Below are 144,179 nucleotides of genomic sequence, written 5' to 3' on the forward strand. Positions count from 1 at the left end.
GACATGCACTTACTGCCTGTCAGGAATGTGATCTGCCAAGGAAAACCAGATGCTTTCGTGCAGTCATAGTAAGAAAAGAATAAAAAGGGAAAAAGTGAAAGATAACCCTGGAATCGGCCATGTGTCAATAGGTTGAATTTACAGTCACATCCGAAAGATAGCTCACCTTTCACTAATTCCGTTTGGGATCGTAAAGGGTGTGGGCCAACTTTCACAGTGTGGCCCAAAAGCAGCCGGAGCAGAATAGATTCTCGTCCAGTCACGCTTACATCAGCTGCCCAGACCACACCACGAGTATCGTATTATTGGAAAGACGAAGGAAGCCCTTAGTTTAATGAAGTGCCTTCTTAGTTGCACAAGGGACACATATAGTTGTTGTCAGCATTCACATTGCCTGCCCCCTTGCACAAATCGGCTGTACCCCGACAATGTTATTTCTAGGAGTGGACCATCTTTTGGGGTGTGCAATTTCTCGGGATGCTGCAGTGCGCAGATGATAGGTTGGATAAACCCCCCGTTCCCTTTGTGAGGATCCCGTCGTTGTTGTTGCAGATCGGTGGCTTTCCCGGTCACAGCGAGTACCAGCTCCCACCCACGCAAAAGCCTGCCCCGCCGGCCCAGGCCGGCCAGATGTACGAGATGGGGCCGCACTTCGGGGCCTTCCCGGGCCACCCCTCTCAGGCCCTGGCTTTCAATGGCCACATGGCACAGCACGACACTGGCCGCCTGGGGCTCCCCGGCGAAGAGGGCGACTTCCCCACGCGCCACCAGATGATGAACAGCCGTCTCAAGACACTGATTCAGACTAGGCAGAGCCAGAAGGAGCAGGGTCCCTTTCAGGGGCTCGAGACGACCCTAGGCCCCTCCGTCGGAGGAAGCTTTGTGCACCCGCAGGCTGATGCGACGGCAACTGCCTCCCGGGGGTTCCCGCCGCTTGTGCGGAGCAACGGTGGCTGCGGTGCCGTGAGCAGCAACAACAACGGCGGAAACAATGGCGGCGGCAACAACAACAACAACGGCACCAACAACGGCGGTGGTAACAACGGCAACGGCGGCACGGGCGGCGGCAACAACAATCCGAGGCCTCTGTCGTCAAACGAGATGCCCGGGGATGCGTGGCACGATGCGAGCCCGTCCTCGGGTCCTCCGCCGGGCAGGGCTGGTGTCGCGGAGCTACCGGAGTTTGCCAAGAACGGGTCCTCTTCCTCCTCCCAGGGAAGCAACAACAACGCCAACAACAACAACTCCGAAGCTGAGTTCTCCCAGCCTGAGGATCAGAGTCACGAGAGCGAGTTTGCAGAGGGTGGCGCTGCGGAAACCAGGGGAGGTGGCGGCGGCGACAGGTCGAGCGCTCCCCCCAACGGAATGTTGCCCTACGGAGGCTTCTATGGGGCGCAAGAGGCGGCAGAAGTCCGGAAGGGTGGCGAGGGCAAGGTCCCCCCGCCGACAACGAGCGCGGCGACGACCACTTCGGCGGCGGACGTTCATGGTGGTGGTGCGCATTACCAGTTCACGTCGGCAGCGACTTCGATGAGCACGACGACGACGAGTGCCTCCGTTCACGGCAAACCCTGCAACGGACCAACGCAGCCTTCGTTTGCGGAGCGGCAGTCGCCCAGGGGCGGCCCGTTCTCCGGTGCACCGACGTCATTCGCTCCGGCGCCCCACTTGGCGAGTATGCACCAAGAGCGCCCGGTCCCCGATAGTCCGACGCAGCTCCGCAACGAGGGAGGCGAAGCCGGCAGCGGCGGCCAGACGCGCGGCAACGAGAGCGAATCCACGGACGCGGCAGCAGTCACATCGCAGCCTTTTTTATCGAATACGACCACATCTATGAATACATATACAAGTATTATCAATACATATAACAGCTTCGCCGCTTCGTGCGCGCCGTCCTTCTTGGCCGAGCACCAGCAACCCAAGTTTGGCGGGAGCGTGGAGGATGCGGCTCGAACGGGGGGAGGAGACGCATCCGACGTAGATGGTGGTCGTATTGCCGTCGGCGAATTCCGTGGACTCGACTTTGGGGCACCCCCCCTGCCTCACCACCCCGGTGGCCCCGAGGGCCCCAGGCCGCACTACCCCCAGTACGGGGGGGCGCCTGCCGCGTTTGTGCCAGAGGGTCCTTACGCTGTTCCCTATGGGGCCGGGAACCTGGGGAATCTGGGGAACCCGTTCCCCCTGCCCCCCATGGGTGCCGGAGGTCCTCCCTTTGCGCCCATGAGCCTCCCTGGTGCCGACCCCTGGTGGGAGCGGCTGGAGCGGCTACGCAGCAACGCCAAGGCGGAGCCTCCGGCCTGCGACTGCTATGGCGCGGATGAGACGCGTGAGTACCGGACCCCCCGCAGTCCGTCCCTGGCCTCCAGTCTGCCTGCCGCCATGTGAGGGCTGCCGTGTCGGGGCCACCATGAGAGGGCCGCCATCTGAGGGCGCCCCTCCGAGTATTTTTGTAGACATTGGGAAGAGCTTCCGGCGGTTGTGTCTGCCTCGTAGCAGGAAGGCTGACGTCTGCACGCTGGGCAAAGGGTTGTAGGATTAACGTTGCTATGTTTCTGGGAGGCCGCAAACTTTCGCCGTAGTCTCGCTCGAAATTTCTGGCCAGACCTGTAGTGGATGGGCCCTACGGAAAGCCGTGCTTTTGAGCCCTTGCATCCTCTCGAGGAGTTTAAAGTTTGTGGTGTGCTCTTGCTAGCGGGTGAGCATAGTTTTGTCTGGAGGACATCTTATTGGTGTGTAATTGGTTTGCACAAACTCAACTTCTTTTGGGTGTATTGTTTGTTTAGCCTTACCGCGGCAAAGTGAACCCTCCCAGCGAGCGTAGTACGGTTTTCTTGCAACTCGTGATTCAGGCCAAAAGGAGATGGGCAGAATTTTGCCTGATGTTACAAAGTAGAGAGCATTATTTCTTCATATTCTTTGCATCATTGTTTTTCAATGGTAATTCGGAGTAAAACATTGTTCTGTAAACATTCAATTGTTCAGGCAAGCCTGAAATGAGATCTGTTTTACTTCTATTACCTATTTATACCTTTTAGTGACGCAAAATGAATACTTTGCTTTTGCGTGCCTGATTAACTGAATGCCCGTAGGGACATTACAGAAAATTACAGGACAAGATGGTAGTTTTAGAGGCCTGTTTGCTTTGAATCTGTGATGTTTCAGAGAAGATTTAAAATGACAGAGCCATAAGGTACGAAGCTACCCCTGCCTGACTCCTCCTCTGTGGCCTGGATCAAACTTGTCTCGCGTGTTCCGACGACCAGTTTGCCTTTGTAGATTTCGAAGTTCTACCATGACAGCTTTTATTTATGAAACAGCTGTACAGAGATGCTAATAATATGCAAGTCATGGCAACAACGGTAATATGCACATTCGAGAGCCAGGAGGTGTCTTAGCGCTCGAGAAACATTCCCTCCCCTGGAAAGGGAAGCCTGCTATGGTCCCAGAAGCCACTGATTGGGGACCCCTAAGAGCAGATGCAGGCGGATCACGAAACTTGTGCCAAATGAAGCGTGGACGGGACAGCCCCTTATTTTCCTCTCGCAAGTGTCGGACGAGCGTTGTCTAGCCACGGGTAATCGCCTCACCCTTTCGTAGTTGCAGTGCCCACATCGTCCATGCAGATTTCCAGTTATCTATGCACAAAAACAATACTCTTCTACGAACTGTTGCCCGTAACGGGCAAGAGAGTCGGAGCTTGGCGTGTGTGAATTGTTGATGAGCTGCGAGATTATTTGTCCAGCATTTTCCTTGCCATCATTCCCCCCTCCCCCTCTTTGCATTGCTCTCGCAGTGTACTGGGCATTAACTTATTGCACATTGCCTGCAACCCTTGTGTTTGACGCGTGAGCTTGGATGGCTTTTTGTTGTTTGCTGGCCAATGTGATTCGGAGCAAACATCCTTACGACGAGATCTCTAGCGGCGTCTAACTCTGCGAAGCAATTTGGCGAGGTTTTGAAGGGTGTATGATCTGAGAGCAGAGTGAACCAAAGAACATATCATGAAATGCTCAAATGTAAGGAGGTCCTTGGCGTTCCCTTTGCTTGCGGTACCCAGGTATTTTTTACCCACTGTCCTTTGTTTTTTTTTTGTTTTTTCATTGTTGCTTTCTGCTTTTATGTTTTGTACATTTGTCACATTTTCTTCGGTCCATCGGTTTCATTATGGTCTTTTGCACTGTTTAAATTCTCTCTGTTATATAGTTCTTCGGTTAGTTTCTACCTCACATTCTTTGTTCGAAGGTGTGTGTCACATGTACCTGTTGCATTTGTTTTTTTATTTTCGATCTGTGTCACAATTATTTTACCCCGAAAGTGGTTGTTTTTATCATTGTTCTGTTTTTGCCGCACTCAGGGAGAGATTCAACAGAGACGACATGCATGACAAGTTGAGAAATTATTGTAAATTGAAGGAAATCATGCTTTTGCTCTGGATTTGGGAGGTCTGATTGGTCTGAAGCAGTGAAGTGTGTGGATTGCTTTTGTGCCCCTACTTAAAACTGTACTATCAATTTTTTTTAAATGCAACCTATCATGTGATTTTTTTTTTTATACTTGTGTTTGTATTGAGATGAAAGTGAACAGATGAGTTGTACAACATTTATCAATACTCTTTGCTACTATACACAATTTTTTTACACTGTGCCATAGATTTTCTAACTATATAGAAACTCAGGTTTTGAAATGTGTGAGAAATAAATCCCTTTCATTTCAAAATCGAATGCAACAATGTCTGATTTTGCTCTTTTTTCCTCTTTTGCTTACCTTTTTGTGGGTGGTTTGTGAACTCCTTGTGCTCCGCACATTACACTCGACAGTAGTCCAGCTACTTTAACTGGAAGCTGCATACCATGCAGGCTTTTTTTGTAAGATGTACCTTCAGAACCATCTATGACAATAGGCTCTGCCCTCTTACATCAATAAACAATGTGCAACCAGCTTTTTGATTCTAAGTACTTTGCACAGTGCAGAAGTGGCTACTGACTGGGCGCCTAGTTTTGTGCGACTGCATGTTTTTTCCCTCTAGTCGATGGACGAGGCGCTGACTAGGGGCCCAGGCTAAGTACCACTTTTCCACACATCCATTTTGTGCTTTAGGTCAAGTTGCACATTGTTTTGTATCAGCAGCCCTATCCATACTCATCAGGTGCCACAAACAGTTGGCCATGGTACCAGAGCTTTGCACTTCCCCCGCTTTCTCATTGGACTCAAAAAGAAAGGCAACACATTTCAAAATGATGGCTTTTCAAGCAACCTGAGTTGTAAGAGGCACTATGGGTTCTGTGTGGTGATGGGAATTTTTGCAGCAGCAGCAACCTTTGCTCTTTTTTTCCTTTCTGCCCCCTTTCCAAGTTTGCCTGCTTCCCTTTTTAATCTTCTGCACGTGACACACTTTTCTTTGCTCGTTCTGCTCTCTTTGCTTTTTTGTTCCTGTAGAAGCAGTATTTGCTATATACTTTTTCATTTTCCTTTTTTCTTCTCTACCTCAAAACACTGAGGTGGTGCATGGCTTCAGTGACTGAAATGCAATTTTTTTATTTTACTTTCTTTTTCTTTTTATTTGAAAATTTTTCGTTCTTAGGGGACAAAAGTAATCCACAACTTCACGTCGTATGTACCAAAAAAACCCAAAAAACTTGTAAATGCAAGACGAAAATACTTTCTTTCCACTTTTCATCATTCATCTCTGTTATTCACCTGTCTCTCAGTTGTGTAGAGCATCATTGAGGGAGGTTGCAAATGTTTGCATCATCACCAGGATGTACTGTGCAGAAAATTTGAGCATTTTGCTTTGTTGTGTGGGCATAGGCTATTGCATATGTTGGTTCTGATGAAACATTCATCACTACACAAAGCTTGCAAAGCAGGTTTGGGTTAGCCACTCATGCTTGCTGAGTGTATCTCATCTGCTTATTTCCGAGAGCTGTACCTATGCTTGGGTGTATGATAAGGGGATATGGAAGATATGTACTGCACCAGGGTCCGCAAGGGATCCTGGTGCAGTAAAACTAGCTGGAAATCTTTGCGCCTGCACATAGAAAGCTTAAACGTTCACCCAATGTGTATTTAGGTGGGGGATTTTACCCGGTGAAATTTCGAGGCGTAGCTCCCTTGTCAAAAGTGAGCCAAACAAGCTTGCCAGTGTCAACGACGCACAAGTTTACAGACAACAGACTTGGGGATGGTTGTGACTTGTGGCACCGTCTCCCAATAAGTGCAGTGAGCAGACGACACCTTGTCGTCTGCTTTCACCGGAATGCATATTCGGTGACAGTTTGAGCTTTCTGTGTGCAGGTGCAGAGTTTTCCGGCTCTTTTCACAATGCCAGGATCCATTGTAGACGCCCTATATTACTTCATAGATTTTTTTAGGATGTCTGGAGATGACGTTCAATTAGATACTTAATAATGATTTACAATCTTAGCATCTGCACCGAAGCACAACACATGGTCCAATTTCAGCAAATGAGGGGACACTTATACTGAACACACTGACACTGCAGTGGTAGCGGGCAGTGGCTTCTTTTGAGACACTACTCTTGAGACCTACTACTAAGTTAATACAGGAGGTATTTCACTCTTTTGTATAAAAGTTTATGACCATGATGATATAATGAAAGGCTCACCTCAACAGTGTAATATCGGTTATTGGTGTGCGCCAGGAACACATCAACAGGAACATTTGAAGAGCCCTAAAGCACCTTAGTTAATTTTTGCCAGCTTATCAATTTGAAACCATTCTGGCACTTGCTTTTCAGGTAGTCAGTAATGGTTACATGTGTAGGCTGTCAAAAATTCCAGCAAAATTTTCACAGCCCTTTTATGGAGGTGGTGAAACAGTTCTGCTTCTCTGAGAAGTGACTCCAAGCTAAATCTGACTCAGAAATTTTCTTTTACTGACCTGGTTAGTTAGTGCTTTAAAGATCCTAGAAGTATCCTCACCAACCCCCAAAGACTAAGTGAAAGATATAGCTTATTCCATGAAGCAAAGCACAATTCACATGTGGTTATGTGTGCCTAGTAATGTGTGCAATAGGGCACATGACAACGTTATGCCAGGGTGGTCCTCCCTTAGAGAATGACACACAAGCAGAAAGCTACCAAGTGATGATTCAGTGTAATGCTAATGGGACTGACAAATCTTGCATTCTGGTGGATGTGTATCATCTCCTGAGTAGAGTCGGTCCCTCCTTTACTTTGAAAGCTCAATGCTATAATCTAAGCTCCATCTGCACTAAAAGCGTAGGCTGTTCCATATTAAACAAATGTTTCCGGGGAGCTTGTCTCATTTATTGTGAACTTGTTTCGGTGAAACGAGTGAGTGGCAGGCTACATGTGGAATATGTGAGCACTCTTCTGAAGGACAGCTGCAGGTGCACAGCACACCGAACACTAGCATTTATCGTTTTTTTGTTTTGAGAGGCGTAGTAACAAGCATTATAAACTAAACAGGTTTTTGATGATGGGGTACAGCTTGCAGGCCATTTAGTTTCTTTCGCCTATCAAAGCAATAGGGCAATCTTTATGAAACTGCACAACAAACATAGGAACGAGACTATTGATGCATTTCAGGTAGAGTATTACACCAATGCAATCACTAAATAGCAGCAAGATTCTTGCAGCATGTGGTATACAAGTTGCGACAATATGGGCCGGCCCAGCAGTGTTCCGGCTAGGGCGGCACAAAAGCCTTGGAGGGAACCTCGGGTATTTGAGCAGTTAAAAGAGAGGTTGGAATTGACTGCCACATTTCTTACTGTCGGAGTGTGGCAGTCGGTTTTATAGCTCAGCTTGCTGGAGGCACTCCATGCAGCATTTTACCCCTTTCAGCTGGCACTGAACTGGGCCAGCTCACATTGCAAAGCACCAGTGGGACCATCTGCAATATTGGGATATCTAGCAGTTATGCGAGACCCCCTCATTGGCGAGGCACCCTTACAATCCACCTTTCTAGAAATAACTGGCACCACCGTGCAGAAAAGGGCACTCGGTTCTGGTATGAAAATATCGACTCGTTCTCAAACAAGCGCAGGCACTCTCTCAACCATGGAAGCAAGAGTCAGTTGGCTCTATTGTGCTTCGGTGACCTAAATTGGGTTCCCCCAAAGCCTCTTTTGTCTCTATTGTGGCTTATCTTTTTGCCCCAAAGTTAACTCTAAGGCACTTTTTCATTTTCTTTTCTAATTTGTGCATTGTTCACATATTTTCATACCAGAACTTCGTGAACCGGCAACCTTGTAAAATGGTCCAAACCCGGGGACAACGTCCTGTGGCAGTGTTTAACACTATTGGTGCCTATCCATCTGCATCCCTTGAGCACAAATCAAAACTATGCACAACCTTCTGCATCGTTGCAGGAAATGCTCCAGGTATAGTTAAAACATGCTTATTACATGGGACACCATTGGTGCTGCTGGTACACACTTCCTTTGGGATAGCCTTACTCTTGGGACAGCCTTATTATTGGGACACTTACTCCTGGGACATCTTTACTCTTGGGACACTCTTGCTTTTGGAACAGCCTTATGCTTGGGACACCCTTAGTGATGAGACATTAGAATGCTGGGCCATCCTACATTCACATGAGACACCCTCAGTAGTGAAACAAGCTTGCTTGTGGAACACCCTAAGGTATGAATATCCTACAGATGTGAAAGATGGACAGTACTTTTGTAGTAGAAGCGAAAAGGAAGCAGCCACAGCACATACCAAGCCTGCACATGGCCTCTTCTGGTTGAAAATTGATATGTGATTCTGGATACGATGCAAAGACTTGCAACCTGCAAAGGTGGTTCTGTATAAGATGTAGGTAAGTTTTGCTGACTGGCATATAAAATCTTAATCCACATGCAGCTCCCGTGGATAAATCCCCATACTATACCCACCTTGGTGCTGGACCGACTGTGGCTGCTATTAGAGAGATGCTTGAGCACAGGTAAGAGCTCCATTTGTCTCTGCATACTTTTGTTTTGCTTGTCGACGCAGAATACATTTTAACAAAAGCAGAGTTGGATTTTTGTAGTCATTGCATCACTGTCGCATCACCGTACCATGCCTACGGAAGTAACGTCATCAGCCCAATCTAGTGGGCTAGTGTTCTGCTAACTTCAGCAGGATACCACTATGGCTCGCAGGGTTGGTGCCACTATGAGTCCCATGGCTGGTGTCACGACGGGTCGCGTCGCATTGCCACGTGGCTTGCGTCTGGCCAGGTCAGGTCGTGCAATGTAGCAGTGTCCCGGCGTGGCGTCATAGTGTCGCATGACTCATAAAGCCAAGTTGTGTCAGTAACGTTATTGGACCTGGCAACGTTGGGTGTCAAGTCATGGTGTAACATGATGTTATGTAGCACAGATTCCAGGTAGTGAACCCCACTCCTGGCCACGCATCAATATTTGATTGTGCCATTTAGAGCATCATCTAAATCTGAACGCTCCTCGTAAACAAAGTCAAGTTACTTTGAGCGAAATTACTGCCCTACTAATTACTTGGCAGGTTTAAATCGTGGCAGGGCTGCCTGAAGTCTATCGGATGTAGCTCACTGTTGTGCAAGCGCCATCTAATGGAGGTTTTAGTTGCACTTTAAAGGTTTTTGGGTGATATAAATTAATCCTTTGTTCTTCGCTGGAGTGTGCCAGATGTCCTTTACTAGTTTAGCATGTAAACCCGCAAATGTTATTTTAATTTTGGTTTTAGATGTAACTAGTGACATGCTGTTTCTTAAGAAGAAACATGCCTGATAAGAAAACCAGCCACAGTATAGTTATTGCCCAATCCAGTGGTGAAACAGAGGTGCCTCTTGATTGAAACTAGTATTAGTGTTATTTATTTTGGCTTAAGAGGGCCGTGGCACCACAGAAACTCAAATTGCACATATAATCGAGGCCTGCAATGCCATATCAAATGACGTGATAATGACGTACATATGTCGTCGCATCTGTGCGATGCACAATGTACAAGCTTAAAAAAACACAGTAGCATTTTGAGGTATGCCGCTCATTTCATGCTGCATTTTTGAAAGGTCTGAACTTTGGTACAAGAGAAGCCATCTTGAGATTTTAGGGTCTGCAATTCTTGCCGGTGAAATGCAGGCTGAACGAACGGGGCCCTGCGTTGCGCATCGAGAAGGTGCTCTACTCGGGCAAGGAGGGCAAGACGAGCCAGGGCTGCCCGGTGGCCAAGTGGATCATCCGGCGCAGTGGCCCTTCGGAGAAGGTGCTGGCCGTGCTGCGGCACCGACCGGGCCACCGCTGCTTGTCGGCCTACATCGTGATGGCCATCGTCGCCTGGGAGGGCGTCCAGGCAGACATGGCAGACGACCTCTACAGGACCGTGACCCACAAGACCGTCAACTTTGGCTTCCCCACTCAGCGGAGATGTGGCACCAACGAACAGTGAGTGCATTTTGGAACAGCGCTTCTCAAAATTTGAGTCACTGCAGACCCCCATTGAACACGCTTGTTTATATGACGAGTCACACACATCAAGGGACGTACGCCACAGTAAATCGGAAAAAGTTGAAGACGTCCGTCTGCCTGCATGTAAGTTAGATTTATTCCCTTTGGAGCAGTCTTGCAGTGGAAAACAAAAATGGCAACAAATGTTTGAGCGTTTTTTTTTGTAGACAGAATGTAGTAAGAAATACACTCACAACTATAATCGGTGACAAGTTAAAGGGACACCAAAACCCCAAAGGTTGTATTTTTTGTTGTTGTCTAAAAGGATGCAAGTTGTTGTCGTAGACACACAAGAAAAATACGACAACGCAAAAAATGTTTTTTTCCACGCTCGCACGCGTTGTTATTTTTGGCGTTCTTCTCTTCCTCTTCTCACCTCCTCACTTCATTTTATTTGTGACGTCAAAAATTAAGAAGTTTAGAAGCTTTGTAAGCGACATTTCTATAATATTTAGTAACGGCACCTGTAAAACATGTTTTTATTGCGATTGCAAACGCACTACGGCCCTTCTTTTTGAAATACCGAAAATCGGAGTCTGGAGTGATGTCGCCTCCTGGCTTTCTATCCTCCCTCGGAAAACGTGACGGCGCTCGGCGCATGTATAGCACTGAGGATGATTGGGGAGTTGGGGAATCGGACTAAGTTATCTTTTTTGGGTGCCCGACGACCTCTCAGACATCGAAAAGGGAATCATCAAACTGTCAAAACACCTAACATTTCTTTCAACTAGCAATGACATGAATGTGCTTGAAGCACTCCCTGCAATTCAGGACCATCATGAAAAAAGTAGAGAAACGGAGTGCAGTGTACAGTGATGTGATTGCTGCGCCAATTACGCCAAACTGTGCCAAGTAACTAACCCTGCTACATCCTGCTACATTTTGCCAAAATATGGGGGATCTGCGCCAAGCCTGCATCAAAGAACCAGTTTCGGTCGCCTTTCAACACCGAAAGTAAACTGAGTACTGTAATTGAGCATGTGTGTGTTATGTGGCACAAGCAACCGCCCGACACAAAGTACCCTGCATCAATCGTCCATCCGGCCTTGGATGGTTTTCCCACCGTCTTGCTCGTGCTCTCGTCGTCTCATGGGTGTCGTCTCACGAATCTCGTCTCGCGGTTAAAAAAAAAAATATTTTCAACGATAGACGCGGGTGTGTGCAGACGTTCTGGCGCTAGCATGGCGGGTACCAGGCATGCTGTCATGCTGTGAAACGAAACCATGTTTTTGCGCGGCGGCAGTTATTTTGTGAGCTGAAGCACTCGCTCCTGAAAGCAATGGCCGTAGGAAAACTATATTTGGTCCCTGCCTTCCAGTCACCGTGGTTGTGCGACGTCTTGTGTGCCGTCCCCATGTCGCTGCAGAAATGGCACTTTCTAAAATGAAACTAAGTACCGCCACATGTTCATCAACATTCCTGTTCTTGTTCAAATCATACATTACTACAACAATCCCTCTTCAACTCAAAAACTGCTGTGTCGAAGTATTGATTTCCTAGGTTTCTTTCGGTGGACTTTCTTTCGAGAGGGACCCCTGTACATGAAAGATCTGCCGCGAAAGAAAGTTGGTAAAGAGAAGTAAGCTAAAGCAAAGAAGGCAATGTCTGCACGCTGAACTTGCACAGCACGCTTGTTTGTCTCGAGTTCAGTTGTTGCACAAAGTGTTCCAAGAACGTTTTGGCCCTGGCTCGCGATGTGTTGCATCAATGCGCTCAAGTTCTTCTTGATTTGGTGTGTGTGTCTAGCTTGTACCTTGTTTGCCGGCCTGGCAAGCATGCGCCGCTGGACTGTTTTTCGTCGTATGCTCGACAGTTACATTTTGCGTATAATTTTGGGAATCGGTTGACGATGGAGTAGAGTGGCATGGTTTCAGTTTCGATCCAACAGCCGTTATCTCCGCTCACGCAACGAAGCACGCGCAACTTCAAGCCTGCCGAAGTTGCCCTCACGTGCATGCGAACATATCAGCCGGGACGCTTGCGGCACGTTGGCAACTGGTCAAACGGTGGCTAGCGGTTTTTCGTGATTGCTTCGCAACGCCTACAGCACTGTACACTTGAGGGATGTCTCTGCAGTAAGAACATAACCAGCGAGTTCCATCACAACACGTCACATCAGAACACAACAAAACACAAAATGACTATCGTTTGTACAGCACTTAAAGAAAATATTTTTATTTTTATAAGAATATCTGCTTCCAAAGCCACTTCTGCTGCTCCAAATCACTGTCTTGGCTGCTCCAGAAGCCAATTTTGCTGCTCCAAGACACTGTTTTAGTTGCTCCAAAAGCCACATATACTGCTCCAAAAGACTGTTTTGGCTGCTTCGAAAGGTGCTTCAAAATGGCTTAAGCCAACCACATCACTGGGTGTATTATGTGCGTGTTCACCTCGTATAGTGAACGCTATACATGGCTATACGTCCGAAACAACTGGGTGTGGCGTCTGTACACCATAGTTTCGGTTGTGATCCTGCCGGGGCATCCTTTCACGCAGAACTGGCGCTACGTGGCCCCTCAACTCACTCACAAAAACTAAACTGTGCATTCCTCTTGGACCTCACACCCTTTAAAAAAAAAATTTTAGATCAATGAAAGGGCCCTAAAAGAACTTCAAACTCGAAAGTGAAGTGTCGTCTGCTCACAGCGATAGGCAGCAGGCATGGCAGGCACGGAAAAGAGCGTGATCGCGGGACGTGGGCGAACACGACACTTCGGGTCTGGACGGTTCGGAGGCGTGAGAGAAACTCGAGCTGCAGGACGACTCAATATGTGATGTCACTGCTCTGGCGCAGATCACGCTGGAACTTCTACTTTGACTTTGAAAAATTGTTTTTCTACTTCGCATATACCAAGCTCCCAAGTGTGTGAATTTTGTGGGTAACGTCCAGGCATCGTTTTCAATCCTTTCAATAAATAAAAAAAAAAAAAAGATTTTGACCTGTCAATGCTTTTTTAAGAGTTCAGGACGGGGGAAAGGAAGGCTGGGGAGGAGGAAGGAGGTGGATGTTTCCTTCTCTCCTCTCCAGCAATCCTTCTGCCTCCGCCTCCTCCTCAGCCTTCCTTTCCCTCACCCTGAACTCAACCTCTCACCGACTACAGAAACCGTCCAGAGCGCACCGTCCTGTCAGAACTGTGTTATAGCTGTGTAGACAGTAAGTCTGATGATTTCAACCATCATCAGTGTCGTACCTGTTACCGGTGGAGCGATCCCCAAATCACTGCGTACCCTGGGGGTCTGTGTACCTAAAACCCCTGGGGTTTCTCCTATGAATTTTGAAACCCTGTGAAGTGAGCAGCCACGTATTGACATTTGCTGTCTGGTGTCTTACAACCTCACATTAATGCTCTGGAATACTTTTCCGTCCCTTTCAGACGAACCTGCGCCTGTCAAGGTGCCGACTCCGAGAACTGTGGCGCTTCCTTTTCATTTGGCTGCTCTTGGAGCATGTATTACAATGGCTGCAAGTATGCACGGAGCAAGGCTGTCCGCAAGTTCAAGCTCTCAGAACAGTCCCAGGTTAGTCCTTCAGGGTGGGTGGGTTTGTGCCTGCTGGGAACAAAAAAAAAAAAAAAAATGAAAGCCGTTTACAAATCCCTGTAACGCCGAATCGGAGCGCAGCTCTTGAGGAGGAGTAGGGAAGGGTACTGAGGGGGGTCACGTGATCTCGGGGGAGGGGGGGATCACCCCCCCCCCCCCCGGTTACGCCGACGCCGCTCAGGCTGGAAACGGGCCCCTAAGAGCTGCGCTCTAAAAGGCCAACCTGGCAGAAGGAAGGCTATTTGCGAGGTGTCACGAGCCTGCAGGTATGGGCCTGAACATTGATGAAATGTATGAGACAAGTTTATTTCATACTTTAGTTGAGAGCATTGGTGATAAAGTTAAATACGAGCAAGAATAAAACACGGAGGACGAATAAAACAACACATCTTTCTACTTGCAATGTACGGAGTTTAAGACCGACAAGCATCCGAGCCGTGGAATTCTCGGGGGTGAAGGGAAAAGGTTTCCCGCGAAAGGAGGAAAAGAGCGGGGAGTGAACGGTCCCGCGGAGAAGGATGGAAAGAGGAGTCCCAGCAGAAAGGGTGGGGAGAGAGGAGAGCACCCGCCAGGGAGGGAAGGAGGGGTGGGGAAGAGAGACTGGCATCCCGCTTGTCCACCCATTCCTCAAAAGTTTTGTGTATCGTAGAGTGTTTAGATAGCCCATGACTCCTAAAACAAAATTAAGTTTGTTCTTCCAGCAAGAACATTGTCTATTGTGGACTATTAGCCCTGTTGAGCACACTTCTTACTGAGCACTGGCACACTTTGGAGAAGCAACAGCAGCGGAAGCTAGCTCCGCTGGTGTTGCTTCTCGGCTGTGCACCGATGCTTAGTAAGAGGTGAGCCCAATGGGGTCGCGAGAACAAATAGTATGAATTACACGAAAATACTGTTTGAATTAAGTGGCTTCTAAATACATTAAAAACATAGTGGGACAACCCAAGTTTTGAAATTCGTTTGAATTAACCTAAAGTATGAAATATCCAAGTTTGGATTATCGCGAGCATACCATGAAGTATACCAATGTCGGTACATAACACGAGGGAACTAGCTTTTATTATAAACTATAGTGTTTTGGTGGGCCGCCCTTTTTGTAAGTGAGACATTAGAAATACTAAGCGGTTTTCAGAGGACTGTTTGTCCCTGTTGTCATGCAAGACAAGCTTCCTCAGCGGTTGAACCACTTTAAAGGGCAACTCTGCTCAATTCCAAAAATTTTGGGATAATGAGTGATTTTACATTAAAAAGCACTAATATAAAGCACGACGTCACTTGCTTCGTGAAAACTGGGATGTATATTGTTAAATCTTACTTTGAACATGAGCAGAAACCGAAACTTTGGCTCCATCTGGCAACATTGGCCTCGGGCCGTCAGAATCATGGCTGTCAAGTGGTACGAAATGTCACGTGATCCTCTGCGCAACTACGGGCGGGATTGGGGCGGACCGGCAAGCCATTGTTGGGGCAGGCGTGTGCCAGGCGCAAGTGTCGTCTGCGCCGCACTCTTCACCACGTTTTGGTGGCTATGACGTTCGACAAAATCTGCACAACTGCGGCATCGGTCTGTGCAGGTAGTGTGAACGATACTCTGAGAGACAATAATCACAAGTGATGAGAGTGAGACAACAACGGTGGCTGTGACATGGGTAACGGTAGGACGGCCAGACGGCCGTCCCGCTGTCCTCTAGTCATACAACTAAAGGACAAGTGTGTTAGTACGCCATCCATAATATTGTCACAAAAGGAGATTTATTATATAGCTGCAAATTTACCTAAGCAATAGAAGAGAATTTTTTGCCTTTTATTTTTTGTCTTTTTTTATTTGAAGATTGTCTCAAATTGAAGCTGAAGTTAAGCAATACAATGTTGGTAGTGAGCACTGTGTGAGAGGTTTGTTCCTTGTGTGTGTGTGAAAGCATGAGTGACAGTTTTTTGAGTGCGCTGCAACGTCGACCAACATCGAAATAAAGATTGGAGTGGGTATTTGAATTGGTATGGAAGCATGCCAGGTATATTGTGGCACATACTAACTAAGTTTTTTTTTTTCTCTGGAATAACAGGAGCAAGAGCTTGAAGACAAAATGCAGATGCTCGCCACTGAAATGGCACCGCTGTATGCAAGGGTGGCTCCGGAATCCTACAAAAACCAGGTGCATTTTCTTACCCAGTTCAGATGCCCCAGAGTAGTTCCTTTCCTTTGTCATACTGATTGGAAAGTTTTTTTCTGCCATTTTTCTTCAAGGTATTTTTTTTGTTTGTTTGTTTCTTAAAAGCCCGGTTTTGGAGTCAACAGAAATCTCGAATATTAAAAATCATGAGACTGTTAGCAGCTGTTAAGTACTTTCCACACTGTTGATTGCCTCTGCTCTTTGCGTCCATTATCCGTTCCGACACTTTTGTAGTGAATTGCAAGTTTTTTAGGACAATATCAAGCATTGTGCATTATGCAATGAAAGTTGGTTAAGGTCACTTGCATTTTCTGGGACCAAATATGACTACGGAACATCTCAAATTTTGACTTTCTATGCAAAGTGTTTCTCAGCTGTAAATCGTTCATTGGTAACTGAGAATATGTTTAGTATACTGTAAGCAAGTTTATATTCATTTGCTCGCTATTTCGTAAACTTTGCAAATTGTCGATTTTAAGATAACTTTGTGGGCACAAAATTTTGTGATAAAGATTGAGAGCTATGTATTTGTTACGGCAGGGTAATACATTTGCGTGACTAATCTTTATATATTCTCCCTAAGTCGCGAAATTTGTGAATGTTATGTCCCCACGAAATTTAGGTTGTTTACAATATCTTTAGCACGACTAATATACTGTAAACAACTTCATTTTTGTGAAAACCTCATTTTTGTTTTTTTGCAAGGAAAATTTTGTTAATAATTAGTCCCACGAATATGTCACACCATGGTAACGAATACATAGCATATCACTCCAAAATCGCAAAAGTTTGTGCCTGAAACGTATTGCCAAAACTCACTTCACAAGATTCGCAAAATATTGAGCCCGCGAAAATTAAGTCGTTTACAGTATCTGACATGACTATAAGATGTCAGCTGAATCACACGGACGCAAAGTCTGCAATCGGACATCCAGAAAATTGTTAAAAATGTCACCTTGCAGTTTTTAAATTGTTTGATGGAAAACAACTTCAGAGCTCAAAGGGGCCATGATATGATTTTTCAACTTCTTCCTTCTTAGCTTTCCTCCTCAACTCACAAGTCGTGCAGCATTACCAAACAGCTCAAGAAAAGGGAAAGGAGGAACTCCCCTCTCACTCTGACCCTTGTTTGTGTACCTAGACGTCGACATTCTCCCCCTAAAAAACTAGCCCGTCGCTCCAAATTCATACAAAAGTTGCTTCCCCCCCTCCCCCATTAGTGCCCGTGGCTGCGGAAGCTACGTGCTCGTTGGGCCAGCCACACTTCTATCTTTTGCCATGTAATCACACTCCCTCGTGCATACCCACACATAGTGAATGAGGTCAGGTGATGAAAGAGAGGCGGCTGATTGGTCTGGCAAGTGTGTAGCTCTCACTGTACTGTATTTAGGGGTGAACGGAACATAGTGAGGTTGGGTGTCGTGTGACGTGCTTTGGGGCAGGGTGACGTGCTTTGGGTAGCGCGGATGTATCACAGTGAAAAGGCGGAGAGCTTTCGTACCAAAAGCAGGCTTTCGACTTCCTACCTTCTTTCTTCTGGCGCACTAAATGGAACGCTATTAGTAAAATCCCAGTCTAAATTCATTTGTCCCTGCCCAAAATTAATTTCATGGCCCCTTTAAAGGCTGACAAACAGCCAGAAAGGAGGAAACTTCACTTCAGTTCTTCCTCTCCATTCGGGGAAAAGGGAAACCCTCCTTTTCTCTTTGGGGGGTAGCGCAAAGACTCCCTCCTGTCGGGAGAAGAAGGGAGAAGAGTGCAAGAAGAAATAGAGGGAAACTGGGAACCGATTTTTTTCCCGGCAGAAGACGATTTTGTAGGTCGGCCTTTAAGCTGGTACCCCTTCATACCTGCCAACTCTTTCGAATTTTTCGTAAAATGTAGGAATTGGGACTAATTTTACGATTTTACGAATCTTGCTTCAAATTTTACAAAAAAAAAATTAAATAATTTTTTTTTTTTTTACATTTATGTTGTAAATTTATTGCTGGTGATACTTTGCACCACCACAAAAGGGCGATAAGTACCGTCCAAGGCAGCGTCGTCGTTTTTACTATCCGTCTATCCGGTGGCCACGGATCCAAAACCAATCCAAAGCCCAAAGTTTGTGTGTTCGGCGGCGCACGTTAGTTCGGCGTGTTCGGACATGGTTGGGCCTCTGTTACGGCCAGTTTCGAGGCGAGCAGTCCGGCGTCTGTGTTTGTTTGTTGCACGTGTAATCGTAGCATTCCCCTAGTCATGGTGGCTTCGCGACGCAGTGGCGAACTCCAAACCTCAAACGAGGTACCTTCAGGTGTTCCTGAAGTCCTTAACATCGGAATTCCTGTGCTTCGTTCCGTCCAAAAAGGAAGAGAAGTTTGGATTCTGTAGCACGTGCACGTGTGATGTAAGCGTTTCGCACGGTGGCAAGGCTGACATTAAGCTGCACATCACTTCGCGCAAACCCTCCCCCCCCGCGCGGCCACGGGAGTTCTACGATTTTGAAAGTCCACAGGATGGCAGGTATGCCCCTTTCAATTGAGCGGAACTTTTAATAATGTATGCTCGTGTTTGTCTTTTCAGACCGAGTTTGAGAATGAAGGGATATCCTGCAGGCTAGGGTTGAAGCAGGGAAGACCCTTTTCTGGGGTCACGGCGTGTGTGGACTTCTGTGCCCATGCGCACAAGGACCTGCACAACATGAATAACGGCTGTACAGTTGTAAGTGATATGCGAGCACTTTTGTCCTCTGATCTCTTTATGAGCCTGTATTCTCCATGTTGTGGGAACTAGAATTTGTTTTTCGTCAGTATTAAGGATCTCTGTATTATGGGATTGAGCCAAAGTCACAAGTACAGGCATACTGTGTGGCCTGTGTCGGATAATTTTGTAAATTTTACACTGACATTGAGTACAATAGGGCGCACGAGAAGAGTTTAAGTTGGGGATATTCTATGGTGTAATTTATCACTGACTGTCAAAACCGAACTGAAACACAGGTATCACGGCTGCTGGTATTGGGCACCAAGATATCCTAAGACGGCAAGGCGGTACTGCATAACCCAGTTTATAGCCCAGGTCATACAACTCAACTGCCTCGTTGCCCGGCCAGAATTTGACTAGCTAAACCTCGTATCTTCTTGCTGCAGATTACTTCGCTTATTCCTGTTCTTTCTGTTTACCCACCCCCGACCATACACCCTTGACAGTTACAAATGACAGTTACAAATAAAATAAAAAGGCAAAATAAAATTTTACGATGACACACAAACTACGACAAGACACTGTACGACATGCAGTAGAAGTTCTTTGATACATTTTTCAGGAGTCTGCGATAAAACAGTATGATACAAAAAAAAAACGATAAAGCTTTTGCAGTCTACAGCCATGATAGGAAGCAATTCTCACTCAGCAATTAATTTTCATGGACTTTCACGGGTGTGGGGAACTAGTACCACATTTATTGAAATATAGGCCAAGCATTTTTTTTCATGCTTTTTTTTTAACTAGAGGTTTGTCTATAATTTTAATCAAAGAATGTTGACCAATAAGATTGAGCAAATCGCCCAAGTCTATTGAGCCTGTGCAGATGCTCCTCGCGTCAGCTGCTGCCCCTAGCACACTGTTGCGAAGCGGTAAACATAGACGGGCATGCCAGTGCAAAAGGAAAAATCTTGAGGCACCTGCACTGTGTGCAGTGCACGATTACCAGCTCTAAACGCCACACAAAATGAAACTAGCAGAACCTAGAAAACCAGCGCAACAAAACCGTGCACGCAGGCGCATGTCGGAGAAAGAGATACCTAGCAAGGTAGGCGAGCTATTGCAAAAGCCAGAATCCCTTTCAAGCCTAGTAAGAGGTTGTGCCTGCCCGAGCAAGAATGACAAGAAGCACGACTCGGAGAGGCAAAGAGCTGAAAAATGAAGGGAGCGTAACGATGGGAAGGGAGCAGCGCCGGCCCAACAAAGCACGTCGGGTGCAGTCATGAGCTTGTTATCGCTAAAAAGTTACCGTGTTATAGTTAAGTTACTCGAGGTAAATAATATTTTTCGTCCACAAGGTTTGAAGAAACAAAAGCAATAGCTGTAGCACAGTCGCGCAATGCGGGTGGAGTGGCGCCGTCACATACCCAAAGACGGAGGTGCGACGTGGTAAATTTTCATAGCGGTTGCGGTTGGCGTCATGAAGGCCACTGATGGTCGCCACGAGTGCTAGGGGATCCGTAAAGTAATCGGGTAAGCGTGATGGAAGTTTTTAAAATTATCCAACATTACGCATAGGAGCTGGATACTGCTAAAGTGGGATTTCCTGTAACACGAGTACACAACACGAATACTCCCCCTTTGTTGCATCGTTACTGGCGGAATGCCAAGGCTCCTGTCTCTTTTCTCTCTGCGCTGCGTGGCCAACAGGAAAACCCGACTTGCCTCTCCACGCGCCAAGAGGGGAGAGAAGAAGGCTTTTTCCATAGTCGCGACAACAGCCCATGAGCTTGAAACCTCTGCAAAGTGTTGCCCTTGAAGGGGCACTGATACACCCCAACATTATTTTTTAATTTTTTGCCAGGCGATTTTTATGCTGATTGGGCAGAAGGCTACCCAATCAGCATTTTGCTACAGTGTGACATATATATTTAATAAAGTAAAAATTGGGAGCCATTCCACTGACCAGCGAAGCTGTTTATCAGACGTCACAGACGTGACACAGAATTTTTGAGCAAAGGTACGAACACATTTATTGTGTTGATTAGTGGTCATTGTGACGAAAGGTATGCACACACACACACACACGCCGCCTGCCGCCGCCGCTGATATTCTTGTTGCCGTTGCTCTTTGTAGGCGCGTTGCTCTTCGGGAGTTTGCGTTGCTCTTCCGGAGTGCTTGGGCAAACAGTCACCAGAGGCTGTCCTCTGCGAAATGCACCCGCACTTCTTCTTTTTGTGTCCTTGGTCGAACGGAAATGCTTTGGGGATGCCGCGCATTGTTCCATCTCTGCGCGCTGTGAATGATGGTACGGACACGATTGTCCTCATCCCACCAGTTGGAAAAACATTTTTGATTTTTTTTTTAGGCGATCTTTGCAGCAGTTTCTTGCTATGCCCTCTCTTCAGAGTTGTGAAATGATTTGGTGGTCATATTTGCAATCTTTTTACACAGGTACCTGAAAAGTAACTGCAGTAACGTTACTCCTTAGAGTTACTTTAAAGGACACATGCAAAGGAAAAAAACATTTTTTTTAGACAGCTTAGATGGAAAAAGGATGTCATAAAACAATTTTACAACGAAAAAAAAAAAAAACATTTTAGAGCTATATTTATGGCGCTAAACGAATTTGTAGTTGGCGCTCGCGGGAGCCGCCGCTGGTCACGTGGTAGGCCCGCGTGCCGCCGCGCTGCGTCGCCGGCGCACGCTGAGCGTTGTGCGAACGCCGCTTCAACGCGTTTCTCCACGCCGCCGTTGCCGCCGCCGCAAAAGTTTGTCTGCTTCGGGGCGCCGCCGCCGTCGTCTGACCGGCGCACAGGTCTATCGCGTCTGCTTGCGCTTTTTCAGGAGTTTCCTTTGGGCTCTAAAAGTTACTTATTCATCTTAGATTTTGTTATACTTCAAACAAAGATGAATAAGTTACTTTTAGAGGCCATAGGAAGCTTCCGAAAGAACGCAAGCACCACGGGATAAATAAGGACCAGTCACGTGATAAATACGGACCACTTTTCCGCGGTGCCCGCGGGCGCCAACTACAAATTCGTTTTGCGCCGTAAATATAGCTCTAAAAAATTTTTTTCTTCGTTGTAAAATTGTTTTATGGCGTCCTTTTTCCATCTAAGCCGTTTAAAAAAAATGTTTTTTTCCTTTGCATGTGTCCTTTAAGAAATAGTAACCCTGCTACAGTTACTATCACCAAACAGTAACACATTAGTTACAAGTTACTGAAAAAAGTAACATTACCGGTAACGTGTTACTAGTAACTATAGTTTCTGCCTACGACTAGTCAGGTGGCAGTTTTACGGCGGAGCTGTTAAGGGCTAGTTTCCCCAGGATTGTGTTCCCCGCAAAGAGATGTCGACACAAAACTGTGGTGGCCGCCGTCGCTCGTAGATGGCAGTAGCTGTCCAAAGTGTTGTGTTGGCTGGTTGTCCGCTTGCCACCAACGCTCATAGATGGCGCAACCTTTCGAGCCTTTCCACTCTGGCTAGCCAACCTGCAGCCAGCCACTACTTATTCCCACCATAGTACAGCTTCGCTGGTCCTCCTTCTTCACCAAAGTGGAAAGGCTAAAAGTTTTTTTTTTTTTAGCTGTAAGAACTGGAAAAGCAGACTCATCAAACAGGAAATTGGTACACATATCCCTATGGAAGTTCACTGGGACCGACAGTTGTGAACGTAAGAGCCGGGAGGATGTATAAACCAAGAATGTTTAGATAAAGTTCCACCGTATATGAAAAAAAAAAACAAAAAAACTGCTACATCATGCATTTATGCATGACACAGGTGTTGCTTTTAAATTAGTCTTATTGGCAGGTCAGCTCTTGCGTTACCCAACGTAATACTAAACTCTGTTGCAGGTTGTAACCTTAACGAGACATCGAGGATTTGACAAGGGCGACGACGAACAGCTGCATGTGCTTCCACTCTACATACTCGACGCGACCGACGAGCAGGGTGGCAAAGAAGGCTTTCACGAAAAGGTGCGTGCAATGCCCTCCTTTCCGCATGTTGTAAGACTACGTAGATACCAGGGTGCCGAACCGGAACCGAACCGAACACCGGAACCCAACCGGTATTTTTTCCGGAACTGAACCCGAACCCGAACCGTTATATTGTTATCGCGATGAACCCGAACCGGAACTGAACCGGAAAAAAAATAACGGTTACCGGCTCATGTCAAAACGGTTCGGCCACGCGCTGTTGAGAATGAATGTGCTATCAATGCCATTTGTTTTTAAGTGCCGTCAACTGACACACACCTCACTTACATATTTTTCTTCTCCACTCAGTCTTAGGAATATAAACGCTGCATCCATGAATCTTGTCAAACGCTGCATCCATGAATCTTGACAAACGCTGCATCCATGAATCTTGACATAGGAACCAGTATTGCGCTGGTCGCGGCTTGCACGAAAGAAAAAGAATTGGAAGGCTGTGCAAAAAAAAAAAATCTCGTCACGGGATTTCATTTTCCTACAATCTTGTAAATCCTAAATGCTGCTGTGTGCTCATTTCATAACATGTTTCTAGAACGCGCGAGTTCTTGAAGCTTGCTTCCATCGGAATGAGAAAAGAAAAGGCTGTGGAGTTTGATAATAATCCATCCGGTTTCGTATAGGCACTTAGAAGCTAACATATTTGTGAGACAGCAAACTCTTCTACTTTAATATTTATCCTATTACGTCCTTCTGGCGTTGCGTTCGGTGAACTGTTTTTCATATTCCGTATCTTGTTTAATGAAAACTTCTTTAAGGGTCTGATTTGAGTTACCGAAGGCTAGTTCAAATACAGAAAGCTGTATTTTCTCCCACTGTTCCTTCAATTGCTTACACGCCGAGGTGGCGGGATAGTTAGCGAGTTCTACTTGTAAATGGGTTTGCAAGGAGGTCGCGGATTTTACAGCTACTGCGTCGGACCCAATTAGATGAAGTCCGAATGCGTAATCGTCGGTGAGGTAACCTTTGAGTGCACATAAAGAAACCATTCCTGGTAGAAATTCCTGAGCCTTATACTACGATGTATCCCGTTTCGTATGTGCTGATTTCAGATGTTTTATTTGTAATTTATTTTGATGTTGCAATTTGTCATTTATAATTTCCTAACCGGTTCGCGAACCGGTTCGCGGATCGAATTAATCGAAGCGGAACTGAACCGGAACAAAATAAATTTACCTGAACCTGAACCGTAACCGAACCCGTATTTTTTTCGGTTCGACACACTGGTAGATACTGTTCCCAGTAATCACACACCTATCTTAGAGTGCAGCTCTTATGCTCCCGTTTCCGAGTTGAGCGACGTTGGCTTCGCCGTTGGCGTAATTGTGTGCATTGCATTATGGGTCATTACAGTTTCCTCACTAAATTTAGCAGGGAAAATGACGTCACGACTTCGTATCATGTCACCCATGAACAAATTCAGCGGCAGGAGGAGACGAGGAGGGAAGAAGAAGAGGAGGACAAGGAGGAGGGCATACCCTCCCCTTCGTACCCTCCAATCTTCCTCCTCAAGAGCTGCGCTCTAGTTTCGCATTGCAGAGACTTGTATACATCTTTCATTTTTTGACAGCATCTTAATTCAAACCTGCAATGAGAGGCAATTCCACTAAAACCTGGAGGTTCCGGTGGTCTCAGTAAATAGCCGCCTCGCTGTTTGCAAGGTTCTGGCTGTGGCAGCGCTTGTCCCATCACTGCGTCTTCTACAACACGGTTTCTTTTCTCAGGAACAGTAGAAGCCAGGCAATGAAGTACTACAAAGCAACAAATTTAATAATGACGCGAAATGTTCAAAGCTCTCAGGTCACTAACCAAGCAGGAAACGCTTACCACGCCATGCAATGTCAGTAAGAATTGTGGGCACTGCTAGAGTTACGGCTCTTCCACCGTATCTCCGACTGGTGTGTGTGTGGCTTCCTATACCACCGACACAATGAAAGTGGCCCCGAAGTGAAACCACTTTCAATGCGCGAGAAAATACACCGCTGTGTAATGCCGCATGTTATTGCGAACCTGGTGGCTGGTTGTAGAAGTGCCGGTAAAGAAGGTGAGCTGATACAAGTGTCGCTGTTGTCGCAACGTCCCACCCCATGGTTTTCTCGGTTCCGTCGGCTGCCACAAAGCGAGCCATGGCGAAATGGGCGTCTGCTGCACCCCTCTTTGCCGCTGCAACACTGCCAGGATTGCGGTGAACAGTGGCATTGGGCACTCGTGATGTTGCCGACTAGAAATGAAAGGGACAGAACTGTGGGGCCTGGAACGCGTGATTATTGTTCCTCCATCGTTTTTGTGCCCAATCTTGGTATCTTGTCTCCTCGCGGCTTTAAATTTGCCAGATAATAGCGTGGAACAGCCATGGCGTGGAACAGCATGGCATATCTTTATGATGGGCATCGCTTCTCTAGTTCGACTGTGCCAGCTAAGCTGAATATGCTTCGAAAATTATGGATTTTAGCCTTTAGGTAACTAATTTGTTGATTATCCCTTTATACTCGTAGCCCAATTTTCGTCACTCTCTAGGAAGTTATCCCGAATAAATAATTCCATTATTTCAAGCGCCTTTTTTAAAAATTATTCCCATTCATTGGTGAAGAACTCTGTATATACTCGCAAACAACTTTCTGTGGCTAATGCAGTTCAGGCTATGGGCGCACGTGCACTTGCGCATCTTGAGCACCCATCAAAGCTGTGCACACGCACTCTTTATTTCTTCTGAAGTGCCACGCAAAGTTGCCCTCAAGTATAGTCTAACCTTGGTTATATTCAAGACATCAGCGTTTCTCTTTCTCCCTGCAGATCAAGAATGGGTCACTCGAGGTTTTGTCGAAATTTCACACGACGTCCAGGATAAGAAAGGTCCCCTTGGGGCCCTGCAAAAAGCGTGGAAGGAAAGAAAAGGTGACCGAGGAGCCGCTGCACTCAATTCAGCAGTCTGCAAGTTCTGAGGTGAGAGACCTGACCTTGTGCACAGCATCGAAATGCTAAGATGTTCTCCTCATCTTTCCAGGCCCAAACAGATGAAGGGTATGCTTCCCAAACCATGCCATCACCAGTGTTCAGCCCCAGCTTCGAAGTGCCACAGGCGTATTGCAGATCTCCTTTCGAAGACAAGTACAAATCAGGGATGAGCAAAATGAAGCATGAGTCGGATCTCAGCCACCTGAGATACGAGATGCCAGCAAGTCCCTTTCGATCTCACTCTCAGCAGGCCTTCCACAGCACCAGGGACCTCACCATGGTGCAGTCTCCTTCCAGCGGAATGGTCGGAAACAAGGTCAAGAATGAGGCTGTTCCTCAAATGTCTTGCCAGTTTGCTGCGGCTCCGAGCGAGAACCTTGGCTTGCAGAAGCAGGACTATGGCAGTGCTGAATCTCAGGGTCCTTGTTTAGGAGCTTCCGGGAGGGAGGACACAAAGGTAGTAGTCAAAAACGAGTATGGTGGCGAGTCCTGCATCCGGAACACTGCGGGTAAAGAGGCGGAAATGTTCAGCAAACATCTCGGACAGTTACAATCACCGACACTTCAGAGTCCTCTAGAAAAACCTCATCATCATGCGCGAAAAAGCATACAGAGTTCACCCAGCCCCATGATTCAGCCGTCCTATCTTCCACCTCAGCAAGACCTGAGTTACAGCAACCATTACTTCAGCGGCAGCTACATGCATCAGGGCAGGCAGCCTAGCCCCGGCCTGTGCACTCTTTCGCAGAATCCGCTCGTGTCTGGCATTCCGGAGAGTCCCCCTGAAGACCATCACCTCGCAATGAACTGCTACAGGATGACCGACAGGTACCATGCCTACCCAAACCCTCTTCAGCACGTCGGTCAGGAAGGGCACGCTCTGGAAACTCACGGGATAGACCACCTCCAGAACTTGGCGTCCGTCTCAAACCATCACCTGCAGAACCTGGAGGTCAACCGGCCTAGTGGGGGTCACGGCGTGTACCCGCCCTTCATGGGGAGGCCTGCGCCGATCCAGCACTACGACCATCAACCCATGAACAACCCCACGTTCAACCACATCTCCCAGGCGCCTTCGCCGCAGGGGGTCATGCTTCCACCCCAGTCTTACATTGCCCAGCCCGTCTCGCCGCACCTGACGAGGAACGTCGGCTACGGCGTGCCCGGGCTCTCCAGGACCGGCGGCTTCCTCCCGTCTCCTCACGAGGCCTTCTTATCTCACCCCAGTCCTCCCGTCACCCCCATGACTCCTCCCAGCACACCGAGGCTCACGGACCTCAATCCCGTCAGGATCGACTCTCCGCTCCACTTGCGAGCCTCTTACTACTCGGCCGCGACGAGTCCCTTCGGCGTGCCGGTCGACCCGTCCTACTCTCCGCTGGCCAGGAGCCACAGTCAGGGGCCCGCCTTTGCGCCGTACATGGACGGAGCGGCCTGGGCCTCCGACCGTGACTACAACAGTGCGGCTCTCCAAAACTCCTTTTACGTGCCGCGCTCCCAGTGCTTCCCGACGGCAGCACCGCCGCTGCCCCAGAAAGACTATGCGTTCCGCGCGCCCCCGGGCAGCCACTTTGCAGGACCTTCTCTTCCCTCTTCGTCGCGTCTTCCGCCCGGCCTGGCCACGCCTCCGCAGCAGGACCGCTCTGCCACCGCCAGCGTGCTTCCCCCGTTCAAGAACACGTTTCTCCCGGCACAGTCTGCCCTCAACGGTTTCGAGCGTCACCTGCAGACGTTCAAGTCGGTGATGATGGAAGACGCCGCGCAGAGGGGCTCCGCCTCTGGGCTCTACGGCGCTCCGGCCCCCACGGGCCGCCCTTCTCAGCGGCCAGCTAGTCACGAGGGCTTCACGAGGACGCCTCTCGAACCGCCCGTCACGGAAGAGTCTTCCGAGGGGATCTACGAGGTGGACTCGGACAACGAAAGCGCCTTCCAGGACGAAGAGGTTGGCGGCGTCGCCATTGCGCTCACTCACGGGTCGGTGCTCTTCGAGTGCGCCAAGCACGAGCTGCATGCGACGACTGCTCTGCGGAGGCCCAACCGCAAGAACCCCACCCGCATCAGCCTCGTGTTCTACCAGCACAAGAACCTCAACTTCCGGAATCACGGGGAGGAGGAGTGGGAGAAGAAGATGGAGGTTCGCAAGTTGGAAAGAGCCAACGGGGAGCGGCCCTCCAAGAAGAAGGCCAAGCTCTCCGTGGACAGGTTGGATGAGGGTGGCGGCTTCCCCGCGGCTCCCGCAGACGTCGGCCAGCCGTGGGAGGTGCCCCCCCGCGTGTCCCTGCCGTCGTTCTTCGCCATCAACCCTTACCAGAAGTGTTTTTAGTCGTGGCTTTTCTCGTTTCTTCCATGCGGCAGCATTTGGCCCGTTGATCCGCATTCTTTTTCGTTTCATTTGTGCATGTCGTAGCGCCATCGTTCTTGCCTTAGGCTGGTCTGAGGTGCCCTGGTAGAGTGGTCGTGGCAGTGTTCTTGTACGCTCGAAATGGCTGCTTCGACGTAACATTTGTATCTTACGTTTACCCTTAATGCGGAGTTTGTCTAAATTAAGCGACGTGAGAGTGAGAGATATTTTTCCTGGCATTCTTCTGAAGAATGGCCCGAATTCTGTAATGGCGGTGCAGCCGTTAAGAATGGCTGATTTTTCTTTTCGAGCTTTTATCTTGGCAGTGCTAGTCTCCATACCAGTTTTGGTTTTCTTTGGTTAGTTAATTTTAGTTCTTAGTTAAACCTCTGCACCCTATGCTGTCTGCAAATTTTAGATTCAATTCCAGTTTTCAGCAATATTGTCAATTGGGTCTTTACTTAAAATCGAGGCACATGCTTGTATAACCAGTGTGACAGAGTGCCTTCAAAATTTACAAATATTAAAATGGAGCAATCGGCTGTTATCATGATCACTTAGTCCAAGAAATAAGTGTAATTATGGGAAACTGCTAAGAAAAATGCAGCTAGGTTAAGGAAAAAGGGCTGAAGTCAAAACTGCCTTCTCTTTATTCAGTGCATCTCACAATGTTGCTTTGTGCACTTGATTGCAGCTGTCGGTTGCAAATTAGGTACGGTGCATGTGACGTATGAGGGACATCAACACAGTATAGGAGAACCATGGTAATTCTTAATGACAGATGTGTGCCGTACACTTGCAACTTAAGAATTCACTTATGCAAGTTAGGCAGCCATTTGCTACTCAAAGTATCGCAGAGACAGCTGCTTGTGCTGGTACGAGGACAAGGGTAGAGTTCCCTGCTTCCAGCTTGCATGAACCGCTTATGAAAACACAATCCAAGAACATGTTGATGAAGGATGAAATCCCCGAGAAACTGTAAATAAGGCCATTTTGGTGAAGTGGAGGGCTTTCTCAGCTGGCTAACGAAATTACATGGATGCAAACAAAAGCACCAGTTCAAGGAGTGAAGCAAACATCGTATCATTGTGTACAAAAGTCATCAACCGTATACATTGGCAAGGTAACACTTGCTTCATGGTACATTCAGATTCCTAACAGAGTATTCCTATGGTCATCTCTCCTTAGTTATGCAATGCATGTGCAAACTATGATGGTTTTGTGCGATTAATGCTTGTTCAGTGGCTGGCCATTAGATGCATCTCACAGAATCACGATGCCCTTGATTGCGACTGTATTCATGTGTCGTAGGGTCTTAGTTTCATAGGATTTGTCGGTTGTTTTGACACTGTGGGAGTCGAGAACGTCTCAACTTAAAAGGCCTTGGTACATTGTTGTGTACTTGTGCTGCACGTTTATAAATTTTTTAAAAGCTATATTTACGAATGGGTCCCCTTTTCTGAGCCCTGAATGTGTTTTTCTCAGCAACATGCGCCAAAGTATTATTCAGAAAGAAAAAAAAAAAATGAATTGTCGAAAATCGGAATTGCCAAAGCTTTAATTTTTACAACAAATACACCACTGCCATTTTAGTTTACCATTGTTAGTTTTTTTAGTTGATTATGCCCCCTTTTTTTGGTTATGCATGCCATTTGACATTTTATGTTCAGTGTTGTGAATGTTTTAATTGAAGTGCATTTCTGTACAGATATGTAAATAGAAGTATACCATTTTGAGCAGATTAGCATCATGCAGTTACATATACATTTATTCATAAAGACCCTTGAGAAGTGTATGAAATTCAGGCACATCTGAGGTTGTTCATTAAGGGTTTTTCCAATAAAATGTATGTCATCATTGTGACAGTGTGTTGTTTTCTCCAGCAAGAACAACATGATTCGCCTTTCCTATAAATCGGCGGTGCTCTGATGTTAGAAGGAAAAACAAAATGTATCGTGTATCTGAACTTGCAGGTGTGCTAAATGGAATTTTGAGTTCTAAGCAGAGCAGAACATGGATGCAGGAACAGCCAGTATGGAAAGGTTTTGCTTCCATGTAAAAAAAAAAAAGAAAGTCCAAAGTTAAATGCTAATTGTAACGCGGGCAGAGTGAAAAGATGTGCCGAGCAGGACTCATTTTATTGCACTCCAATCCAGCAAAGATATTTCTTTGGCATGAGCAGGGAGAAAATACTGGAGCACGATAGCCAAACATATAAATCTTTGCTCGATCCCAAGTTCCCAAGCCGTGCAAGCGTTTAGCGTGTGTGGATTGTAACAGATAGGTTGTAGGTTCGAATGCTGCCTCCGCCTAAAATCCTTCAAATTTTTTTTTCAAGGCAAATGAATTACTTTATAAAGTGAAATTGCTTGAGACACGTGGCTACCTTTAATTTGCATTACATGTCATGTTTTAATTGCTTTCATTCCACGTGCGACATCACGTTATGGGTTAAAAATTCCCAAGCAAGGTCATGTGGCTGCGACGTCGTGACCCTATCGACCAGTTAAGATTTTCCCATCCCAGTAAAGCTGGCTTATCTGCGACACAAGCTCCCTAAAGCTATCGCTTTAACCCTTTGACGCCCAGTATTGCCCAGGAGCAACGACTCGAGAATGATTTAATTTCTCCCACGCCATGTGCGCCTCAATAAATTTAGCACCCTCTGTCACAAAGGAAAGGTGACCTGCACTTAGTAGTTGGGAATCTAATTGCATCTTCAAAACAAATCACTTGTCCTTTAAAACCAAAGCTGACAATGGATGGGAGACACAATGGCGTGCACCAGGGACCTTCAAACTCTGAGCAGGAAACCGGACGCAAATATTGCAAATGCAGTTGCAAGTGTCTCTACTGAGCGGAATTCGAAGTGCACCTGTGCCTTCTCCCAGGTCGTGACTGCTTTTGGTCATTGGACGTGGATAAATGCTGCAAATACCTAATGTTGCTCACGAGAAACATTTTAGATACACAATTACGATAAAAGGTAAATTTTTTCTGAGACCAGATTTACGTTATTTTGTGTGTTCTAAAACCACGTCAGTTTCTAGGACTACACTATATAACGTTGTGGGCATCAAAGGGTTTAGAAGCCGTTTCTAGATTCTACTTTGTACGTAGAACTTGGTCTATAAACAAGTAATTCTTGATTAGGACTGCTAGACTGCCGATTTGCATATAGCCAACATACCTTTTAGAACTGCCCTCCTTGCGATTGACGGGTTATTTTGTTGCCAAGTTATCTGATGAAGATGAAAGAAAGGTGTGCCTTTGGTTCCACAAGCTGTTTCCCACTACTAGAGACTTGCAAAACCCTAATTTTCAGAATTTCATTCCCTGCAGAGAGAAAATCTTTAGGCAGTTCTAATATGTAGGTCCAAAATCTCTGTATTCCAAGCACATATTGTCCAAAATATGAACAAGTGAATTTGACAAATATGTTTCCTTCGACTTGTCAACCAATAAATAGCCTTGGTTAGTGGTTTTGGACTTTCAAGAAACAGTGGTTTGGTTGGGCAAGGGACACGAAAATTGTTTTGGGGGGCAGGTCCAGATTTATTTTTGGAGTGGAAGATGGGATATGGGGGTGGAGGCTTGGTATGTCGAAAGTGTGGGGAAATAGGTACACACTGTTGGATACTGAGCATCAACCAGGCACTGAGAGGTAAGGCAAGGTAAGGACATCCTGACCTCCCCTTCACATCTCTACAGAATGCTTTCCCCCGGAGCACTATGTGGTTTGCAAGGTGCCTCCAGATTTTACTTCATGGCTTCCTTTAGTTACTTGTAGTCAAAAAGCTCAGCTTTTGAAGACCACAGTCGGAATGTTTACAAAATTTAAAATGATGAGACGCGAGTCGTCACTTGTATGAGAACTACTTTTTAGAACTCTATGGACAGCTAGAAATATGCCACTGCCAGTGCAAGTACCACTACCACTAAAATGAGAAGGCCCTTGCTTTCAAAGCATGAAATTCTTTTAACAACCCCCACTCTTAGAAATCTGTTTGTCCGGTTGTGCACAAGTTTTCCCACTAAATGTAGAGAGGGCATTGATGTGCTGTAATTGTACACCAATTCTTGTCGTGGCACACATTATTGATCACACAGGAAGTGTTTTCCCGCAAAATTTGGCAGCAAAATTTATAAGGTGGGTTTGTGCAAATTGACTAGTATTGTGTGAATATTCTACTTTTAGAATAGTAGTTTTAAATAATACACTATTCGAAAAGGTGAATTGCGGTATTGGTACTTTTCGAAGTGTTAATCACCGCAGGTTAGCCCCGTTGAGTGCGCTTCTCATCGAGCACGTGTGTACTGCGGCGAAGCAATAGGCTCTAGGCAGGGCTCCAGAGCGCCACCGTCGGTTGATCATCAGTGCCACCATCGCCAAATGATGCAACACTGGGACGGCTAAAACCGGCAGCGCCGCCGGCCTACCCTTGCGAGATGATGTTATTACCAACTCCGAGTGCTGTGTTGTTGCGCGCTTCACTACCGACTCTTTTAAGAATCTATCAAACGTTAAGTATATATAAATATGCATGCTGTGTGGTTGTGTCGTTCATTTATTAGGGAGTTTTAGTAAGTGCCTTCCTTGATAGGTAGACAGCCCGAAACGGGAGCTAGCAGAACAAAATTGAACGTCCTGGTATTACGGCCAAATATAAGTGAAAGCAAGTAGACAGGGCAGTTTTTTCTTTTTTACATTGTTTGCGCACGCCTCAGGATAACAAAAGCGAGGACTTTGTCGAGCTTCCTTCCTCTGCAAAAGCAGAACTCCTCGCCCCTTTCCCTTTTACCTTTACCCACTCTTTTTTTCCAAGTGAACTCTTTCCGCATGAATAGCTAACCTCATTTTGGTGGTCAGCTTGTTTCCAGGCCCCTCTTCGCTGTGTTGAAGACGATTATGGTGTCTGAGAAATGTGTTTTTCGTGCAAGCTGGCTGTAGTTTGGCCGGTGTTGTACGCAGTTGCTCGTCGCAAGCTGATGCTCGTTCTCGTCGATTGAATATGCCTGTTCACTTTTACAGAGAACAGAAATAAACGCCGCATGGATAACCTTTTCTCGTAGGGTAGGTACATTTTTACAGCAGGGCTGTTAAGGGCTAGTTACCCCAGGATTGTGTCCCCCACAAGAAATGTCGACACAAAACTCTGGTTGCCGCTGTCACCTATAGATGGCGGTAGCTGTCCAGAGTGTTGTGTTAGCCGGTTGTCCGCTTGTCGCCGTCGCTCATAGATGGCGCCACCTTTCAAACCATTCTACTCTGGCTTGCCGACTTTCGGCCGGCCATTACTTCATTGCAGCGCGAAACATATGTGCGTCAAAACAGTTCAGTCTGACGTGCGAACTACAGGAACGACGTTCGGGGGCGAGGGTTTTTGTAGCATTGGAGAGCGTCGAAAACTCTTGCCTCCGAAGGTCGTTCCGGCAGTTCGCACGTCGGATCGGACAGTTTTGACGCGCATGTGTACAGCTTCGCTGGTCTTCCTTCTTCATCAAAGTGCAAAGGCTAAAAGCTTTTTCTTTATTATTATTTCTTGAGTTGATTGTTTTCTTGCAGCGGGGACGAAGTTGAAACCGCATAGACACAAGTCAAAATAGATTAATTAAAATATGGCAACCAACCAATTCCTAAACATGTAGGGGCCCTACGTTTCGAACCGACTCGGTTCTTCGTCAGGGGCGACTGTGGCCGTTGAGGAGCGACGTTTTTCGATCTTCTTTTTCTTTTCTCAGGGATGTGGCGCATTTCTCGATCTTCTTCTTTCATGAATATGGCGAAGCCCGTTCACATACACTGTTGGTAAAGCACCAAGGCACCTATTTATGTTGCCTGGCGTCGTTTGAATATGCCAGGACTCGACGAAAAGCCTATGTCGGTTGTTAGTCTCTGCGTCGATAATGCTGGTGTTGTCGAAGTCAATCCGGTGGTCTTTGACTTCGCAGTGCTCGGCGACTGCGCTGCGCTCGTGGTCGAGCTTGCGAACGTCGTTTTTGTGTTGGCGTATTCTTTCATTAAAATTCTTTGTCTCGCCGATGTAAGTGGCTGGACAATCTGCACAAGGGATCTTATAAACCACGCCCTGCGTTTTTTCTTTCGGAGGGCGATCTTTTGGACGGGGCATGAGTAATCCAAGCGTGGATATCGGCTTGTGGGCTACGCGGATTCCTTCTTTGGCTAGCACGCGTGCAAGCGCCTCGCTTGTTCCTCTGATGTAGGGTACGCAGATGCGCGAGGTTGGGCGTGGCTGCGTACAGGCTTGTGGTTGCTGTTGTCTTTGACCTCGAGCTTGACGACGGGCAACGCGTTGGATGAAGGTGCTCGTGTATCCGTTCTTTTTCAGATCAGCACGGACGGTTTTTTCTTCCTTTCTTCTGTCATCCTCAGAGGAGCATATAGCCTTCGTCCTAGACAGCAGTGTCCTAACCACCGATGCTTTGTGGCAGGCTGGGTGATAGGAATCAAACTGGAGATAACGTCCAGTGTGCGTGGGCTTCCTGTAGACTGAAAACTTCAAATTTTCTTTTTCTCTTCTCACGAGCACGTCCAAAAAAGGCAATGAATTGTCTTTTTCAAGTTCCGCTGTAAATTGGATAGCCGGTTCGATGGAGTTGAGGTGTGAGAGGAATCTGTCCACTTCAGATCTTTGAAGGATGCAGAAGCAGTCGTCCACATACCGCAGAAATATTTTGGGCGCAGTGGCGAATGACTGCAGGGCCTCTTCCTCAATGGCTTCCATGCACAGGTTAGCCGTGGTAACGGAGACAGATGCGCCCATGGCGGTTCCGCTGGCTTGTTTAAAATACTCTCCCTTGACGCTAACCCCAACCAGAGAGACTTCTCTCAAATGTTTAGTTTCAAGTCAAAATAGAGCAACCATCTTGGGCAGCTACGCGATCATGCTAAACGCGCAAACGACAGTCCGTTCTGCAATCGGCGAAGCGGAGAAAACGCTCACTTCGGTTTTCGGTAACTACTCTCAAACGTCCACAAAATGTTGTTCAACCAAGATGTGTCCGCGGAGCAGAAAGCAGTGAGAATGTCAAAGGACTGATCTGACTGAGTCATCGCATCGTATACAAAAACAACGCCGGGCTTCGAGCACATTAATTCCAAATATTGAGTCAAATAGCGCATTTAGAAATCCATCTCACGTCAGGCAATGTGAACGGAATGCCTATATTCCACGTTTTACGGCATTTATTCACCTCCAGCGGCGTTGTATTTTCCACGGCCTCAACGGAAACCTGCGGGGCTTCACGCCTGCTAAACTTCCAGGGTTGCGACAGTCCGGTATGCAATGGTGCCTACAGCTTCGGTTTTCACTCTTCTGCGACATCCGATAGTAATATTAAGAATAAAAGACCAAAAACGCACAAATCAACACTTTCAAATTGATGCGTGAACAGCCCCACGAGCAAGCAGGCTCGCGAGAGGGCCTTCTCAGTGTTGCAAATATTTTGAACCAAATGGCGAAACGTGTCGCACCAAAGTTGACTGCCCCGAAGGTATACCCGCAGAGCTCGCGGGCTCTGCGGGTATAGCTTCCCCGCAGTGCACGGGTGCTTGGTGAGAAGCGCACTCAACGGGGTTATTGCGCCGATTATACAAATATGTTACACACGGGGACAACTTTTTCTGGCATTTCTGAAGTGAAGACCACACGAACACAGCTGTGATCGGCCTCAATGTGGGCAAGCTCATGGGTACCCATAGCTTTGGCTTCATTGCCAAGAAAAGTTGTTCCCAGGTATACCAATATTTAAAAGTCCTCAGCCCAGCACGCACATGTTCGTCGCGTCACGACGCGAGCAAATCACTCTCCTTATGCACAAACACTGAAAATGGTACCAGCCAGAAACCCTTTTTTGAAAAGGTCCATTTTTTTTTTTTTTTTCAGATTTTATATAGACGTAAGGATATTTGCATATAGCAGGCAGATTTATGAAACCCTTCAATTGGGATAGCTGGACAAATCTGTCGTCTACATGCCACAGTTCATAAATATAGTTATATTAAAATTAACTGGACTTTGAAGTGGACAAGTGGGAGGTTAGAAACAACCTTCACGAGTTCAGCTAGATTTTCGTTTAAGCATGGTACACGGTAGTGAAAGACTTGTAGAAACTATTCGATATTAGATTCGAATATATTTGGCCAAAACCACCATTCGCTTCGACTTCGTTTCGAACTCAAAATCCACTATTCGCACATGCCTACAATTGACATCACATGATCCGACATCACGAAGTATCACAAGGCCATGACACCAATTAATAAACAATTCTTTTTCACTAGCCAAAAAAGTCAAATTTAAACTATTAACTTCTTAACTATTGTATTCCATGCACTCAAAGTAGGATTCCCTGTTTTCGAAATTCATTTTTCTTAAATCTTTTTTTGGAATTTGTGTTTATTTTTGGTGCCAGGCAAGAAGTCGGGGTTAATGTAATAAAGCAAACAGCATATATATAAGCTTGTGACACCAAATCCCCCCCCCAACCCCATGTTTTCCTTTCTTCCCATCTATTGAACTTACGCCCATGACCCAAATACTTGAAAAACGTCATCCCGGTACAGAAGGTCGAGACGTGGTTCCCAACGAAATAAGCACTTTCAAGGACAGTTAGTATAAATAATGTTCAAAATCATGCACACACACACACAAAATGTTGCAGGAGGTTATTTTTTCCAACAGATTCGGTGTTTTTCGGTGTCAATTTTTGGTGTCAGACTAGAAATGGATGTTTGTCGCGTCTTATGTTGAAGAGGCAGGACACGGGCGTGTAATTTCCCAACCTCTAGAGAATGTGTCCAGAATAAATGTAAACGTCCCGGTACCAATAAAAGATGGAAACAAGATAAGGAAGGGGTTTCGGAAAAAAAAAAAAGTCACAAAGAGTTCAATGTGGCTATGTTCAAGGTAAACACCAAAAAATAAAATTGTACATTTTTTTCCCCCGAAAAGTTTGGGTTTTTTATTGTGAAAGGCTCTTGTTCGGGTTTTTTTTTTTTTAATTTTCCACGATTTTGATAAAACTGGCTTGGGGGTTAATTTTAGGCGTTTATAAATATTTACCAAAAACACAAAACCCTAATTATAAGTAGGGTCACTGCTACCTTTTGTCTGTAGTGCTTGGCAGATTATTTAGTTGATATACTGTCGAGACCGGTTATAATGAAGTCGGTTATAACGAAAGAGCGGCTACAGGGAATCGCACGATTTCCTCTTCTCTTTTGCACTCCGTTAACCGAAATCTGTTGTTATGAAATAGCAGATACAGCAAAGTGATTTCTGATTCCCAATGACTTTGTTATAACCGGTCTCGACAGTAGTTTACATGAACAAGCAACAGAAGTGAGTTTTGTATTGTCCTTTTACTAATGAGAAAGGCACTGATACAAACATGATGATCATTAAAAACAAAGTCAAACTTCACGGCAAAATGGGATTTAGCTGCCATACCTCAAAAAGCCAAGTAGTGTATACACGCATAAACTGCATTACATCACACAGATTTTTGTTTGTCGTTGATTAAATGCAAAGAGAAGCCCAAACTGCATTACCACACAGATAATTTAAAACACTATAATGCGATGGAATTACACCAATATAATGTGTAAAAACTTGCATAACACTTATACAGGTTGCACTGATATTGCATGAAAAATTTCAGAATGTATGCTTAACTGAAAACTACTTGTTGGCACATTTGTTTGTCATTGTATTACAACATTACCAGAAAAGTTGCCCTTTGCTGTCACTGACCCCAAATTATGTATATGGTATAAGCTCACACAATTCAATGTCAATATACTCTTAAAAATGATGAGCACCCGCCGGCAATATGAAGGTGAACACGTTACCTGGTTTCTTGCATGTTTTACGGCTCACTAAAGCTATATTAACTCTCAACGTCTCAAATGGTACGTGACCAAGGGTCTAAACTTTGCGTTCTAACCCTGTTCTAGAACAGCTAGAGCTTGTTCCAAAACTTGCAGGAGCATCAAAAACAAGAAGAGCGCTGTTTACCCTCATATTGCTCATGAGTGCACCTTCTTTCTTTATAATAAATGCTTCCTATACTTGGCGACTTTTCTTGGCATTTCTGGGGAAAGGAGGAGAAAGCATGCAGAGCTTTAATGAGCGCTCAAAATGGGAGAGGGCATTCGTGCCCATACCTTTGACTGCGTTGCCAAGAAAAGTCATTCCCAAGTATAGCTGTTACGGTAGCCTCGCATTTGGAATAAGAAACCGGCATGAAGTCCAGTTCTTGTTGTAATGAAACAGGACGGCTTAGACCGAGAATCAATGTGATATAAATGTAACAAAAAAATTACAATGTAGCACTGTTTTGAAGGCAAGCAATGTTCTCATAAATGTAAAGCCATGTCAATATTGATCAAAGTTAAAAATCATAATGCCACTGAATTCACAGAAAATCTGTAATGCCACTCTGTTGTTTGTAAAAAGCCTTCTGTGGCTCACCACAGGTGAAGATTCTTTGGTTTTTAAAGGGACCATGAAAAATTGTTCAGTTCAGCCAATTTATCTGCCTGAATCTGGAATATTGTCCACTGGTTTCTTGTTCGACAGGCTACTTTTCGTGAAAGACCAAAGGAAACAGGAAATAGAGGTGGGGAATGGACGATAGTGATTGGGGTTTGATGCCTTTAAAAGAAAACATGACTGTTAAAATTTAAAAAAAATGCAGAAAAAAATTGTTTGAGAGAAATAATATTACAGTATGTTTCAATTACAAGCACATTCCTACAAATGAAAATGTCTGAGTCAATTGGGGAAACATAAATATTAGGTACACATAAAAGTACTGTGGATTGAAACTTGCTCCACAGTTGGTGCACTGGAGCATGCAGCACTGCTTACAGATGTTTTAATAATGTTAATGAATTTACATTGAATAGATCTACCTGGTGATACTCAAAACTAACAAGAATGCCAAGAAACAAACACAGAATCTGAAGGTTTGAAATGCAGAAATAAACCATGTTGCATTTCCACACCTCAAGATGCTTTTAGAAGGATAATGTCAGCATCAACAGTCAAAGCAGTGCATGTTTTGCTAGCCCCAGAGGGAAAAATGTTGAAAAGCACAAAAAATTCGAAATAACTATTCCTAATTGATTTAACAACTCTGAAATGTAACAGAACTGATCTAAACGCTAATTGCAGATTTCAAATCGTCCCTAAAGTATATGATTTGGTCTATTAAAAAAACGCTGCAACAGCCATGTCCTCCCATAATTCGGCAATCACTTAATTCAGAAACCATCTACTTCACTCAGACGCCCTTAAAGGGGACATGAAATGAATTTTAGGGTGGGATAAATAAATTTAGACAAAAATTTGAAAACATAGACTATTTTGTGCCCTTTTTCCCTCGAAAGCTCTCCGCCTTTTTACTGCGATACATCTGCGGGACCCAAAGCACGTCAGCCGGCCCCAGCTCTTGCATTGGACACGAGCACTATGTCACTATACTACTCCATTCACGCCTAAGCTGACAGTACAGTGGAAGCTACCCAATTTCTGGACCATACTACTCCATTCACCCCTAAGCTGACAGTACGGTGGAAGCTACCCACTTTCTAGAACAATCAGCCGCCTCCCTTTAATCACCAAACTATTCTCTGCACATGGGCATGTGGCAGAAGATAGAAGTGCAGCTGGCCCAACGATCACAGTTTCCACAGCACTGTCAGTTTTGAAGTGAAGGAAGGATAGCTGCTCGGCAGTACTGCGGAAGTTACGAGCGTGGGGGGAGAAGGCAATGTTTGTCCGAATTTTGAGTGACGGGCTAATCTTCTAGGGGGAGAACGGTGATGATTGGGTACACAAAGGAGGGTTCAAGCAAAAGCGGAGTTCCTCCTTTTGCTTCTCTTGGACTGTTTAATAACGCCGCACGACTTGTGAGTTGACAAGGAAAGCTAAGAAGGAAGAAGTTCAAAAATTGCTTCATGGCCTCTTTAATGCCTACAAAGGTTAAAAATTCAGAAAATGGTCTGCCTTTATACCCAAGATTCCAGTGGAAAGAGAGCCTGTCATACAGCTCTACCACACAGCTGAATACACCTATAAAGACTATATTTCAGTGTCATTTCACAGTCCTTTCAAGTAAACAGAGCTTAAATTCTACAGTCCAAACATCAAAACATTGTTACTAGAAAATAAAGCTAGAAAGCACAGCAAGCAAAAACAAAATGTGAAGCTTGTTATCATACAAAGTCATAACTAAACAAGCCTCACAAACCTAACGAGAATGTTGGGCAGTTAGTCGGTCCTATGAAAGCCGAGAAATGCCAGCAGCGTGAGCAAATAGCACCACAAAATTCCAGGCGAATGCCCACCCTGTTTTTCAGGCCAAGTATCTTTATCATGATAAGCATGAAAGAGTGCCCATTCCCTGAAACTTCTGCAGTGTCCAACAGGACTTCCTCTATACACTGGGACATCTTTCTGTGGCATACGCAACAAGAGAGTGTGCATAGCTTTAATCAACGCTCAATCTGGGAGAAGACACATGTCCTCGAGCCTTTGATTGCGTAGCCACAGCAAGCTGTCCTTGAGTATAGCTTCCATATTTCTAGTTAATCAAGCACTTTTTACGATTTTAAACTGGGTAGGGAAGTAGAAAATGATGTAGGATAACGTGCTATGGGGGAACTTCCAAGCTTCCGTATTTCTTGTTTTATAGGATAATGCTCTTAGAGTCCAAGAACAGCACCATAGTATGCGAGTTTGCCAGATCCTACTATATCTGCCGTACGACTTCCCACACTGCACAAACTCATAGTGAGTGCCCATGCACCGATCTATCTGCGTCCTATAGTACTATCCGTGGTATAGCAGGCAGGCTTGCTAGAAGTTCCCCCACGAGGTTGTTTCATCATACTTAAAACGCTTTACCAGAACATATTGCAAATGGGCACGCAGGAACAAAGGAATGAAATGAGCAACTATGAAACTAAACATAGCACAAACCGTACGAAACAAGAACCAGTCTGAATATAAGCTTGTTCGACTAGATGCTACAAGGACGTCACGTAAACGTCGACTTTGAAAAAACGTGGACATGTCGACGAGAAAAAAAACTCGCAGGCCATGCTTTGGCATCACAAAAAAGTAGGGAAACAGAAAAGAGAAACTAGTAGCAAGAGGTTATAGAGAGCGTACGATAGAAAAAAGAGTATTTGATTCGGCACGGTGCTAACCGACGTCAAGGGATGTTCCCTATTTACACGACTTGTCCGAGTTGCGTTCGGAGCTGATTGTCACAGGGATTGACTTGAGCTCCAGCATCCTTGCTAGTATCCTCTGTCGCATGATTGCATACCTGGAAGGGACAGAAGTTTGAATGCTTTAACACTTGCTGTTTCAGGCAAAAAAAAAAAAGCTATGCATATATAAAAAGAAAACATAAAATAAGGTATGAAAGACATCAGTAGAAAACAGGTTTCTTTACTACATTTTGCCTTAAAGGGAGGAACTGAAGTGGCTTTGTTTGTGAGAAGAAACATTTAAATAGTCTTCATTTGTCCTCCAGGATCACGAATATCAAAATTACATTTCAGATTGATGCGCCGAGTAGCCACAAGAATGCTTTCGAATTAGCGCTGAAGCCCCTCCTTCCCGACACGTTCGGTGGGAGGGGGAAATCATGACGTATTATGCAGGGGTCTCAACATTCGCACACCTTCCGCAAGCCTTAACCGAGCAGTCAAAAGTGCTGCACGCATTCCCTCACAAGCGGCACATGCAAGACAGTTGAAACTTGTGGGTATAAAGTCACCCCCAGGCACGAGGGGCACAAGGGGTGGATAATTTTCCCGTTTTTCTCGTGTTTAGTGATACGCTTGGGTCAAATGCTTGCAATATTCAAATTCATGGGATAAAAACACTCGAGAAGTAACCTCCAACTCGTTTTTTTTTTTTTAAAGGACCTCTTCAGCTTATTTTTAAATGTAAGCAAAGTCAAAGGCTGGGCAAGACTGCACTGTTTTATCAAATGTTTGGACTTAGTACAAAACCCCGGAAATTGGGTGATGCCTCACATCCTTGAGAAAGCCACTTTAAAACCTACCTACGTGATGCATCTAACTGCACATTATATTACCCAACATATAATGTGCAGATGCTAAAATGGCTTCGACAACCTAAATATTCTGGGAACATCTAACAGGGACGAACGAGACTTCAAGGATCTTTTATTCACGAGAGATGGAACTCTATGATAATGTTCCTATGGTAGATCTTTTATTTTTATGCTAGATACAATGAAGGAATACAGTAAATAGCTCTCAAGCCCATCTTTAATGGTATGATTAAAAAATATTTTCAGAGTACAATTTCAACACAGATAAAAAAAATAATGAAATCTCTGCTCAGGTGAGATTTATTGGTGAATATTAAATATCTGATATTGTGTTGAGACATCAATATTAGAACCTATAAAAGAGGACCTAACTAGATCCAATATTTTTTCATATGTTCCAACACAATTCACAAGAGCGTAAAAATTGTCACCTAAAAACAAAATCTACTGTCATTCAATCTCTTTTTGATGCGACTGTAGCTTCGAAGGGATGTCAACAGAACTGGAATGCTAGGATCCTAAAAACTCTCATATACTAAAAGAAGAGGTCAATAAACCAACACAAAATTCAGAAATCCTGGAAACAAATGGTGTTCCATGTTTCTATCTTTTCTCAAAGAAATGTGAAAATAAAGTTTTAAACTTATTTTCGTGCAAACATAGTAGTTGGAAACTACAAAATATGGACTCCTCGCTGCTAACACAAATATGAAGTGTTCCAAACAGCCCTCGTTTTTCTCAACTCTCGACGTGTAATGGAAAAACGCTCGCCGACATGGCTTGTTCCCACATTCCGACGACCCACAGTGTCTGGCTCGAGTAAACCGACTTGTACGCTCATGCGGCGAGTTTTTCCACGCAAAGCAAGTCCCAAAACACAAAGTTCTTGATGAGATGCTGCGGCACAATACTATTTGCATATTTAAACCTCTAAGAAAAATTTTTAACGGAACAAAGTAACAATAATGCACAATTATGAGGCTGCTCTTCCCAACTCCTGGCCGCCGAAGCTTCCGCGGACCGTCAAGCCGGAGAGCAATCCGCGGCAGGACGGGCATCTGCTTCGTCAACCGCCGCTGGTGCAGAACCGCCGGGATCGCAACCGGCGACGGCGGGACACTTTTGTGACGTCGTCAAGCGGAAATCGAGGGACGATTTTATTTTACGTGAAGATAAACGCACTGGGGGCTTTATGCAACACGACGGGACCGACTGCGGCAGAGACGACGCCGTCTGCTGCGACTGGTCGGTGGCGCGGCACTGGCCTATCGCAGCAGACAACATTGTCCCAGTCCCTCGGTTCTGCTTGGTCCTGCCGTGCGACATGGGGCCCCAGTTGGAGATGCGTTTCAGGCACCGTAATAATATCAGCAGACTCTGGTCCAGAAAAATCCCTAGAGGGACCAAAAAAATGTTTGAACTAATAAAAAACGGTGTATTAAAATCCTTGACTGCTTCAGACGAGCCTAGCTCATCCACCTAGAGCCGTATCCAAAACCGGCTAGGACGAGTGTAGCTCGGTTCGCGTGACCTGCCTCGCCCTTCGGGTCTTTTGGACGACCCAGGCTCGCATGAAGCTTGGGTTGCGGCACTGCTCGGAGATGGCAGCACATGTTTTTATTGTAAGAATTTTTAAAGATGGAAACCGATTGTGGAAACACACGCGGCCCAGGTTGCATGTGCATAAAAAAAAAGAGAACAATTTAGAATCCAAAACTGAAAAGGAAAAAAAGACCCATAATTTGGCTGTTAAAGCCCGACGACCAGTTCGCGCTTTACACTTTTCTCTTGCTTCCTCCTCTGCCCCCCTTCTACCCTGCCTACCGTTGCCGGTTTCCTCCTCCCCCATGGTGAGGAGGATCTTCTGCCTTGCAGAATCTCAAGTCTGGTCGTCGGCCTTTAAAGAAAGTGAAAAGGCAAGCAGGTCGACCAAAACGCATCTCTTTGCACATGAGGGCGGAGGTGAAGAAAATGTTGGGAGCCAGACAAGAGGTGCAGAAAGATGAGAGGGAGTGATCCCCCTCACATTTTCATGCCTCCTCTCCGATGCGCACTAGATGCTATTCTCTCCGAAGGGTGGCAAACATTTTGGCCACGAGTTCTTTGTTCGTCGTGGCACGTCTGGTAATAGTTAGTCGAAAAAAAAAACAATGCAACCCTCATGCTAGTATATCGTCAACCTTTCTCAAAGGCTATCTCCTCGTTCGTAAAGTGCCATTCACACAAAGGAGAAATCTGCAGAGGGAGGCGCATGACATCAGCAGCGGGTGCAATTGCCTTCTGAGCCTCGTCGTTCGTTAGTCGCCAAACTTGGCAGTTTCCACTTTCGATGCCACTCTAGACCAATCTAGAGGCTTTTAGTCTCGACACGAAAGCTTTCAACGTACAAATACAGTTCAAAGCAAACTGATCTGCCACCAGACATAAATTGCTTGTACCACTAAGGCATGGGTTCTCAAAAGAAACTCCACAGACCTGCTGGGGTCCATAAAGCCCTCGCCTAAATACCCAAACCCCTTCTTTCCCCCTCTTGAAAAATAAAATGTTTTTTGTTAACCCTGACTAGGCGGCACAAGCTACCGTCCGTTATAAAAGGTACAGCCATTACCATTGATTTATTATTTTACTTGATGCTACTCACTTCACATGTCCAGAACTGTAAAAGATGCCCTTGCCACACTGCAAAAACATTGTCTTATTTTATACCCTTTGCCCCTCCCTTCTTTTTTCCCTGCTGGCATGGTGTCCCCATCATTCTGGCGGGTCCCTAACACATCCATGCATGAGAACCACTGTGCTAGAGAATGGGTTCTCAAACTGGGTTTCCCAGAGTAGCCTCAAGGGTTCCCCATGTTCCTAAACTTCCTTAGCCAGGCCTGCCCCACTGTCTTCTTGAAATAAGCACTATCTTAGAAAATCTGAGCCATCCATTTGATGGGTAGCTATTAACCAAACACACTCTAGCATATGCATTATTGTTTACAAGGTCTGAGGACTTCTGCACTGCTTTACTGGAACAATGCTGAAACGACCAGGGGTTCGTTCCTCAAGATCAAAACATTTGAGAACCCCTTCGCTAGAGCATCCCTCCAATTCAGAACTGACACCACAGCGCCACATCACAAAAGTTTGATGCTTTTGTCGTGGAGAAGTCCGTCGGATTTCTCCCTCGTGCAAACACCGCTCAAAGAAACCGGCGAATATTCTAAAGCCCCGAAAAAGGCAAGGAAGCCATTGCTGTGACTAGCAGACAACGTCTAGCCTTGCCACCGCAACTTCTGTGCAAGGAATAGACAAACTTCCTTGCCGTATGCTAAGGCAGAGTTTGGCTCAAGACTATCTTGAACTAAAGTAAGCATAGGCCTACCCTTACCTTTGTGCCAAATAAAGGCAGGTAGCCCTTACTATGGAGGCCTGGTGCATAACAGCACACAAAAACAAGGCCGGAGAAAGTGCACAAATGTGACACGCCAACCCTGAAGGAACATCATTATTAGAAAGGATCAAAGCTAAGTATGTAGAGACCTACACACCAATCAAGTAAATTGTTATATCTAGTGCTGTGTTCTTGTTTTGTTGTTCATTATTAATGTATTGTAACTTCTGTTTTCCACTCCTGGAATGGCCTCAATTGAGGTCGCAATATGTACAAATAAACAATAATAATAAAAAAGACGAAACATTTAACAAACACTCACCTGCTTTTGATTTTCTCGACTTCTCTTGCCTCCTCTTCGTGAAACTTCTGGATGAACGAAAGGAGCTCTACTTCACTGAAATTGAGGTACTGTGCAACCTGCACACAAAAAAGAAAAAGAAAGAAGATAAATTTTCAGTTTACATTTATTTCTAATTTCAAAATGATGCTATGTCTAGCTTAAAAGACATCAAACTGGGAGCTTGTGTCTGTCAGAAAATGACATTGTTGAGGTCGGGGAAATAAAAAAAAGACTGAAAAGTAAAAGCCCTTTTGTCCGCTGCCACCGTTAGGCACCAACGACTTAAAGACCGACGACCAGTTCACGCTTTCCACTTTTCCCCACTTCCTCCTCTCTCCCCTTCTACCTTGTCCACCACTGCCTGTTTCCTTTCTTTCTATTGTGAGGAGGATCTTCTGCCTTGCAGAATCTCGGGACTGGTCGTCGGCCTTTAAAGTGAAGACTAAAATAAATTAATGGGATCGTAGGATCCCGTGGGATTTCCTAAGAATGGGCAATGGGAACAAACAAAAATCAGGACCACAGCCAACAGAACTGCCCTGGGGAAACCAACAAGAGAGGACCCCACAAGGCCCAACACCAGCCCAACCCCATGAGGGGGCACAAGAGGGCGACACTTGGGGATTGACGATGGTCGCAGGGCAACAGGTGAGCCAAGCAACCACCGCCGCAGTAATATTTGATTTTAATCCCCCTCCCCAGAAAGAACCCCACTGGGGCCGGCCTCCCTCCAGTAAAGGGGATATCAGAAAAGATCAGTAAAAAGACGAATACGGATCAAAGAGCAGTGGTTGCCAAGCAACAGTTACGGTTGGAAATCAATTTCCTTTCAAGCAGCTGTTCGCCAACCGATTTTTCGGCCCAGCTGTCGAGCGGCCGAGTCGATCAGCATTGCATCAGATGTGATGTTTCAAGTTTGTTTACGTCCAGCATTCCGGAATATATTGTTCTGCTGAAGATGACACCAATGTGTATGCGGTAGCTGCCACAGAGTTCTCTGGTCAGATTGCAGCTACTGAAGCATACCCATTTCTTTTAACAAACAGCAACCTGATTGGAAGATCTCCCGGAAATAACCAGGGAGCAAATCAGTGCTACAATCAGACTGACAGGTACACTGCGCAACATTGTTAGCTCAAACACGACATCAGTGATTCTTTAAATTTTCCTTCAAAAGGGTACGTCAGGAAAAAAATTTTACATCTTCGGCTAGTGCACTAGGTGAGCACATTCCACAACCATGACACTTTTGATGACGGCCCTTAGGTTTTAAAAGAAAAACAGAAAAAATCGGCGATCGTTCGTTCACAGGTGCCGTGCAGTGTACATTTTGTGCCACACAAGCTCGAGTGAGAGTATGTCAGTGTAGCTAGCGACTGTACTTTCATTCTACGGTTCCAGAAGACCCAGGCCAATACCGCAAGTTTTCGTTTTATATTGCAAGAGAGAGTGCCAGCGAAAGCAACAAGTGTACCATCAACGAAAATGTAAAAGCAGAGAAATGTAAACGTGTACTGAAGTAAGTGACGGAGCGCTTACAAAAGGGGACTCGTCGATCGCATGCCAAGGTGTGAACGCGGGTGATTACTAGTCGTTGCATGTCGCCAACCAGTGGCATGACTGCCGTGAGTCGCAAGTGTGAGTGCTGTGGTGACGACGGCAACGTCCCTGCTGTTAAGCCAGTCCTTCCTACGGACCCGCCGACGCCAGGACACATGGATCGCGTTCCTCAAGTTCCACCTGATGTCGCCAAAAAATGACTGACTCCTTCATTGGAGCTCCGCTTTACAACAATGCTCTTTCAAAGTGAAATATCAAAAGGGCAAACTGCATTCCGACACGGATGGCTCGAGGAGACGCTCGTAAAGTGTTGGGAAGAGCAAGTAACGAGCCCACTTTGCAATGTACGCTTTTCTCTTAGGACTCGATGCGGAATGTATAAAATTTTGCTTGGTGCGTTTAGTCATTCTTGTACGAGTACCAAGCAGCAATAACGTTTCACTTTCAATGTTATGCTAATGGGATCGAGATAGTTGTTTGCCTGGTGGGTGCTCATTGGGTTTTGCTAGGCTCTCACATTCTGCGTCATTTTGGGCAGACGATCACCCTCAAAGATTTTTCGCAAAGGTCCCCGGGACCCTGAAGCGAAAGCAATCCGGTGCACAGCCCTCGAGCCACGCCGAAAACAGCAGCTGTGAATGGGATTACCCTATACCCCCTCATCAGCTCTTCAGCAGTCCCTCGTCAGAGTGGCTGCTGAATCCTTTCATTTGCAACCCACTTCCTGGCGGCCAAGAGATTGTTGCGACCGGCAATACGTTGGCGACATCCCTGTCATTAGGCCACACCTTCCTACGGACCCACCACTATGAACCGCATTCCTTAAGTTTGACCTATATGGTCCGAATAAAAATCATCTTAGTTTGCGACCTGGGATTGCCAGCACAGGTGCGAGCTCTCCTCGAGAAACAGCGCGCTCCGAATGAGTCAGAGGCTACGAAGTGTGGATCAGAACCACAAAGTCACATCTGGCCTCCTTCCTTAAAATCGGATCACAAGCACGGCGGGTTCTGGTCTGGTTGACTGATGACGTATCCTTGAGCCGTGGAAGACTACATGCGCTGACGCATCCAGAAACGGGTTCAACTTCACTGTGCGAGTCATTCTACTACTCCAAGTCAACAACAGCCAGGCTCGTGTACGACAGACTGTGACTCAGCTTTGTCGGCTGGGTGTGCTGTGTATGCAAAGGCAAGAGTGACGTTAGCAGCAGGCATCAGCTGCCAACTACGACTCGTGAAGTCCCTATAAGGGACTGAGTAAGATTGACCCTTTCAGAAGAGGAGAGTGCTGCTCTGATGTTTGCTCTCTCAACCAACTGACTTGAACATGTCATACTGAAGGTTTTTGGTATACACCTACCGTAAATGTAAATAAACCAGTATACTCTTGCGGCAGAAGATGTTCTGACACCACTCGCGGCACGCTACCTGGTTTGAGTACGTGACTACACAACAATGGCCCTTAAAACAGCACCTACTGCACATGAAAGTATGTCTTTTCTTCGGGTGGATAGGAAATTGGTGTGCGCCCACCTCATGGGGTATCTCGTTGGTGTTCTCCCTGTTCATGATGAAAAGCTTGGCGACGTCCTCATCCGGACCCAGCATGACACGAGCGAGCAGCGGAAACTCGTCATCCTGCATTAGCCTCCTCTCTGGAAAGACCAATACACGGTGTTGATGCTAGCTCATCTGTTAAAAAGACTGTATAACTACTGAGAGCAACAGTCGATTAACGACTGTAGTTTGGTTTCGGAATAGTCGATTTATGCACAACTGCCTGTGTAGGGCAACCCAGCCATGCAAGCTGTGAAAAAGCATGATCAGCAAAAACGGGAGATCATGTGTTTCTGGGAAAACCGTCTCCTGATGGCCACATGGTAAGGTAGCAAAAATGCCAGACACATAGGGATAAAAAAGAAAAGTGAAACTTGAAATCCTCCTTCTCTAATCGTTAAACACAGAAGAAGTTGAGTCGAAGCTGGTGGTTGCAATGACAAATACAAAAAAAAAAAAATACAAAAAACTGTCATGTAGCATAACTTACGTCAAACCTGCCCAAACCGAAATTCTTAGTCGATTCAGTTAGGCACCATGATGGCCAAATTTAAGAATGTTACACAGGCAGATCTTTTTTGCAAGCTGCGCATCTGAAGAAAGGTTGTCACATGGAAGAGTTTCAGGTGACGCCTTATTAAAGAACCACTGAAAATATGTTTTTTTTTTTTTAAATTTTGGGAGGGACAGGAGTGTAAAAAAATAATTTTTATGTGAAAAACAAAAAAAATCTGTTCGAAAAATATTGACGGCGCGAGAGGCAATTTAGTTGGTAGTCGCTTCATTTTGCCTTGTTTTCTCTCTATGCATTTCGGGCATGTGGAGGAGAGAAGCTGTGGCCATCACGTTGAGGTGGAGGGAGTATGACCATCTCGTTGAGGTGGAATGCGTGTATGACCATTCCGCGACCATCATGGACTTTGCAAGCGTAATTCAGATGCAACTAAAATAAATCTCGCGCCATCAATATTGCTCTAAAAAAATTTCTTGTGCGTAGAATTCATTTTTTGACATGTGTGTCCCAGACAGACTGTTTAAAAAGAACATTTTTCTTTCTTTACAGCGGCCCTTTAAAGCAAAGTGATGCACACACCTCCATTGTCGCGCACCACGTAGAGGGCGAAGTCCTGGGGAGAGTTCTCCACCTTGAATTTGTCAAGCAGCTGGTTGATCACCTCGGGAGCATTCACCAGGCTAGTCACCCAGACGCTTGTCACACTGGCGTAAGCTGGCGTGAACACGCTAGTCTGTTGGGGAGGCAAATACGAGGACAACAATTGATCAGGGCTAGAAGGACCTTGCATATGCTTGATTTTCACAGGTGCTCAAGTTTGCGTGTCATTGGGGATTTTGCTCTATTAATTAAAGCTATAACGAGCTTCCGAATGACAGAAAGGATCAACAGTGCAGCACTCAGCACAGCACTTCAGAGGTTCTTAAAAAGACACAGACAGCTTTTAATAGCTTAGAAAAGCATACTTGAAGGGCTTCCAACAACATAGTTATGAATGTCTCAATTTTTTAGCGAAATGTGACTAAAATAAGTCCTCTCAAAAACATAATTTTACAGCTGAAGATCAAGATTTCTAATTAAGAAAACAACAAATCGAGAACCGGACCGTTTTAGGCTACCCTCTCTCCCTCTTTCTCAATCCAGCCCAATGACGACAAAGAACTCGGAATATTTAAGAATATAACCAGGGGTCTTTAATGTGCATCATGCTGCAACGATAACCCAACAGACACCAACACATTTATCCAAACAGGTAAGGCATCGAATCCGGCCTCCACTCCATGTGTTCCAAACTGTGATGTCCAAACAACTCGGAAAACGGGACCCCACTCAGGCACCGGAACCCTCCCTTTGAACTTCGATTAAAGCCGTGCACACGCGCTCTTTCCTTCCCAAGTGTCTTAGAAAGTACACCACAAATAGTTATTTTTGGCATCAAAAAGTGAAACTTCGTTTCAAAGTATCAGGGGAAACAAAGTATCATCAAAGTAATCAAAGGACTAAAGTTTACCGCTACGCCACAGCCTGGTGTGGTTCCATACGGACAAAACGTTAGAAGAGACGACAGCTCACCTCTCTGTTGTAGAAATGTCCATTGATTGAGCAGCGTCGCCGTAGCTTCACCCTGGAAGAGCGATTCTTGCTGCGGAGGGTCACGCTCTCAAAGCCATTGGCTTCCTCAGGGAACGAAGGTGGAGGCAGGTCAGCCTCCGCAAGGAGCTCCTGGAGGCAGCGCTTGCCAGGGTTGGGAAGGGTGCTGTAGCTCCGGCCAATCTCTGCCGCGTCCCCGTTCTTCGGATTGCCGCCTTCTTCCTCATCCATCGCTTCTGGCTCCCCTTGGGGACTGCTGTCGGCGCTTCGCGCAGTCGCGTCTTCGTGTCCATTTTCCTTAGGGGGACTGCTAGGTGTGTGCCCATTGCAGATGTTGCCGTCCGAGTTCTGCAAATGAGAACCTCCTGTGATTCTTGTCGGCAGTTAAACTTTGAGAACAAGTGTTTTCCAGTATGGAAAAATGGGCAATGCTACGGCAAGAACTGCGACCGTAACTTATTTATGGCCCTCTGGGTGGCCACCTTGACAGCAAATGCTGACGAAGCAGGGGGGGGGGGGGGGGGGGGATGATTGATGTTTAGTGTACGGCTTAGAGGGATGCCTTGCTTTAAAAATGCTTCTTGTTCATTGAAGGCGTTTTAAAAAGACGAGCGCTCTATTCTCCCATAGACACCAAAATTAAAAACTGTGAATAAGACCTACAGAACTAAGAATTTAACTCGCACCATATAAAGATTATGAACATATCTTGCTATTTTTTTGTTCCTTCTCAAAGTTTGTAATAGAAGACGTTACACCAAAAGTATAAAACACATTTTAACATGTGAAAAGCGTGTGTGATGAAACAAGTGTGAATAAAACCACATTTAAAAGTGGAATAAAATCTGAAGGCTGCCGCAATCGCAACATACGTGCCTACGCAGCTGCAAGCATGGGCCAGAAGGCGAGCCAGCTACAGTTTAACAGGATGCACAGTCAGTCTGGGTCCACAGCAAAACAGCCATGCAATCTTTATAAGTTGTATAAAGGGGAAGGCTGTTGCAATCGTACCACACGGTCAAAGTGCCGAAGCTATACAAGGAGAATAAGAAACAAGACGACAGCAGGGCGCGCGCAGCTAGCATTTATTGAAAAACCCATCTCTCATATACTCGTGGTAAAATACATGGCAACTGACTATGTATTTTTATACGAGCCCTTGAACGTGATAACGAACCAACTAGCTTAAATCGTCATTTTAAAGCATATGCACAGCTGCAGCAATCGGTCGCCACGGATACTACTTACTATGTAGCAGAATATACAATGTCAATGTCATTCTAAAGCAGGACCACAACATCAGCAACGAAACCTTAATGATAAAGTCAATGCGACAAAAAGAAAGTCAATTTGACACCAGACATATCCAGCAAAGCAAATGAGTTGGCCAACTGAGCCATGGGCACGCCTTGAAAAAGAAAAATATGTGCTACGTTGAAATAATTTGGCAATTTGTGCTGCAATAGGGCACCGCTGGGGAAGCCCGCCCACCTCTCTGTCTCTCAAGTTCACGGAGAGGCGGCTGAGGCGCAGCGAGCTCCTCCTCCTCCTGACGGGGATGCGGTCGTCGTGCTCCTCTTTCAGCCGTATCATCCTGTTCACTCCCCAGTAGATCCTGATGGAGCCCTCCAGGATAAGTCGGCCATTCCTCTGCGCAAGACAAACGACGTCGAGCAATCAACGGTTGTTTTAAAGCACGAACAGAGCGGCCTCTCAGAAAGTGTGCACTTCTGCGGCAGCTCAAATGTTAGACACAACTTCCTAATATCCCGTATGCCAAGGCCCAAGGATCAAATTCAAGTCTGTTGATTTCAATAACTGTAAAATTTTAGGTTTTTGTACAGAAAAGCGAACAGGTCTCTCTAGTAATTAGAGACGTTAAAATGCTTTCATCCATTGCGCAGGTTCCCTCTGTATGCTTTTACGAGCTTGCTGAAAGCCGTAAGTTATTTGCATTTAACGGAGGACACTACCCAAAAAGGTAAACTTTTGAACCTTTGGATTAATATGAGTGACATTTAGAGCATATACTGGCACTTGCGAGGAAGAATGCAGCACAAAGTTTCATCTGTGTACATGCACTGTGAAAGAAATTATAGTTGTTTTTATCAGCAACATACTCACATTGTTTAGGAAAACTATCGTTAGAAAACTAATGTAATACTAAAGTGATCAGACATCCCGATTTAGGCGGGACAGGTCCCGCTTTTCCGGCCATGGTCCCGCAGTCCCACGAGCATGCTTATGGTACGGCATACTGTAGTGCTTCGGCTACCCCGAACCCGGGATAGATAAGAGATGCGGTTAAATGAAAGTATCGCACCAGTGAGAAATTGCTTTTCCTGATGAAAGAACAAAATATGCTTGACAGAATAGATGCTGACACTGAAGGTTAATTTGCATCTAACATCTCAACAGTACTGTGAATATAGCATGTACAAAAATAAATACCACACTAAAGAAATATTCCAACTAAATATATTAGATGTGCATGCCAAACAGTATGCAAATCGCAGGAAAAAGAAATGTGCATGGTGTATACAAAATAACAAAAAGGCGTGATTTGTCACCTAAATTTAAACTTTTCAAGTCTCGCAACACAATAATCACACCCCCCACCCCGATACGTGCCCCGCTTTGGGGCCCGAGCAATATGGTAACGTTATGTAATACCCGTTTTTCTTTACCAGAGACACGGCACAATGCCTGGAGAGTGTAACTGGGAAAACAAAATTTCCAGAAAGTAATTTATTTCATGTCAACATTGTGCTGAAAATTCAAATAAATTTTTTGCCTTTTATGTCGTTCACAAAATCTTAACATCTTCTATAAATACAAAGACAAGTTTTAAAAATGATCCAATGGTCCATGGCTGATGCTTCAATATCAGTAGCATATTTTTGTTTTATACCAAGCGTCACCTGCTAATTACTACCTGAGGAAAATATAGTCAATAAACTATTGATCTCGCTGCAACGCGACTGCTTTGTTCAAGATGAATGCTGCACTCTGCTTACATTTCTGCCTCAGCCCGTACATAAGTGTCAGCACGAGACTTCAAACAGTGCGTCAGCCATTCAAAATAAAGAAAAATAAAAAGAAAGGTATGAGCGAACGATACTTTTCCTCAACAGTGAAAACACTTTCAGTTCTAAATTCAACAGTTACCGGCACTGCAGGTTGGGATCGGCATGGAACTGCTGCAGCGTAAACATGCAACATGCACATTTACTTGCCACCTTCGTATGATAACCCGTGCACAGTTTCTGCATTTAATTGACGCTTTCAATTGTTATTTGCACAAGCAACGACAGTGCAATACGTGAAACTAGCCATTAAATTTGTAAAACGGCGCTCCATATTGCCGGAAAGGCATGCATCCCTACGTGCAGCTTGGCCGTTCCTGACAGCCCCTTCGGAGGAGCAGCCGACGTTTCGAGAAAGAGAGTAAGCGTTGTGCGCTGGTCTGAGGAGTCTCTCTGATGGAACGGTCTATACTCCGATAAATCTCAATTTTATGTAAAAAAGTAAACTCCGAAACAGCAACCTAATTTCACAAATGATAAACTCCAAAAATGCAGAACCTTATGCATGACCCATGTCCCTACAAGACAAGACGTGGTACAGAAGATTAAAATGCTCCGTCTCTTCACCTTGTCTGCGCCAATACATTAAAAGAAAAAAAAAAGTTTGTATTAAAGTTTTGACTTGCCAACCAAGTTACTTGTATGGCTATCAAAGATGTCTCAATTCTGTTAGTAGTATGGCGTCTGGACAAGACCAGAAAACTCATTTGAAGCCCCTGCAAACACACAACAAACTTTTCTGTCTTACCAGCCGGCTTTGTACGATTCCACTCTTGCCTTCAAAGAACTGGTTGTATGCCCTCAATTTCCCCTCCAGGTGGCCTCTGGAAGGAAACAACCAAGAAGAAACTTAGAAACAATGCGACAGATGAAACACAAGCCAGGAAGGTTTCAAAATTCTCGCTTTACCTTGGCACTGTGGAGATGTTTTGACGAGGATTTGGATTCTTCCCAAAACTGGTGTGTGCCTCTACTTGCGAACCATGACCAAACAGCGTCGGACCAAACAGAACACTGTAGCATGGTACATGGCAGTACGGAACGCCCTTGTGCTGACACAAAAAAGGACAAAACAACTATCAAGACACAGGATTCCCATCAAGTATTTATTAAGTGGCAAATTTAAGGGGCTTTCAATGACATGCTGAAAAGTTTTCAAAGGCCTGGATTATGGAATTCGTTTACACAACAGCGACAACAACAATTGATTCTTATGAAAATAAATTTCAATGGATTTCAAGGCAGCTTCTGTACCCTCACTTAAAACTCAATATTTTAATTGTTTCTTTGTTTAGTGATAGCATCAATTAAAAAAGTTAAATGTGGTTCAAAGCAAAAGATTTTTTTTTTATGTGCCTTGCAGTGAGGAGCCTTTGTTCATGTGTCCATGCCTTTAAGATAGAAATGTCATACTCAAAAGCTTTTAGTGGTATGGGATGGGGAAACTCAAGACGACACATTAGAAACAGCTATGGGAATATCACTACTGATCCAGGTTGTTTTTTTTTTCTTTTTTTATGTTTTTATTTAAGATGAAAAATTATTCACAGGCTAGGTTTTTCTTTTACATTAACATTTTAATGTTGTCACTACAAGAACCGGGACGCTACATGTATCTAACAATTTTATAAAAAGAAAAGAGAAAAGAGAGGGGGAAAAAAAAAGAAGAAAACACCGGTAGACTGTGTTTTGAACGTGTTTTAGAGTCCTCGCAACCGTGTCGGGGCTGTCCGAACGAACTTTCATTACTTGGATGATAAAGTAGTGTCAAGAAAAAGTTTTCTTACTTCCGCATGCTGGCCTGGATTCAGTCTTTTCCCGCACTCTTCGCAGCGCAGGCACTCGGGATGCCACTCATAACCCATCGATGTTTTCCGCTCAGCTGGAACGCCAACAATAAGTCAAACGGATATGCCAAGAGCTGTCTCCCACAGATCAACTGCTGCCTCGAACATTGGACCGACGACACCCAAGCGAGTAAGTGGTCAGTAGAAGAACACAAAGTTTGTGGACGCACATTGGCCAGATCCAAGTCGAGACGGTACCTCATCTTTTATCTCGCGTTTCTCCTTACAAAGAGAGGCATTCGTACGAACAATACGGCCGTGTTTGTTTGTTTCCGAATGAGTCATACCGCAAATCGAATGATCGGTCTTTGCCGTTTTAATGTATGAAGCTCAAATGAGTACGCGAAGCACACAAGTTTGCCGAAAGTCGGTAACGGCAATACTGCGTGTTTCAGAAGGACGAGCAGCGAGGAATTTACAATGGAGCGCCGAAACGACGTGCTCATATTTGGCCGGAGAACGAAAGATTCGTTGCGAGCACGAAACGAAATCGAACGACTTACCGAAATAAACTGGCTTCCCGCATTTTCGGCACGTCCACATCTTTGCAAACTCTGCCCGGGCTCGCTGGCATCCGCTGGAAACACAAAAATTAGCCTACCCCACGGTGACCAACTCGAATTCGCATGACTGTTTGGGAGTCGGGGAGCACGTCCAGAGTTTGACAAAGCCCGTCCACAAGAAACCCCAACTCGCGCGGGCGTTGGACAGCCAATACGAGAATGAGTTGATATCGCGCTAAAATTGTTTCCGATATCCCCAAGGAACGCTTTAGGTGCTATAAATTAGTTTTAATCACAGAGAAAACGCCTCACGGGTTTGCAAATTGCGAGATTCCACGCGAACTCTTTCTTTGAAAGGCACCCAAGTTTAGTATCCCTGCGCGGACGCACGCACGCACGCACGTTCATCTCATCCTGCATGCGGGCGCTTGAGAGGAGTCTGGCTGTCTTGTTTGTTCGTCCTTCCTCCCACGCTCGGCCCACTGTGGCTCGGCCTTCGACATTGGCCCCCAGGCCGCCCACGCTACCGAGGGCAGAGGCTCACAATCGCGTTGTCTCGAGCCATACACAGGGGCAAGCGAGGCTACTTTCTCGACCCCTGGGATAACTGCAATCTAAAGTTTTGTTAGAAAACTCCACAGATTCATTTTAGATCGCTGTCGGATAAACTCTGCCCAAGTGTCAGGAGCTCGCAGCTAGTTTTGGCCCGCATTGTTGTAACTACTGGGATCGTCATCTCGTCCGAGAGATCGGTTGAGGATGAATTTCTTGGCCGACAAATATATATTCCTAAAATGTTGGTGTATTTTGGTTAGCAGGTTTTACACAAACAAAAGAAATACGAAGGAAAAAAACAGAAAACCATTTCTTTCGTTTAGTATAATCCATTCTTGAGTTTAAAAGCCAAGAAGTGGACATGGCGGACACACAGCGACAGACTTTGACTTAATTGATTGATGTAATCTTTACTACACTTTTTGGCGGATCCCAGAGTAAACTCTGGGATCCGCCAGAAAACTCCATTTGGAGAACCGTTGAATAGAAGATAGAAAAGAATATGCCCCAAGCCGTCTTCGGGGGGAAATCGAAGGAAACGGCCTAAAACTCATTTTCGGATTACGTTCGTCCGAACGGTGTAAAATAGGATAATTCGCAAAAAGCATGAAGCTTCTCAAAAAGCAGTGTGTGAAGTTTTGAAAGGAGATTTATGACCCTTGCAAGAAAAACCGTGACAATGAAATAGCAAAGTATGTGTAAAAAACATACGCCCAACGTGGGGCTCGAACCCACGACCCTGAGATTAAGAGTCTCATGCTCTACCGACTGAGCTAGCCGGGCGATCGAAAGAACTCGCTTTTAACAGCATTCATAACCATAGGCTCTCAAAATTTGAGCTTTTTTTTTTTTTTTTTCTTTTTAACTTTGAAAACGAGGGTTTCAAAGGAGTGCTACATCGGTGGAACACCGCGAGTTTTCATTATCTGGAGAGAGGACGTCGCTTCCTCTCTCCAGCCTTCGCGCTGCTAAAGTGGAAGGAGGGGGGGGGGGGGGGGGGGAAGACTCAATGGGGTAGCAAAGTATTTGGGGGTTGAGAAGCAGGAAACAGACGGAACGCTGGAGGGGAGAGGGTGAAACCTCCTCTCTCCAGTTTCTGCGTGCTCCCCGGCCTTCCTTTCCCTCTCCACAACTCTCCGGCTACCGCCGGATGGATGGATGGATGAATACGGCTGAGCCCTTTGGATCGGGCGGTAGCTTACGCCACCTAGCCGTTTAGTTTTACCATTTAAGCTTAGAATATTTAAATGTGAAATCTATATTCACTCCGCAGTGCAAAGAAAGTGAGGCTATGAAAGCCCCTTTGGCATCGGTGAATAAGCAAATACCTAGTTTTCTCTCGATTTCTGCCACCATTCACTTAATCTTTGCTTGGTAATCTCTACAGTCTTGAAATCCACTCTCCCTTCGCTGTCTCGAAAACCCAATGACTTTATTAAATCTATGTTGTCTTCGGTAGGCATAGGGTGAAGCCCTTTACAGTAGAGTATCAAGTGCTCAGCCGTCTCGTCCTCCTCTCCACAAGCAGTGCACACTGCATCCATTTCCTGGTACTTCACTCTGTATGTTCTGGTTCGCAGAACACCCGTCCTCGCCTCAAACAACAATGAGCTTCCCCTAGAATTGTCATAAATGCTTTCTTTGGCAATAACTGTTTTGTTTAATCTATAGCTTTCCAGAGCCGTCTTTGTCTGCATTCCCTCTAGCCACCGATCTCTTTCTGTGGCGTTAACTTTCTTCTTAACTGAGACTTGCTCTTCCGTATCTTCGCTATAGCCCAAAAACTTTCCTCTTAATTTCCTAGTGCGCTGTCTCCACTTTGTGTCTACACTCCTCATGTATAAATAGCTGAAAACCTTTCGTGCCCATCGCTCCCCATCCATTTGCCTCAACCTATCCTCAAATTCTATCTTGCTCACCGCTTCCCTGCTCTCAAATGACGCCCATCCCATGTCTCCTTGTACTCCCTGGTTTGGCGTTTTGCAATGTGCCCCAAAGCCAGTCTACTTACTCCGCGCTGTTTTATTTCTAGTCTCGCAAGCACTTCGGATTTCATGCATAGCACTGCGTTTCCAAAAGTCAAGCCAGGCACCCATGACCCCTTTCCAAATCTCTCTCACCACCTCATACCTGTTGTAATTCCAAAGTGCTCTATTCTTCATTACAGCTGCATTTCTGTTGCCCTTACCTATTATATACTTTTCATGCTCTCTGAGATATTCTGCACCATCACATATCCATACTCCTAGATACTTGTATTTACTAGCTCTCTCAACTGTAATATTCTGTATCTTCAGCCTCTCAACTTCGTCCTCGTTAAAAATCATGACTGCTGATTTTTCGCTACTGAATTCTAAACCTAATTCCTCTCCTTCCCTACCACAGATGCTCATTAATTCCTGCAACTCTGTCCTGTTGTTAGCCATTAGTACGATATCATCCGCATACATCAATCCCGGTAAGGATTGCTGAATTTTTTGGCCTAGCTTACTGTAAAAAAGGTCGAATCCAAGCCCACTCAGATACAGCATAAACAGCAAAGGCGATAACGGGCACCCCTGCCTAAGGCCTCGTCTTATCTCTATTTTCCCTGTCGCCTTTCCTTCCCATGTTATAATCACCTTGTTATCTTTGTAAATGTTCCTTAATAGTGCTGTTAGTCCTTCATCTAGGTTTAAGCTCTCCATTATGTCCCACAGGTTCCTTTGGTTCACATTGTCATAGGCACCCTTGATATCCAGAAATGCCAGCAAGAGCTGTCAGTTTTCTTTTTGCGCTATTTCTATACACTGTGTTAGAGAAAATAAATTGTCCTCCAACCTTCTTTGTTTCCGAAACCCGTTCTGTAACTCTCCCAGTATGCCCTCGCAATCTAGCCATTCCTCCAGTCTGTTCTTTGTAATCTGCATTACCAACCTGTAAATAACCGGTGTCACGGTTATTGGACGATAATTCCTAATATCAGACTTATCTCCCTTTCCCTTATATATCATACTCATCTTACTAAGCCTCCATTCATCTGGAATATTTCCTTTTGTTATCATGGTACTCACTACCTCCCTTAGTTTTGCCTTAGATTTAGGACCCAAATTCTTCACCAGCTTGATAGGGATACCATCTGTGCCTGTCGACGGGACTCTTCGTTCCGCCTTTTCCCATTCTCTTTGTCCAAAATCCGCGATGTCACAAACTGGACTGCTACTTCCTTCGGTTCTCCTATCTTCCACATGAACCCGTTCCCGAAATTTCTCCTCCATCACTGCTCCTATATATTGTATCTCATCATCTCCCTCTAATTGATCTCCCTGATGCGAGAATATGAACCTCTGTCTAGCTTGCGTCGTTTCACCGAGTGAGTTCAAGTGCTCCCAAAACTTCTTGGCAGCGTTTCTATCTTTCTTACTTACATTACTCATCCATTCCTCACCCTTTCTCTGAATTTTCGTATTGATCGAACTGGATGCCTCTCGGCGACATGTTATAAAATTGTCCCATTTTCTTTTTACTTCCGTTTCGGACTCCCCACTACGCTTGGAATACCTGTGTTCTCTAGAGGCTTCCTGACGTTTTTGTATCGCTTGCTTCACTTCTTTGTCCCACCAGCTTTTTGGTCTATGTCCTTGCTCCCCCTTTCGTTTACTCTGAACTTTGTCTAGTTCTAGAGCAAAAAGCCTAGTTAGGATCTCATAGGTCCAATCTGTATACCGTCGCCCTGAAACTGCTGCCTCTATTCTTTCAACCACTATTTCCAACTCTTTGTCGCTGCAGAAAGTTTGCTTTGAATTATGTTGTTTAGTTTCAGAATTTACTTCTCTGGCAAAATTCAGCTTAATACGTTTGTGATCACTACCAAGACTTTTGGAACCTTCTTCATCTATTTTCATTATTTGTAACTTACCATATATTTTGTGTGACATGAGTGCGTAATCTATAGTTGAATGTAGATTGCCAGTTTCCCAAGTAAGGAGTATGGATATGTGATGGTGCCCGTCACACTTCTGACTGGTATTACATAAATCTAAGTCATGTTTTTCCACCAGTTCTAGTAATATGCTTCCAGTTGAGTCCGTATACCCATCCAGACCCTCAATATGGGCATTCATGTCTTCCATAATAATTATTTCGGAGCCTTCCCCTAGTTCACTAATGTCTCTTGATATGCAATCAATCATTTTTCTGTTTTCCTCTTTAGCACCTGTCCCTGTCCATAAGTAAACAACTCCAAGGACTGTTGATTCCCCAGCAACTTTTCCTTTCAGCCACAAATGTTCGGCGCACTCCTTTCTGATCCTTTGAAAGTTCATATTCTTCTTAATAAATGCTCCAATTCCACCTCCCTTCCTCGTTCCCTCCATTCTGTTGAATTCTTCCCACACATAGTCAAGGTTGCAAGGTGGCTGCTCCATGTCTCTGAGATGTGTTTCTTATTAACCCATACACCATCAAATCCTCCTTTCTTGGTTGCTCCTCTACCTCTTCCCATTTTAACCTATTTCTACCACCCTGCATGTTAATATATCCAATGTCTGATTGTGCTGTTTGTATATACCTGTTCTTACGTTTTTTCCTCTTTTTAACCCTGGGTGCCTCTCCTGACTTTGTTGGGTTTTCAGTTACTTCAGTGCCCCAGGGCCCTCGGTCCCGCCATTTAGCGATTCGAGTGACCCCTATTAGCCAGAATTTTCTGCCACCTGCCTGAGCAGTGGAAACCCGTTCAGCGCGACTCCCCACCTGCACTGTGCATTCGGAGTTCGCCAGTTTTTCTTGAAAGTTTTTACTTTATTTTCCTGCTCAGGATGCTTACCCTTTCTCTGTTATCGTCCACTGTGAGAACCAGGGAATACAAGGGCTCGTAGTCTGCTCGGTCTTCGCAGGAAACGAACGAAGAAAGCGAACGTCAAGTAGCCAGCGACGCCGGCCACGTTCGACGTTCTTCGAGAATTATTTCTGTTGAGATAATCTCCGAAAAGCCTTCCCGGCTATGCTCCGGGTCTTCGCGAGAAATGGTTGATAGGGTTGGGTTCGAGGTGTGGGGACGGAATACACACGTTCGTTCATTGGCTTTGGTGCTGTACAAAAAAGCAGCTCTCCTCAACACGTGCCCTAAAACAAGCTGGGCTCCGTACGTTCGTCGTGAAGTGACTATCGTCGAGACTGTATATTGGATATGCTGTGCTATTTGAGACCTTTCTCAAATCCTGTTCAGATAACGCGACACCGTGGGGTACGTACAATATATGTCGTTCGGTTCATGAGACTTATTGAATTTCATGATGTGAGAGGGGAATACCCATGCAATTCGGCAGAGGAACCTCATTGATGTTCCTCTGTTTCGCGAATTCGTCCAGTGAACTCTCGAGATAGTCTATAACTGACTCACCCTCACTATGCAAATAATCCTTAAAAGCAACCTTGTTAACATCATGTTTATTTTTACAACAGGGTACCAAGCAAGACAGAAAAACCAACTTACGATCCGAGATTCCTTTATGAATGGATACACTGTATTTAAGATCAATGGTGTTAAGGAATATCAGGTCGAGTATTGATCCTTCCTTGTAGCTTATTCTACAGGGTGGAACAAGGAGACGCCAGGCTCTTTAAACCGACCGGAAAATTCGGTCTCTTAACCTATCGCGCTACGACTTTGTGCAGCGTTGCCCACAGATGGTGCATTTTTTTTTTGTAAAATTTGCGAAGAGCGAACTTACCTGAGGAAAAAGTAAAGAAAGAAAAAGGCTTAGCTCCTATGGAAACGCAGCGACGCCACCGGTCTGCAACAACACGGCGCCGTTTCACACGGGAGACAAGAGATGGCGCAAGCGGTCGCGACGCCAACTGCCGCCATCGAACGAGCAGACGACGCCGAGAGCCGGCCCTTTAGCAGACAAGGAACTGCAGTTCCTTGCTGTTACCGCGCCTGTCTTTTTTGTTTCTACGACTGTCGCCGCCTGCGGAACGCGCGCCGCTTTTGAGTCGAAAATATCGTCTGCTAAAAAGGCCTGCTCTCGGCGCCGTATGCTCGTTCGTTGGCGGCTCTGGTTGGCGGCGTTTGTTTCGCCATCTCTTGTCTCCCGTGCGAAACGGCGCCGTGTTGTTTGCAGACCGGTGGCGTCGCTGCGTTTCTATAGGAGCTAAGCCTTTTTCTTTCCTTACTTTTTCCTCAGGTAATTTCGCTCTTCGCAAATTTTACAAAAAAAAAAAAAAAAAAAAAAAAAAGCACCATTTGTGGGCAACGCTGCACAAAGTTGTAGCGCGATAGGTTAAGAAACTGAATTTTCCGGTCGATTTAAAGAGCCTGGCGTCTCCTTGCTTCACCCTGCAGTGTTTTCTGTCACAACCTGTTCTATGCCGGCGCTGAATGCGGTACTCAGAAGTTCGACGTGTCGGTCATGACTGTTGCTTAACGTCTGCTCACTTCAATTTATATTTGGTAAGTTAAAGTCACCTGCAATAATTATTTGATACGGTTATTTGCGTGTTTTAATATGAAATCATGCATTGCTTCTAGAACATTGATACAAAAGCGTTTGGTTTACGGTAAACAGCGCCTATCAAAAACTGAGTCGAACCGAAACTTAGCTTGCACCAGACGGACTCTGTATTTGGAGGTTCATCAAAGACAGTATATCCATTTTATTTCTTAATTAGTATTCCTACGCCCCCTCCCCTTGACTCCCGGTCCTTACGTATAATTGAATATGAAGGTGGAACTACCTCGGAACTATTTATTTCAGGATGAAGCCATGTTTCGGTTATTATCAGCACATGTGGGTCATAAGAATACAGCACATGTTATCATTTTTCGATTTTATTCACAATACTTCGGGCGTTAAGATTTACAAGCTGCAATTCTTCGGTTATGTTTTTGTCAGGTTGTCATGCACTGGCACTGGCATCTTGCACATCTGGTCGCGAGGCGTGATCCCGACCACATTTAACTCGTTTATTCTCCGTTTCATCCCAAACATAGCAGTCATCGTTGATTTTCAGTTTGTTGTACACGAGTGACACTTTATCTTTGTTTATTCTGTTTCCTTTAGCACTCTCCCACAAACATTTTCTGATTTGGCGAGTGCGGTAGGAAAAATCTTCCGATATTGAAAGCTTAATGCAGTTGGTCAAAATTTTTATTTTTTCGCTGAAGTCATAGAACTTCACTATGAGAGGGCAATTTCTTTCTTTATTCTTTTGTCCAATCCGATGTATTCGTTCGACTGTGTTAACAGCAACGCCGAGTCTACCAAGAAAAACCCTTTCCACAATACTTTGATTCAGATCTTTAGTCTTTTCATTATCTTCCTCGTGTACACCAAAAATGACAAGGTTGTTACTCCTACCTCCATTTTCCAAGCTGTCAATTTTTTGATCCAGCCTTTGAACGTAGTTTTGCAATTCCGTGACTTTTTGGTCACAAGCCTCAACCTTTTGAGCCACGGCGTTTATTTTAGCCACACCACCTTCAATGGTTGCTAGTCTAGCGTGAATTTCACTCATTGTAGCATCCGTACGGGTTTGACTGCTCTTGTATATATATATATATATATATATATATATATATATATATATATATATATATATATATATATATATCGGCCACGGAGTTCTGGATCGTCCAGCTGTTGTGGTGAGCTGCGATCAATAAAGGGAGGGTGGGGGACTGCACGTGCCCTGATGTACTATTAACCATGGCTATGTTCCAAATCTACTGTGATGGATCACATGGGGGAACACGAATAGAGCAACGCTGTGGAGCTAGGAGGGTTTTCGAAGGCAAAGGTACAAGACGGCGAGAATAGCAGAGGCGCTATTCTAGGGCCTCTGCTATTCCTTGTGTAGATAAACGATATAGCGGAAATACCTGGTTCCCCCCCAGTTAATAATGTAGGCAAACGTCACAAATGTTTTTTTTTTTCTGGTGAGACAAAGCAAATCGTAGAGAAATTAGCCAATGATTATCTTTTAAAACTCTCAAAATGGTTAGAAACAAATCGCTTAGGTCTAAATACCAGTAAAACAAAATATGTTACTTTTAAGCTGATAAACAAACGCGAGCACAGTTCTATCAACATAACATTTGAAGGTACGTTGCTGGAGCAAGCTACAGAGCAAAACTTTTGGGGGTGTGGTTCGCTGAGGACCTCTCTTGGTCAACTCATGTTAATAGGCTCAACGCTGAACTGTCCCGAGTTACTGGAAGCATATACAAAGTGCACAGTTTACTACCGACCTGGCTTAAACAAACATTATGCTACTTTCTATTTTACTCAAAAATGAGCTATGGCATCTTGGTTTGGGGAACTACGACAGAAACTAATTACAACAAACTAATTTTCTTGGAGAAGAAAATCTTGCGTATGTATGAAAATTATAGAGGAGACAGAAGAAATTTAAGCACGCAGCCACTTCTTAATAAATATAATATGCTAAAAGCAGATAAAGTATTTTATTTCAAAATATTACAATTGACACACAGAAACAAGCTCCACACTTCACCGCCATACAATCTGAGCACGTACAATATTCGAAACCCAATAAGGAAGATGCCGGCAATAAGAACTAACTATGGCCGATAAAGGCTAAATTTCCAGATAAATAAAACTCTGACTAGAAAAGATATGTCCGTAGATTTCCATCAACCTTTTAATAGCTTTAAATGTGCTTGTAGAAGGATGCTCGTGACAAGTGAAATTGCTTTTCCACCTTTGTTAGTGCCGTAAACTTCAGGAGTGTTATAAATATGTCTTTGATTTTTGTGCACATTTCCATTCCTTGTTTCTTGATGTTTAAGTGTGAGAGAAGAACCTTTTATTGTTTCTTTTTTTTTTTATTAATACCACTGTGTTGTGCCTGATTTTAATGCGATGTATTGTATATTTTTATTTCTTGCAGTCCACAACGGAAGCATGTCTTTGTTTCTGGCCGTTTTTGATTGTCAGTGTCTTTTTACTTTATTTTTATTTTTCATAATATATGAAACTCCAATTTTGATTATATATTTCTAGAATGTTGCACAAATTTTTTCGGTCTATTTTCTACTAACAGATCGGTTTGGTTAATGGCGAATTTTGTTCTCTGATGTATTTTCCACTGTGTTTTTGTACTTCACTGCTGAACTGTACGGGGGGGGGGGGGGGGGGGGGGGGGAGGAGGAGGAGGAGGCCTTGGCAGGCACCAAGCCTTTATTTCTGCCCCCCCTCGCGGAACTTTCCGCGAAGCAAAATAAAGAAAAAAAAAACCTTTGAAGTGGGGTCCATATGATCGTGTGCATTCTGTTGACCAATCACAATTAGACGAGCCGCGCTCAAACGTTAAGTGCAATTAAGTAGGTTGATAATGAGCCAGCACTGATCAGTGATGAGGAGCTGTTGTGCGCAGTATTCTGCAAATTGTCTAAGGACGAAAAAAAGACGTAAATACCTCCCCCCCCCCCCCCCCCCCCCCTCTTCCGTCGCTACTGGGCGCTGGATTAAGCTCGTTTCTGGACCGCGAGTGCCGCAAGTATATAGTCGTCGGAGTAAAGGAAGACGCTGATCCAGAGGCACATACGGCTTCACGGTCATTGCACTTGGAAAACACATTCACACGGCGTCGATTCTTGATCGGTATCCAAGTGTGCGAAGGCAGAGACACACAGCACATCGGCGTGTCAAGGAAGCTTTGAACACGCCGCCTTTTTCCCCTGCGGCACTCCGCTTTCGTAAAAATTGCTAGGTGTTTTCAACGGCAACTACCACGCCTCACATAAAGATCTTAAATAATGTCTTCGGCGAATGAGGACGAACGAGTAGAAAACGTGTCTTTAGCACGCTGCGGCCGGCCCCTGCAACGCTAACAAAAAAAAAAAAAAAAAAAAAAATTGACATGCATGATTTGTTTGGTGGCCGCACCAACGAACAAGCGGGGATGCGAGATCCAGCAAGTGTCATAGAGATCAGTGGTCTCATCAAACTGAAAATAGGAAAGCGAAATTCGAAAGCCTCTCGCGTGTGTAGTAAACACTTCGGTGAAATCGACTCTGTAGATCCTGTTGGTTCCATTTGATTCCAATGTGTTCTGTGTGTGCTGGTCTCATATTAGTCCTAAGTTGGTTCCTTTCTGAATTTTGCAAACCAGTTGACAAATATTTCCTAAAAATAACTGGAAGGAAAAAGCGGTGGCTGGCTTTCGGAGCCGTGTCAGGTGACATTCGCTTGACGTCACTCGCTAGGTGCGCTGGCATCGACCACCACGGTCGCTATCTTCGAGGTCTCTTTCTAACGTACGTGGGTGTCGGGTGTCATCTGGCCGGACCTTTCAGCGTGGTTTAACAGCATTTTCTAGCTTTGAAGGGTCTTTTGGGGCGAAGCTAAGAGTTATTTTTATCCTTTTGTGCTTTTAAAGCGCCGTAGGAAAATTTTCTATGTTTTAGTTGGTTTTTGTTGCTATCGGACTTGTCCACCTCGGCCGCGTTGCGCCATCGGCTCCATGCAGCGCTCCGTGTTGCGCGCCGTGCCCACGGCGGTAGCTCTTGTGCAAGAACTGTGATTTTTCTGCTTTGGTGTTTTCGTAGCACGGTGTGGTTACGCTTTGTTTTGTTTTGCAATTTGTTTTGTTTTTTCTCTAGCGGATTTTTTTCACTACGGCCGTGTAGCTCCATCGCCTCCGTATCGTACGTCGGGCCTTCTGCGTTCGTTTTTGTGCAGAAACATACCGTGCGGCTCACCTAGTGCGCAGATTCTGAAAAATGCATTTTTCATTGGCGGTCACAGCGACTGCGTCCGTTGTGACCGAAGCGACCGAAACAACCGATCTGCACCGCGCGTGCACACTCCTGCAACCGCTGCAACTGGTGCAGCAGGTCGCCAGCAAGACGGCCGCTTCTCCGACTCCGTCAGCTGTTTCCGCGGTGCCTCTTCCAAGTTATAAGGCTGCCGTCCGCTCACACTGGTGAGTCACCACTTTTGGGGCGAGGAAAAGGCCCACTTTCGCATAGTTTCCATCAATAGGCTTTTTGCGAGTGTGGTTAGAGCGCTTTAAAACCACGCAGTTAACCATCGCCCAAACGATTTAAATATAAACCGCATGTAGGCGATTGGGCGAGCGACGAGACAAGCGACGGCGACCCGCTTCACTGTCGGTCGGTCACTCACGCGCCGATAGCGCTTTAGCGAGCGATGAGACGAGCGACGGTGACAGCGACGAGTGTCGGCGACGAGCGACGGAGATTTCTCACGGTAGCTTGTCGCGTCGGTCGGTTTCTGGATTTCTAGAAATCGTCGCTGATCACCGTGGTCGCCTGCTCCCGTCGCTTTCATGCGGTTTGCCTCGTCGCGCGACTGACCGAACAACAGCGAAGCGGGTCGCCGTCGCTTGTCTCGCCGCTGTCGCTCGTCTCGTCTCGTCGCTCGCTAAATCGCTTACATGCGGTTCAGCGTTTACACACGGTACTCGGCGGCAACAAGAAAATTAAAACGGCCTGCGCCCGAGATAAACTTTTTTTTCTTTCTTCTGTTGAACGAAGCTTCTTCAACGACGTGAAATTAACACATACTACCAACGTACCCAAGCCAGTCAAACAGCGACCTCAGAGATGGCGGATCGACGGTGGCGCTCCCTGGCAAAATCGAACCTGCACGCTCAGTGAATACCACCTATTGCGAAACGTGCAAGACTCCCTCGCGGTCGAAGTCTTAAATCTACAGGGTGTCTCAAATAGCGGCCAGGCTCTTTAAATCGACCGCAAAAATCCGTTTCTTAGGCTATCGCGCTACGATTTTGTGCAGCGTTGCCCACAGATGGTGCATTTTTTCCCCATAAAATTTGCAACAAGCGAACTTACCTGAGAAAAACAGGAAACAAAAAGAAGAAAAAGGCTTAGCTCGTACGGAAGCGCAGCGAAGCCATCGGTCTTCAAACAACACGGTGCCGTTTCGCACGGGATACAAGAGATGGCGCAAGCAGTCGCGACGCCAACTGCCGCCAACGTTCGAGCACACGACGCCGAGAGCCGGCGTCTTTAGCAGGCAGTAGCGTAAATCCAGGAAAATATCAGGGGGGTCACGAACTTTGCCATGGCAGTCATCTTCATTATTGAAAATATGAATTCTAAAAAAAAAAAAGAACACCAACAAAAAAAGAAAACAGCAACATGCACATATGTTCATATCTAGCGTTATTATAATATTGGTAACGATTTATAGTGAACAAAGAAATAATCTGATCAAACAACGTTCCGAACATAAATTACATAAAAAAGAGAGAAAAAAAAAAAAAAAAAAAAAAAAAGAAGAACCGATGAGATTTCTACAGCAGAAGCAAGACAAACGCAGAAACAGAAAAAGCAGTGCAAGAAAAAAAAAAAAAAGAAAGTTATTTGGTAGTTTTTTTTGTTTATACCTTTATTTGAGTAAGAACTGTACAGAAATGTTTCAGCTGACACGGCTAAAGGAAGAAGTGCCTGACAGACAGGGCCATGCCAACCTTTTGGCAGCAACGACACAATTTCACTCCAGAATAAAAATGTATACAAAACAAAACACAATAATCACAAAACAGCAGTAAGTGAACAGAAACGTTCCAGTTATCATTGCTTGCGAGTAACACGCGCAATGGCAACCCAGGACTCTGAAATATGCAATCGTAATAGGTCCCTGAGCTTCCCGGTTTAGAACCTTAGAGAGGGTTCAAAAACGAGAGCGCGGTTCTTGCATGCGCTGACAAAACTGCCCATCAGCTGCGACAACTCCATGCGGTCTACAGCGCCTGCTAGGAAATTGGGGTGTCGACTACAGCCAAGATTACCTAAAAGACAATGCCTGCGCATGATGTATCGTATCACCGACGTGCCTTAAACGCACGCTCAAGGCCCGTTCACACTCTTGCGACTGCTTGCGACCTCTTGAACCTGGGTTCCTTAAAACTTCTTAAACCAGAGAACACACTGGCGCCATCTATTGGGAAGCAGTGTAAACTCGGCGGTCCGGCTTATTTTTTTTTTATTTCTCGCGCAATATCCTTTCTTTTTTGGCTCGAAAAGCTTTTGTCAATGTTATAAACGAGCCTTTCTATGGGTATTACGCACATTTGACCTCGGAAATCCCGCAAAACCTTCGCTTTTGTGAAATGCAGTTCTAGGGTCACCGCATAGATGGCGCCACAATGTCAGTGTGTTCCCTCATTCTAGAAACATTTAAGAAGTTGTAAGAGATCTCGTCTCTCTCAAGGCCCGTTCACACTCTTGCGACCGAGTACGACTGAGAGAGACGAGATCTCTTACAACTTCTTAAATGTTTCTAGAATGAGGGAACACACTGCCATTGTGGCGCCATCTATGCGGTGACCCTAGAACTGCGTTTCACAAAAGCGAAGGTTTTGCGGGATTTCCGAGGTCAAATGTGCGTAATACCCATAGAAAGGCTCGTTTATAACATTGACAAAAGCTTTTCGAGCCAAAAAAGAAAGGATATTGCGCGAGAAATGAAAAAAAAAATATGCCGGACCGCCGAGTTTACACTGCTTCCCAATAGATGGCGCCAGTGTGTTCTCTGGTTTAAGAAGTTTTAAGGAACCCAGGTTCAAGAGGTCGCAAGCAGTCGCAAGAGTGTGAACGGGCCTTCAGTCGTACTCGGTCGCAAGAGTGTGAACGGGCCTTCATACTTGACGAGACACGCCACAAAGCTGCAGACGAGTGCGTTTTGGCGTTGCCAGGTTCTAGCGTCGCGCTCCCTGTGAGGCGTTGCAAGACGCGCGGGCGGCGATGGTAACGCATGCTAGACACACTGCGTGGATCCAGTACGCAGGGCTCGTATGCGGAGCGCAAGTTCGTCTGCTTCTTTTGCAGGGTTTGTGGTGACGTCAGAACGCCGAACTCTGATTGGTTCTGAAATCAGGGTTGGGCAGAAATACTCATAAATGTATTTGGAAATACAAATATTGGGATACATTAAAATAGCAGCTAAAATACTGATACTGAAATATGTCTGTAAAAATGTATCGGGATACGTATCGGAAATACATTTTAAAAAGAGGCAAAAATTATTTGGAAATACAAATACAGGAATACATTTTAAGGAGGGCAGAAATACAAATACAGAAATGCTGATAGCGCAATACATTTTCCAAATTTTTTTTGAGACGCCAACTGAGATGAAGCTTAAAGTTTGAAGTGGATGTTTTCGAACCCGAAATTACTTTCCTGTAGGCTTGGCACTTTGCCTCCAAGGTAGTGGTTTCGGACGACAAGGAGCCTTCAATGCCCCCCCCCCCCCCCCCCCTCCAAAAAGAAAAAAAAAAAAAAAGTTTTATCAAGGGCTGACCGCGGTCCCTTCCATGACATCCTGTCTGTCTGACAAGGGAATCCTGTCAACATTAATCACATGATGTCACAGTGGAATTAACTAGTATTCTTTATCTGTAGGTGTGGCCCTGAACATGAAACTTTACCACGCTGCTGTATGAAAGAACAATACGTACTTTCGTTACGGCGATATGCGCTAATGAAATAGAGCACATATCGCCTTTAATTCACTCCAATTTGTCCTGGGAATTCACCGATGTTTGTTTGCAAACTCGCTCGCTACCGACCGCTAGCGGGAAACCCCCGCGCGCTTTCGGTTTTTCTCTTTTCTTTTTGTCTCGGATCCTTTTGTTACTTGTACCACTTTCTACAGTGCGCGCAGGGTCTTACAAGTGTATTACAAGCATTTCTCTGAAGAAGAATCTTCTTACCCGGTCACTGGTGCGTTGCTGAAGAACAAATCACTGCACCACCGGAGGTCTACTGGGGCAACAATACGGCGCCCTCGTGGTATCACCTCCCACCGAGTGCCGTGAATTGCCCAGTTGGTAGAGAGGTTTACTCTTAACCGTACGATTGTTGGTGTCATAAGTCGCAGGTTAAAATCCGGTGGTTAGAAGCGATCATCTGATCGACGACGTACCCGGGGAGTTTTCGGGAAGGACGATCATTCTATTTCCCGGAAAAGATACCACTAACAAATGTCGCTAAAAATAAAATAAAAAAAGTGAAAGCCGCTTACAACTCCCTGTAACGCCGAATTGGAGCGCAGCTCTTGAGGAGGAGGGAAGGGCGCTGGGTCGGTAACGTCACCGGCATCCACATCGTCATCGTCATCATCACTGATGACGTCACCGGCATCCACATCGTCATCGTCATCATCACTGATGACGTCACCGGCATCCACATCGTCATCGTCATCATCACTGATGACGTCACCGGCATCCGCATCGTCATCGTCATCATCACTGATGACGTCACCGGCATCCACATCGTCATCATCACTGATGACGTCACCGGCATCCACACCGTCATCGTCACTGATGACGTCATCACCATTGATGTCATCATCACTGATGACGTCACCGGCATCCACATCGTCATCGTCATCATCACTGATGACGTCACCGGCATCCGCATCGTCATCGTCATCACTGATGATATCAGTGATGATGACGATGACGATGTGGATGCCGGTGACGTCATCAGTGTCGATGGCGTCATCGGGGGGTCACGCGACATCGGCGGGGGTCACGTGACCTCGGGGGGTCACGCGACCTCAGGGGAGTCACGTGACCTCGAGGAGGGGGTCACGTGACCTCAGGGGAGTCACGTGACTTCGGGGGGTCACGTGCCCTCGGGGGGGGGGTCACGTGCCTCCCCACGAAGTCACGTGACCCCGGTGGGGGGCTCGCGCGGTGCATTATGGGATATTTCCCATGATGCACCGCGCGGTTACGCCGACGGCGACGGCGACGGCGACGGCGACGCCGCTCAAGCCGGAAGCGGGCCCCTAAGAGCTGCGCTCTAAAAAAGATAGAGAGAGAGATAGAGAGAGTTACATGTTACATGTACCCACAGTTAGTGAATACATGTAACATAGCCAAAACCTGGGTCAGTAGGTATGGTGTAAACTCGGCGCACTAAACATCGTGACATCAGGGCCGGCTTGCTAGAAGCAGTGTCTCAGTTGAGACTGCTCAAAGAAAGCGCTGCCAAGGCTCGGGCGCGCGAGCGTCTGAGGCTCGGCTTAAGCTCGAGCGCTAGCCTTGACAGCGCTTTCTTTGAGCAGTCTCAACTGAGACTCTGCTTCGAGCAAGCCGGCCCAGGATCGCACGACTCGGCGGTTGCATCAAGTTTTGATTCAGCTGGGGGGATCGGTGCTCCGGTGTGTTAAAGGGATACTGAACCGAAATTTGGATTTCGCAAAAGAAGGCCGCAGAAGCGGTGAACGGGATGCTACGAACTCTAAAAACATCACTCATACATCGATATCTCAAACGGATGGCCGTACTTTTGGAAAAGAAGTGCGCGATCAATCGAGGGCTATGAAGTGATTGCCCTCCTAAAAAAAAAATAAGAATGAGGTGAAGCGGCCTGTCTTCGGTTCGCCGGCTCAAGGGGGACAAAGCAAGGAGGAGAAGGAATGAGAATCGTGACGTGACTTGTCTCGTCGGTCTCGTCGGCCGTGCCCTCAATCGCGCACTTCTTTTCCAAAAATACGGCGACCCGTTAGAGATATCGCTGTTCAAGCGATGTTTCGGGGTTTTGCAGCGTCCCGGCTATCCGTCCAGCCTTGTTTTGTGAGCTCGAAATTTCGGTTCAATATCCCTTGAACGCACCACATCTCCAAGTACGTGCAGGGAAAGCTCGCGCTGCAGAACCCAGGAATCTTGGGTGCAGTTCCCAAACCCTGCCCGTTTCTATCCGGACGAGCATCGTACTGGCTAACGGCCGTGTAACACTAGTCACTACTCCGTGGTGCACGGAAAAATACCCCGTGCGCGCTAAGAGCGCTACTGCACTGGCTGACTTTCTCGTGGCGAAGACATCAGACGGCCATTGGGACTGAGTGACTAACTTCCCAATGTTTAAACGCAAACACAATACCATGGTTACTGACTTCAGGTAACGTCATGCGGTCAAACGTTCGCATCCTGCCCTCATCGCTAGGACCACATTCCGCTGTGTATGTGTTTTGTTGAGGCATCATAAGCCGGAGAAGTGACAGCGTTCTGCGACGTGCGGTTAACTTACGCGTTCGAAAAGGAAACACGCACACACAAAAACATCAAGAAAGAAAAATATCCCTGAACGTTTTTTCGCTGCGACATAAAAATGAAATACGATGTATGTATTTGTACGCCACGATTAAATACGTCGCATATAATTATCCCGCAATTCTTTTCTAATCAACGTAAAATAAATATGTGTGTGCGTCTCGGTTTACTTGATCGGTCTTAATTGTAGGAAGGCCAACATGGGAGGGAGTTTTCTGCGTGCACTACTCAGTAATGTCTGCGTGTCTGTTGCAGCGTAAAGCCGCACTGCCCATACAGCATCCAAAAGACCCGCTTAGGTACCCGCTTCGAACATGTCGGCTGCAGGCAGTTTTTGACGACCAATGTGTCGGGACCTTCGTACAAGAAAGGAACAAGGCTCAGGCACTATCTGCAGACTGTTTTTTGTATAATGCGTATTAACAGCGTGTTCGTTGCTGCAGAAAATACCATGTATCTTACAATTTTTTTTTCTTTTTTTTTATTTGGAGGGGGGGGGGGGGGGAGGTGTTTTCAGCGTTAGCAGGGTTTGTGTTTGAGATGCCTGTTATCATGGATTTGAAAAGAAAGGTCGTCTGGGTCAGTTTTTGGTTGGATGTAGCATGTGTCATTGGTTCAGTCTGACATGTCGGTGATGGAGTGGAAAGGAGGTGTTTCGGCCTTGGAGGGGAGGGTCGTGGTGTGTATATAAAAGCGGTGGTGTTCAAATAAACTAGAAGCTGTGTTTGAGACTTGTTGTTTTGTCCGTTTTTTATTTTATTTTGCCGTGTCTCCGGTTTACGATGGAAGTATTATTCTCAATGAAATTTCTTCGAACCGGTGCGTTTAGCCAACTGTGTGCCCGTCCGTGCATCGAAAGGGGTCCCGAAGTAGCGACGAATGACGTCACAAGAGCCGACGTATCATTTGTCCGATGTCGCGATCCTGGCGGTTGTCGCGGAAGTTTCGACAAAGTACCACAGGCGGACGCATGTGTCGCTGTCATCGCGGCAGCGCATTTGTATTTCCATGGCTCTGGGCTTCTCAACTGCTGGGTGAGGAAGTTTTCCGTGGACTGTCGACCTGGAGAGCGACCTGCAGCAAGGACAGGCGTCCGCGCTTGGAGCTCGCTGCCAGGATCGCGATCGCCAACAGGATGACGCCTCCATGACGTCGTCACGCGGGAATCGAAGGACCATATTTGAAGACGCGGAAAAGCAGACGCGCGCTCCAGGAGCCATATAGTTGCAACATACTAGTTAGAGAACCGCGCGTCAGTACAGCGCCCATCCACATGGAAACTGTCAGGAACGAGGTCTGAAGTAATTTTGATAAGGATATCTTTCGAGGTTCTTTTTTCTTTTTTTCTCCAAGTTCGAATAAACTGGGTAAAGGCGAAACAGTGACGAATTTTTTGAAATTATAAACGTAATGTAATAACATACTCTAGCTGCTTCATCCCACAAATACCGCAGAAATTTACAGCTGTTACGATGTGACACAGGCTTTTGAATGCCCTGCAGAAGGGTTGTCGCCGGTTTTCTCAATCATTCCCTCATGCGTCGGCAAGACCACCACACGCCACGGGCATGTAATGTGTATGGAGATAACTGCATGAAGATTCGGGAAGGCCGGCTTGGCGTTCTCGGCGATAGGTTTCCAGGAAGAATGTCTATCCGGACTGACAGTCTTGTTGAACTTTTAATAAAATGCCTGAAAAAGCGTTTTCTTTTTTCTTTTTTTTTTGGGGGGGGGGGGGGGGGGGGTGGGGTGGAGTGGGGAAAGCGTTCAAAAGCTTCTTCACGTCATAACTGCCTAAATTCGTGCTCTGATTGTTTGGAGAAGCAGCTGGAGTATGTTTTCTATATTTTGTGTGTATAGTAAAATATTTTTCACCACTCATAATTGTTTCTTTTGACTCAGTTCGTGGGAACCTGAGGAATAAAAAGGGGCGTCTATAAGACGCGTTTAAATGGTCCATATAAGAGACTTCGAATACGCGCCAGATTACAGCCGCCATTGCTGACCTTTACTTGTCTTACTGAGATACATCTGAAACGGGCGTTGTCGAGCCTCCACAAAGGCCAATGCTTGGGAGAAGGACACGATAGCATCTAAAATGGCAATAACCTGGCCTGCTACGCTAATGATGCAGTGAAGTAAACGAAACAAGAGGAAACAAAGACTGAAGGTCCGCCATGGCGGCGCCCATGCACAGATTAGAGGCAGCGCGAGGAATATGGTTGAAAGAGGTCCAGATAGCAAACGCGACCAACCGCGGGCATCTTTATCGCGGCATCCTATATTTATCTCGATCAGCGGCAGGTGTGGGGGCAGGGCTCTCCTCAAGAGCGCAACGACTGCACGCGTGTTTTTTGTATCTTTAGTAGAGGAGCCGAGTTTGAGGCGGCCAAACACCGTTCAAGGCTCGAGGTACAGGTAGGCATTCAAACATTGTTTCTTTCTAACCGGGAGTTTAACCTTAGTTTCTCGAACCCGTCCGCCGTGTTTCGTGGAATAAAGAAAAGACAGTTGATATGGATACCGCCACAAACATCTTAAGACGCGCAGGGCAGGGTCTGTTGTTACGATCGCGCTTCTTGCTTTTTGATACGCTTTCCCGCGTTCTTATTGCCAGTACCTCAATCTGATTGGCGGTGGAGCGATAGTAATTTGCCCGGGAATCTACTCTGCTGCATTTCTTAAACTGACAATGACCACGGTTGTTTCAAATATGTTGTTCAGTTTGATTCCCGTCAATTTAATACGTCTGAAAAACACATATAAAGTGTTTTCCGCATGAATAAACAGCCACTGAAAAAAGCTTTAAAGATTGACGCGTTTTTAAACATGACAGGTTGAAAAATACGAATGTTCTCTCGCTTTTTATTATTAGTGAGACTTAAATTAATTCTGACATAAAAAGTCTCACGTTAAAAAAAAAAAAAAGAAAACAAGTATTAAAAAGTTTATACCCCTGTGAGACGGGCTAATTTAGTGCACCTTAACCGAGTGGAACTTCGCCGAATTCACTTCAAGTGCTTCGGTGGCACACGGGGAAAAAATAGTGTCACTCGCAAATGATGTCAATAACGATGGGTAAAGTACTATCGTACACGTAAAATGTTAAAGTAAACACATAAATGTCCCCGCAATATGTTGTTTATTTAATAAAGACACGTTACAAAACAACGTTACATTATTGAGCGATCGGTCGTCGCAAGCCAAGATAAAGAGGAATATGATCTAACCTTGGCGTTTCGCTCTGTCCCACCGAGGTCTACGAGGAGGCCCGATACTGCTTTAGATCATGATTATCGTCTTGTCTCGTACAGCTACATGCTGGCGCAAATATGGGCTCTATTCCCCTCCAATATAACCCTGGAATGACCGACTTTGTCGTCGTCTTTTATCGCTTCACCACGGCGATAATCTTGGTAAAGGTCAGCGTAAAATGTAAGTCTAAGTCCCACGCCGTTATAATTTTGCGATAACGCTCCTTTCTGTATTCTCTTTCACGAATTTCTAATTCTTTTTCAGATAAAATTTCCGTCAAGTTTTTGGTTTCTGTGGGGTTATGTTTTACTCTTAAAAAAAAAAAAATACTATCGAGACCACGCACTTAATCAAGTGAAGTAAGTTCGTTAAACTCACTAAAAGCCAACATTGCTTGAAGCCAAGTGTGTATAGGAAGAAATCGTGTGGCGCACTACAGAAATGACACTAAAGGCGAAGTGCACTCAATTAACGCGTCTAACTGGGGTATTAAACCTAGATTACATATTTATTATTGTTTTCAAAAGCTGCGCGTTTTAAACGCCGCGTACTCTTTTTTTTTTTTTTTTTATTATCGGGATTACAGATAAATTTGTTGGAGCTTTTGGGACCTGGTGCCGACAAAGCCTCGTGCCAATATTATAAACTGTCATGAGGCCTAACCGTTTATCTGGCAAATGGGACCGTACAAAACATCAAACGCGTCTGATGCATATTAAATGCACTTTTGACTGCAAGTTGGAGTCAAATTTTACTCCATCGTTGAGTTACTCATGGCCCTCAAGTATCACTGTTAACGACGCAGGCAGTAACAATGTAAAACGAGCGTGTTCATGAATATATACGAATACATGTATGAGAAGATAAAACACGGAGGACGGGGCGGTTTACCCTTTCATGTATTCGTAACAATGTAGGCACGCACATTTCTTTACCTTCACATTTTTTAGGCCATAGGACGATTCTTTCGCCTTCACACAGTAGGTTAAGAACAGTCTCTGTAAACTATTAAAACAGACTATAGTTAGTCACTGACTATAGTGACAGACATATCATGTTCACGCTTCTTGCATCGTGATTGGTTGTGTATAGCATTCTTATCTGCTAACGCAGCAACCTGATTGGCTGTGGAGCGACTATAATATGCACGGGGCTCAGCACACCCTGATTTCGGTCAGTGACTATAGACGATTATAATCAGGTGCGCATCCATGGATGAAGTCATGAACAATTGACCTTTTGCTTCACTTTATCAGGAACTCAAGCCTTAACCGTGACCCGAATAGAAACCGTTTAGGAGCGATTTTTTTTTTTTTTGGCTACCGTAACCAGAACAGGACTGATCGTTTCTTTTGACACGAATCGCAACCGAAACCGTTAAAAATGAACCGGCAACCGATATACCAAATCGGTTCGGTACCGTTTTCAGGAATAGCAAACTGAAACCTCGAGGAGAGATCTTCGACTGCTACGGGCATTTGTACATGTGCAGATGGCATATCGGCGGTTGGTGCTTCCGATGATAAATTCTAGTTAATGGCGAGCCTTAAACTTTCATATTAATCGACAATTCAGTTTCGGTGGACACGCGATTGACACAATGTTTTCATCCGCTCATATTAGAGTATATGAAGGTTCGTGAAAGTGTGTTTCGCGATTGAAAACCAGGGAATGCGGTGAGCAAGTCGTCTGCTTCTTTTGCGGGGGTTGCGCTGACGTCAGAACGACGTCGAGTTTTGATTGGCTCTGATTGAACGATAGTGGGTAGACCTCGAGGCAGCTTGCTTTGAACTCTACCCACTATCCTTCCAATCGGAGCCAATCAGAACTCGATGTCGTTCTGACGTCAGCGCAACCCCCGCAAAAGAAGCAGACGACTTGCTTTCCGCATAGATTTTAAAGTTTCTTTCAGGGTAATCCTGAGACGTTGTGCCGACTTTGTCCTTCCTCACTGCCGACGTTCTCCACGAGAGGTATAAAGAATTGAGATAGAATAATCGTTTTGCAGTCTGGTGCATAGCAAAATCTAACATTCAAAATAAAAAAAAAAAGTCTTAGAATTAAGTGGAAAGGAATCAAAACTATCGGGTGTTCTAAAGTATTTTTGGCTCTCGTATAAAACCACTGACTAAACTTCTTTTTTTTTTTAAATTTCTTTAGGACGTTGCGGGCGTAATATTTACGCTACGTTTTTCGAGAATGTAACCGGTGAAAGGATACACAGTACACCACTCGGGCTACTTGGTGTAACCGGGACAGAATTGTTTGCGTGCGCGTCTCCCTCGTGTTCCAAGCATGTTTGCCCCGTGCATATTATATGTATCCTTCGAATACTGGCGAGAGGAGCCAACTCCGTTCAGCCGACTGGAGATGCGAGCGCACGGTGCCCGTCGTGGCAGCTGGCGCCAGTCACGATGACTTGACGAACTGTGGGGGCTAGGGCCCCGCGACGCAATAAGAGCTTCGGGGCGAGGCACTTGACCCGACATCACGGTAGCATTTGTTTTACCGTTTTACCATGCCAACGAGGCGGAGAGGATAAACCGTAAGCTGCGGTGACTGGCTCTCCGAGTGTTGTGCGGAAAAGTATACACACGTGTTTTTTTTTTGGAGTGTCGTGACGTGCGCACCACCGGACGACAATCACAGGTAAATTATTTATGTACACAAGGCTTATTTCAAGCAGACAACTGTTTATCTTCGCTGTACATAGTACAATTGATACGAAAACGTTACAAACAGCACATGCAATCATGCGGTTGTTGACGGGTATTAGCGAAAACACACGGTAATACAAACAGTTTGGATGTTAGCCTTCAAGCCATGTGCATAAAAAATTATAAACCGAAGATCAATAAACATAGTCTAAAGAGGTAGAGGTAAAGTCGCGGTAAAAGCATTTCAAAACTGCTATTCATGAACCATGCAAAAAAAAAAAAAGAATGCACAGACACTTTATTGCTTCACCTTACGAGGTTGATTACAAACCAGTTGCTTTCAGTAACCACAGGCCAATGTGGTTAAGAACAAAGCTGTGTTTGGAGGTGCATTAGACCTGCCTGTCCTTTTCCCCCGCGAGATGAATGTTCGACATACCTGGTCAGTTTTCTAGAAGGTATGTTGGATCTAGCCAGTGAATTTCTTCAGCATGTTTAGAGGTTAGGTTAGATGACGGCGCGCCTTTACAACTCTCCATCTTCTGATCTGCCTAACGGGGCTACTGGCCTTTCGATAGAAATATCACCTATCGTCGACAAACCGTAAGCACATATGATGCTACTTTCTGGCTGCAGCATCATTATCAAACATCGCCGTCCATGGAAGCGACCTCCTGGCTGATCATTCTTCACTCGTCACCCTCGCCATAAACCTCACCTAATCCTGCTATTGCTGATCACTGGTGATGTACCCCTCAAACTCTGACTCCTCTCTCACCTGTCCCCGCTGTTCCCGGTCTGTGTTCGACAATGTCGCCGCTTTCCAATGTGATGTTTGTGATTTGTGGCTCAACCCGAAATGCGAATTTTATCTCTTGCTTTGTATAGACGCCTCTCCTCGTTATCAACTGAGTGGCTCTGTGCGGCGGTCAGCTGCCACCCCTGGCCGATGACCTTTTCCCATCCCCTAAGCAGCACGGAGCCCCTGCATTCCCCACCATCATCACGAGCTCTACCAAGCGGCTCTCCGACCTGCCTCTGGCGAGCGACAACATCGGCAGCCGTTCGCCGTTCGCACAACTTCGTGTTCGGCGTAGTTGTCGTGCGAGAAGTGCGTGATTGGAGTCTGCAGACTCCAATCATGTTTGGTTTTCTAACGTTTGCTTCCTAAAGAACAAGCTACCTGACTTTAAATCACCGAAGTAATCTTTCCCGAATACAATATTCGCTGTGTGCGAAACATGGCTGGACGTCTAAGTCTTCGGTAGGCAATTAATGGGCAATTAATCGATCTCGCACAATTCTCCGTATTCCAGCAAGACCGCCCCTCAACTGGGGGCAGCGGCGTCCTTGCCGTGCCAAAACACCTGCCCTGCCAACGTCTCGACATCTCACCCCTCTGGGTCTGGAAGTCATCTTCGTCGATGCCTTTTGCAAATTTACCATGGAAAGGGTCTTCTGGTGTCTACCCATTGCCCACCCTCCCTCCGTGAATAATCGTACGCCCTCCTCCAAGAGAGCCTGCAGCGCATCGACCCCAGCAGGTTCTCTGCACTGTTCATCTGATCCACTCGAAGCCAGGCTGTTAGACGGACTGGAAACTGCTGGCCTCACCACACTTCGTGACGCCCCGTCCTACATTTCTCGAAACGGCAACGCTACATTCCTCGAACTCGCCCTCATCAATAATTCCACCTTATCCTACTGCTCCACAGACAAATCCAGCCAGGCAGTGATCACGGTGCTCTCTTCACCAGTATTTATTGCTCAGCCCCTAAGCGAGGTCATCAAGCCAAGAAGTTCAAGGAGCTCTAAAAAAACCGATTCCCCTCATCACAGTCACCTCATCCACCTCGCTCCCTGGTCCATCGTGTTTGATCACCCTACGGCTGACGAGGCCTACGACCTGTCGCTCGAGATATCAACAATTCAGCACAAATGTGTTCACCTTAAGGATCAACAGGAGGCGCAGCAGCCTTCCATAGATGACAAAGGAGATTGTAGCCTTAATCAGACGTAAACACTGACTGTTCAAGAAAGCTCGAAGAACTCTAAAACCCACTCATCTTAACCAAGCCCAGCACGCACCTACCGAAGTCAAGCATCTCATCCATATCTCCAATAACGATTTCCTACAGGAACTAGCAGCAAAATCAACCCGCCAGCCCAAACTCTTGGGCATGTTTTCACTATAAACAAAAAAATGTTCCATGCTCCGGTCTTCACACATCACGGCAAGCCCTATTCCAATCTTGACGACACATCAGAGCTCTTCTCTTACCACTTTTCTCAGGCTGCATCATTTGTCGACCCTACCGCACCTAACCTTTGTCCCACCCAACCCACAACTCTACCAGTCGAGGCCACACCAGCAACCACACTCTCTTCCATAGTCATTCTTCAAAGTGAAGCCAACGAAGCCCTTGCCCGTGTCAACTCCTCTCAACACCTTGGACCAGACGGCCTCCACCCCGCATAGCTTAAATACTGCGCAGGCCGTATCTTCCCTGTCCTCACTCGCCTCTTCAACGATTTTCTCCCCCACAGCTCTGTTCCTAACTCCCGGAAAGTTGCGTCAGTCACGCCTCTCGAAAAGGGACACGGTGCCCCTTCAAGCCTGACATCCACTCATACCGGCCAATCTCCATAACTTCCATCGTTTGCCCAACATTAAAAAGAGTCATTAACAAGCGACTCTTATCCCACCTTGAGCTATCGAACTTCCTTACCCCCCCCCCCCCACCCCCCCCAAATACGTTTTTTGCCCCGGCAGGAGCTGGGAATCGGCCCTTGCAGCTGTCACCTATGCACTCAGCACCAGCCTCGACAACCGAACTCCGTGCGAGATCGTGTAGTTGGACTTCATAAAGGCTTTTGACGGCACAGACCACAGCTTTCTCCTATCCAAACTCCAACGGATGGGAATCTCCGGTATGAGGAATTCAAAATGTACTTTTTCAAAGCGCTACCTCATTCTGCAAGGGCTCTTTTCGTGATTTAGTGCAAACTGGAAACACTACTAATAGGTAGGGTGTTCACTGAGCTAGGTTATGCGTTCCATTGCGTGTTAAATGGGCTTTGAGAAAACGAGTTAAAGAACACTTTGTCCAAGCTCAAGAGAGAAATAGTCTTGTTCTTAACCACTGGCTAACACAACATGATGGCAGCAACTGGTTATTGTTGTTATCTTCCGGTGACTTCAGAACGAGGTTACTGGCACGACAACCAGCTGTGGTTGTCGTGCTAATGGCAACAGTTCCAGTGTTCAGGAGCCTGAAGTTCCGATTGCCATAACTGCTCCACACTTTGCGTGCCAAATGCTGAGAGACCGCTCATACAAAGCAGGACTTGATCTACGTCGTCCTCACAGTTTGCACTCTGGTTCGCAGGTTACAATTGCATAAGGTTTTCCTTCTCGAGTGTCTCATAGATGCCGGAAATTACTATGGGTCAGAGCTATCCCAGAAACTTCCTTTCTGACTAATGACTTTGAAAGGGGTTTTCAAGACAGCCCTGACTGATACAGATGGTGATGAGGAAGAGAGCCCTTCAAGTCACTGTTTTCTCCCCAGATGTGCAAAACTGCCGCTACTTCACTTACCCAACCATTTACGCAGTTTGTCATATGACGAGTTGCTGATTATTGCCAAGTGATCACTTGTGGCTGCGACATTCATTGTTGCATAAGAGAACATAGGATACGTGCTAGAACCCCCACGAGTAATATTATGCCGCAATGTCAATTTCAGTGGCCACACTACAGCTGCGCTCTGTTTCAGCCTAATTTTACGAAGAAAAAACGCTGCCGCCCTCTGGGGCTAATCAGAGCAACGGCGCAAGGTTTATGAGAGCTCTCCGCAGGGGCCGTATACTCCCCCAATATGTCGTCACGTCCCTCAGCCAAATGTTCCGGTTGGCTCGCTGGTGACGTAGCTTTGGTAACGCCCTGTAAAGAGAGAAGGAGAAGCCGACCTAGTTCCAGCAGCAGTTCACCTCATGTACGAATATGGCCAGGAAATGCTTAAGGATGAAGGTCGTCAAATTTCCCAGCATACGGTCTCCGATTTTCTTCTTGTGGCGCAGAGATGACCTGCCTCTTGAGTTTTCTCACTTTATCCCCCTGGTTACTGATGGTCCTTGTCTTGGGTGTCCGGCCCTTTCAGCTTGCCTCCACACTTCAGTCGCCCCCGCGGTATTCTCTTCAATTCTCCGGGTAACCATCGTACCGGAAAAGAAAGTAACAGCATACAGTGAATGAATGAAGTCAGACACACCTTATACTTTTAAACTAGACAAGTGCTGTGGGTCTTACTACATGACATGCCAAGCGGAGATAAATTATGTCCGGAGCTTGACGGGGGGGGGGGGGGGGGGGGGGGGGGCTTGATGCATGCTGAACGACAGGTGCCAGATAAATGCTGCCATACCGACATGGTATCGTAAGGAAAGAGAAAAAAGACAGGTGTGAGTCCAGGAAGCTGGCATGTTCGAGCAACGCTTTTTTTAAAGGTACATTCCCGTTAATATGCCCTTCGAGGTACATCCATATCTGACTAGTCAATTCAGAATTTTACAGAAATTTGCCGCACCTCTTAATAAAATCCATCTCTACGCCTGCTAAGACCACCGACAAGGCGGTAACACATATGCTCTTTTCAAAAGTGGCAATAAAAATAGGACTCATCAATTTCTCTCGCTATCTTATTTAAGATTCGAATCTCTTCGAACAATGGCTTCTTCCCAGAACAAGCTGGGCTGCGGCAGATGGAGGTGGCATTCTCAAAAACACAAAAAGGGAAGGACGCAGGGGTGATCTACAAATACAAATATTGCTTTCATAGAAAAAAAAAAAAGCGAAACTGCTTGGCGATGTACGAAATACTGGGCTCTTAACTGCAAACCCGTGGTGCTCACTGAGGGGGGAAATCAATCAATCAATCAGCGTTTATTTCAGCTTGAAATACAAACTGAGGGTGGCAAGAAAAAAGCAGTGTCATCCACTGCTTGACGGGCCTCGCCACCCTTACAAGTCAGCAGTGTAAACGCGGTAAAAAATGATATATATATACAAAAATGAACAATACAGACAAAATGAGAAGTACAGACAAATTATAGAAAAGCGTTCCTAAGGACAGAAGAAGACATACCATTCAAGTGATCACATAGAGGAGTATTCAAAAACTTAGGCAAGATATATCGCAACATTGTAAAGCCATAGTTCGTTCTACATCTAGGTAAAACAAAGCTGTCTTTTTCCCTGGTTGCATAAGGCGTATTGTGGGGCACAGTAGAAACAATACGTGAAAGAAAATTATCGTTTTTAGCTATACTATTTTTGTAAAAACACGCGAATCTATATTCAAATAAATTATATACAGGCACAATTTTAAACTGCGAGTAAGCCTGCCCGGTTGGGGAATTATATGGAGCTTTTGTAATAGCACGTAGCATTTTCTTTTGCAAGATCAGAAGCTTCTGAATATTGGATGTTGTGGTATTACCCCAGACAAGAAAACAATAGCTTAAATATGAATAAAAGAAAGCGTAATACAAAGTAAGTTTAGTTTTTTCAGGTAGAACGTACTTATTACGCGAGGTTATTCCTACAACCTTAGAAAGGGCAAGACAAACCTCGTTTATGTGGGCGTCCCATGTCATCGTTGCGGTAAAACTTACACCGAGGGATCTAAACGTTTCTACATACTCGATAATGGTGTCACTCAAAACTAAAGGCGGTGGGTGCATTACAAGCTTTCCTTTAGGACGAAATATTACAGCTTTAGTTTTTTCTTTGTTGATTTTCAATGAGTTGACTAATGACCACCGTGATAATAATGCCAATACTCGGTTAGCAGTGCCAGTTAGTTGTTCAACGTCAGAGGAGGAAAAGAAAAGGCTCGTATCATCAGCGTAAATAACGTACTTTGCAAGGGTACTAATATTGGAAATGTCATTTATATATATATTAAACAAGAGTGGTCCAAGGATGCTACCCTGAGGGACACCATTAAAAATTTGAAGGGAATCGGAGCGAGAGTGGTTTATTACAACATATTGTAATCGTGAGCTTAAATATGATTTTATAAGGTTGAGGGCGTGTCCTCGTACGCCGTAGTGCTCGAGCTTAGCGATAAGTATTTTATGATTTACAGTATCGAATGCCTTACTAAAGTCAATAAAAATGCCAAGAGTAAGACGTTGTGATTCAAAATTGTTCAAAATATATTCTTTTTGGGCAAGCAAGGCGTGTTCCGTTGATCTATTTTTAGTAAACCCATATTGGCAATCGGATATTACAGAATGCTTTAAGAAGAAATGATTGAGGCGGCGATGAATTATTCGTTCTAACCCTTTAGAAAAAAACGGAAGTATAGATATTGGTCTATAGTTACCGAAGTCGTTCTTATTTCCTTTTTTATAAATTACGGCTACTCTGGCTAGCTGCATAGCTGTTGGAAAGTGTCCCGTCATAAGCGCTACATTATAAATATGTGTTAGACATGGTGTAATTATTTGTAAAACATATTTTACTGGGCGACTTTGTATATTATGAGAGTCGAGGCTATTCGTATCTTTCAGACTTTTGAAAATTGAAAAAACCTCAAGCTCGTCAGTCGGTTCAAAAAATATTGATTCTGTTAACCTATCACTTAGAAAATCAAAAATGCCGGAATTGTAGTGACTGTCACCTACAGTCGAAAAAAAGTAATTGAATGATGCAGCGAGATCTGAACCCGACAGCTCAGTTCCATTAACCGTTAAGCTTGTGATCACTTGGGCATTAGTATGTCTATTCAGGAGCAAATTTAGACGCCTCCATTTTTCCTTAAGATTGCTAGAAGTCTGGCAACCAAAGAAATTATTATAATACATGTTTCTCGCCAATTTAATTTCCCTGTTTAGTCGGTTGCGTAAGGACTTATATTCTGCGAGCACGGTAGGATTTTTGTTTTTAATAAATATTGCAAATAATTTGTATTTCTTTTTAACGAGTCTAATTAAACGTCTAGTCATCCATGGTTTACGCGCACTTTTGCATGGTTTTATTTCTACAGTGGGAAAACATTCATTATATACTGATGTGAAGAGCTCTAGAAACCTGTTAAAAGCATCATCTGCAGCTGGCTCGTTATAAATAGGGCTCCAATCCACCAAGGAAATACGGTACTTAAATAGGTCGAGCCTTTCTTGAGATATTAGCTGGCGTCTCAATTTAGCGACATCGTTCGAACGAGTTGCTTTTTCTATTCGCAAGAAAACAGGTAAGTGATCGCTAATATCGGCAGCGATGCGACCGGAAAAGAATGCGTTGTCATTATTAGTAATAATTAAGTCTAAAGTGGAAGCAGAAGAAGCTGTAATGCGCGTTGGACTGTTAATAACATTTTGAAAACCTGTTGAATGAAGTGTGAGTAACATTTGCTGTTGCATTGGGCTATTCGTACCCATATCAATATTAAAATCGCCAGCTATGATGGACAAATAATTTTCAGAACTAAATAAAAACGTTTCACGTTCAAATATCTCCCAAAATTCGCCAAAGTTTCCATGAGGTGGTCGATAGACAACCGAAAATATATTACGTCCAGATTTCACGGTAAGCATTTCAATATCAGAGTTGGAAAAAGAGTGATCAGATAACATATCACAGGCATAGCTACTTTTTATCAGCATAGCTACGCCCCCGCCACGCTTTTCTGTGCGATTGATATAAAAAGAATTATACCCCGGAATACGTACAACATCACTATCAGCCCGATACCAAGTTTCAGACAAGAAAATGACATCGAAAGAACACGAGGAACGCGTTAGATCGTCTAAGAGGACAGTTAGCTCATCAGCTTTATTCACGGCAGATTGCATGTTAAGATGTATAACTTGAATATATTTATTCGCATCTAGTGCTATAGACGCATTAAACTCAGAAGGTGTGAAAAGAGGGGTGTCATTCATGAGGGTATAAAGAATCAAGTAATAAATCTATGAAACAATGGCGCCATTTACGTCATTTTGGACAAGTCAATCAGAGAATAGATCCGGAGGACATTAGAGTCGTCTGTCTTCCGTGCGAAAACAGCGCCATTCCTTGTCCACACGTGCTTCCAAGATACTTGTTTCTTTCTAGAAATCGTAGCACCAAGTAGCCGTTTGTTTTCTGGCGTTAGATGCTCATTAACATAGACACGCTGGTCTGGTCCTTCGAACCCGATTTTAGAAGTAGACAGTTTCAGCTTCTTGGCAGCGGCCAGGAACACGTTGCGCTTTGACCTAGACATGAACCTGACAATTATGTTGACTTCGTTTTCTTTTTTGGTTGGAACGCTGTGGGCGATGTCGATTTCAGCAAGGTCAAGTGGGACTTCGATAGCCTCTGCGATTTTTATAGCCATGTCGTGTGCTCTTTCTCTGACAGTGGCAGGCAGGCCCTTAATCTCAACGTTATTCAACCGGCTGTATTGTTCCAACTCAGAAATCCGTGCTTCAGCTTTCATCAACTTTTCTGTTAGGGTGTTATTTTCTTTCTTTAGCTCAGCATAGTCTTCCTTGGCCTTCTTCACTTCAGATGTAAGAGCGCGTAGCTCCGTTAAGGCTTTCTTGAATTCGTCAGCAGCATTCGAGCTGTATTCAAGGCTCTGATGTACTGATCGTAGTTCTGCACGCATCTCGCGCTTCAAATCCTGAATGGCTTTCATAACCTCAGCACAATCAGAGCTCATGATAGGCGAACCGCGCAAGAAGCACAAAACACTCAAAGCAGTCAAATCAGTCGGCAGTGGCAAAGAGAAAGGAAAGGCTTTATGTAGGTGCAGCCGCACTCACCTATGAATGTGAAGCAAAACAGTAGAACAGTCAGTGTTTCTGTTCGCTGTGCCACTGCCGACTGGAAGTACAGTTCGTGGATGGTGCGCTTTTCTAGCACGGATGGTGGTCACGTGCTGATGACGTCCCAGGCAGCCGCTCCACAGACGGTGATGATGTGGCACACTTCTCTTGCGTCGACGAAGGCTGGGCTCGATAAGACGTCGTTGCGTAGTCCTATGAATGTGAAGCAAAACAGTAGAACAGTCAGTGTTTCTGTTCGCTGTGCCACTGCCGACTGGAAGTACAGTTCGTGGATGGTGCGCTTTTCTAGCACGGATGGTGGTCACGTGCTGATGACGTCCCAGGCAGCCGCTCCACAGACGGTGATGATGTGGCACACTTCTCTTGCGTCGACGAAGGCTGGGCTCGATAAGACGTCGTTGCGTAGTCCTATGAATGTGAAGCAAAACAGTAGAACAGTCAGTGTTTCTGTTCGCTGTGCCACTGCCGACTCAAAAAGTCACTCAAAAAACAGAAGGTTTGTCCAACGGCGAGCTGAACATTTAGGAGTTCTTGAAATCGATCTAGCGATTTGGCGGTATTTAAGTAGCGTAGACATTGCTCCTACAAATCACTGAAGTCTTGTAGGTAAATAAGGCGGATGTACTCGCGATTTATTTGTATACGCTTTTTCTCATATATGGCGCAGTCTGGAACAATAGAGTTGCTCTGCGCATGCAGCTCGGGCGCTCGGGATTGGCTCGGTCCACGGGCTGTTTGCCGCCGATTTAGGCGATCCAGACTTTGTTCACCCGCCGTTCGCCGCTACCGGCCGCTACCAACGGCCGCGGTCAACTGCTGGGGCCAACGACCGGGCCAACGGCAGGCGCGGAACACAAACCAACAAAAAAAAAAAAAAAAAAAAAAAAAACTGGTTTTGATTTTAGATTGCATCCGAAGTTGCCATGTTCGAATCATTAAAACGTATTTCGTAAACAACCTATTTGCTAATGGTGCCAAGCCTGTAATGAGTAGCGCCAGGTCATGCACGAGTCACGGTCGTAGGTATAATAAAGCTTCTGACCGTGTTGTGTTTTTTAGCGCAGCGGCAAAAGCACGCTGTGGCTCGCTAAGTTTACAACCGCTACAACCTTCCACCCCAACAGCGTTTTTAACGTCATGCTACTCGGTCTTCTACTGCTCTCCGGTGACGTGTGCTGCAACCCCAGACCCTTTCGCGTACAGTGCTATAAAACACGAAGCCTTCTAAATAAGTTGCCTGAACTCCAGTCCGACCTGACTTGTGTCTATGCGACGCCTTGTGTGAGTGAGAGAGACATGGTTTGCCAACTCTGCTACGGATCACGAAATATTCCGTCTTGACGTAGATAGACGTCTAATTATGCACCAATTCAGCTCTTTCTGCAAAATATAGCGGAGAATGTGAATAGGTGTCTAATTATGCATTAATTCAGGTCTCCCCGCCACATTTAGCGGAATTCAGGTCTTCCCGTAAAATTTGGCGGACAATGTGAAAAGGTGTCTAACTATGCACAGATTCGGGGGTTCCCGGAAAATTTATCGGAAAAATTAGATTGCTGCATAATTATTCACTAATTCAGCTTTTCCCGCTGCATTTAACGAGGATACACTTCTCGCTAGATTAAGCTAAAACTCTAATATTAACAGAGTCTGTGCACCTCAGCTTTATTATACATGATCGAACACACTAACCTAAGAAAACATTACACATAGAGGGACAGAACATGCACGCAGCTGTCCGTGTTCTGTCCTTCTATGCGTTATTATTTCGTGAGTTTTTATCCAATACCAACGCGCTCACCTCCAAACAGTATTCTAGCTTTATTTTCCCCCGCGATCTGGAACCTTTTCCACGAAAAAATATTGGGACAAACACGACTGCGCAGTTCAAACTTTCCGTCGTCAGAAGCAATGTGGGGAGAACTGCACGATACCGCGCAAATTCAACCATATATATTTTTTTATTTTTTTATCTCGCGAAGAACCAATTAAGTTACATGGATTGTCTACTAGATGTCACCTTTGTCGTTTCTTTATGGGACGCGCTTAAATTTGCTTGTTTACGAGCAAGGGAAAATCGTACATGTACTCTACCCTGCACCTGGCACATACGGGACGTCAAGGTACAATAAATGATGATGATGATGATGGTGATATTGTATGCGGAAACATCTGTAGGCACCGTGACTGGTGCCTAATGTGTGCAAACACTTGAAACGTGCGCGCGAGCGTAGCATTGGCAAGCTTGGATTTGCACGAACTCGTCAACACTAGCAGAGACATGGCGGTGGCCTGCCGCCCTACTTACAATCGTTTATAGGAACCCGAGCCCTTGGATTTGGAAACTGCTCCCATTACGCGACCTCCTGCAATACTCGTATGCACCTGCGTGCTAAAAGTTGCTGCTTCGCTTCCCCCTGCACCGACAAATACAAGTGGTATTTGTCGGTGCAGCCTCTTATAAAAAAGTAGAAAAAAAGAAGAGAGGCCGTGGTTGCCTGCCGCTATGCCTATTTTGTTTTATTATTTTTTTGTTCGCAATAAACGCGGATACCGATTGCATTGTACGCGGGAGACAGGCGATCGCCGCCACCACAGGCGCGTATCTGTTCAATGTGAAGATAACACGAAGTGTATATCCCCTCCTGGATAGTGAAACAAAGAACACTGACCGTATTGCGAGTCTGCCATTCCCTCAGCCTTGACGGTGCTTTTGTGTCGCCTCTAGATTCCTCGACCATGGATCCCGAACTTGTCGAAGCTGAGCCTCTGCTAAAGGTCAGCGGACATCGATTTATCGCGCGAATGATTCTGGAGATGTTTCAGCGGACTGACCATGTCTGGCAACAGAAGTAATAAAACAAACTTGGGACGAGTTTGTTTTATTCTTTCTGGTGCCAGTCAGTGGTATCAACACGCTCTTCCGTTAATGTGACCCTGTCTCCCCCGTTGAGAATGTTTTGTCGCTCCGCTTTGAGTCACACCTCGGAGTATATGTCGCCGTGCGACAAAATGGTGGCGTAGATTGCCATGTGAGAAAAATGCCGAGTTGCTGTGGGCTGTGGAACATGCGCGGCGGCTGATGTGATATCCCGCCGAAAAGAGTCACTGCGCACGCTCAGAAAGCTTTGCACAGTTCCGTAAACAAAGATAGCAGCTAAAAAAAGGGATCCTTAAAAAAACACATTGCACATTTTTAAAAAAGAAAAGAAAAGAAAAAAAAATGGAGACAACGGACGAAGAAGGGGACAAACCCAAAACGTCTCAAACAGAGTTTTCTGCTTGTCCTCTTTTTCATTTGTCGTCTCCGTTTTTTCTTTCTTCTCAAAAATGTGAAACATCAACCAGCTGGCCTGTCTACTTATTATTTCTTTAGTCATGCTACATTTCACGTGACAAAAAAATTTGGCAACAGTGCGTTTGGTAGAAAAAAAAAGTTGGGTTGTGTGTATGTTTATGCAGCCTAGAACTTGGTCTGCCTCAGCGGGCGACGAGTCTCCCAGCTGTAGATGAGCAATTTAGCCAGTGCAGTACACCTGCTAGTTTGGGGTCTATAAAGGGATACTACAACAAAATTTCGGCGCTTATTTTTTGGTCTGTATGTGTTCAAAGGAGCAGTATCACATCGGGCGCACCAATACCCTGTTACCAAAGGGACGAAAAGGAATTTTAAAACGAATTAAACGATTAGCAAAGGGCACCTGGTGGATGTCGCTAACGTTTGTAATGATCGTCTAGGAGGAACCTTGGCAGGTAGTGACGACGTTTGTCTCGCCTCCGGCCACCACGAGAGAAGAGGGGAAGGAGAAACTCCCCTCTCCCCGAGAAGCTTTTTGTGTGTCTCAGAAGTCGCTATTGTCCGTCTACAAGATTCCTCCGTACAAAAGCAGCCGCCTCGGTGGCTGGAACGACTGGGGCATCCTCTCGACGTCAGCCTCGCCGCAGCTTTGCTCGTCCCGAGACGAACTGCGTCACGATTGCGTTGGATGTCACGTGGTCTCCGCTGGGCCTTCTCCGAGCGCTTGCCAGAGTGGGCCGTTTAAGCGAAAGATACAGCCACCAGGCTCAAAATACAAACGTGCGATTGTCATTTACGGATATTGTGGGTCATATTCAACCTATTTTTTAACCCGACGGGTATTTTTCAAATTGTATTGAAGTATCCCTTTAACGTGAATCACGTAGTAGTGATACACGACCGCAAGCCGGTACGATGCTCATCGAGATCGCAACATGCAGTGGTGGGGATTGACCCAGTATCTCTCGTTTCTGCAGCGGGAGCTTTCGCTTCACGTGCTCCGAGCTGGTGTGTGCTAGCCCACTCGGCCACCGATCCGCTCTTTATTGCGCTGTTTTCATGAAACTAGTTTGTGAGAACAAAGATTTCTTGACTAGTGTTTTCAGGTTCCGCTAGAGGCTTTTTAATCCTGCACATCCACCGTAAGCTGCGTTAAAATGTACTTTTAGGAATAACGTCCGAAAGGAATTTCACTTTGCCACATGTCTCGCTACAGTATATACCCGATGTTGTCTTCGACGTTGCGCAGGTATTGTTCAGGTTTTCTCTCACCATGGACTTTGTGTCGAGGTATCCTACGTCGTTGTGCTCAAAAGCCAAATGTTTTTGTTGCGGTCAATTGTGGTTTTCTGGTAAAGCAGCCAGCGGTGGTCAGGATAGCGTAGGTTCTCTCTCAGCTCGCCAAAAAAGAGCCTGTAACGCCTCTTTCGCCGGATTTGCTAAAAATTGTCTTTCATGTGTCGTAAAACCACCAGTGACTATCGGAGCCTGCCTTTGATAACGCTATGTAGAATCTTCAACCGTCATGCGCGCTGGAAGCGACCATGCACCTCTCCATACAGCCATTGTTTCTCGTTCAGTTAGCATCGCCTTTTAGAAACAAGTGTCAGAAGCCCATGCCTCCCCGAAAATGCTATGTGTCTACCCGTTGCCTTCCCACTTGAGAAAAGCCTGGCGCCGTCCCTGGTAACGATACCATTTGAAACGTATGTAATAACAGGTCATGAGCGGAAAATATTCGATTCAAGGATATAAAAATACCGTAGCAATGCAAAGTCACAACCCTCACTCGAATAAACCAAATTTTGCTCTGCACATGAAAAAGAGTTTAGATCATGGTAATGCTTAGTCAGGCTATCAGCGAACAACTGTGATTTGGACAAATTCTTCTGGTAGCGAATTCCAATCTTCTATATGGTTTGACGAAATATGAATATTGCCGCGCGCGCTGGACAAGTAGGCAGCGCGCGCGTAGCCTAATGGTTATCGCGCTTGCCTCCCACGCGAAAAGCTAGGGTTCGAATCCTGGGACCGACGTGTCTTTTGTTTTTCCTGTAACTTAGTGTTCTGGAGAATTCGAGAATCATGTTGCTTGTTCCAGGTCCGAATGTTCTACGCGTCGAAGTTTCTACGCCGATTATTCCAGAAGACCACGCATGTACATAAGGGGCTCCGCGTGGCGAGCCGCCATCAGTTTCGCCCCAGCGTTCGTCTCCGCTGCTACGCCGACTTCAACGCCCGCGACGCTCTTTTATTATCTTTTGTACCTTTTTATTTTTGGCACAAGTTCGCCACATTAAACGTTTATTCCTTCCTGTTTATTTCTTGTTTTTTTGGTCACCACCCGTGACATTTTGGTGGAGGTGCTGGGTACCGCATGCCCGTGCAGCGTTCCCCTCCCAGGGTCCGCAGTGCAAGCCCGATCCCAAGCCCGGTGAGAAGACCACTCAACGCGGAACCTGAAACTCGGACCAGTCGCCGTACCCAAGGTCTACACCCGGAATACGGACTTTTGCCACCCCGGACCAGGCAGCCAACGAGGCCGACGATGGACAACCAGTCGTCGCAGAACTCGTCCACCGCCGCCGTCGTATACCTTCCCGCCGCACCCCGGACTCCGACGCCATTCCACGGGGAGGTCCACGAGGACGTCGAAGATTGGCTGCAACATTACGAACGAGTTGCTCGCCATAACACATGGACTCCGGAGCAGTGCCTTCAGAACGTCTACTTCGCTCTGGAAGGCACGGCACGCACGTAGTTCGAGAACCACGAAGCGTCGATTTCGTCGTGGGAAGAATTCCAGGCCGAGCTGCGACGCACCTTTGCCAACCAGCACCGACGACAGCGTGCCGAAGAACTCCTGCGAGCGAGAACCGAAGGGCCGACCGAAAGCGTCACGAGCTTCGTCGAAGACGTTCTCCACATGATGAATCGGGCCGACCCAAACGCTCCCGAAGAGAAAAAGCTCCGGGTCTTGATGCGCGGCGTCAAGGAAAACATTTTCGGAGGCCTTGTTCGGAGCCCGCCTACCACCGTCGAAGGTTTCATCACAGAAGCCACCAACATCGAACGTGCCCTTCAAGCACGCGCCGCCCACTATCACCGAGTCCCCGGCGTCGCTGACTTTTCATCTTCCGGCTACAACCCCACGGACATCCGCGAGATAATCCGGGACGTCGTGCGGGAGGAAATCAGGAAGCTGCTACCTGCTGCCACAAGCCCGGCTACGCCCTCAGTCGCTGAAATTGTCGGGGAAGAACTTCAGCAGGCGCTGCAGCCAGAAGTTCTCGCCAGCGCCGCTCCTGAACCACCGAAGCTGAGCTACGCCACAGCTACCCGACGACCGCCTCCCCCTGCTCACCCGTATACGGCGCCACCTCGACGTGAACCTCTAGCGCCGCAGTATTCACGACACCATGAAGATCGGGCGTCCGTCCGCTCAGAACAAGCTGCTCCACGAAAGACCGACATGTGGAGAACGGCCGATCGACGCCCGTTGTGTTACCACTGCGGTGAAGCGGGCCACATTTACCGTCGATGCCCCTACCGACAACTGGGGCTCCGCGGGTTCCACCCGAACGACCCGCGCCCAAGGTACGACGAACGCCCTCGTGACATCGAGGAGTACCTCCGACGTTCGCCATCTTCAACGCCGCTCCGCCGTGAGTCCCGCTCACCGTCGCCCAGACGTTCAGCGTCTCCAGCGCCACGACCCCGCCGAGAGAGCCTGTCGCCTTTGCGTCGCCGGGAAAACTAAGTGCGGCAACGCCTGGAGGTGGCGTTGCCGAAGACGACCGAAGTAAAGAGCCTCCAAGAACGCCGGAGCGATCCCACTCTCTCGACGCTACGCATCACAACGACGTCCCTGCATCGGTGTCCAACAACCTAAACATCATTATCGACGGCCACGACGCATCGGCACTCGTGGACACCGGAGCAGACTACTCAGTATTGAGTGGGAGGCTCTCTCGCCGCTTGCGAAAAGTGACAACGCCGTGGGAAGGCCCTCAAATACGAACCGCCGGAGGGCACCTCATCACACCAGTCGGGCGATGCACTGCTCGCGTCGAGATCCACGGTGAGACGTGCCCTGTGAAGTTCGTCGTTCTGCAGGACTGTTCGAGGGACGTTATCCTCGGAATGGACTTCCACGGCGAGTATGGCGCCGTCATCGACCTCAGAGCAAACCGGCTAACTCTGCGAAAACCTGTTTCACCACCGAAGGAACCGAAAGCGACGTCATCCGCGGTCCGAGTCCTCGCAAGTCACGTAAACTTACCGCCGCGGTCGAGTGTTTTCGTACCTGTCGGGATCACCGAAGCTTTCTGCGGCGAAGTTCTGCTCGAGGGGAGCCTCCAGATGCTTCTAGGAAGAGGAATAGGCGTCGCAAGAGGGGTAGCTGAACTTCAGGATGGCCGCACGGTGATCCTCATGACGAACTTCCGAAACGAAGCGCAACACCTCACGAAAGGGGCAGCCGTTGGCCACGTCGAGGAACTCCGAAACTCCGCGGAAATCGCCGCGATTGCTGACGAATCCTCGCCACCTCAGCAAGACAGTACGTCGCCAGCGCAGCTCGACATTGACCCTAAGCTTCCGGACCCGAAACGACGTCAGCTGTTTAACCTTCTCGCCGAATACCGCGACTGCTTTGTGACGTCGTCGAAGGTGCGCCAAACCGCCGTTTCGAAGCACCGCATCGTTACCGAGGACGACGCGCGCCCTGTGCACCGATCTCCATACAGAGTCTCCGTCAAAGAAAGGCAGGTGATCCAGGAGCAAGTTCAAGAGATGCTGAACGACGACATAATTCAACCCTCAAGCAGTCTTTGGGCCTCCCCAGTCGTACTGGTTAAGAAGAAAGACGGGACGCTTAGGTTCTGCGTGGACTACCGGCAGCTGAACGCAGTGACGAAGAAAGACGTCTATCCACTCCCCCGCATCGACGACACGTTAGACCGGCTGCGCCATTCTCGATACTTTTCATCGATGGACCTGAAGAGCGGCTACTGGCAGATCGAAGTCGACGAACGGGACCGAGAGAAGACAGCCTTCGTCACACCGGATGGGCTGTACGAGTTTAAGGTGATGCCCTTCGGACTATGCACGGCGCCAGCAACTTTCCAGCGTGTCATGGACACCGTACTGGCAGGACTGAAGTAGCAGGGCTGTCTCGTCTACCTCGACGACGTCGTAGTGTTTTCCGGCGACTTCGACGAGCACTTGCGACGACTCCGAGCTGTTCTCCAAGCCATACGGACCGCCGGACTCACCCTCAAGCCGTCAAAGTGTCGGTTCGCCTATGACGAACTGAAGTTCCTTGGTCACGTGGTTAGTAACGAAGGCATTCGTCCAGACCCAGAGAAGACTCGCGCCGTCGCAGCATTTCCAGTGCCAAGAGACAAGAAGGCCGTGCGAAGGTTCCTTGGGCTATGTGCCTACTATCGGCGCTTCGTTCGAGATTTCGCAAGGATTTCCGCACCGCTCACAAGCCTCACGAAGGACGCCGAGAAGTTCGAATGGGCCGAGGAGCAGCAGCAGGCATTCGACTAGCTGAAGCGACGACTGCAGGCGCCTCCTGTTCTTGGACATTTCGACCAGGATGCGGAAACCGAGACTCACACGGACGCAAGTAACGCAGGACTTGGCGCGGTACTGGTTCAAGTACAAGAAGGCACCGATCGAGTCATCGCCTACGGAAGTCGGACATTGTCCAAGGCGGAGCGAAATTACTCCACGACTGAAAAAGAATGCCTTGCGGTCGTCTGGGCGATCACGAAGTTTCGTCCGTACTTATACGGAAGCCCGTTCCGCGTAGTCACGGACCACCATTCGCTCTGCTGGCTTGCGAACATCAAGGACCCGTCAGGACGCCTTGCGCGATGGAGTCTCCGACTACAAGAGCTCAACATGACCGTAGTCTACAAGTCAGGCCGCAAGCACAGCGATGCCGACTGCCTGTCCTGAGCTCCCGTCGAAACACCTTCCGACAGCAGCGACGGCGATGACGACGAGTGTTTTCTAGGCGCAGTGAACAGCGACGACATGGCCCGACGACAACGAGACGATCCTGAGCTGCGCGCACTAATAGAGCACCTAGAAGGGCGTGGGAGTGCCATACCACGTGTTTTCTCACGAGTCCTGCCGACCTTCGCCATTAGACAAGGAGTTCTCTACAAAGAGAACTTCGGTAACAACAACTCGACGTGGCTGCTGGTAATCCCGACCGACCTTCGAGAGGAGATCTTCCAAGCCTGCCACGACGACCCGACGTCCGGACACCTTGGTTACACCCGGACACTGGCCCGTATTCGTGAAAAGTATTACTGGCCCAAGCTCCCCAAGACCGTCCACTTATACACACGATCATGCCATGAATGCCAGCGACGAAAGAAACCTCCAACGAAGCCGGCCGGACTCTTGCAGTCCATTCCTCCGCCAACGGCACCCTTCCAGCAGATCGGAATGGATCTACTTGGTCCTTTTCCGCCGTCGACGTCGGGAAATCGCTGGATCATCGTCGCCACAGATTATCTCACGCGGTATGCCGAAACGAAAGCCCTTCCTTCCGGAACTGCTGTGGAAGTTGCCAAGTTTTTTATTGAATCCATCGTCCTCCGGCACGGCGCTCCCGAAGTCCTTATCTCAAATCGTGGATCCTCATTCATGGCCCAGCTGACACAAGAAGTCCTTCGTCTCAGCCACACCAGCCATCGTCGCACCACGGCGTACCACCCTCAGACCAACGGGCTGACGGAAAGACTCAACAAGACCACCGCCGACATGATTTCCATGTACGTCGACGTGGAGCGCAAGACATGGGACGAGGTGTTGCCGTATGTCACCTTTGCCTACAATACGGCCGTGCAAGAAACCACCGGGGTTACACCCTTTCAACTGGTTCATGGTCGCAAAGTGACGACAATGCTGGACGCGATGTTACCCCACGAACCGGCTGTCGACGGAAGCGACGACGCCCAGGTGGTTGCCCAACGGGCAGAAGAAGTCCGTCAGCTCGCCAGACTCCGGATTCAAGCCCAACAACGTATCGACACTGACCGCTACAACCTTCGTCGCCGGGACGTCCACTTCCAGCCCGGAGACAGGGTGTGAGTGTGGACACCGATCCGCCGCCGTGGTCTCAGCGAGAAACTCCTGAAGCGCTACTTTGGACCCTATAGTGCTTCGTCGACTCGGTGATCTGAACTACGAGGTGATGCCCGATGGAACACGGACTTCATCACGCCGCCCTCCACGACCAGAAGTCGTCCACGTCGTGCGCATGAAGCCGTACTACGCTCGATAGGACAGTGGACCTTACGTATTCCAAATGGCTCTTTAGTTTACCGTCCTTTTTGTTTGCTTTGTTTTGTTTTGTGCTGCATCGGGGCGATGCACTTTTTAAAGGGGGGAGTAATGCCGCGCGCGCTGGCCAAGTAAGCAGCGCGCGCGTAGCCTAATGGTTATCGCGCTTGCCTCCCACGCGAAAAGCTAGGGTTCGAATCCTGGGAGCGACGTGTCTTTTGTTTATTCCTGTAACTTAGTGTTCTGGAGAATTCGAGAATCATGTTGCTTGTTCCAGGTCCGAATGTTCTACGCGTCGAAGTTTCTACGCCGATTATTCCAGAAGACCACGCATGTACAGTCGGGGACAAAAGTCTCCAGGACACGCGAGCTGCGACTGAAACGCATTGCTCTGCCATCTGCCGGTGGGTCGCCTGGTTTCGAGATCACACAAAAGCGCATGCGCGTCCTACTGTGCCTGCAAACATGTGCGCTTTCCCGCTCTTCTGCGGCGCGGCGCCTAACTCGGAATCGGGCGCGTGGTACCGCCTCAGAGATAGCGCTATACTGACACATGGCACCGATAAAGCAAGAAGTCACGGCATCTCAACTGAGCGATAAGCTCAACTGGTTATAAAGCAAGGTGCGCTGACACGGCGAAATGCGGCGCAATGCCGCAGGCAGTATCTTGAGTTTTGGAGTGTGTAGCAGACGCTCGTCAGCCGCCAGCGCTATCTCCGAGGCGGTACCACGCGCCCGATTGCGAGTTAGGCACTGTGCCGCAGAAGAGCGGGAAAACGCACATGTTTGCAGGCAGAGTAGGACGCGCATGCGCTTTTGTGTGGTCTCGAAACCAGGCGACCCGCCGGCAGATGGCAGAGCGATGCGTTTCAGCCGCAGCTCGCACGTCCTGGAGACCTTTGTCCCCGACTGTACATAAGGGGCTCCGCGTGGCGAGCCGCCATCAGTTTCGCCCCAGCGTTCGTCTCCGCTGCTACGCCGACTTCGACGCCCGCGACGCTCTTTTATTATCTTTTGTACCTTTTTATTTTTGGCACAAGTTCGCCACATTAAACGTTTATTCCTTCCTGTTTATTTCTTGTTTTTTTGGTCACTACCCGTGACAATATTTGAATGCGTTATTATTGCTGTGATACGGTCTTATAATTTTAGTGTGGTTAGTTCGATCTGAGTGACCGTATGGTGTTTTTAAATATTGATCCGAATTTTTTTTGAGGTAGTCGTGGTATAACTGACGCATACACTTTAATCGGGCAACACAATGTTTGCGATTAGAATTTTTTTAAGCAAGACGGTCATACTTTACGTGTGTTTATATTTTGAGAAAATGAATCGGAAGCCTTAGTTTCGGATTTTGCTGGTGGCGTTTGCTAAGTATTTTTGGTGAGGATCCCACATGAGGCTCGCATATTCTAATGAAGGTCGAAGTCCTGTTTTAATATACCCCCAAAATATTTGCGTGTGTTTGTTTTCATTAAGGGGAATGTCGACATTTTATGAGGAAAATAAAAAAACTTTCTTTTTGTTCGTTATCGTCATGACGACCAATTTAGCATGATTGATCTTCATACCCCAGTCAAGGGACCAGCGTGAGACAGTCTGTAATGAAGCATTCTGTTTTTCTTGGTCGCTTTTCTCAGTTTCACAGTACATGCCACAGTCATCCGCGAATAGCATGACCCTCACCGATAGATCGATATCCCTGCCCAAGTCGTTTACATACATAAGAGATAACAATGGCCCCAGCATCGAACCCTGTGGAACTCCGGAGTATACATCAAGTGTTGTTGAATATTGATCACAAATTTTTACAAATTGTACACGTGCGCTTAGATACGCTTCTTTCCAGGATAAATTATTCGCATTAATACCGATAGCTTGAAGTGTATGAATAAATTTACTGAGGGGCACACGATCAAAAGCCTTCGAAAAATCAATTAAAATGGCATCCATTTGACTTCAGTTATTAATGACTTTCGCGAAATCGTGAACTATTGCATCTAATTGAGAAACCGCACGGGCACCAGCTGTAAACCCATCCTGACTGGGTTTACAGTTTATGTTTCTATGTACGCCCTTATGTGCTTACGTATTATATGCTTTAAAAGTTTACAGCACCTATAATTGTGTAATAGTAGCTTGCTTCCAATTTGAGGTTTGGGAATTACTTTACTGCATAGCCAGTCATCTGGAACTTGGAAGTTTAGAAGATACACGTTATATATAATGAATAAACATTTCTAAATCCACTCGGCATATCTATTTAAAGATGTACTACCTATTTTATCCGGCCCTGGTGCCTTCCTAGTATCAAGATCTAGTAGTAGTGAGAGAACACCTTCTACAGTTAGCTGAAGCTCTGGCATCTCTGACTCCACAGTTTAAGTTGCTATCTCGGGGAGGGCTGTAATTTTTTCCACTGTGAAATTAGACGGAATATATATATATATATATATATATATATATATATATATATATATATATATATATATATATATATATATATATATATATATATATGGTGTTTGTTTTTTTATTCTTACACATTTGTTAATAAAAAAACAACAAAAAAACGTGAAAGCTACACAAATGCGGTTTGCGCGTGTGGGTTATACGGCCAGGTGGACATTATGTGTGTGGCTAATCTTTGGGACAAGTCGGCTAATTAATAAAAATTCGTTAATAAACTTCTTAATTAGTGGAAATAGACATTAAGTTCCAATTAGAAACTTGCTGAGCGTCATTCAAAACCCCCAAATCAGTCATTTTTATAAAGACTTTGAGCACGTGAGAAGCGCCATAGTACGCTGAAGTTACCACTCTTGGAGCAGGTACAAGGCTGGGGCTAGATAAGAGACCGAAAAATTGCGCGGGCGCCATACCGCAACCGCTAGGCTTGTACCTGCTTCACGAGTGGTAACTTCTGTGCGCTACTACGCTTCTCACGCGCTGAAATGTTTTCTGAAAATGACTCATTTAGGGCTTTTGGATGACGCTTAGCAAGTTTCTATTGGAACCATATGTCAATTTCCACTAATTAAAAAGTTAATTAACGAATTTTAATTAAATAGCCGACTTGTCCAAAAGATTAGCCACCCACATAGTGTGCGCCTGGCCGTACAACCCACCTGCAGAAACGGCATTAGTGTTGATTTTATGTTTTTTTTTAACACATGTGTAAACATAGAAATGCTGACTATGACGTCAGCAAAGGAGTTTTCATGGACGGAAATAAGGGGAATGTGAGGACTTCAATTTTGACGGTGTTGACAGTGTTGGTTCAACAACGCTATGATGTCAAGCTACAAACACCTTCGAACTTGTTGTTCCCAAGGCAATGACGCCACGAAAGGTAACCATACGAGTGCGCCACCAAAACATCTCGCCGCTAATATACTTCGTCTCACCTTAACATGGACTATTGTTAGCCGCGCATGCTAAAAGCGCGAGCTAGTTGCTTTGGATGAAGCCTCGGCGGCTGCACGAGCCTTTGTGCAGCGAGTGCTCCAGTCAAGGCAATCAAGGCTAGCCGCTCGCGCTTGCACGGGTTTCGCAGTTAGTCCGTGCTAGGATGAGACGAAGTATAGTGACGCTGTAGAAATTTCTTTTTCTTCTCACATTCTTTGTTTTCAAATTTTTTTCTTTACGAGCATTTATCTGTGTAGAAAGAGAAAGAAGAGCATGTGCTTGCGCGTGCCACTGTGCGCGCGTGGAAGTTCTAGTAAACCTTTGGTTGTTAGTCAGCGTATGTCCTGTGTCCTCCTTCTACTTTGTGTCCCGTCTTTTTTGCGCGGTTTTGTGATATGTCATTCAACCAACCAGCCCAGCAAGCTATCCTGTTCTGCCGGAAGCAATGTCTACCGGAAGCAATGTCAGTTAAAGCAGACCGCCGCTATCTATCCCGTTTCCTGTACCTAGTATTATTGCTTAAACAACCCGTTCGTCGGTCTTTGACTCGCTCTCTCTGCTTTACACTCTCCGCTAGTTTGTCAGATTTGTTTTTATGCTTTTCAGCAAGATCCTGCCGACAGCGATTCCACCTGGTCGTCGAGGCTTCGACGCCGACCTTTTGAGAGGTCTCAGGTCGCTGTGCCTTCCAACAAGGAGCAGGATGCAAATAAGATGATTTGCTCGCCTCTGGCGTTCATCTCCGCTGCCCTACTTCTTATTTCCGGAGCCATGGCCACGGCTTTTCTACTATTGGCCAAGGCCGAGCCGCAGCCACACATTGTGTTCATTCTGGCAGATGATCTGGTGAGTGCGCGGTAGGCTGCATTCATCGTTTGTGGGGAACGTGAAGTTGTTTCTGAAACTGATTGAAGGGCTCACTGTCCTCACGATTTTTGTTGTGCACAACGAAAGTCATATTCCGCGTGGACGGACCTTTATGCCCCAAAGAGAGCAATCATTCGAGGTGGAATTAATGCAACAGGCGGGCTTGGGTAGTAAAAGCCCGTTCACACACTTGCGTTTGTCTACGAGTGACTTCGACATGACCGATTTGTAAGCCTATAGCGACTACTTACAACTAGCTGGGCTTCAGTGGTGTTAAGCCGTCACAAGAGGTTTAAAAACCGCTCTTGTCTCAGTCGGTCGTAGTCAATCGCAAGCGTGAAACGGCCTTATAAGGACACTGAAATAAGAATAGAAATTGTTTTTTGTCCAAACTGCATTGATGGGAAACGAACTTCTTTTAACAACTTTTCCACGAAAAACTTTTTTTTTCGTGCCATATTTACGCCGTTAGACGCAATTCGGGTCGAGGCCACGGCCGCCTCTAAGCCTCGCCCATAGATCCGTGGCCTCGCCCATTACTACTGGATTGGCTTGGCTGCTCGGCCGAAGACGCTCGCACGCCTAGTGTCTCCCTTTCACGACATTCGGTGCTTTAAGTCTGGCGACTGACACCGCCTGCTAGTCGTGCGAGTGGATGCGGGGCAGTCTCCGGCATCATTATGCTATTCCCCCACCGTTTATCGTCGTCTGCAATGCCCGTAAGACGCGGACACGAAAGCTGCGCGTCGGCGTCCGTTTTCGCCTTCTTCCGTTTGCTATTCATCCCCCGTCTAAAAACTTCTGCAAAGCTCAGGAGACGCGACAGTGAAAACGGCCTTCGAGCGTTCCATCATGCACGAGCCACGGTACAAGCGTCTGTCGGCGTCTGTCGATGTGTGGTAAAAAGCGACCTAGAGGACTAAAAAAAGTTAACAAAATAAATATGCGGTCCTTTTAGCTTTTTTGTTTTGGTTGTTATATATTCTTCGCATGGCATTGGGTGAGCGTCATGATGTCCAACTAAAACGTGACCTAAAGATATTCGCTTTGGCAGGCCAGGTGCACTTCAAAACTTGAGAGCTTTCGAGGCGAAATGACGGGAACATAGCTGGACAAACTTGACGCGAGCCGAGCGCCCGGTTGCTTCCAGCCAAGGGGCTCGCACATTGTTTCCTATGTAGGTATCTCCTCGGTATTGAAACCATGGTTGCAATCGTGGCGGTTGCACAATTCACAGAGCAGCGGGGCCGCTTTTACAGGAACCAACATCTTTATTTTGAATCAATACGGCCAAACGAACAAATCAAGCGAGATCGAGCAACATTGACGTGGGACGCTAGGCTTAGGCCAGCCGCGCTATGGTGCCTGTATCGCGTCTTCGACTTGTGTGTTTAGCGTCCTATCCCGCCCATACATCAGAAGTGGTCCCCAAGTGGCAACAAATAACGTCACAGAAGCCGGAGTGTCATGTTGTTGCCTGTCGCGATCCTTGCGGTTGGCCGTAGAAATGCTGGCGAAAAGCACGAGCGAACGCGAGTGTCGCTGTCGTCACGGCGACCCAGGCGTCCCAACTTCCGGCTGCCCTAGCTTCTGTGAACTGTCACAGTGGAGAGCGACCTGCAGCAAAACAGACGTCTGCCATTTATACCACAACTGTTGGGACGCCGCCAGGGTCGCGACCGGTGACAGCATGACGCTTCTATGACGTCATCAGACGGAAATCGAGGGACCACTTCTTTGGCCGCGGTAAACACACCAGTCGGAGACGCGTTCCAGGCACCATAGCCGCGCTACGAAAACTAGCACCCGCACAGCGCTTCCGAAAACGATTACTTGCGACAGTTGCTTGCTGCAAACTAGGTCGGTTGAGATCTTCCTCTTAACACCTCGGTGAACGCAGAACGACTCGCACTCATAAAAATAAACGAACTCAACGAGCTACGCTCGATGAGCACGCTGCAAACGCTGGCAGCCAGGTTTCTTATCGTTTAAAACCGAAGCGGACAAGGCAACCGAAGGATATTTTTCAAAACAATAATGACTCAATCTATATCATTTTTTCCGAGACAAAACTAGTGCCGATAGAAATCCTATTACGGCGCGGAGAACAATTTTACACACGTCAATTATCCCCCCAACCGATGAGAGCTGAGGAAGGTGCTTAGCATAGCTAAGCATAGGATCCGTCCGGTGCTTAGCACAGGACCCACCCGGTGCTTAGTATAGCTAAGCAACGGGCGGGTCCTAGAGCAGGGCTACCCCCCCCCCCCCCCCCCTTAAATTGAGTCTAACGGCGTAAATATTGCTCAAAATATATTTTTTATGGTAAAAAAAAATAAATGCTTCATTTAAGTTTCTTGTTTCTTTAGAACGCAGCTCTTAGGCGCTTGTTTCCGTCTTGAGTGGTGGTGTGGCCGTCGGCGTCGCTTTCGGCATAACAGCGCGTTGCATTATGGGACGTTTCCCATAATGACTTCACATGTGAGACAGGGGAGGGAATTTCTAGAGCGCAGCTCTTAGGCGCCCGTTTCCGGCTTGAGCGGCGTCGGCGTAACCGCGCGGGGCCCAATCCCGGTTTGTGTTTCCATAAAAAACAAAGTTTACTAAAGGAAGCTCGTCGCCAAATGAATGTCTCCGAACACACCATTGTGCGCGCGTGCTTGCATGCGAATTCGTATCGTGTGCACGCGAGCGTGCTAGTGTGCGTGTGCCTTGACTCGTGAGCGCGTGTCGAGGTGCGATTTCACGTGTGTATGTGCGTACGTGTCTGTGCGCGCGTGCGCTTGTATACGCGTATACATGTGAAAGATATTTTCTTGGAGAAACTCGCATCATAGTTGGCAACCGTTTCATTTGTACATGTAACCAGCTTTTGTTTTGCGCGTGATACCAATATCTACCAGGGCTGGAACGACGTCAGCTTCAACGGCTGCCCCCAGATTCGAACACCCAACATCGACGCCCTGGCCTGGAACGGTGTCCGGTTGAGTCGGTACTACACCCAGCCCCTTTGCACGCCTTCGCGGGCCACGCTTATGACCGGACAGTATCCCATCCATACCGGTAGGCGCACCGGAATTCCTTTCTTTTTAATACATTGGCAGATTTTATTGGTAACACTATACGGGCACCATATAAGCTATAGGGTATCGGCACTGCGTTCCCGGACTTCCTTGTGGACGTCGCCATCTTGGTGCTCAGTGTAGAGCACCAAGAAGGCGAAGTGTACAGAGTGTACAGAATGTTACAGGATACTCGGCTAGGCAGTTGTTGGGCTGTAGTCTGAGACGTTGTTTAATCTGCGAAGCCGGACCACGGATCGTTTTTTGGATGTCCAGGCACGCAGCACAGCGTGATTTTCAACGAGGAGCCCAGAGGTCTGTCTCTGCGCTTCAAACTCCTGCCGCAGTGGCTTGCTGAGCGCGGATACAGAACGCACATGGTCGGAAAGGTAGTTTTGTAAAAGGCCGTCTGACGTGCACGCCACACTAACAGACTTGCACCCGACTCATTTCAGTGGCATCTGGGCTTCCACAAGACTGAATACACACCGACAAAGCGTGGATTTCACCACCACTTCGGTTGTTGGGGCGCCTACGTCGACTATTTCACTCACCAGAAAACGTATAATGGGGTAGGTAACAACTCCCTATGTATTCCTTCAGGACTGGTGCGATAGCTACGTTCTCTTATATGTCGAATTATTGTAAATTTGACATTAATGTCGAAAGAAATGTGCAACGATCTTAAGATGTGCACTTTCTCATAATCCTTCGAATTAGACAAAATTGGAGCGAATCGTCCGACTTACTAAAAAGCTGTCTCAGTGAAATAATAATAGTAAAAAACTGCTAATACTATATATTCTACTTAAATATGCTGAATAGGCTTGAGTTATCTTTAACTGATTCTGGAGTATTATTTGATGATCAGTTTCGAGTGTATTGTAACTTCCTGTTACTATGACTATGCACCCGATCCTTTCGGGTCATTTGTGAAAGCGCCGAATTTTACCCGACGATTGTTTTTACGTCAAAGTAGCCATAAAATAATCAATGCATAAAGGAAGTGTTCTTCCTGCCTAAGCGAACTTTAGTAAGGCGTGTTGGGTGAGTAGGTGCGCGATCAGAGTAAACAAAACATCGCAAAAAGGACACGAGGAAAAGTAGATTTCTTTGTCTCTTCATTTTTAAGTCAGCAGTTATGTGTGTTTACTACCTGTTCCGTTTTTTTCTTGTGCTGTTTTATTTATTTTAAGCAAACGCCATTGTTTCTACAGCCAGAGAGAAATGCAGGTCTGGATTTCCGGCGAAACCTTTCCATATCACCGAATGAGTCTGGAACGTACGTCACCCAGCTCCTGACAAGAGAGGCGAACGCCATAATCGAAAACCACCCCGTCGACAAGGTGCGTCTAAACCTCACGAGTGACCGTAAAAACTTTGTTTGTTGTTTTAGTCACTGTAGCCATTTACAATGAAGGGAGATAGACAAAATCCCAACCCGGCAGTACAGCTGGGAAAGTATCCTGCAAATGATAAAACCCAGGTTATGGTATCAGCTTCAGAAGGGAAAACTCAGGCACAAGCGGGCAAGACAGATTTTGACTGACAGCCATATTTTCTAGCAGAACCTATAATCTTATATCTCGTTAAATCAGATACTTGAATCCTAGGCCCGGCCGGTCGCTTACACATTATCCTCTGCAGCAACAATACTCAGTTTGTAGTCATGTTGAAGTAAAGTGCTTCAAAGTGGGGACGTATTGAAGTCCATAGTATTTAATTTACTTTACAAAGAACTATTTTATAGCCAATTGTTTACCAAAAAAAAATATAAACAAACAAAAAAAAAAAACAGAAAAGAAAAAGGTAATGGCTGAAATGTTAGTTTTGTGGATTCCGACTGGGAAGCACAACAAGTTTGATGCAAAGCACACAGAGGCGCAAACTTCCAGACGGTCATTATTTGAAAAAAAGAAAGAAAGATACACGTTATGTTATACACGCTGATTTTTTTTTTTTTTTTTTAATGTCGAGAAGACGTTTGACCGCTAACTTAGGGTAATGAGAACATGCGCTCCTTAATAATTTTTGCGACAGGCCAGGTCAATCGAGCTGAACACTACTATTATTGTGTCTCGAGAAATTTTTAAAGCAATCAGTAAAGGAGGAAGATAGGAAGGGAGAAAAAGGGGTCGGGACTGTAAAATTGAGCTTCTGGGGATCTTTTATGCCAAACGTTTAGAATGCTCTGTGAGGCACTTTTATTAGGGAGTTTTAGTAGATCGTTTATCTCCTCCGCTACGATATCCATAAAGAAAACGCCGCAGCTGCGCATGCGCGCCGCCAGCCTTCTCTGCATAGTTCAATGTCTCGTGGCGGATTACGGAGCGCTATCCGGGTGCTTAGCGGGCTGCGGAAACGGTCTACTAAAAATCCCTTTTGACATGCCGTACGCAGGATGCTATGGTATTGTTCAAAAGCAAAAGGACGAACAAAGACCTTTTGATCGTGTTGTCGTTGACAGCCCTTATTCTTATACTTGGCCCACCAAGCACCGCACTCAGCTGATCGGAAAGAACGCCTGCAAGTTCCCAAGGAATACATCGAGCAGTACCGCGACATTGGAGACTGGAACAGAACACTTTACGCTGGTAGGTTATTTTTGCACAGTTTCCCGTCATCTGCATCAAAGCTTGTAAAGAGTAGAGATTAAAAAAAAAAAAAAAAAATGTGCCGCTAATTTGATTTTTGCCTCCGCCAACTGATTTACGCACTGGGCTTCATCAGCGCAACCTCAAGTATGCGCCCGCGTACTTAAATCGCGTTGATCCATCGCAAAATTGAATATGCTTCTTACTTTTGGGTTCATTTTCCCGTGAAACGTTGCTGTTCACTTTTTATTTCTTATGAGGTCCCTTACGATCTTTTAGTTTTAAGGAATTAAACGATTGTGCCGAATCGCAAGATTTATCACGGCGCCGAAAAATTTACTCATTAATCCATCTTTCATAAACCTTGTCGCCATGCGTCTCGCCACGACGACTTGTTTCATCCACTCCCGACCATTTTATTGCGGCCTGATCATTCGTACCGAGGGGCGACTCCATTGCTTTTCTTTTTTGAGGCGATCGGTAAGCCGAATGTGTTAACGCCGCAGCTAGGAGCGCTTGGAGCGAAAGGTCACCCTGCAAAACCCAAACATCCCACGGGTTCAATCCCCACCCCGTGCCCATTTCGATCTGGATGAGCATATCGCACCGGTATGCGGTCGCGTATTGCCACTGCGTGGTGCACGTTAAAAGCCCCAGGCTAGTGGCTGTACTGCACTGGCTAAATTTCTTATCTACCGCGGAGAGACAAGTCGCCCGTTGCGGCACTGGTTGTCATTGTGTGTTTGCTATCACTAGCAAAGTCACTCACGGGAGATGCGGCGTGATCATGCGCTTTTTCCTGCGCACGATTGGTCGAGCCAGCCGGTGATAAAAAACGCGTAAAAACAACGATCACCGTGACAACACACTTTTGGCGAGGCTTGATAAGCTTCACGAGATCGCTGACTCCGGCTGTACTCGGAGACGGAGTATGGCTTCGACAGACCGTTTCAGAAATTTCGTGCCATTTAGTGGCTGAAATATCGGTCCAAATTGTTGTATGCACGTGGTGGATAAAATCCGGTACCTATTCGTCGACGGAAGACGTACGAAAGTTACAGCGTTTTTTTAATGAACGGTTATCTCCCCATTTTCTTCAGTTTCGAGGGTGCCAAGAAACTACCATTCAGCACGAGACGCTTATAGTTGAGTGAATCTCTCGATAAAATTAACATTTCATTGTCAGGAGCTGTCTGGGGCGTGCCGAAGTCGAGCATTCCGAGGACTTCCATATGGCCTCCTCACATGCGTAGCACATAGAAGTTTAGAAGTGTCGTCACGGTGACTTAGAACGAGCCAACTAACGTCTGGATGCACCAGCTCCGCATCCGTTTCTGTCTTCATATTCTTCCTTCACCAGCCATCAAAAGGCCACCATTCGCATGCACAGACATATAACAGACAAATATAACACAGAAATGTTTACGCACTCCCATAAAAAACAAGAAAAAAAGAAGAAAGAAGATATTATAAAACGCAGCGTCCATTAGATACGCAAGGTCCATTTAGTCAATTTCATATTTCGTGCAGCCCGCGTGCTTTTTCCTCCAGGCATGGTGTCGGCACTCGACGAATCCGTGGGCGCCGTGTTCCAGGCTCTGAATCGTCGGAACATGCTGAGCAATACGGTCTTCGTGTTCACTTCGGACAACGGCGGGGACACCGAGAGCGAGAACGCCAACTTCGCCTCCTCGTGGCCCCTGAAGGGCCAGAAGTACACGCCCTGGGAGGGCGGAGTCCACGCCCCCGCCGTCATCTGGAGCCCGCGTTTTTCTCGCCTACTGGGATCCGTCTATAGCAACCTGTTCCACATCTCCGACTGGCTACCGACGCTGTACCAACTGGCCGGTGAGCGACGCACGGGCGCTGTTGTACCCGTTACGGAAAATAAGTAACAAAATAAGGTTACTCGTTAGTTCGTCAAATCCTAACGCGTAACTTCCTAAAACTAACGAATATTACTTTTGCGTTTGTTTCACTTTGCTGTAAACTTCTTTATTATTATTTTGCAGCGATAAGCCGCGGATACGAGCTCTGACAAAGAAAAAAGAAAAACAACTAAACTGTTACAAAATGATTTCCTAATATTTGTTTTTCTTTCTTATTATAATTTTAAAATGCAGCGGGATTCTGATGGCGCGTGACTCTTAAAAGGTACAAAAATTTGACTAATTTTAATCAACAGTAACAAGCAACGGCGTAATCTGATAATATAATAACGAAATCACTTTACTGGTTGCAAGTAACGTCATTACTTGTAACGCGTTAGTTCCAACAATGTGCACAGGTCACTTTATTTTACTTTGGATTATGGGTTATATAATGTGGAATTCAAATGGCAAATGGTATGAACAAAATGAACACCCGCTTAAGAAAAATATAGGAAACGACACGATACTAATCTGCTACCACAATAACACGCGGTAGGCGAGACACTTCTGTCGCGTTTATTGCGTTTTTCCTCATATTATCACTATTCACATACTGGAGATATTTGTGTCATTAATATAAAACAAACACTGCGATTCATTTTGTGCCGAATTCAAAAAAAAAAAAGAGTATTTGCGCTTTATGCAAAAATACAATTATTCTGCGGTACCATCGACATACGCCACGGTTGATTATATTGGTGATGCGCAGTCTATAATTATTCGAGCCTTTAAAATTGGAAGGCATACGACCCGGAAACTTCAGAATGAAACGCGATATTGTTTCAAGCATATTTGCCGTGCCCAGAATAAGGGAATACTTCTAGTTTTCCTAAAGAGTCAACACTTATCAGTATAACCGTGCTCCACGCCATGCCTATTCGGAAGGTAATACTTCTGTGAGCGCGCTTGTACTCACCGTGATACTCTGCTTTCAACGTGGTGATCAAGCATCATGCTGCAGAAGTAATAGCAGCTGATAGGCTAAGAAATTTTTATTTATTTTTATTTTGAGTGACCCACTAACAGCTTAACGCCTCCTTAGTGGCGCACTTAAAGCGGTCAGTGTCCGCTCTATTGCTGCTCTTTGGAACAATCCGATTTTTGAAAGCCTGTCGATTGCTCAGAACATTCGGGGTATCGCATTTGTTTGAAATCGTGGTTACTGTTAGTTACAACTGCTTTAAATTTACAATAAATAGATTCTTCTTAAAATAAATCGTATCAAGTATTCGAGCACCGGCAAATCAGCGTATGCGTTGCACGCATACCTATATGTATATTCTGAAATAAATTTACAACAACAAAAAAAATTTCCGGGTTCAAACTTGCTGGTGTTGTTTAAACAGAACATAACCCAGACTCTGGGACCCTAAGCAGGTCAACACTCAAACACAAGGTCTGATACCCAGCTTAAGTTTCTTCCACAAGAAAAATGAGCGTGTGCACTTTAGCAACAAATTTCAGCATTCTTTAAACGGAGTGAACTTGAGCTATGTTTAAAGCCCGGTTCAGACAGTTGCGTTTGACTGCGTTTGACTGCGTTGCGGCAGCGAGAAACCAGGACATCCCTGCTGCTTATGTCGCGTGCCAAGATGATTCCTTGAATTGGATTCCACGCTTCATACGAAGCACAGATGTGCCGGTGGCTCGCTTTCGGTTCTCGACGCAACGCAGTCAAACGCACTCAAACGCAAATGTCTGAACCGGCCTTAAGATCTCTTGTGCGTGCGCAGTCTTGTTCATGTCCACCATCTCTGGATTCTATTCGTTATATACCAAAAATAATTTTGAAGATGAATGTTTGTTTTTCGTTTTGTTACTATTGTCGTTGCTTTGCTGGGAAGCTTGAGATATGTAGATGGTTGGTGGACCTGAGGAAAGAAATGCAGCGATGCTTACGGATTGTTGATTAGATGCATTTATTCAACCCCGCTAATTTACTCCGCACTTCGTTCACTCCAGGCGGCCTTCCCACTGAGATGGCCGGAGACATCGACGGCTTTAGCCACCTCGATTCACTCACCCGTGGAACCAAACACCCAAGGCACGAACTCCTCATCAACATCGACCCCGTGGACAATTACTCTGGGATAATTGAAGGCGATTTCAAGCTGGTCAAAGGTACTGCATTCGGTGGTGGTTCCGACAAGTGGTATCCTATCCCCGGGAATGTTCCGTGGGATTCGGACAAGCCTCTAAAGCAGTGCGAGAGCTCCGTGGTCGTCCGGGTCTTGAGGGACTTTGGTCTGAGTCCCGTGTGCGGTGCGGGCGGCGCGCGGTACGCGGACTCCGTTGAATGCGGCGAGAGGGACCCCAGCAAGGCGTGTGCGTCGGAAAAGTCACCTTGCCTCTTCGATCTGTCGAAGGACCCCTGCGAGTACAACGATGTCGCTGGCCAAAATCCAGAGGTGAGAAGTTTCTACGAGGTAGTTTCATCTCGGCCAGAATAGGCAAGGCACGACATGGTAATGATTATCATGCGAAAAGCGTCATTGTCAAATGAGAATAAAGACGGGCTTTTCATCTCCACAGTGGGGCCGGGTGTAAAAGGTAGGCGATTAATTGGTCTAACAAGCATAGAGATTCCACCTGTGGATATGAAAAGCCTGTCTTTACTCTCCTTTTGCCCGGAGCTCTATCGTTTCCCTGTCATCTTTAAGCGTCACTTTCGTTGCGTGTAGTCGCGCGCACCGGCGACTGCTGGCTGGTTAAAAGATAGTGCGCCACTTAAGTTATTATAGACACTAAAATGATTGGTTCAATACCCCTTTGACAACAGCAGAACGGAGCTCTGTGTCCGACCACATAGTCGCTGCTAACAATATTGATACTTTCAGAGAGCTGCTAAGCGAATATTTGGAATCTGTGTGGTTCTAATACTAATGAAATGATAACGAGTTTCTAGTTTATTTGGAGTATGTATAAGTTTTGTTCGTTTCTTTGTATGTGTATATTATTCTTGAGTGTATAACTTTTGTTGTTCTTGAGTGCACCCTTTACTTAGTTTTACTATCGCAATTATCAGCAGCCTATCCGTTGTGTAATGCTTTATTGTAGGGTCTTCGAGGCAGACATGTACAAGTTACTCAAAAAAGGTAGTTAAGTTACTGAGTATCGACGCCAAAAGTAATTGGAGTAGAGTAGAAATTACGCATTTGTAATAGTAATTGAGTAAACTACTAACTACTGTAAAAAGTAGCGAGTTACTTTGAAGTTACTTTCGAAGATACTTTTTTATATTTTTGTGGTAACAAAATGAACAGCAGTTTTGATCAATGAAAAACCCTGCGAGCCTAAAATAAATGCAGTCTATTTATGGCTTGCGTTTTCGCCAAAATAGTTTATTCGCTCGCAGAAGCTATTGACTTGAAAGTTATTGATAGGAAAGTTTTTCCCGTTTCCTTCTAAAGACGTCCCCAGCCAAGCTAAATAGACGTTCCACCGACGGGCTGGATTGAACGGCAGCGTTGAATTTGAGAAACAGTCTGTGCAGGGTCGGGTAAGCGAGTGTCGGCATCTTAGGTATCCATGACGAAACGTGTGAGGTTTGCCTCGGGAAGGAAGGTCTTTTATAACAAACTTTCCTCCTTTTTTTTTATTTTCTTCGTCAAGTTGAGATTGTTATGACTGGCCCCTCTTTATTCCGACGTCGCTCTGAGAGTACGCTGAGCGGGTGCACCAGACCGTCAAGGGTTCAAGTCTCGCGCCACGACGATGAGATCATCCGGACGACTGCGGGTCCCGTTGTAGTGCTAGTGCTACGCTACTAAAAAAAAAAAAAAAAAATTGTTTTGGTTTAACAAATAATGAACCGAAGTATACTTCGCCGCTGATGCCGGGTCCAACAAAAGGATCTCCCAAGGGTAGCTCGCAATCCTCGCCGGCGACTACAATATTCTGACGCGTTTGACACGCGTGACAAGTAAATCGTTTTTAACAAAAAGGAGGTCTCCCAGGCATGGATGGTCGGAAGGACGCGAAGGATTACGTGAACAAGCATCGTCGCTCGTATACAGTTGCAGCTGGAAGAGGGAACGTGATCCCATGAACGGATTATCCGTGCCAGGGTTTGTGCGCGGGGGAGTCCGGCTTTGCAAAGGCGTATGCGCTGACGACAAGGCGACCATGGGAGCAGGCGCCCGGCTGCGACGTCATTCCAGTGGGAACTCACTAAAGACAGACAGCACGAAAACAACTACAACTCTCAGAGTGTCCCCGTCTTTCACGGTTGCAGCTGGAAACGCGGCGCCTGCGGGCATTACCAGATTAGGTCAATACCCGACCAAGGCTTGTTAAGCATCTCTTCCTGCGTTCGTGCGTGCCGGTGTTATGTTTTGGCTGCTCGTCGCCACCTTGGCCCAAGGGCGCATTTCCGAACGAGGGGGCCCCTTGTTCGGGAATGCCATTTCATCTGCCGGCGTCTTATTCACTTCTGCGCTCAAACTTTCGTGATGGGCAAAATTAGCACTATATAATTTTGAAAGTAGTTAGTAATTTGAGTAGAAGTTACCTGAAAAAAGTAGTTAAATTAAACTACTAATTACCCCAATCAAGTTGGAATTGAAAGTTACCAAGTTACTCGAAAAAGTAGCTAAACTACAGTAGTTTGAGTAGAGTAGTTGAACTACGTCCAAGTCTGCTTCGAGGTATCAATCAATGAATAGAATAAATATCAAAGGCATACTCAGTAGTACTTAATGATAGCTAATCATAAGTAAGCCTATTTCATTGTAATTAGCGAGATTTACCGATCGACGCAGCGGGACTTGGTCCTCGGACCGTGTGATTTGCAGCCGGACGCCTCTATTTGTCGCCACAAGGAGAAGGTGAAGGGGAGCGGAAGCAGGTAGACAAAGTGTAACTTAATAAGGGGGCTCGCGGTAGAATGCGGCCGTCTGTGCGCGCTGCTGGCTCCACTCCCGAATAAAGTCCAACGTGTCTTGATTATTCCCATAAACGCGGGGAGCACATGCGTGTGGTGTTCGTGCAGCGCTTTCGGTGCCACCCGGAATCCCCGTAACCAAGCGTAACAAATCATATCCCACGGTGCGACAGACATTCTCTCTGCTTCCCGGGTTTATCAGAATAATAACAAGTTTAAACTTCTTTATTCATTTGTGTTTTAGATGGAGAAATAAGAGACAAGGGAAGGTTGATTGGCTTAATCTCTGGAGTGACCTGTAAATGATTGGGCAACTTCCAGATGTAGGTTCTTGGCATTTTTGCACTAGGAGCACATTATTCACTTTAAGAAAGTTGTCAACGTTGTTTCTTTTTTTTTTTTTTAATAAGGAAATAGAAACACTCAGTGGAGGAGAAAGTGACATTTCGGTTTTTATAGTTTAGAAAGCCTTTACACCGTGCTCATTAGCATATAGTGCGTAAGTACACACGCCTTCTATTCTCGGCATTAAAAAGGCCAGTCTCAGAAAGCGTTGAGCACTGCAGTATGAGAAGTTCGCTATAGAACTCTGTGCTTAACGTAGGATCGGGAGGCACAAAGACAAGACAAAAGAGAGTCAACGAATATGCTGTCTTTGTGTCCGCAATATATATTACAGAAACAACTAAATGATGTTTTTTTTTTCTCTCTCTTTATTTTGCAGGTTGTGGAACAACTCCTAGAGAAATTGGCTCGCTATGAGGCCACAGCTGTGAAACCAGAGAATCTTCCCGGTGACCCACGATCGAATCCAAGCTTGCACAATAACGTCTGGGTGTCATGGGATGACGTTTCCGTGCCAGATTCGAAGAGATGATATGCTTTTTTTTTTTTATTAGTTACCGCTTGGCCATAACCAAGTCCAACCATGATGTGTTCACCGAGCACCTAGGACGTTGCAAAAACTAGGGGGCTTAACCGCTTCGAGAACAAGCAATACGTCCAACCTAAAACGACATTTTTACTTTTTTTTTTTGTCCGTCACATTTTATAATAAAAAAAAGCAAAGACAAAAAAAAAAAAGAAAAAAAAAGAAGAAGAAGATGGTGCGAGCAAAGAAATTAAAGCGACGTGTCTCTAGAAGCTGGCCAACATCTCTTCATGAATCAGAAAATAGTCAAAAAGATGCCAGTTTGAGGTATAGACAAAACGTAAATCGGGAAGTGATCAACATGAAGTTAAAATACGCCTCTTTGATGCACATCTGAAGTAGTATGTATGAATGAATTAACGTTGAACGTGTGTGCATCGAAACAGTGACAGATGTGATTCCTAAACGTCTGGGGCCCTTGGTGAACAGTGGCATATGTACTTACCCACCTCTCACATGAACTATGGTCTCACAATCATTAGGTAGACATTGCCATCTATACAAGACAAGTTAGATCAACATGTAAATCTCAGCCATAAATTCCCATTCTAAATTAAGCAACAACCCATGTGAGCATTATTTTTTTTATTGGCTCCTTAAAAGTAGTTTTGTATTTGATTCATAATTTACAATATTGTTTTAGTGTCATTTTAACTGTTCGTTTGCGTACACTAAGAAATCATAACCCTTTTTTACAAATGATTGTACAAGGAAAGTTATATACAACGCATTCAGCAGCCACTTTATGTCGACAAGTGCAACCTTGGAGCTGGAGCAACATTAAGGAGCGGTTGTTTTTCTCTCTTAGCTCTTGCTACCATACTTTTTGCAGAAAAATATAAATTGCTCATTAATTTATTTATTCACTAGATCAACTCTTTCATACTATGTTGCTTGTTATTTGGCTGCTGCATGCATGAGAGCTATAGACGCTTTACACACGCGCCAGATTGAGCCGCCATTGCCGCCCTTCTCTTGTCTTACCGAGATGCCGAGCCACTGAAGCAGACGTTGATGGGTCTTCACAAGGGCCTATGCTGGGCACAAGAACACAATAGCATCTAAAATGGCAATAACATGTCCTGTTGTGGTAATGATGAAGTGAAGCGAACGGAATCAGAGGGAACAAAAACTGAAGGTCTGTTGTAGCGGCGCCCATGCACAGCTGCTGTAAAACGTCTATACCCTTCATCTGCAACGCCATCTCTGTGTTTTGTGTTCCCCTTTCGTGGTCAATATTGCTGGCTCCCGAGTCGCCCTCTTCAGCAGTTTTGCAATGTTTGAAACAGGTCCTTGATTTTCAAGAGATGTCCGGAGGTTTAGTGCATTCTTACTGAGGCTAACTTTGATTTAGCCTTGAAAACTGAAGGGTGCCAAGGTCGCAGAAAGTTGACCTAGTTGGCCGCCTGCCAAACAGTTGTGCCGCGAGCTCCGCCAAACACGCAACATAACCGTTAAAAAAAGAGGAAAAAACGAAGACTTTGAGACGGCTCGAAAAAAAAAAAAAAAAATGCGGTAATTGCGAAAACATCGAGAAAAAAAAAAAGGGTACAAAAGGAAGACGTGGCGACTCTAGACACGGCGTCGCGTGCTTAGAAGGCTGAGGCACGGTACAAGATGTTATCGAAGTCTCAGCGAAGTCTCAATAATCCCTAGAAATAGGGTGGGTAAGAAGAAAAAACCAACCCTTTACGGAGACAAACTGGTGGACATCGGGGATTCCAAAAATATACCAAATAGCTACATATTTAACTAAAACTTACTAATTAACTCTCTAATTAGTGAAAATAAACATATGGTTCGAATAAAAAAAATAGCTAAGCGTCTTTGAAAAACCACTAAATCGACTCATTTCATAAAGGTATAGACTTTTTTTCTCAGTAGTTGCCTGACCGGCGTATAGAGTGATCTGGCGCCCTCTCCGCAATTAGGTGGCTTCAACTTGGTTGGTGCTTGTCTCAGCGTGCGCACGGCTGTGTTGCTTTTTTATGTAGTTTTTGCTTAATTTTGCGATACAAATATTTACCTTGTAGCACACAACCAATGAAACAGTGGTACTGAGCCACTCTGAAGATTACGATATGGTTTCGAGGAAAAATTGCTGGCTTTATTACGAACATCTTTGATGCATCGGATTATGGTAGGCGGCAAAACGACTGAACAGGTGAAATTACCGTCGTCTGCGGCCGTACCCGATGACTCTAGTCTTCAGGAAAATATACCAATAAAGAAACTGAATGTGAAGAAGCCGGTCGACACCTAGATACGCAATGTGCTGAATCGGGAAGAACAGATGGACTCACGATTTTAGTACTGATTGTTTTGTTTTCGTGGACACCCAGCTTTTAGTGAATTACGCAGACTAAAAGAGTATCGTACAATGACGAAGATAACTTACATTGTCTCGGCCTGTTTTATTTTAAAACAAAGTTCTCTAGGAATATTTCGACAGTGCGGCCTGGGCTAAGTGGCCACTTTTTTAAATAACAGCCCTGCTAAAGTATTCATACGCAGCATTTCACAATATTGGCCCTAAGATATAAACTATTTTTTTATATTAACATTTGCTTACGGCGTACACAAGATATGATATAAGTGACGGGGCCGTCAAATGAAGTCTGACATTCGTCTTCCGTAAAATTGGCCAAATAAATTAAGGCGCTGAAGTACCTCGGACAGTTTGACTGAGGTCTAACGCTAGGTCCTACTTTATGAACTTGTGTCAACAGGTCTTTATTTGTTTGACCAGATGCGCTTTGTAACTTTGTAAAATCGGCGCCCGTGCGGGACCCCCGGACATGACGTCATGTGCGTAATGCGCAGGCTTCGCAGCTGTTTAGGTGGTGCTTGTTTACAAAGTCCAAAATATGGTCCCTCAATTTCCGCCTGATGACGTCATGGAAGTGTCATGCCGTCGCCGGTCGCGATCCTGGCATTGTCCCAGCAGCTGTGGTGTGCGTGGCAGGCGCCTGTTCTGCTGCAGGTCGCTCTTCACTGCGACAGTCCACGGAAGCTACGACAGCAGGGAGTTGGGACGCCTGGGTCGCCGTGACGGCAGCGACACTCGCGTTCGCGTGGGCTTTTCGCCAGCATTTGTACGACCAACCGCCAGGATCGCGACAGGCTACATTATGACAGGGCCGTTTATTGGGAGAGTTCGACCATACATTGGTTTGAATAGGCGAGCATCTCGGGGCCAACCACAAGCTGCGAAATAGCCCCTAGCGGTGGTCGTGAGGTCTAAATATGGGACACGACTAATTTAAGCCGTTGTAGCGTCTCTAGAGTGAAAAGGTATAACTCTCGGTGACTGAAAACTTGGCGCATTTGAGGTTGTCGCCACGTCCATATTCAACGGTAGAATAAACGAACATGCGTTCCAAACCAGAGCAAACTGAGTGGTTCCGGTGCGGAGCCCGACTATAACCCGACTCTTTGTGTCGCTCCTTTTCTGGAACCACTCATCAGTGCGTCAACAAGTTCCGTGGTAGACTCTCCTTGTGCCCAACACACACAAGCCAAGCAGTTCTCATGGTTCCTAGCTCGCTGTTCCTTCGCTTGCCGCTTTGTCAAGCAAGAGAACTACGCAACACGTGGAAGTGGTATGTTTACTTCGACCAAACATGAGCTAACTGCAGAGCCTACAAGCGCGAGCTGGTAGCTTCGGAAGATTCTTCCCCAGTACGGACACTCCAACGGCGGAGCAGGGAACAAAAGCGGGGTGCTCGCGCTCGTGGAATGGCAAGACACCTACGACTTGTGGATTCTGACAGTCGCAGGTTTCTTTTCACTGCGCTCTGCGAAACCGGGTGTCAGCGTAGAGCCGTTCTGTATTAGCGGAGATCCCGACGTCTCTCTCCGATCAGATTGGAGCTCACTTACTAGTCATAATTTAGTCCAGAAAGAAGCGCGGAAGCGGGACTACTGCCTCGATTATTGGCACGATTTGAATACATCCTTGGTAGCCACAGTCAACGTGTCCACGCCTTGGTCACCCAACGATCATTGCTGCTGATTTGATATTGACGCCATTGTAAACGAGACTCCGAGATTAAACGATTCTATTTCACGATTTAAATGTGGTTTGCAATATTGTGACTTCGCGGTTTCCTGATTGGTCGACGTGTTGTCGCATGATTAGTTTACGCTTTAAATGCGGGGGGAGTATTTGGCGCTGGCGGCGGCCTTTGCTCCGACTATTGGCCAATCTCTCCCAATATACGGCGCTGCATCATGACACTACGGCTTCTGTGACGTCATTTGTATCCACTTCGGGACTAACCTTTGATGTATAGGGCAGGGTAGGACGCTAAACACACCGGTCGGAGACGCGCTTCATGGCACCATACCTAAAGTAGCTTACACCGTGCCCTGACACCACTGCTCTCTCCCGCGAGGATCAGAGGATGCTCTTGCTCGCTCTGATGGGAGGGATACATTGGGCAGAGAAACAAAGTCAGCTAACCCTTGTGTACTGTCCTTTAAAGGCCCGTTCACACTCTTGCGACCGACTTCGACCGCGAGAGACCAGTCCGGTTTTTAAGCCTTTTGCGACTTCTTAAGACCGGATGCGATGCAGCGGAGCTGGTCTCTCTCGGTCCAACTCAGTCGCAAGAGTGTGAACGGGCCTTTATTCGGAGCTTGGCACTGCGGCGTCACCGCATACTAGCTCCACAAGAAAGCAAACGAACCTGCTCGCCACATGGTTACGGACAGAAGGAAAATGGCGGAGAAGTCCTTCCGTTGTTCCGCTTCTAGCGCGAGCTTTGCAACTCGCTAACATTTCTGCGCATCGTGATCCTCCAGAAAGCACGGTAGAAGGCAACGAGCGCGTTGTTGGGGGCCGGGCTTTCAAGAGAGCGACTACCTGCTGTTCTCACCCTGTCGGTGGGTTCAACGACATAATGGGAACAGGCGCGTTTCTGGACGCCCAGCTTCCAGCAAGCGCCCCCCCCCCCCCCTCCCCCCGCGGTGCATTTCGTGCACGTGCACTCTCGAAGCTCGCGAGGAGTGTCGCCAAAGGTGGAAAGCGATTCTGGACTTTTGAGAGACCTCCCTGCCGTTCGCACCCTCTCAGTAATTATAGGCATCACCTTATGAATCTCTAAAATCTCGCTTTATTGCTGTAAAAGTTGGCGTCTTTCTAAAAGCCACGTGAATACAAAAGAAAAAAAAGGGTATCTTTAGTCGTTCCCTTCAGCGTCGCCCCACGGAACAAAATCATTGTTGTGCAGCGCCGGGTCCCCCCGTGGGTCGGCGGGAACGTTGGCAGGGGGCGTTGACGAGGCAGTGTACTTCCTCAGTTTTGCCTTAAGCAACTCAAACACCTGAAAAAAAAAAAAAAAAGAAGAGAAACTTTGTTGTTCACAATCTACATATCAGAGTTTTAGCTCATTTCGTGCTAATATTGTGCATGGGGCAAAGACGCCGGATTCTGGGCACTAGGCAAGCTATGGTGGCTGACAACGTATCGCTCCTAGAACAAAGAGTTTGTGGCATCAGCCCATAAGAGGGCCGGAGAACTACTTCCGAAGCAAGAATCGGGAACGCATGAAAAGTCACACCCTGGACTTCTTAAGCTCTTAATGACTATACAAGTTTGATTGATCTTCGCCGCTCCTGCAATATGTTTTCCTTTCTTGCAGACGAGCCTTTTTTATCTCACCAAAATGAATGCCACAAGTTCCCAATATGCCACTTTTTAATTTGACAAATATTATGTCTAGGTAATCCTCGGCTCATAGAAAAACAGTTTTTTTTATTTTTTTTAAACCAGGTAATGCTAATTTGTCAAACTTTTGCATTGCATCATCACCGCAAGCGTCATAATCATGCGGAGTTTCATGTTTCTGCAATGCGTTGTTTATTTATGTGGGCCTAAAAAACAACAACAGGGTTTTATGAACACAAAGTAGGGGTGCATTCGAGCTGGTGGAGGTTACTAGATTAACTCAATCCCGAGACTGTAGGAAACACTACACTGTTTGCGTGTGTTCTTGCATCGTTTTTACTTCCTGTAATCTCGGGGTTGAGTTGCGGCAAGCTTTAATTTTCTTTATTGTTCTTGTAGATTCATGACTAAGGTCGGGGACGATGTTTTAATGTCCACTAAAAAAACTGGTATTACAAAAAAAAAAAAAAAAAAAAAAAAACGCATTTCATGTATGAAGAAGTTCTTTAAACTGGCCGGCACAAATATTTAATAAAAAAAAAATAGGCTGGGTTCTACTATCCTAGGCGTGTCTTCCTCTCTAAATTTTTGTCTATAACACGTCGTGACGTACTAACAAGTGTCCATCGAAACGAATATAGAAAGTTAATTGTATATTAGGTATAATAACAGCTGCAGAAATCTGAATAATAATTTCTATGACTATTAAAAAAGAAATATATCAATACCGTTAAAATATTGTAAAACATTGTATCGAACAACGCAGGAAAAGCGTCTACTCTTACTAAAACTACCCACTACTATTCCATTGTAGCAAGTTAGGGAGTTTTAGGATGTTTTCATACTTAAGGTACCACTAAACAATTCGGAAGATGACAGCTTACGTGTGGGAATACGAAAGCATTACAGTCCCTTTGGTTTGCTGGAACGTTTTCAACATGCATTTTATAAAGTTCTTTCTGCTGATTCGGTGTGTGACGCGCGGGAGGCAGCGTGCTCATTTTATACACTGATGATTTGGCGCCACCTCATTGGCTGCGTCGTCACGTGCCCAATGACGCACGCTCTAGGCCTTACCTTTAAGGCCGAACCGCATGTATGCGATTTAGCTAGCAACGATACGAGCGACGGCGACAACGACGAGAGTCAGCGTCGAGAGGCGGAGATTTCTCACTGTCGCCCGTCGCGTCGCTCGATTTTTGGATTTCTAGAAAACGACGCTGATCGCCTCGGGCGGTTGGTTGCTCCTTTCGCTTTTGTGCGATTTGCCTCGTCGCGCGACTGACCGAGCAACAGCGAAGCGAGTCGCCGTCGCTTGTTCCGTCCCTCGCCAAATCGCTCGCATCCCTTTTACTTTAGTCAGCCAGATGGCTACGACGCGACTTATGCAATTATGCACGCGCTAGGCACACCTTTAGTCAACCTGAACCGTGGAGCCGCCGTTGCGTCGGGCAAGCGTGTTCGTCTCGCACCCCGGACGCCCGGGTTTGATTCCCACCCACGGCAAAATGTACCAAGTCTTCTTTTCAAAACCATTCATTTACTTTGCTTACACGAACCTCCCTGAGAAATGTGACGTTAATCAGAGCATTTTTGACGTGTTTTTGCTTTTTGCGTCGTTGGCCATTTTTGGTACCATCATGCCGCCAACGACGTCGGATTTTCACCAATGGGGCATATAATGCTTTCGCATTAATAATATTCTGTTCATACAGCCTGAAGTTAATGGGCTTCTTGTGTCTCAGCTGGAGACGAGAAATGTGGCCAGTGCAGTACAACCGCTAGCCTGGGGTCTTTAACGTGCACCATTCAGTATCAATACTTGACCGCACGTCGGTACGATGCTCATCTACATCGAGACGGACAGTGGTGTGGATTCAGCCTAGAATGCGTGGGCTATGACCTGCGTGCTGCAACGCGAGCTTTCCCTGCACGTGCCCCGAGATGGTGAGACCACTCGGCCATCGATTCCTCTTCGCACTCTGAAACTATACGCTTCAAAGTGCTCTAGCCCACTCCGAATCGTAGTTTATGTAGGGGCCCTACCGTCACCAGCTCGTCTGCGTCTTATCTTGATGTACCAATGAGCGCTCGTTTATTGTCTATCAGTTTAAAATTTAAGGACTTCCAAACTGAAATGCCCGAGATGTAGTTTTTATGCGGAGATGCCATCGAAGCCAGCTTTTTAAATCAAGTTCTAGGATGTAGCACCGTGTCTGTAGCGGATTAAAGTCTAAAGAAGCCTCTAGCCCCCGAACACGTTCTCTGTAACTGCATACGACCTTCAAGCCTAATGAGTTGACCCAGCCGTGAATAAGGACTACTTAAATTTAGAAAGAATACAAAATACCTCGATGTTTTCGGCCGCGATGTCGTTGTACTCGCAGGGGTCCTTAGACAGGTCGAACAGGCACGGTTTTACAATTGGTTTGCAGGCTTTGGTCGGATCTTTTTCCCCACATTTCACGGAAGTCGCGTAGGTGACCGGATCCTGGCCACAAGTGACGACGAAACCAGAGTGCTTCATCACGCGGTAGACAACGGACGCTTCGCACCCCTCGCGAGCATCTTTCTGGGTTCGGGTAACGTTCCCCATAAAAGGATACCAATCGTCATAGTGGCCGCCTTGATCGTCCCCCTGCATAAGTTTGAAGGGATATACAATTATGGCCGAAACATTTTCTATAGGATCAATGTTGAGCACGATCTCCGTTCTTGGGAGCTTTTCCCGGTGCCTCAGAGTATCCAGCTGGCTGATTCCATCGATTTCGCCAAGGTTAGATGGATCACCACCTGCGGCGGAGTAAAGAAATATGTTATTTGTTATTGTCAGTGAATTTATAAAGAAAATAAAATGAATGGTACTCCTTAGAAGAAGAGCTGGTGACCGACATCTTAAGAAACAGCTCAGAGCCTTTTATTATCGCTCCACAGTAAACCAGACTGCGGCATCAGGCAATAGGAACGCCGAAATTATGAATCCAGAAGTAAAAAGCATGATCATTAAAAAGCCTCACGTATCTTAAGCTGTCAGCTACTACCGTAGGCCTCAAAACGTTGGTTCTTTGAAAACTTAGGCTTGAACGGATGTCCTTTAGTAATTGTTGCTCCAACAAGACCTGGGCCTGCTTGCCAGGACAGCCTCAGCCGAGATTGGGTGAAAGAAAGCACTCCAAAAGCTGGGGCGCGCGAGCGTCTTGGTTTGAGGTCCTTTCAGATAGTGCGCTGGCTTTGGCAGTGCTTCTTCCCCCCAGTCTCAGCTGAGACGTTGCTGAGCTGACAGGGCTCAGCTGAGCTGACAGGGCCGGCTTTCTAGAAGCCGGCCCTGTTTCTTTTAGATGTTCACGAGAGCTTGTCTGCGACGCGAATTAGTTTGGAGGCGATTGGGCGGGGACGTGGTAAATACCACAGGCTCATCCCTGCCGTTTGCACCTTTTCAGTGACTATAAAGTGTCTTCACGTTACGTCAATCCACCATTTTGTTGTAAGTGAGCGAGGATTTTTTTTTAATCGCAAGAGGAATAAAAAACGAAAAAGAAAGAAAGAAGAGGTGCGATGAAACTTCTTAAGCTTTTGTGCACTGGTGACTTGAGCGTGTCATGTAACTCCACAAAAATATTCTCCTTTAGAACGTGCCAGAAACCCATGACAAGAAAATGGCGGATGAAATTACGCGAGTGAAAACGCCCCATAGCAGAGAAAGAGGGCGCATATGGACGAAGCTCGTAAGAAGAGCTTCAATGGTGCTGAGCGCCCGGAAATTTCGGAATAGACTTGTTTAAAAACTCGAAGCGGCTCATAGCGGCGTGATGCCACGTTATGCATTGTGGGAATCAGTGGGAAGCCAACTCCATACGCACTCCGTTCCTGGACCACAGGCTCCCAGAATGCAACGCGCGCGGGGACGGATTTATGGAAGCAGTCTTGATAAAACTGCGTTTTGGAAATGCAGACGAAGAACTCGATGCAAAAAGTGTTGAAACCGGATCACTCACCCGCTAACTCATAAAAGGTGGGAAGCCAGTCGGAGACGTGGAATAGGCTTTCGACGACGGCCCCCCGATGTTCAGAAAATAACGGGCTCCACACAACCGCAGGCACTCGGACGCCACCCTCCCATGCCGTGCCCTTCTGGCCCCGGAAAGGCCATCCCGAGCCAAAACTGGAAAATTGGGTCGTAATCCCCGCGCCGTTGTCCGTGGTGAGCACGACGATAGTTTCGTTTAATATCCCTCGACGACCGAGAGCTTCGAAGACGGCGCCAACCGACTCGTCCAAGACGGACAGCATCCCTATAAACAAAGAGAGAGAGAGAGAGAGAGAGAGAGAGAGAGAGAGAGAGAGATAGAGATAGAGATAGAGAGATAGAGAGAGAGAGATAGAGAGAGAGAGAGAGAAAAAAAAACAATATTTACGAGTCACTTGGCGCAATCTGAATGACCATTTTCAAGACAATTCAGTTCATTTATGCGCGAGTTTTAATGTAGAGCCATACTACAGCTAGCAAACCGCTGCGTGCTTAATTATAGTTATCGAGAGTTTCAGCAACACAGGGCGTACTGTAGATCCAATCATCGCGTCTCAACCAGGGATATTGGGGCCTTAGCCGATAAGAACACAGACGAGCGATTCACTTAGCAAGACATTGTCAATTTTGTGTTCGAGAAAACAATTCAATATCATTGCTATGGCCTCGAAACGCATCGTCCGTGCAATATACGAATTTTAGATGCCGATCTGCATGAGTGAATTGCAAGCTGCTCCAATCGCATCCTAGCGCGAACGGTGCTTTCGTTGACAACATTGAAGTTCTCACGTCACAACGCAAAGCGAGCATTTTCGTCTCGCCATTTTCCCCAGAGTGAATACCGCAGTGTGCTTCATTTTTGTTGTTGTGCTCGACTTTTTTCGTGGATGGGCAATGTTGTTGTTGCACGGTTAGGTGACACAACTACCGGGCAGCACCTGCGATCTGCGAGACCAGAGCTGTGTATAGAGAGAGTTTGGTCAATGGGAGGCGCGGGCAGAGCCAGGGCGTGCACCAGACGCAGAAAGTGGGCTTGGCATGCCCTCTTGGCCAACTGGAAGCTGAAAAGAATCCCCTAGCGGTGGTAGCGAGAAACTGTTTTAATCGAAGGTATATGTTGGCATATGGTTTTAATAAGCGCGTAGGAGTGAAGTGTAGTAACCCTTCGTGGTTGAAAATAAGGTGCACGTGATGTTTCGATCATGATCATGCAGAAAGATATAAGAAGCGAATGCAGCCGCTAAACTTTGTTTTGCTCGGACAGAGTGTGACCGCTCGGACGGCAGATTCACGACCCTCGGTGCTTGGCGTACGGATTACGTCCATCGTTTCGCTAGTCGCATTCTTCCAGCATGATTTTGGATGACCGTAATTGAAACATCACGTGCACCATATTTTCAGTCACCGAGAGTTACTCCAGTGCACTTATCAGGTTTGTTTCTCGCGACCACCGCCAGGGTATTATTTCCGGCGTCTGGTTGGCCACATTTGAATTCGTGAAGACGCCCAGGAACACGCTAAGACCCGCTGTCGGCCAATGACGCCTCCTGATTTGTCTTCTACATATATACTACCCAACGAATGGCCAAACTCTCTACATATCCGGCTCCGCGTGAGACGTGCAGCGACGAGCAAAATGGATCGTTACCGTGAGTAGGGAGCACTAAGTTCCCGTCAAAGTCAAGATCCCGCTTCTGCAGAAATCCTTTAACGGAAGAGATGCTACGACCGAGCTGTGCTCTAAGCGGACAAAAGGCTCGTAAGCTGGGGTGTGATGCTGTGCCAACATTCAACTACGTCCCCCCACTCCCCACCCGAGTGGGATCAATCGGTTTGATTATGCAGTGATACCGAAACCAACAGCTAAGCAATCCTGAAACAATGCCAAAAGTTAGCACGCGTGCACCCAGATTCTTTTTGACCAACGTGTGGAAAGAAAGCGTTGCTTACGATTCACCAAACTCGTCCGAGTCAAGTGGCGATATAAAAATGTTACATGCATTTTGAACGATTCGCCGTTTGCGTGGCCATCGCCTCCGAGGGAACAACCCGCAGTGGATCCGCCGATATGTGGTCCCGGCCAGATGCCGCTTCGTGGACCCAGAATCCGCTTCAGAAAATAAATGTGCATCATCCTCTTTGCAAGCGCTCCTTGTCCGATCTGTGGCCGTCGCAGTTGCGTATGCGCGGAACGGCATACGTTTGCTCGAAACTAACGGCTGTTTTCAAGTAATATCCTGCTAAAAGGTGCGACTTTTTGCACACGCTTGGGAACTGCATTAAAAGAAACGAATTTCGGAAGAGTACAGGCTAGGAGAGTATATAATTCGAAACAAAATACAAGACATCCATCAACCAACGCTTGTTATCCTTACCATCCGACGATCCTTTGCGTTATATGACGCCACGCTGCAGCTACAGATGTCAGCCGTTGACATTGGCGAAATTGGGGGTGCAGTTTTGCACACACGCGAAGGAAAGGTTTAATTAATATTTGGACATCAAATATTAAAATAAGAATGACGCATTTGCATATGGATGCTCCCTCGGCGTAACGACCACAAAATCTTAAGTATTTCCGGTTTTGACCGGGCAGTCCCTTTAAGCTGCCCAACCAAAAAGCCAATTTCCTCAGTAAAAAGAAGCCAACTTTACTAGATTACATCAGTTGTGGAACTCCCGCTAGGGCTCGCGACCCTTGTCGCGAACAGCAAAGTGAAGATAGACAAACCAATTACTTCCGTACAATTCTCCTTATACTTTTTTTTCTCAATTGATAAAGTACAGGAGTCAATAGAAAAGCGCCTTGCAGGAAATCCAGAATGAGATTAAAACGCACCAGCGTACAAGGTTCTGCTCGGATGTCCGATGTCCATGTATGGGTCCGTGTACTTGGTGGGGGCCTTCAGCGGCTCTGGTTGGTTCCCGGAGTGCACCGCAAGATGCGCTATATACAAAAATAAGGGCTGCAAAAAGCGGTTCAAGCAATGCTTAGAGAACGGACCAGGACCAGTGGTAAAACAAGTTTTGAACTATGGACTTCAGAACAGGAGGGCTATAACGCGGACCAATAAAAGGCTTAAACCTTAAACTTACGATGAAGCCTGTTAGCAGAAGAACACAATTACAAATTCTTGGTTTTAAAATAAACTTGGCTAACAAAAAAAAAAAAAGTACAACAACAAGAAACAATACGACGTGAGGAGGTGACATGATGCTTCAGGGCACCACAACTTTGCGTTTTGCCGTGCACCTTGAATGTGTTTTGCTCCGCATCGACTTAGTTCGAACAGGCGATCGCTTGTTTTTTTCTTTTCTATCTTTTTCTTTTTTCTTAAAATTAAAGAGTTGTCATCAAAAACTACCAGTGTGGTGCAACGTGCTCAGTCGGGGTGATAACTACAGCGGTACAACTTGATGCCCGCCAATACCTTTCAGAGTAAAATGCAAAAAATGCTCCAAGTGCGTGTTCGTGTTAACATTGTCGTGCAGTTTACATTTCATACGAAACCCGTTGTTATCGGCAGAGGGTCACTTGCTATATTTATAGTCGGTGGCAGTCTCAGCATCTATAACAAGCTCCGCCTCCAGCACGTGCTCGCTGCCTCCCGCCAGGCTTCGGCTGAGCGTGCGCTAAGTGTTGTTAAAAACAGAAAGCTTGAGATAGAGGCGGGGTATCTACTGCAATATTATACTGAGGTGTGAATACTTCTTAAGCCACTTTGTTTTGAGTCAATGAAGATCTCGTCATTCGCGGAGTTTGTGTTTATGACCAGTGATCGGCTTTACGCTTCCTCTTCGGAGAAGTTAATGTGCGGAGAGTTTCTATGGAGACTGACTGCAGTATTAAGGTGCCCACTATTTCTGCTTTTTGCGGCTCTATAAAACAAAAGTTGTTACGTGCAAACAATTACCAAATTGCAAAAAAGAGAAAAAGAAAAACCACGTAGGTAAGTTGGAAGTGCTACTCCACCTTTTCATTCGGGTGATCCTTTATAATTTTGAGGGCTTCCTCCGTCATCACGTGGGTATAGTATCTCCCGTCGTCTTCTTTGCTTTTCTGCATATCTCTCCGAAAATCGTGCCCCGAGATAGACCATGTCTGTTGAAAAAAGTAATATGCTTAATAACAACGGAACTTACGATTCTTCAATGGCGTCTGTCTATTCAGATACTAAATCCGGGGTCACATCTGCTCATACATAGAGACAGCCCGCAAATTCGAGCCCCCGCAATATCCGTGGTTCGAATGCCGCGTGCCAAGTTTCACCTTGAACGAATTGTCACGGGGCGTTCGAAGCACAGACCTCGCGGTGACTCGCGTTCGAATCTTTATGCAGACTGTCTTTTGTATAATGTATAGACCTTTTCCACAAGGGCGCCGCCATCTTGAATTGTCGTCACTTCCAGTATGGGCGATAACATTACTTTGCCGTTGGCACGCCAATAGAAGACATTTAGAATATAAGCCTAGCCGTCACACATTCTCGTTTTGGCTCCCCTCTATTTTTTTTTTATTGATAACAGGTTGAAACGTTTTACTATTTTGTCGTCGCCCATACTGGAAGTGACGAAAATTCAAGATGGCGGCGCCCTTATGGAAAATGTCTGAAAGCAGTGTGACCCCGGTTTAACAGAATTCCCCGCCCGGAACTATATTTTAAGTATGCACTGTGAATGGACAAATATACACGAGCGTTGGACGAGAATCTAGGCAGACATCGAAAGTTAGTGATACAACATTACTTAGAAATGAATCGGTTGTACCAGAGGTTACGTACCTGCCATGAGAAATCCATGATATGACTGTAATAATCAGAAAATCCCTCCCAAGAGCCGACGTGGCTTTGAAAACCTCGCATTGTTGGGGTATACTCCTCCTTATAGTAACCCAGATGCCACTGAAAAATATAAAATTTTAAACATAGGCTCTGATGAAAAGGACAGATGGTTTGCTAAGTCATTACACCAACCTTTCCTAGCATCCGGCTGACGTATCCGAAGTCTCCGAGCCATTGCGGAAGAAGTTTGTAATGCAGAGGGAGTCCTCGGGGTTCAGTTGTTAAAATGACGCTGTGCTGCATTCCTAGACAAGAAGAGTACGCAGTGCAAGGTTTGAATCCTTGGCATATCACTCGTTTGTTTAATAAAAATGCGGCACTAAACCTATACGTGTGAGAAGAATGCTATGTGAAGAAAGGTGGAAGTACAGCAACTTCCTTTTTTATGTGTTTAATTTGCCTGGTTACCAATATAGGGTTACATGTCTCCACTCCGTGTTGCATGGCAAGTAATAAATAAAAACTAGATATTTGTAGATTGACGAGCTGTATATTTACAAGCATACACCGGGTCACTGTTAAATATGCATGAAACTCGTCAAGCGTTCATTCAATGAAAAGCGTCGGACTCGCAAAAACTACAACATGACCTCGACTCCATATGTAGATGGTGCAAACTCTGGTCAATGGAGCTTAACATTAACAAACGTAAAATCATGCGCATAGCCCGCAAAGTCAAATTTACTACCGCTTATAACATTCACAACACACCCCTGGAACTTGTGACCTCCTACAAGTACCTAGGTGTGATCTTAAGTGACGACCTTTCCTGGAAACTTCATATTAACTATGTGATTAACAACGCTAACCGAATGCTTGGCTTTCTCAAACGTAACTTTCCTTTAGGTCCATCGTCATTAAAACTGACTTTTTATAAAACACTAGTTAGGCCTAAGCTCGAATATGCAGCTTCCATCTGGGATCCCTCAACCATCTACCTCATCAGCTCACTTGAAGGTGTTCAGAACAGAGCTACACGTTTTATACTGGCCAACTATAACCGCACCGCAAGCGTAACGTCCATGAAAAGCTCATTATTACTTCCAACCCTCGCACATCGTCGCATGGTTTTTCGAATCTCCCTTTTTCATAAAACCTATCACCATGTTCCTTACCTCAAAGCCTAAATGATAATCCCCCCATACTTTGTTTCAGCACGCCTTGATCATCGTCAAAAAGTTGGTGTACCATTTTGTCACTCTAACGTTTATTACGCTTCTTTTATCCCAAGAACTTCTAACGATTGGAACCGATTACCTGCATCTCTAACATCAATGACTGACCACGCTCTTTTTTGTACTTCTATTGCCAACCTCATGTTCCATATTGTTTGAGTTGTTTGAGTTTTTTGTTCATTGTTCCTTGTGTATTCTTATTGCTATTATTCCCCACTCCCCTTTGTAATGCCTTTGTGCCCTGAGGGTAAAATAAATAAATAAATAAATAAATAAATTCATATTTTCAGATATGCGGGGCTGTCCTCTGCCGATCGCACAATGACAACATGGAAATGGCACGTGTAAAATATTGTATTTGGAGCTTCAATTATATACGTAGTAGTAGTGTCTATAGAGTTTCCCTCACAATATGAGCGAGGTTTAAACACGCATCCATTGTCTGTTAAAATTGCCCAAGACGTACTTCGCATCGCTCTCACAAAGATGGCGCCTAACCCAGATTAAGGGCTTAAGGCTGGACGCAAAATTAGCGAGAAAATCAAATTATAGGGGGCGGTTTGTCCAGCTTGTTTTCCACAGAGCTGGATGTTTACCCACAATGTATGTGGACCGAATTTGGTACGCAATCTTCGTCGATCGAGCGCGGCGCACCGATGGAGCACCAGTGCTATGTCAGCGTCGAACTACGTCAGTCAAGCGCTGTGTCAGAAACACAAGCAAATAATGCATGTTGTTGTCCCCATGGGCTTAGTTTTTAACTTTTCCGTTACGGGTGCGACAATTAAATCTCCTACCCAATGTTTTTTCCTCCCCTTTTTCTCGAGTGTTTTTGCAAACGAACTGTTTGAGAGCTATGTGCTCTTAATCCCGTGACTTGCACGGTAGGAAATAAACATTTTTGTTTTTAAGTTCTGACCTGTGTTCATGGGATAGCAGCCAGTGAGGAAGGCAGAGCGCGAAGGCGTGCACAGCGGTTGCGTGTAATAACGATTCAGGCGAATTCCGTTCCATGCCAGGGCGTCTATGTTCGGTGTCAGAATCTGGGGACTGCCGTGGTAACTGACGTCGTTCCATCCCTGTATAAAAAGAAAAAGAAACGAATGACACCACGGCGAAAACGAGAGCAATGAATATTGCATACACACTCGTTCTTGGTAAACAAGCGTGTGGTGGCGTGAAAACTGTGGCCACTGGACCAAAGCCACCTAGAATACCAAGACCTGTCAGCATCCTTCATGGAGCGTCGTCATAGATGGTGCCAACTCGGTTCTCAGAAATTGAACACGAGTCGGATGCCGAGCGTTCTTCGACGCGTTGATTGGACGCGAGAAACAGTCGAACGCTGAAGCGGCACTCGCCTCCAATCCGCCCCTTTGCTCGGTCTCACTGTGATGACGTCAGAATGCTGACGTCAGCACAGGCTTCGGTTATTCGAAGCGGTGTTGACTGGACACGCGCGCATAAGACAATTTCCGTTTTACGCAAAATACCGGTTCACACATTCGCGCTTCAGTGTAATCGAATGCGGTTCGTTCACGCGTGTAACCGCATTACACATTCGCACGCTGACTCCGTCTATCGAGTAGCTGCGGAACGGGCGTATATTCGCGCCTATTAGCGCTAGTCTTTCATTACACCCGGCAATAATCGCGAAGTTGACAATGCAGCATGCAAGTTTTGAACGCCCTGTGATAGCACAGCAATCAATATCAGCCTTAGATTTACATTACGGCAGTATCACGATTTGCGCAGAAGTGTGCGACAGATAAAATGCTTTGTGTTATTCACGAGGAGTTCGAAATGCCAGTCTCGATTTGTCAGAGTGGCGAAGCCTCGGCGAATGCCAAAGAAGAATACAAGAGGATGTTAGAATGTACATCTAGAGACAATGAGTTTGGGAAAGAGCATGAAATAGTAATAGCAGGAGTTTTCAATGCTCACATAGATGTCCTAGATAAATAAATGGATTCGGCAGGAGGCATGCTATTGGACATGTGCGAGAGACATGATTTGGTTTTATACAATAGTAGCGAGAACTGCGACGGCATTATATCATGGGAATCGGGCAGATCACAATCTACTAAGATTATACTTCAATGCCACACATGATTTACAGCAAACTACAGGTGATTAAAATAGACGAAGAGGGCACCGAGGGCTTGGGTAATGACCATAAACGTATGAAGTTTAAACTTTACAAGACAGTCGAATTCAGAAATGGGGCAAGATAAAAAGTTCCTTGCTTTTTAAGCAGAAAACAATTGGAAGTAGTGACTGTGCAAATAAAGCAAGTAAATTTTCTAGACACGCAAAAGGAATTTAATTACACGAGTCTAACTAGGTTACCTGAGCGAGAGCTAGCTAAAGTGCGAAGGAAACAAAGGAAAGAGAGGACACAAACCCAAGAACTGGTAGGATAGCAAAGTAATGGCAGCAATAGGGAAACGTCGAGAGGCTTCTAGAGAACACAGGAATTCGAAGCGTAGGTGTGAGTCTGAGGCTGAAGTGAAAATAAAATGGGACGAATTTCTAAGGCTTGGGAAGGAGGAGTCTTGTTTCATGAATGAAAAAAAGTCACGAGAAAGGGAGGGCAAACAAAAAGAATAGAAAGGCAGCGAAAATATTTGGAAGTACCTTAACTCACTAAGTAACAAAACAAAGCTGAAGCAGCTCTACATCGCTGCACCACAATGTAACGAATTGAAAAGGGAGGAAGCGATGCGACAAATAACAACGGTGATAGCAGAAAAATTCAACGAGCACACATTCATAGGTGGTATTGGAGCAGAGGAGGAAGACAATTAACTTGAAGCTATAAGACAAGCGTAATAGAAAAGGGCGGAGCATAAAGTTCCCAGCGGTACATCAACAGGCCCAAATGGCATTCTGATTATGTTATTAAAAATATAAAGCACAAAACCTAATGCATCATTAAGGGAGGCAGTGAGCAAATATCTATTGAATGGAGACGTCCCAGAAGAATGGAATCTAAAGTCAATTGACTTTAATAAACAAAAATAGGCAATTACCGTCCCACAACGGTTACTTCGGTTGTTTATAAAATAGTAATGCAGGGTATAATGGACAATTTGCAGAGGTGGCTACAGAACGAGAATGTGCTGGGAGAACTACAAACTTGGATTCCGCAAACAGAGGGGGTTGGAGCATAATTTTTTTCAACTCAATATACTGAGGTATCAGAGAAGAGGTAGGTCAATCTGGATAACTTTTTTGGATACAAAAGGGGCATACCACAATGTAGTTCAAGTGAGCCTGTGGGACAAAATGAACAGCTTAAAGAAAGAGAAGGGAATACTGGAGCTCCTTAAAAATGTTCATAGGTAACAAGGTAACAGTAATATGGGAAGGAAGTGCAACGGAACCAATTGAGATAAAGAGGGGTTTAAGACAAGGATGTCGTTTATCACCGTTACAATTCATGGTGCATTTACAAGGACTAGAGAAAAAGCTGGAGAAGAGTGGTCGTGGTTTGACCTGTCCTACCTCAGGGGAAGCCAAAATATTAAACAGGCATTAACATCTCATATATGCGAATGATAGTGCTAATGGGTGATAACAGTGCGGATCTACAGGAGCTAATAAATATATGTGGTACCAAATGACAGAGGCTAGGTTTAGATTTTAGTAACAGCAGTCATGATTTTTAATGATGACGAGAAGGAAGAACTTAAGAGTTCGTGGTTCAGAGGGTAGATAAATATACGTACATGCGGGTATGGATTCATGACAGTGTGGATAATCTCAGTGAGCATGAAAAATATGTAACTAGCAAGGACAAGATAGCTGTAATGAAGAATAGAGCTTTGTCGAATTATAACAGGTATGAGATGGTAAGGGAAATCTGGAAGAGAGTTATGGTGAATAGTTTAACTTTTGGCAATGCAGTCCTCTGTATCAAGTCTAATATCCAAGCAAGATTAGAAGTAAAGTAATGCAGTGTGGGCAGATTGACGTTGGGAGCGCATGGTAAAACACCGAATCAGGGGGGACAAAATGATAAGGGACGGTCATCATTTAAAGGCAGGGAAGCTAGTATTAATATAGAATTTGAAGAGACTAAGGGACATGGAGGAGGGTATGGAGCGTTTTTGGCTATTTTTATATGAAAGGCGGGGACAGAAAGAGGAGAAAGCATATAAGAACAGCCAGGTCGAAATATTTGGGCAATAACGGTACAGGTCAGGGAATGACAGCTAAGAAGAGAGTTCAAGCAGCGGAGAGTGAAATATGAGAAGCGGGAATGCAGACTACATTAACTCTGGAGATTTATAGAAAAATGTAAGAAATGTAAAACGAATATTTCTGAGGGAAGTATATAACAATTCCAGAAGAAGCTCGTTGCTCGAGACCAGGACCGGGACGTTACAAAATAGGGTGTACAAAGAAAAATATCAGGACATAGATACGGTGCGTGGGGCGTGTGAGAAAGAAAAGGAAACGGCTGAACACTTAATACTTTACTGTACATGACTTCACCCTGCGGTTGCTCAAGTCGATACTAATTTAGTGGATGCTTCGGGCTTTCAAGGCAGCGACGGTGAATTACTCTGGGAATTGAGCATAGTTGTAACCCGAGACTGGGGATACGGACAAGGGACAAAACACAGAACGACAGGGACGAGACTTCGTCCCTGTCGTTCTGTGTTTTGTCCCTTGTCCGTATCCCCAGTCTCGGGTTACAACTATGCTCAATTTACACCAGCTAGCCTGCACCCTCACCATTGCTTCATTACTCTGGGAAAGCGGAGATCAGCAAGCACAGGTCATCCGACTGGTGGCATAGATCGAGATAAAAACGATGTTTTGTGGAGAGTGGTAGATAAAGGCTTGTGCTTAGCAGCGATATGAAGTCCTCTTGCCCTTCTTTATCGATTACGTATTTAATCGGAGATTAGACAATTTCAGTTAGAAGCTTTGGCTGGGTGGTACAAGCCGCCACTTGATTTCAAGGGTTCAGCCATAGACATCCATCCAGCTGTCGCCTTGTCGTTCACGCTTTAAAGCATAAAATGCTCTTTATCGCTACTCCCCCCCCCCCCCCCCCCCCCCACCCCAATCCCAAACTTTTGTCCGCCGGTGCGTGCCTTTTGCGCTAAATTTAGCGGGGAAAACGGTGTCACGCGACGTCACCTGACCTAATAACCTTGAGAAAAGTAACAGCGCGCGACCGATACGTAAACTTAGTTTCACCACTAAATTTTGCGGGAAAATGCACGTCTTGTGGCCAAAAAATCAATTTAGTTCGTTGCTAAATTTAGGGAAGAAAAGTTACACCTTTTGACCTACCCACCAATCCAGTTTCCCAGGTAAATTTAGCGGGGAAAATCGACGTCACGTTACCTGACGTCATGTGGCCTTTACAACCATCAACTTTCCCCGCTAAATTTAGCGAGAAAATATACGTCACATGACACCGATTCCCTCACCACGTCCCTGTAATGCATTTCATTCATTACAGCACTCTAAAATTAAGGGTCGCTGTCAATTGTTTCTGGGATTGGAATGCGGGATTGTAAATGGTCGGAACGGTTACATGGCTGCCCAATGGATGACCAGTGTGCCAGTGCATTAGGCCGCTACACGGGAGTGCGACTCACACGAACACACTCAAATGTAAGCGAAGCTGAACATGCAACCGCTATAGGGAGTATTCACTGGTGGCCATAGCTGTGTGCGCGAATGCTGAGCGCGTGCTGACGCGCGAGGTTCCACAGTTCTTCTGGAACGCGCATTTCGCACCATCAAGAATGCCGGTCTTAGCAGCCTATTGATGTGAGCTCGTTCTGAGCATGCGCTCTAAACAGCACCCACAAATATGGCGTCCAGTGAATACTCCCTATACTCAATTCACCCTTAAGCTGAGACTGCAGCCAAAGTTACAAGCGCGAGCTAGCCCGCGCTCCTGTCTTTGAGACATGCATTCTAGCTCGAACAGTCGTTCTGCAGAAGAACGCCCCAAAGCAGCGACCTCGAGCTTTCGTGCTTGTGGCATTGGGTGCAGGCTCAGGTTAAGGGTGAACGGAGTATAGAGCCCTTTTATGGCAAACGCCACCAGATGGTGCTCCTGTCTTTGACGTCCCAGAGAACTTCCGGTTTATAAAAAGAATGAACAACGAGTTGCCATGGCAACGCGGCGATCTTAACACAGCTGCTTGAAATGTAGATGAAACGTTTAACGAGCAATTCTCCAGGTGAACGCCAAAAGGACGAAGGAGTGCGAGATCTGTTAAAATGTTTCAAGTATTCTTGTAAACCAACTTGCCTCCTTCAAGATGTAATATTGCACAGCCGAAGGCCCTCGTTAAATCTCGAACGTTGTTGTCCATGTAGAAAATGTGCTTTCTAGTACTGGTGACATAAGCAAGCTCAACAGGCTTGCAAAGACTGTGCGACCGGAAGTTGCTTGGGACGCAAGCGGCAGTTAATGTTTGTAAAGAGCAAAGGGGTCTATATCATTCTGCCATTAAATTACTCTTTCACTGTACGAGCGCTCTTGCTCGGCAGTTCCGTCCAAAGGGCGGAGCTCGCTCCTGTAGCTTCCACTACGCTCTGTATTAACATGACACAGGCGCGGGCCAAAAAACCTACAATTTTCGCGCTCGAAACGACGAAACACCATCTCTGTGAAGCGACGTCAAAGATTTGAGTTCATGTATATAGACAGAAAGGAAATGTTAGCTACTGCCCTTACGCTCCTGAAAATTAGCTTCCTGAACTATAAAAATAAATTACCAAAAACCTACGCTTCGCCAAATGTATCTGCCCCGCCCAAACAATGGAAGCGCTAGTAATTCGAACCAGATGCTGAAATTTCAGCAAAACCCGCTGTTTCATTCAAAAGTTGTGTTATTTCTTCTAAATATCCAAAGGCAAAAGGACGGTCGACATCTGCAGCTCTCTAATACAAGAAATTCTATGGTATGTACCAGTTACTGAAAACGGGCAAAAACTGAACCCAATTTGTCATTTAGAAAATCGCATAACTTTGGAATAAACTTCGGCATCTGCCTCGTACAGCTAGAGTCACATTGGGCGGACAATGAGCGTTGGCCGATGCGTATTTTATTTTTGCGGTGACAAAAAAAAAAAAAATGTAAATTTTGTTTGGGACACGCTGTATACTGAAAAAGATATCGCTTACCAGGTCGTCTGCCAGGATGAACACAATGTGGGGTTGCTTGCGGCGATCATCTGCTCTGGTCACCTTCGCGGCAGCAAGGAGGAATAGAACGATGGCCACGGCCGCCATGCCACGGACAACAGCAAATGCGGCGACGCTGACCAACCTTCTCTCGGACGCCGCTCTCGAAGTTTGACGGGCACTGCGGGAAGACTGTCACCTCAACAGCTTCCGTGGACAGCTTCGACCAACACGTTGGCCTAGTTTCCCATTTTCACGCCACGTGTCGCATCAACATTAATCGAGATACGAATGCAGCTGCTTACCGATATCTTAGCCTCCCCTCTTTTACATCCTTTCCGCCTCCCATCCTTTCACGGTTTTACTCCGGCCGCCGTTCACTGCGAGAAAATGCTGCATCACGCGTCACAGGCAGACAAACCGCAGAAAGGGAGAGGGGGGGGGATGTTCGCTTATCGCCAACAATTTTCGGGCAGTCTATGAGGCATCATACGTTTTGTGTTGGTATCGAAGTGCCTTTGAAATTGTGAATTTTTTGCAGGGAAGTCTAAGTGTATAACTCATACAAGCTGATAAAGATACGCACTGCCAAGCTTCGATTACCTCGGAGGAGATCGATTAGGACGCAGTGGCGTAGCTACTACTAACTCAAAAGAGGGCTCTTCGAATTGTTGCAAATGTTCAGTTTTTCCATCCTTCTAACGAACTCTTTTCAATGCATCGTGTCATTCCCATTGAAGAGCTGTACAAGTTTCGGTTGCTGGCGATTTACAACGATGAAAACATAACAATGCTTTCTTTATTTCTGCCCTGTTGCGCTTAACTAATTTAGATCATAAGTATGTCGCTTGTCATGGCGAGACGTGGAGTGTTTCAACACTTCGTACTAATTACGGTTTTACATAATTAAACTATTTGTTGCCATCTTTACTTAATGAACTTGAAGCAAATGGTGTGCGTATACTTAGGAAGATGAATCGAATGCTAGCAAATATACTTTTACACTTATGTGCTACTCTGTAGTGTAACGAGTATTGCCTGTTCCTCCCAAAACCCAAAGAAAAAAAAAAGACTAACTTAAATTTTGTTGGTGTTTCTATACCTCGTTCCAGAAGCAGTTGACGCTAACCGCTCATTCACACTGGAAGCGGACACGCGTTCACAAAGCGGTGGCGAATACGGTTATATAAAGGTCCAGTACAATTGCACGCGTATTTGATGACATCAAATGCGCGTGAAAGTGTACTGGATCTTTCTACAACCGCGTTCGCAACCCCTTTGCCAACGCGGATTTGCTTTTAGTGTGAATGAGCGGTTAGAGATGATGGGACCAATTCAGACTGCGTCAAAAGGGCACAATCACGGCGGTCGTCACGTTTCTGCACGTGTTCTATCATAGCTGTACCAATCATAAACAGAAAAGACCCAGTGACTTTCGCTTTTGACGATGTTTAATTGCTCCCATTAGCTCGCGGTGTCGGCTGCGAATGGACATACGCTGAGACGAAGTTTAGGCGTCAAGTCATTCATTGCACATACCTTCAAACATTTGCCTCTTTTCCCCACGCAAAAAGCCCCACTTTAGAAAAACCCCAACACCCACTTGACCCCATTGGTCTTAAATTCGAGAGTATCACAAATGCTCTATACAATGATCGCCATATTCTGATTACTAGTGTAAAGCTTATAATTTATAACGTATGATTCAATTCTCGTTAAAATTACACTCACCTAGTTTGGGGAACTACAAGTGCCGACCTGAATAAATTGTTTGCGTTACAGAGTAAAGCAATTCCATTGTATTGCACGCATACTGAACCGCTGCTTTTTAAAAAATAAAGTAATGAAAATAAAGCAATATTTCAAGTATAATTTTGCGACAGTGCACGGCTGAATCGAAATACAGCACCCTAAAACCCAAAACATAGTCTTGGAAAAAAATAAAGTGGCAGTTTTGTTACTTTATCTCCCCTTGAATGGGATTGTTGATAGCCCGAATAAAAATATAGTTACGATTGATATCGCACAATCCTTTTCTCGTTGGACACTAGTACGGCAAGCAAACCCATCCGAAAGCGTCTCATCGCGCATGGAAGAGAGTGTGACCACGTGTTCGACAAATACAATGAACCTTCGCCCCCGCGCAGCTGGTCTTCGTTCTTGGGCGGTGGGCGGTGGGACCAGGCCGACCTAGGCCGTGCTTTTGTCGCTCGTTGAAGCGAGTTGTTCGTCAACAAAGCACAACGTGCGTTTCGAGTATTTCCTCTTCCCTTTCACGAAGGCAAAGTCCTTGTTCGTCAAAGGGTATTCACACGGGGAAGAAATTCCTTTCTTTGCTTCTAGCCGATTCACGCGGCGGACCGAATCGCGATTTTCGTCCGCGGACCGTGTGCCACGTGACAGGCACGTCACCGATTCCTGTGATCCGCGCCTCGTCCGCGGACGCGCGGACTGATAAAGTCGAGCGACTTTTTCACCCGCGGATTTTTCGCGGGAGATCGACTTGAAAAGCATTGAGTCTGGCAACGGGACACATAGTTTTCTTAATTTGTTTTTGGACGGTCAAACCGAAAATGGCGCATCGTTGTGTTTTGTGCGTTCGCTGGTTTATTTTGTCGCGCGATTCTCGGTTTCATGCGTGAAAGAAACTGCAGAAACTTTGTCTGGCAGGTTCCGGTACTCCGGGTCCGTGTTAAGAAGCTCCCGTCAAAACTCGACTAGCACGCCGCGATAGTTCTCGCACGTCCAATCAGGATTTCACCGAGCAAGACCTTTCTTGTGGCTGTGGTGTGCTTGAGTGTTATGCACGAGGGCGGACTGCGTGAAAGCATCTCCAAACGCCGCTCCGCGAGCCCAGAACTTCGTCGCTTCTACGCCGAACGTTTCTCATGCAGGACCATGCCTTTGTCACTGTCATACTTCGGGTTAGTAAAGCTAGTGGCGCTTCGCGAGAAGCCTATCACGGTGTTTTGTCTCGATCTGTACGTAACAGCGGCGTACGATCCTTCATCGCGGTAGCAAACGACGATTTCTCCCTTGTACAATGGTGCCACGGTGCGATGTTGGAGTTTCGCGGCACTGTGGGGTGGCGAACAGGTTCGGTCCGTCCTCACTGGCGTCTGCTCGTCGTCTCGCTCGTGTGGACGCGCTTGGGAGACGGACGAACCGCAGACATGTCGTCACGTGATCAATCCGTCCGCGGATCAATCCGTCGTGTGAATCGGCCATTCCCGGGATGCGCATCACGTGGCAACAACGTCACGCTTTTGCACGGAATCGCGTTAACGTAGACATCCCAAGGGGATGGGGGAGGTTTTGGTCGGGATGGCACAAACATAGAGTAATATACACAAGGTAAAGAGCGGACACTGCCATAGGCCCCAGTGGCCCAGATAGACCAGTGACAGGTAGCGCTCCTAGCGGGCGGTATTAAGCATAATCTGATTCCGTTTCCGGTCAAGTTAGTTTCGGTTTCGGTTTGGGCGTTTTTGCTCCGGTTCTCCAATACCCTTCTCTCTCTCTTTCCTCCCCGCCTCGCTCATCTCTCGGGAGAACCTTGACTCCCGAAGCCGCTGTTTTTTTTTGTTTTTTTTTTTCATACTGACACACTTTTGCTTTATTTTTTACGATAGAGTCCTTGCAAAATGTGTCAAACAATATTTCAACTTGCTTCACAAAGCAGAAGTATATATGTTTCTTGTTCTTTTTATATTGTAAAGCATTGAAGTTACACAATCACCGCATTGACTCCTGGCTGGTGGAACATTTTGGGGTCAACAACAGTAAGTGGTTCGAACACATTTTATTGGACCACATTCATGTACACATGATTTACTTCAGAAGCTCTGTATGTTTTATACGAAAGAGATCGATACTCACAAAAATAAATGAATATGAAGGACTTCGGCATTCGTACACTTCGTAATAGATTCTTAGCGGAACCAAGTTAACAAAACCCTTCCACGGAGAACATGCTGTATGATACATTCACTTTCACGCCGACTCGGG

The 144,179-nt window shown here is 46.0% G+C and overlaps 4 protein-coding genes and 1 non-coding gene across 12 annotated transcripts in view; 2 read left to right on the forward strand and 3 right to left on the reverse strand.

The window, feature by feature from the left end:
* Positions 1–30,006, forward strand: part of LOC8042599 — a 213,463-nt gene extending 183,457 nt beyond the window's left edge. For all 8 annotated transcript variants that reach the window (XM_029982550.4, XM_040220001.3, XM_040220003.3 and 5 more), the window contains 9 exons: positions 553–2,326; positions 8,853–8,934; positions 10,091–10,393; positions 13,831–13,975; positions 16,060–16,149; positions 18,730–18,867; positions 22,710–22,832; positions 25,641–25,790; positions 25,852–30,006. In XM_029982550.4, the coding sequence (XP_029838410.2) occupies positions 553–2,326; positions 8,853–8,934; positions 10,091–10,393; positions 13,831–13,975; positions 16,060–16,149; positions 18,730–18,867; positions 22,710–22,832; positions 25,641–25,790; positions 25,852–28,125 (5,079 nt within the window). In that variant the 3' untranslated portion in view covers positions 28,126–30,006. The remainder of the gene's footprint in view (positions 1–552; positions 2,327–8,852; positions 8,935–10,090; positions 10,394–13,830; positions 13,976–16,059; positions 16,150–18,729; positions 18,868–22,709; positions 22,833–25,640; positions 25,791–25,851) is intronic.
* A 9,971-nt stretch (positions 30,007–39,977) lies between these two features.
* LOC115322207 (ras association domain-containing protein 4) lies at positions 39,978–57,515 on the reverse strand. Its single transcript, XM_029982558.4, has 10 exons — positions 56,643–57,515; positions 56,080–56,174; positions 55,202–55,344; positions 55,041–55,116; positions 52,698–52,856; positions 51,189–51,554; positions 50,196–50,349; positions 49,079–49,200; positions 45,963–46,060; positions 39,978–41,505 (listed from the first exon to the last, which is right to left on the reverse strand). Exons 1-10 carry the CDS (start codon positions 56,680–56,682, stop codon positions 41,403–41,405), a joined length of 1,356 nt encoding a protein of 451 aa, XP_029838418.1. The 5' UTR covers positions 56,683–57,515; the 3' UTR covers positions 39,978–41,402.
* Positions 56,169–117,365, forward strand: LOC115322206 (arylsulfatase B). The gene is made up of 10 exons (XM_042292225.1): positions 56,169–56,269; positions 103,632–103,871; positions 106,796–106,955; positions 107,231–107,343; positions 107,410–107,526; positions 108,172–108,300; positions 109,422–109,548; positions 111,100–111,396; positions 113,442–113,887; positions 117,086–117,365. Exons 1-10 carry the CDS (start codon positions 56,204–56,206, stop codon positions 117,236–117,238), a joined length of 1,848 nt encoding a protein of 615 aa, XP_042148159.1. The 5' UTR covers positions 56,169–56,203; the 3' UTR covers positions 117,239–117,365.
* On the reverse strand, positions 57,908–57,980 carry Trnak-cuu. The gene has a single exon. It is a non-coding gene; the product is annotated as a tRNA-Lys (tRNA).
* Positions 117,366–122,475: 5,110 nt separating the features above from the next.
* Positions 122,476–140,279, reverse strand: LOC8031745 (arylsulfatase B-like). The gene is made up of 9 exons (XM_029982584.2): positions 140,172–140,279; positions 133,926–134,085; positions 131,964–132,076; positions 131,772–131,891; positions 130,964–131,092; positions 129,830–129,956; positions 126,959–127,255; positions 125,314–125,756; positions 122,476–122,619 (listed from the first exon to the last, which is right to left on the reverse strand). The coding sequence occupies exons 1-9, from the start codon at positions 140,277–140,279 to the stop codon at positions 122,476–122,478; spliced, it is 1,641 nt and encodes a 546-aa protein (XP_029838444.2).
* Positions 140,280–144,179: the final 3,900 nt, after the last annotated feature.

The sequence above is a fragment of the Ixodes scapularis genome, unplaced genomic scaffold, assembly GCF_016920785.2.
Source record: "Ixodes scapularis isolate PalLabHiFi unplaced genomic scaffold, ASM1692078v2 PGA_scaffold3__209_contigs__length_174095766, whole genome shotgun sequence".
Taxonomy (NCBI): domain Eukaryota; kingdom Metazoa; phylum Arthropoda; class Arachnida; order Ixodida; family Ixodidae; genus Ixodes; species Ixodes scapularis.

What these genes read in the sequence shown, in the direction of transcription:
- LOC115322206 (XM_042292225.1), top strand. Translation starts at nt 56,204, where the DNA reads ATGCCAAGAGCTGTCTCCCACAGATCAACTGCTGCCTCGAACATTGGA. An exon ending in GAACAGAACACTTTACGCTG is followed by an intron (nt 109,549 to 111,099) that starts GTAGGTTATTTT and finishes TTTTTCCTCCAG; the next exon opens with GCATGGTGTCGGCACTCGAC. An exon ending in TCGCTGGCCAAAATCCAGAG is followed by an intron (nt 113,888 to 117,085) that starts GTGAGAAGTTTC and finishes TTTATTTTGCAG; the next exon opens with GTTGTGGAACAACTCCTAGA.
- LOC115322207 (XM_029982558.4), bottom strand. Translation starts at nt 56,682, where the DNA reads ATGTGGACGTGCCGAAAATGCGGGAAGCCAGTTTATTTCG. An exon ending in CGGGAAGCCAGTTTATTTCG is followed by an intron (nt 56,175 to 56,642) that starts GTAAGTCGTTCG and finishes TTGGCGTTCCAG; the next exon opens with CTGAGCGGAAAACATCGATG. An exon ending in GTCGAGAAAATCAAAAGCAG is followed by an intron (nt 41,506 to 45,962) that starts GTGAGTGTTTGT and finishes TGTCCCTTCCAG; the next exon opens with GTATGCAATCATGCGACAGA.
- LOC8031745 (XM_029982584.2), bottom strand. Translation starts at nt 140,279, where the DNA reads ATGGCGGCCGTGGCCATCGTTCTATTCCTCCTTGCTGCCGCGAAGGTG. An exon ending in AGGATCACCCGAATGAAAAG is followed by an intron (nt 129,957 to 130,963) that starts GTGGAGTAGCAC and finishes CGCTTTTTGCAG; the next exon opens with CCCTTATTTTTGTATATAGC. An exon ending in TCGCGGCCGAAAACATCGAG is followed by an intron (nt 122,620 to 125,313) that starts GTATTTTGTATT and finishes TTTTTTTTTCAG; the next exon opens with GTGTTTGAGTTGCTTAAGGC.